This window comes from Schistosoma haematobium, chromosome ZW (genome assembly GCF_000699445.3).
Source record: "Schistosoma haematobium chromosome ZW, whole genome shotgun sequence".
NCBI lineage: Eukaryota > Metazoa > Platyhelminthes > Trematoda > Strigeidida > Schistosomatidae > Schistosoma > Schistosoma haematobium.
In genome coordinates this window covers 47,343,795-47,450,640 of record NC_067195.1, presented here as the reverse complement: position 1 = coordinate 47,450,640, position 106,846 = coordinate 47,343,795, and the positions used below count along the sequence as shown (strand labels likewise).

Here is a 106,846-nt window from a genome sequence, read left to right as displayed (position 1 = left end):
CGACCACAAACTGAGTTCACTTGATTGACAGGTGTTCCTCTGCAAGTGACCGCACCAATGACGTAATGAGGAAGACGGAGTCCAATACTATTATACAATAGTAATCCGCGCCAAAAGTCCAACGTTGAGTCGGAAGGCCTATAATGATGTTATAATACTATTATAGTCTTCAGTCAAAACGGTGGCCAATAAAACAGAAGAACAAACGGCATAGATAGTGTTCTATATTTTAAACAACGCAGTAGTAAAATCGTATATCATTCGTCGAAACAATTATCACCGTCTTTTTTAACAAGTGATACAGCAAAACAACAGATACCGAATAAAAATGTGGTTACAAATAAAGTGTGGCAAATTAGAGAAAAAATGTGGTTTTTATTTTTGTTGTTACAAAAATCACTGAATATATGTCACCATACACCAGAGCTCGTGTATAGATCAGACATACTGTGAGATATCTGCGATATGAAACCGCAATTGAGCATTAGGATGCAAGTGCAAAGAAATCAGATAGTTTTCACAAGCTTACCAAGAAGTTATTGGACAAGGCAGAAAACCCGCCGTTATTTCAGTCCCTTAAGGTCGTTGTATAAGAAAGAGCGGCTAATTTGGCTCAGTCTAAACTGCCTGATATGTCCATCGATCCTCAGGGCAATGAAGTTGGGTAATCTTAATAATTGTTGTTTTATTTTCAAATCACCAGAAAGCTGTTCGTGGGAGGGCTGCATCAGTCTACAACTAATGGTATTTCATGTGCTACTCTAATGTATCCGTATAGACTCCCTTAAACTATACTTTTCGAAATTCGGAGATATTGAAGAGTCGACAGTTATGATGGACAACAGAACCGGTCGATCAAGAGGCTTCGGTTATGTCAAGTTTAAAAACGATGAATCTGTCGATTGGGTTCTGAGACAAAAAACTCACCTAATTGACCTTAAAGAAGTCGATCCTAAACGGTGCAATGTTAACATGAAAGGAAAGGTAGTCCAAAGTCTCAAATTTTACTCAATACTTAGAATCGTCGTAGCCTCAAGGTGTTTGTTGGAGGAATCGCCTTTGATCATGATGAAAATATAATTAGGAATTTCTTTTCTAGCTATGGAAGGGTTTGTCTTTCCATTACCAGTCTACTTCTTGTAGGTTACCGACGTTAACTTACTAGCAGGCCAAACCAAACCACGCCATAGAGGTAGTCTGCTCTAACTACTAATAACTGACTTGTAGGCTTTGCATTTGTTGGGTTTGACGATGAAGAGGTGGTTAGGAATCTCATCAAACTGCACTACTTAAACCTGAATGGGAAACAGGTTAGTTATTAAATTTTAACCTATTAGTATGTCAGGTTGAAATAAAAGCAATGAAACCACCTAATACTCAGAAATCTGACTACCAGGTCTCTTCTAACTCAGTACCATCTGTTCAAGGAAACGGACGTCCTGTTCGTAGTGTTCAAAAGAAACAATATGTTACATCTCAATCCAACGGTTCCTGTAAGTCCTTATCCAGCTATCACACTTTCTCTTTTACGTAAATTTTGGTTCTCAAATACTCAATTTATACTTCCCAGCTATAGAACACAGTGGTTCTCTATTCCAGTTTTGAAAGTGCTACTGGTGTAGTTGACCTTTCATGTACCTCGTTTACACATTATTTGCTGTTGAGTCATTCTTTGTGAGTAAAAGCAGAAAAAGTGTAGACATTTACTCATCATTGGTGTTTGCCATATGCTAGGTTGAACTCTATACTTTCGTATTCACACACGAAAAATGAACATGCGATCGCTTTATAATTAATTAAGAAAGAAAGATTAGTTCAGCGAAGAGTTCTCTTTTCGGCGAATTCATTTTCGAAGCTTCTTCTTCTTCGATAGGGCAAGTCAGGATAATTAGTGATGTAACTTCGGAGCAAGTCTATACAGACTAAATGGCCTGTCAACTACATTGAATCAAGTCCGTTAGTCTGGTAACATATGCAAAGTCAATAATATCGATCTGGACTTAGATATCACATTCTTCTAGTAAACGATGAAATGAGTGGTGGGCACATAAAAGCTTCAACGTTGTCGGGTGAAATATTGAGCCATTCGTTCCTTTAGATCTGCGTAGGAGAAAAGCATACCCGGCTGCATCTGCTACCTTGACGTGGTTGTCGGACTTGTCTACCGTGATGACTGAACCGAACTATATTGGCTGGGACACATGTTCCTTTTGGTCCTGCCATGCTCGGTAGGTTGGCTTGAGATGGACTTAAAGCAGCAATTTACGGTCCAAGGGTGAAATCGTTCTGCTGATTGTAGAGGAGTGTGACAGCAGTAGGATGTTTTCCTCGGACAATCAGCATCTACGGCAATACTGCCTTCTCACAACAGAAGAAAGGGGTGATAAAAGGTTAACCCCAAAAATGTCACACTTTACCCTACGAATTTCTGTGTCTTGTGGTAAGCCTTTTCCAAGTGAGGAGCCAACACAAAACCTTCCCATATGTACGACCAGCCACAACCAGTTGTCCCTTGGGGTCTGTCGTCACCCTCCATGGTCGGCAATATCACCTATGTAGTGACGAGAGCTTAATCAAGATGCGATGATATTCAAAACGAACAATAACTAGAAAGAGCCGAACAGCAGTACCCAGATCAAACGGCATATATAACACTACACAAAATTTCGTGTACTAAAAGATAAAATAATAACAACTGTTATACTTGATGGTTCCTTGTTGGGTAACCACCACTATAAGAGTTCGCTTAAAAGTAGTATTGAGCCAATAAAAGTTTTGGTAGGTAATCCAAGCCAATTGTCCCACGCAGTGGAGAGCGGTCTAAAGAGGTACACGATACTATCACGCTCGTCAGTCAAATTCTGTGGTCAATCAAGTAGAAAAGGGAACTATATAAGCAGTAGATATTTGCACGCCAAAATGTAACGGAAGTACCGATCTGTTTGTAGATGAAGCACATTCACTAGTGATGCAAAACAACTAATAGATATTGGATATAAATGTGGTTAGAATATTCATGCGTTACTAGTATTCGATCATAGGCGTCATCGAGTTGCTGTTCGTGTATTTTGGGATCATCGAGTTAGCAATTCTGAGGTCAAATACGGATCTGTGAATGGAAATGTCAAATCGTTTGGAAAGGCAGTAAACCTTTATCGACTACAATATTTAGGGCACTTATTACCTATATTCATCCACCAGCTACCTCGACACACCATGATGGGTAGTGTAGTAGATTGGAAGTGAGCTAGGGGCTGCCATGCCAAGACATGGAATTAATCCATGAAGACGTATTATAGATAGTCATGTAGATAGGTGCAGACTACCTGTTTTTGATCAGCGTGATTTTCGTACCCAATAAATTAAAGACTGGTTGACATGGCTCAAAACCGTCCTCAGTGGCGTTAATGCATTCACTGGTTCTCTTCCTTTAGAACCTAGGTTTCGAAATTCCTTATAATTTTTTATTATTTGTATCCAACTAATCCATATTTTCTGGTATTATATTTCTGTCCCCAATCTTTTTTATCGCCACTAACACCGTTGCTACTTTTATTGCTCTGGAATTTCCTCTGACAGTCCCATCTATCTGTGCTAATGAAGTGTGGCAATGTGCCAATGTACGCGTGTCTCGGGTTCTACGTTGCATATAACTGGCTGACGTATTTTGGGGCGATATTTTTCCACATACTGTGGAATAGAAAGGTCACCGGGAGTTTTTGGGTTGCCGATTTACTTTAACATGTAGACTAGTAGAGAAGTATGGGATTTTCAAAATAATACAAAAACATCAAGGGATACTATGAAGTCATAAGAATAAGCATTTCGCTAACTAGTGATGAGTAAAAGTTTCATACCAGTAAAATGAATGAATATTTCTTTGCTATATGCTGTCTTCAGTGCAGTAAATTTTGTATGGAAACAATACAGCTCCTATGAAAACTGGAAACTAATCATAATAAGCAGTCGCCTTTTATTCTGTGGAGATTATGAGTATAAAAAATCTTGCATCACTAAGTGATTCATTTTTTCAATAGACTTCTTTAAGGATTATATAAGGTTCAACTGTTAACATAATATAAAAATAATAATACTGTCACTATTCCAGAAATCTTGTTGAGTTAGAAAAGTTTCCGAATGTTCCTGCGTTACATGTTTCAAAAGTCATCTAACTGGGGTGCAAAATAATTCTGCAGGACTGTCAGGAACCTAAGCATGCACTTACCATTTGAGGTGATCCGTTAGAGGTAGTTGGTAGTTCGTATATCTGGGTAATTGTGTCGTTGTTTTTAGTGGTGTTATAGATAAACCCAGTCTAAGTATAGTGGAAGAGCGAATTACAATAATCTAGGCTATCTTTGGATCCATTTCGATGTTAGTCTGGCTGTGGATGGTCAATCCTACAACTCATCAGTGATAGCAGTTTTGTTTTATGCTTGTAGAATTTGACCTCTCCGAGCTCAGGGTCCTCAAGGAATCTGTGTTCAATTATCATTGTCTCCAAAGGGCTGTTGACATCCATCGGTAACGTCATGTTAGTAATATTGAGTTTCGGCAAACTTTATTTGTTATTTATTTATTTATTTGAACACATAAATATTGGTACAAGGGGGCACCAAATATATATGCGCCACACAAAACAATGAGAATTTGAGGAGAAAAAAGGAGGTAAGGAGCGTAAAAAAGAACAATAATGACCAGATTAGTGTAAGGTAGTGTAATAATAATAATAATAATAATAACAATAATAATAGTAATGGTGGGGGAAATGGAAAGGTACAGCCAGAAGAAATCTTCCAGTTAAGGAAGAAACAACCACTTTTTTATGAAGAAAGTAAAAGAAGGTTACAGCAGGATCGCCACTGGCCTCTATTCTGAGCCATATCTGATAACGTCTCTAGCCACTGTGTCGCACCATCTCTCGGACCCCAGCCAGGGAGTCGTGAAGGACCAACAGAAGCCGTCCTTTTGCAGGTTTCTTTCATACCACGACACCATGTCGTACACTGACCACCTCTCTGCTTTTTCCAACCAGCCCCAGCGTCGGAAAATAATGCCCGACGTGAAATTCTCGGGGACGACATTCGTAGAACATGTCCGAGCCACCGAAGCCGGTGTTTCAAGATGGTGACACCAATTGGATTATCGTCTCTGCGCCCGAACACACAATGCCGAACCTCTGCATTACTAAGATGGTGTTGCCACTGCATGTCAGCAATCCTTCGGAGACAACGATGATCAAACACAGAGAATCGCCTAACATCCTCAACTCGGAGAGGCCAGGTTTCACAAGCATAGAGCAAAACCGCTCTCACCGACGCGTTGTAGATTCGACGTTTTACAGCCAGACTGACATCACGATGGCCTAGATTGGCATAAGCCACTCTGGCTTTCACTATAAGTACATTGATCCCATCACTCACGCCACCACCAGCACTTATGCAGCTACCCAAATACACGAACTTCTCGACTACTTCTATCTGCTTACCATCCAGGCTGAGTACAGGATTCGAATCCTGCCAGTCTTGTAGAAGCGCTTTGCACTTCGAAGGTGCAAAGCACATACCATACCTACGGACATTAATTGCCAACTGATTAAGTGCGGATTGCATGCCTTGGGCATTATCGCACAGTAAGACAATATCGTCCGCATACTCAAGGTCGAGAAGTCTTTCTTCAGGCAACAGATTCACACCTTCATTTGTACTCGGTGACAATAACTCAGTTTATGTCACCATTTTAAACCACTGGCTTCGGTGGTTTAGGCATGTTTTACGAATGCCATTCTAGCGACTTCCACGTCGATAATTATTTGTTGATGCTTGGGCTGATAGAAAAAGGCTGAAAGATGGTCAGTATATGAAATCGCTCCATGGAATGAAAGAAAGCTACATAGGACTGGTTGTGGTCCTCGGAGTTGTGTAACCCAATGACTCGATACACCATCAGACATGTCTGCTTATAAAGCCAGTATCGATTATAAAGGTGAGATGGACACCCTTTACTGAGAACTTTCCTAGTTGAATTTCTAACTAAACTATATTTCCTATTCTTATCCATTTATTTAATTTTCGGATTGTACTCTTGTTTCCTCTGTTATTTATTCACAATATTATCCGATTATTTGTGTGACTCACAATTTTGGGGTGCCCAATTGTACCTCAATTTATGGTTATTAAGTAAATAAGAAGTCAATACGGTTACATGTCAAGTGTTAGAACCAATTAATTATATATATTTTCAGCATCTGTCACTTATTGTCACCAGTTATTATAGTAAGCTTATTTAATGATTTATGGAAATCTAATCAAATATCTATACTTTATGATACCAGCTGGAAAGTCACGAAAGTTATCATTCTTCGGGTTTAAAAGGATCAATATTTTCTTTGGACACAAAACAAACCTTTCACTACAGATCTTGGTTTTTATGAGTTACGCTTACTGTGAGATGTATTAACGTGTTATATATATTATAGGTGCACCCTGGAGTCACTGGCCTGGAAACTGGGGTTCTCATGGGCAACCTCAAGCTTGGCCTTCTTTGGGCTGGGCTAATGCAAATCCCAATCCTCCACATAATGGCCAAACTGGAGTTGGTCCTGGCCCTCCTCTACAAAATATTGGTACACCACTGGGAAACTGGCCTGATCATTCTATCAATTCTACAAATGGTTGGATGCCTGCAGCTTGGGGTCACCAAATCGCTGCACCTACGACGGCAAGTCGCAGTAAGCTACTAGATTTTTTCGGTTAATGTCTAAAGTCCTGATCACTATGCATCACAGCAACAATATTGATACAAAAAATTGTATTGTCTTGAGTGTTCAATAATCCCGATTACCTATATGTTATCCGTTTTCACGTAAAATTAATCCTCGGTTGTTATAACGCTGTTTGGTCCTATATTATTTGATTGATAATATCTATCTATTAGTTGTTTGTTCATTTCATCGTAGCTGCGCGTTTATAGCCTCTGCTACATATGTCATCTGAAGTGCCTTCACTTGGCGTGGCTATTTCAAATAAAAGCGAAGGAATAAGGGATTTCAATGTTTAAACAGGACCAGTGTATGGACAGTCCACATAAGGTAGCCTAAGCTCATTCTCTATCATTATTTACCATGGTTTCGAGAGTCTAGTAAATGAACCCATTTATTTTAGCAACCATCACGGAATGTCTTCTGACAATGTTCGATTGCTTTTTAAACCAAACAACTTGGCCTGAAACCGGGAGATAATGTAATAAGTAGGAGTAGTTGAGTTGAAATACTAATTATTAATTCTCACAACTCTCTAATTCGTACTTTAGTAATCACGAATGAATCAGTGTTCAAGGTAAAGGAAAATCTCTGAACTTATTCAAAGGTATTGTATCTTTTGTAATTCGAATTAGGTGTGGAAGTGTTGAAAGAAATCATGATTGTTTAAAAGCATCATAGGTAAGCACTAGAATCAACTAGCTTTGATTCTAAAGCTTGAACGGTACTATCGCCTTCACAAAAATTATGCTGATATAATAGTACCCAAATATCCTGGTACAGCCGGGAATGGAGAGAGTCAGCTCTCCTCCCTTGAAATGCTCTCACATGGCCATGCGTATATAGCCTCTGCCAAGGAAGTCCTACTCACCGCCTTCTAGTGGAATTTCTGTTGTTTACGAAATTGAGAGGACGAAAAGCGAATGTCCGGAGCTTAAACCGGGTTGGTCGATATGGAGGGTCCACCTAGGGGAGTTGGAAAATCCTGATTTCAAACCAACGGTGCACATGGGCTCCAGTATCCTAAAGAGACAAATGGCGTATGAACCAATTATTGACCATCGGCTTCCATGGGACTTCATCTCCTTACGTTGCTCCACTGTCTTGTGGATCACACCTTTAGGTCGAAAGCTCCAGGCATGGCCCCCTAAGAAAACCACCTGCTTCGGTCTGGGAATCCGGGCAGTATCACAGCCCACACACAAATCAAGTGACTTGTATGGCGCATATGTATTCGGTGCCTCTTTGTACCAATATTTATATGTTCAAATAAATAAATAAATACTTGGTTTACTCATATAACCTCCTAAAGTAACTATATTTATCATAAGTACGTCCATTTTACATAAACATATCTTTGATTGAGAATATCCATCGACTTGTTTTTAGAATATGTGTTACGTATGTCTAATTACTTTATCTCGACGGGAGGAGTTTACTGATGTAGGAGTAAGTTGAAAGAAATCTAAGGGCTACCAAACCAAAACATAGGATTAGTCTATAAAGTCAGTTACAGTTGAACTGAATCATGTTGTTAGATGAAGACTATCTGTTGGGGAACATTGCAGTCTTCATGAACTAACTTTGGAGACTGAGTGATGTGGCTCAAAATTGGTGACCTAAGTGCGTTTATTCTTTGTCTTCCTATCTACAACATTATTCATACTCTTTCGCTATTCGTGTTTCTAATTCCGTTTCTTCGTAATAATGTGATATGGTAACTTGGGCCAACGCAGGTATACAGCCAATCTCTACGTTGATTATAACTTACTTTTACCTTGTCATTTTGAGGTGTTCATCTCTATTCTAAAGTCGTAGACTCTCCAAGCCGTCCTAAGTTGCTGAGTAATCACCGTTCGAAAACCTATTCAACTTAATATATGACGCAGTGTGAAACATCACTTGTTTAAATGTGCACTTTTGGAAGCAAACTGAACAATATCCATGTCTTGACTGGACTCGGAATAGTTTTTGTATTAATTCGTGATGTTCCTGGAAAATTCATTCTCAAAACTCTAGTTGAGTACTTTAAATTCATTTTTCATCCATAGAGTTCAATAATTTGTTTTACATACACTTATCTAGAGATTCTGTGATATCGGTGTTAATGTTACACTGAGTAATATAAGCAAAACAGTATTAATCAACTAGTTACCAATTAAAGGTGGCTTTTATAGTTTTACTGTCTGGATGAGTTCTACCCCCAAACGAATAACTCCCATCAAGCATTTTCTCGACGGAGATGGTTATATTAACCATGGGCTTAAATATACGGGTTGGGTATGTACATAGATAAAAGCCTCTTGGGGAGTTAGTGCGGCGTGGACTTTTTATCTTGAGATTAGGTAATACTGGTGGTCCATTACAACTTCGCATAGATCTCTTTGTTAGTCAGTGTCAATCAATTTATAAGACATCACCGGTGTGCATACTGATATCTCTGCCACTGAAAATTTCAGTTCGTCATATTGCACTCGGCTGCCGGAAACGTAATTATGTAAAGAATTGCTGTTCTAAATATGCACTGTAGCGTATTTCAAACTCATACTAATACATTTGTTATGGGCTGTATGATATACTGGACCAAAATCACCCATCATGATAGATTACATCTTAATACTTGGCAACTAGTATTCCCATTCCATGTACCACATTTTTTAATGTTTTTTTGCTTGGCGTTTTGTACTCGAAATGGTTTGTTCGAGTAAATAAACAAGCACTGGTTCTTTTGGTAATTTTTAGGCCATAATTAACATGAGGGCTAGATACACTATCTGATTGTCATAATGAAATAATCTGATGATCAGATCATTGAAAGTTGTATCTAAACCTTTATACTACTGCTCTAACTACAGCTTGTGCCTTGCTGACCTTTGTATCATTCTTTGCACTTTATAGTTCACACATTAAATGATGACTCACTATACAATCAACAGTCTGTACACAAGTCTCAGCCCGGTTGGGATTCAATCTGTTTAGCTCCGCTGGGGACTGTACCTGGTTCTGGGCATAATTCTCTTGATCCATTAGTCAATTCCATTGACTCTTGGAATCATTCAGCTGCTGCTGGTCTTTGCCAACTAGCTCCACCTTCTTTAAGTTCAAGTTTGGCCTTGGGCGCCCCATCGATTGTTCCTGGTGGCTGGAATCACGGTAATGCCGTATCACGTTCTCTGAACAGTCACTGGACAGGACCTACTTCCTCCGTTATTCCAGGTCCTAGGCCGCCCAACCATTTGGCTGCTGGTTATATTAACGAAGTACTCCCTACACATCAAAATGGAGCTTCTATATCCGGAATGGCAACAGCTGCTGCGATTGGTCTTGGTAACTCCCCTGGTTGTCCACCGATGCCTCATTGGTCATCAACAGGATCTGTAGATCCAAGTGAGTTTTCTAACGTTTATTGTATTTGTAATCTCTGATGCCTTTTTACCGTATGACATTTTGGCATGTAATTTTATCTTATTCATTCTTGGCGGTGGATATTGACTAGTTGTCTAAATCACTACGCACTTTGTAATTTATCATCTGATTTCCCAGTTAATACCGTAGGTTTCTTCATATGTATAAGTTAGTTTACACTTACGTATTAAGGAAATGGTACCTTTGGGTAACTTCTATGCTTCACGTATTGTTGGGTTAGATAAACTTATTTCCTTGTATGTAAAGTTCCTAACTTAGTCACCACAACAAATCCATCTCGTTATTTGTCTTTTTTTTACTATACAAGACCGATAGTACAAGCTGTTGATATATAAAGTCTCACAAAACCTAGGCTCTTTGCTATCATTTTTAAGTTAATATTGTGTTTTAAAGTAGGCTATGCGCCTTGTTATAGATATTAAACGTGTAATCAGATTGAAGCTTCAAAATTAAGTTCCATATTTACTGGCACTCACCAAGTGAGTTTACTTTGAACCTTTGAAGGACCGTTACCGTATGAAAAATCCGAACCCACGTTACCTGGCACTACGACTAGAGACATTCCCCTCGAGATATTATAGCTGCTGCTGACTTCCTGTAGAATTAGAGTAATTGTATCAAACCGTTAATAAGTAGTAACCAATATAATTTGTTTTAGTTTCAAATGTTGGTCAAATCCTCTCATTCAGTCAACGTAATCAGTAAACAATGAGTATCTGGAATGTAATAAGTGTCAGTAGACATTGAATTCTACATCCATATGTTGTTAATAATTGGCGTCAACACTGGTATCAAAGTGTATTATGATATGATTCGTTCATCATTACGCTGTAGATAATAAGATGTTTTGACTTTGTTTATGTAATAATGTATGCTTTTCCATGAAAATTATAACCATGATGTATGATCTTTAGTAATTTTCTGATATTTATACAGAAATGCTTGTTAAAAGTAAATGCATACGTGGAATCACTTGCAATAGAATTATTCATCACCATCTATCTTTCAAAATATATATGCTCTCACACGGCCACGCGTATACAGCCTCTGCCAGGGAAGTCATACTCACTGCCTTCTTGTGACGGGGGTGTTGTTTACGGAGTTGAGAGGACGACAAGCGAATGTCCGGAGCTTTAACCGGGTTGGTGGACACGGAGAGTTTACCTAAGACAGTTGGAAAACCCTGATTCCAAACCACTGGTGCACATGGGCTCCAGCACCCTGAGGGAACAAATGGCGTATGAACTAATCGTTTGTCACCGGCTACCATGGGACTGCATTTCCTTACGATGCTCCACTGCCTTGTGGATCAGACCTTTAGGTCGAAAGCTCCAGGCATGGCCGCCCAAGAAAACCACCTGCTTCGGTCTGGGAATCCGGGCAGTATCACAGCCCAAACACAAATATGATGTAATGTCGATATTTATGGAAAATACTTTTCTTGCTTCGATTACCAATCAAACGATTCACATCATTATTATTACTACTACTATTGTTATTATTATTATTATTTATTTATTTATTACAACATTTATTCACTCTTTTATTCCCACTCTGCGTATCCTTATTTTTCGACTTATATAGCAGCTCGCCTATCTAAACGTTCTCGAGTCACTGACTGGTTGAAAATTGTATGCTACCACCAAATACGAATACTGAAGCAGTTTTTTTGAAACCACATGCACCATTCAAACTGGCTGCCTTCAACGTTCGCACACTTATGCAGGTCGGACAACAGATAAGGCTGGCTATGTCTTTAGAAAGTCTTAATATTGATGTTTGCTGTCTATCCGAGACCCGTATTCAAGACTCTGGCGAAGTACTACAAATTTGCTCTCCATCTGTCGCTTCGAAAAGCTTGTTTTACGTGCGCTTATCCGGGGACCCTGTGGCATCTTCGTCTGGTCTTGCTGGCGCTGGTGTCGCACTAAGCGCTAGAGCTGAGGCAGCACTAATCAACTGGATCCCCATTAACAGTCGGTTATGCGCTGTTAGATTAGAAAGTTCCATCAAAGTGAGAAGAAATCGGCGTGAGAAACGATGTCTTTTCGTCATCTCCGCCTATGTTCCGACAGATTACAGCCCGGATACAACCAAGGATGAATTCCACCACCAGTTAACTGCTCTTTTCCAGAAAGTGCGTTCGACAGATATTGTAGTACTAGCCGGAGACTTGAATGCTCAGGTCGGGAGTCTAGGCACAGAAGAGAGTCGTTTAGGTGGCTGATGGGGACTTGTTGGTCGCAGAACAGATAACGGCGACCGTCTACCGCAACTGTACACAAACCACAACCTGTTTCTGGCTAGCACTAACTTCCGGCTTAGTCATCGCCGATGTGCCACCTGGCGTCTTCCCTCTGTATCTCAAGCCTGAACTCAGATTGATCACATCGCGATCAGCTACCGCTGGCGTGGTTGTGTACAAGACTGCCGCTCCTTTCGGAGTACCTATCTGGACTCTGACTATGCTTTGGTCTGCGCCAATCTTACCTTACTTTTCAGTGGACAACGAAGTGACCGCCACCAAAAGATTGATGTTAGCAAGCTGGTTGCAACTTCTGTTGCTAGTATGTATCAAACCGAGCTAGTTTCTAGGCTAGCTACCATTCCACCGAAAAGTATAGATGAGCATTGGTTGCAGTTGCATGACGACATGAAAATGGCGGGTACAGTCAGTTGTGGGTTCGCGAAACGTCCCGCTTATAAGCACTGGGTCTCTTCAGGCTCTTTACAACTCATTGAAGCCCGTAGGTCTACTCCGGGTGACCGTGAGTTTGACCATAAACGAAAGATGTTACGTAAGGAAATTGGGCAGAGCTTGCGTAAGAACCGAGAAGCCTGGTGGTCGAAGCGTGCTAATGAGTTGGAAGCAGCAGCTGCATCTGGTAATTACCGGAAGCTCTTCCAACTCATCCGAGCCACTGGCAGCAAGAAGTCTGGTGTGATCGAAACAATCTGTGAGGATGATGGGATGCCAATCACTAACATCCATCGACGTCTTGGACGATGGGCAGAATTCTTCTAAGAGCAGTTTCACTTACCTGCTGCTCCGGTCGGACTGTTCCTGTAAAAACTATCGGGGGATAAGTTTACTTCCGATTGCGTCCAGGCTATTGGCTTCCGTCATACTTCGTATGTTGTTCAAAACCCGAGAAAGATTGACTCGCGAGGAGCAGGCTGGTTTTCGTTCCGGGCGAGGATGTATTGATCATATCTTCACCCTCTGCCAAATGTTAGAACACCGTCATACTTATCAAAGGCCAACAATCGTAGTGTTTCTTGACATCAGGGCTGCCTTTGATTCGTTGGACAGGACTGTTCTCTGGGATTGTCTATTGAAGAAGGGTGTGCCTGAGAAGTTTATTGACATCCTAAAAGCCCTATATACAAACACCTCAGGCAGAGTGAGGGCATACAACCACCTCTCTCCATTGTTCCATTCGAGCAGTGGGGTTAGGCAGGGTTGCCCAATCTCACCACTCCTCTTCAACTTTGCCATCGATGACATTCTGGAAACAGCTCTGATGAATGTAAGTAATGGTGGTGTGGATCTGTTGCCTGAAGAAAGACTTCTCGACCTTGAGTATGCGGATGATATTGTCTTACTGTGCGATAATGCCCAAGGCATGCAATCCGCACTTAATCAGTTGGCAATCAATGTCCGTAGGTATGGTATGTGCTTTGCACCTTCGAAGTGCAAAGCGCTTCTACAAGACTGGCAGGATTCGAATCCTGTACTCAGCCTGGATGGTAAGCAGATAGAAGTAGTCGAGAAGTTCGTGTATTTGGGTAGCTGCATAAGTGCTGGTGGTGGCGTGAGTGATGGGATCAATGTACTTATAGTGAAAGCCAGAGTGGCTTATGCCAATCTAGGCCATCGTGATGTCAGTCTGGCTGTAAAACGTCGAATCTACAACGCGTCGGTGAGAGCGGTTTTGCTCTATGCTTGTGAAACCTGGCCTCTCCGAGTTGAGGATGTTAGGCGATTCTCTGTGTTTGATCATCGTTGTCTCCGAAGGATTGCTGACATCCAGTGGCAACACCATCTTAGTAATGCAGAGGTTCGGCATTGTGTGTTCGGGCGCAGAGACGATAATCCAATTGGTGTCACCATCTTGAAACACCGGCTTCGGTGGCTCGGACATGTTCTACGAATGTCGTCCCCGAGAATTTCACATCGGGCATTATTTTCCGACGCTGGGGCTGGTTGGAAAAAGCAGAGAGGTGGTCAGTGTACGACATGGTGTCGTGGTATGAAAGAAACCTGCAAAAGGACGGCTTCTGTTGGTCCTTCACGACTCCCTGGCTGGGGTCCGAGAGATGGTGCGACACAGTGGCTAGAGACGTTATCAGATATGGCTCAGAATAGAGGCCAGTGGCGATCCTGCTGTAACCTTCTTTTACTTTCTTCATAAAAAAGTGGTTGTTTCTTCCTTAACTGGAAGATTTCTTCTGGCTGTACCTTTCCATTTCCCCCACCATTACTATTATTATTGTTATTATTATTATTATTATTACACTACCTTACACTAATCTGGTCATTATTGTTCTTTTTTTACGCTCCTTACCTTCTTTTTTTCTCCTCGAATTCCCATTGTTTTGTGTGGCGCATATATATTTGGTGCCCCCTTGTACCAATATTTATGTGTTCAAATAAATAAATATGTAAAATAAGTGATGCACATTAACTTAATCCTAATTTAATCACCTGACTGATACTATTCAAAAACGTTTTATTCAATAGGTCTGGTATGAGTTTTCTAGAAGAATAACCAAGCATGAAGATTATTGACTAAATAGGATTCGGAAAAAGTAACACTGTGCTTAGTGGATTATCTAATCATGTTAAGTTGTGGAATATGAAATGTGAATATGAGTTGTTTAGTGTGAATTATGATATGGTCGCAAATAAAATCAGTTTGATTGATAGTCAAAAAATATAGCATCCTTGAGATGAAAATAAATACATGTATTTTCATGTGATATTGTGCTATAATTGTTTAAGGTATATCCAGTTATCATACGTTATTAAGGTAAATGGTTGTATTTCATTGTTGTCCACAAAAATGAAGTGAAAAAGAAGCGACAGATTAGATTTATACCCATTAACTAAAGGTTGCTATGATGCAACGAGTTGTACTGTATCTCGTCTGTATATGGGCAAGCATAAATAGTCTGTTTGTTTTTGAAAAGGGAGTCAACATCTTTTCGAAAAATCTTTGTCCTTTCTAAGTCGATTGTATGTCCTTTTTCTGTTAAGTAGGGAGTAATTTGATTTGCTTTGTGACCCCTATTTATACTTGTTAACCTTGATAATTTCCCTGATGAATCTCAAACTAGAATATCAAGCGAAACATCAGAGTTCTTTTTTAGAATTTGAATCACCGAGTCTTTTTCAAGACATCGTTTTTCTTCTAATATTTTCCGTATTATTAGGGAACCAAGTATCGCAAAGCTATTCGTTCAAATTTGAAAAAGTCTTTATATAGCTTAATGATAGTAGTTCACACTGATTCTGATTTTTTATGGTGTTATGTATGCTTCATACGTTTTCTCGTCTTTTTTTTGATGAAGGTAATATAAAATTAAATGAATCATTGTACAGAACGTCTGCTGGTTGTAATCTTTCTTCTACTCGTGGCGCAGTACCAAATCAAACTGGTCTCAATTTATCCCATCCAGGTACACTTGCTCCAAATGGTTTACTCTCCGGTGATTGGTGTTGTGCTATGCCTACAAATAATATAGGTTCATCACGTGTTGCGTCTAACAACAATAACTTTCGTCTACCAATATCACATATGTGTAAACGATAAAATTAAAACATTAAGAAGATAAATGAAGTATTGCTATCTTTATAATTTCTCTGTGTGACTGTCTGTCTGTACGATGTGGCAGTTTCTTTCTCTACATTCCTACCACATAATATTTATCTTTAAAAATACACAAATGGTTTAATCTATTCATCAGAATGTAACCTTAACTCTCCCCTTCCCCAGTGAAAGTTTACATGAATCTTGTATCATTGAAATACTAATATGAACAATTATTTCTACCACTACTTTTATTGAATTTCAGTAACATACGTATATTCTTCCATTTTATCATTATAGGATCCTGATACTTCTGTAATTTACTATATTTATGCCTTAGTATGTGTATGTGTTTGTTCGCATTTGCTAATTGGATCTCATCTTAATGGGACTGTCTTTTAAGGCAAATGATGCATATATACATTACATCTTATCAATATATGTATACTTATGCGTTTACTATTATTATTTAGTGTGAACATTCTGATTTTTCCCGCCCTTTTATTTACCTGTAAATCTCTTAATTGTCTTCCTGGGATTTACAACATCAACCTTGCATTTTTTGTCATGATAAAACAAATCTCTTCTGTTTTGTTGTTGTCATCATAGTAATTGTAATACATTTATATATATATTTCCGTCTCTGTCCTATATCTTTAACATTTCTTCCTTTTTTCCCTACCTTTCTATCTGATCCACACAACGTGTTATTTTGTGTATGTTTGTCTCTGTATGTGCGCGTGTACAGCGGTGTTTTACTATTCCATATGCTGTAATTATTATATTTTTTCCAATGAGTTGGATTTAATGGGATAAAGACAACCATGTAGTTTATCATATATTCGACATACATGATTATATTTTATATAATGAGTCAAATATTTGTATGGTTACTTGAGATGTATGCGTGTGCACTTTTAATGTTAATTGCTGATTGCCTTCAACAATAAGGAAGTTGATGAAGCGTGTTTTTTACCACATGTTTTTGCGTATATGCTGTATTGCTACTGTTATTATTTAATTAGTCAATCTTTTTGTTTTTCAATTTTTATTTAAGTAATTAGTCTATTTATTTATTTACTTGCAATTTGTTATTTATTATTATTTTCCTTGATTGCTTTTCTCTTCTAAAGTCATTATTGTTAAATTATCTTTTATTGTTATTATTATTTATTATCTGTTCGTTAATTTATTTATTTACTAATATGAATTATATTTGTATCATGATCATTCATAGTGCTATGGTCTAATTGTCATAATTATTAATTTTACTATAGTAGTATAAATAATGTTGTTGATCTGAATTTGATTTTTATTTATTTTATAGTATTTTATGGAAATCATTAGTAGGATAGAGAAAAAAAGGTTATTACAATTGATTTCATAGATATTATTCCTAAAAATGAATAATGATTTATACTTCCTAAGACTTGTAAGGTAGATTTAGACAAAGTAACAACAAAAAAAAAAAGAACGATATTTATAAGAAATTGTTCTTGCTTTACTGAGTTTTATTATATAAATTAATATAATAAAACTTATATGTATATCTGATAAATTATTAGAATGTACTTCAATTAATTCATTAAAATTATTTAGCTGAAATGACATCTAATATTTCCAACATTATTATTTCAATATATATACATATACAAACTGTACTGGGAATACATTGTCTGTAAGTATCTATTCAGTTGTTTGGTCTTAAGAATGATAAATTTGTTCTGTGCATAATTTAATAATCATTAGGAAGATTTTTCATTGGGTTACTTAAAAAAATCTGTTCATAGGCATTTAAACAGTAAAGATTCATAAACCCCTCTATAGTTTAAAAAAATATATATCTAAGCAAAATATTTTCCACTTGAATAAAATTATAGTCCTGAGTTCTGTTTCATGTAGGTTTGTAGAGTTTTCATGATATCCGAACCCATCGTATTCAGTGTTAAAAATGAGGATGTTGTTTACTTCAGATATTGTAGACTGTGTAGGACTAGTTTATTTTTAACTAGGGTTTGGATAGTTTAGTGGTTAGAGCACCCGATTTCAAAACATTGAAGCGTTGGTTCAAGCAACACCTTAGGTACTTTGTTCTGATTAGTATTATCGATTCCCACCCAAAAAGTACAACTGATAGCTGAGTACACGAATGTCCACTTGCTTACTGTTGCGACAGGTCACATTACTGATTACCGTCCAAATTTTTTTACAGGAATGCTTTCATTTTATCAGATACTAGTGAAAATGGATGACCTTTTACCTTTATTTAAGATGACTGGATTATTGTAGTTGTGTAGTAAACGAGAATACAAATAGAGACAATCGAATCTATTTGAATACAAAATTACAGAATGTCTTAGTAAAATCTGATAACCATACAGTAAACACTTCATTTGCAAAATGTCAATAAGTTGTCTCAAACTTGACTGTTCCTTTTACAAAATGTCAATCAATCATTCTCTGTTCTAGTTATCTTTCCATCGACCGTCTTAACGTTCTCAGACAGACATTATGATCTCCATTGATGATACCTAATAATTATATCTAACGATAACAGAAGCATACACCACAGATAAGTTTACCTTTATACGCATAGCGAACAATTCATACGGTAGATAACTCTCTTCCATTCGTGGCAGATAATGAATACAATACACCACATATATCTGCATTCCAAATCACAAATTCTATATATCATCAAATAACTTATTATGCAGCCTTCAGTAGAATTAGCTGAAAATAGGTAGGCAACCGATATCACGTAAACGATTACTCATAGCGAAACCACACGTATCCTGTCAATCGTTATCAAGTCGATTTCAACACCGTCCCATACGTACCACGTGAAATCCATTGAACAAAGCCAAGTGTGAATTATCGCTCTTTCATCTACGTACACAAACACACGTGTGCATACACATACACATACACATACATATACATACACACACGTACAGATCACATACGTACATACCTACACAGTACACACACACACGCAGACACAGACACACGCAAATGGATTGTTTCGACGGGACTGCTCGACATCGGGTGTGAACACGTGTATGCTCCGAATGCCAACTTCCACGAGTATAAATACTGTGGTTGAATGTATGCAGTCAGCAACAAGTTGACAGTAAACGACAATGCAAATCTTCAATGTATGTTGAAATACCGTTGTGTGTAATAATATATGCCTGATCGGTGTTTTTATTTCAGCTCGTCTTAGTTGTACTGGTCGTGTCATTCGAATGTCACAACTCAGGTGAGTCTTATCTTACTCGATCGCATAACATGAAGTTGCCACTTACTGGTGAGTAATTACAAAAGTGTCCCACTTGCTGATTCAGCCTTCAGTTAAACACAACAGTGTTGTGTCATGTGTTCAACTGAAGCGAAGTGGAGTGATGCGAAGTCAACAGGACTGAAATCAATAGTAATGCGGTGTGTTGTCGATTTGTGGAACAACATGTAGTGAAGTGACCAGAGTTGAAGTGGGCTGAATAGAGGTGTAGGCATGTAATTGTTTTGTTTTGCTCTGTCATATTCCATGTGAATTATATTGTGTTGTTGTGTTATTTCGTTTTCAGTGATTGCAGAACCAGCACCAGACAGTCAGGGTGGTTGTTGTCCTGGTGCATGTCCTCAATGCCCTAGATGCTGTGGATGTCGTGGATGCCAAGGTGGAAACTGTTATGGAGGCTGCTGCAGAAACTGTCGTCGTGATTAGCACAACACTAACAGCCATCTCCTGTCAACATCCAATGACGAGAACCCACCATCAAATATGTAGTATCTAATCTTTCTATCAAATATACTTGTACTCTTACAAAACTAACAATGTTTCTCATTTCACCACAAACTGTCCATTCCCATCTTTGTCGTGCCACACACCGTCTACAACCAGTCACTATTGTGTGCGCAAACTGATCACATGATCAGTGATCAATCAACACTTCAATAGGTTACACCACAACAACACCATCGCTCACTACCTCAAAAACTCATGCATCCACGCATTCACACCGCTCGCTCAATCAATCAATCAATCAATCAAGCAAGCAATCACACACACACATAAACCAAAATACAAATACTAATCGCCTGTACATCATCGTCACTCACATACAATCTGCTTGGATATTCGAATCCCATCAGTCCGTAAGCAATCACGGTGTTCTCCAACAATCCACCTACACTCAATCCAATATCCACCAAATCACACACTCATTTACAGTTTTACACACGCTCACGTACACACATTTTCCCATATACAGCTGTATGAAGAAACTCACAGCTATAGGGATCGAGATAAACAAATACACAAGTCAAATATTCGATCACGGAACAGTCGCAATTCCACAAATCAATCACCTCCTGAAATTCATACATGTGTCTCACTATGACACAGAATACACTGTCAGTATTCTCAACCAAGAGTCCACTGCATTCTGCCTATCCAATACACCATGCACCATTCATTCATCATCTCCAAATTCATACACATACAACAACCTCCATATACACTTTCCCATGTATCCACCTATCAATCACTCTGACTATCTCAACATTGTTTGCGTTTGTCGACACCAAATCTAATTTGCACACTACTGTCATTCACCTCCTCCTTCTCGTTTACCACAACTTCCATAACAATCCAGTGTCAACACCAGTATCAAACTGATTCCAATCACACTACTCTCACACCATACAGTAACATCACAGCACACACACATACAAAACTATACACACACACACACACGAATAAACACACTCACACTCACACACACACTCACTCTCTCACACACACACACACACAAAGGTTACCTCTACACATTACGTCACCATGTATGTGAAGCTGACCAGCTAATTCATCATGATCTAATTCACATTCACTTCAATAGTCAGTTCAACTCATATAAGTGTGAACTTGTCAAACAGTGAACCACATGATCTCTCAAAACACCATTGTTTCACACAGTTCTACTAACAGATACAGGCAGTACAGTACTCTCACATCAACTCAATCACATTAACTAAATCAACCCATCGCAAAACAACAACAACAACAACAATAATAATAATAATAATAGCAATAAAACTAATAGTAGTATTATGATTATTATCATTCGTCGTATTAGTTACGTTATCAATAATCAACATGATAATAATAACACTAACAACAGTTTCAACATCCTCCTACATATGATCAGAAACTCATCCTGTTCAAAACACACTGATTCGTCAACAAATCTTCCAAGACACCGATTCACTTGTCTCAATAATCCCCACTTACTCAGTCCATACACTTTGTTTAAATGAATTCACACAAACTAACAACAGACAAACAACCACACACACACACACACACTTCGTCAAAATGTACCACTCACCATTTAATCAAAACACATTCGCTGTATAGTTCCAATACACTGTAATCCCATACAATACAGTACACTTGTTCAATTTCAAATCCAGTAGGACATCTCCACTCTGTTGACCAGGTCAACACACAATCTCTCAGACACATCATTCAACTCCTCCACATATCTGGAAAATAGTCATCCAAACTACCCAACATATGGAAATCTTGCAATCTGTATGTAGCACTCAAATAAGCACGCATCCAGCACACTCTCAACATAAATACAATTCGTAAATTCACCAATACTAATCACACGTCCCAACAATATTTTCAACACAAACACAAACACCTCACCTACACACTCAGAACGCAAATCTATGCAACTCTTCAGGTATCCTGTCAATCGTTATCAAGTCGATTTCAACACCGTCCCATACGTACCACGTGAAATCCATTGAACAAAGCCAAGTGTGAATTATCGCTCTTTCATCTACGTACACAAACACACGTGTGCATACACATACACATACACATACATATACATACACACACGTACAGATCACATACGTACATACCTACACAGTACACACACACACACACACGCAGACACAGACACACGCAAATGGATTGTTTCGACGGGACTGCTCGACATCGGGTGTGAACACGTGTATGCTCCGAATGCCAACTTCCACGAGTATAAATACTGTGGTTGAATGTATGCAGTCAGCAACAAGTTGACAGTAAACGACAATGCAAATCTTCAATGTATGTTGAAATACCGTTGTGTGTAATAATATATGCCTGATCGGTGTTTTTATTTCAGCTCGTCTTAGTTGTACTGGTCGTGTCATTCGAATGTCACAACTCAGGTGAGTCTTATCTTACTCGATCGCATAACATGAAGTTGCCACTTACTGGTGAGTAATTACAAAAGTGTCCCACTTGCTGATTCAGCCTTCAGTTAAACACAACAGTGTTGTGTCATGTGTTCAACTGAAGCGAAGTGGAGTGATGCGAAGTCAACAGGACTGAAATCAATAGTAATGCGGTGTGTTGTCGATTTGTGAAACAACATGTAGTGAAGTGACCAGAGTTGAAGTGGGCTGAATAGAGGTGTAGGCATGTAATTGTTTTGTTTTGCTCTGTCATATTCCATGTGAATTATATTGTGACGTTGTGTTATTTCGTTTTCAGTGATTGCAGAACCAGCACCAGACAGTCAGGGTGGTTGTTGTCCTGGTGCATGTCCTCAATGCCCTAGATGCTGTGGATGTCGTGGATGCCAAGGTGGAAACTGTTATGGAGGCTGCTGCAGAAACTGTCGTCGTGATTAGCACAATACTAACAGCCATCTCCCGTCAACATCCAATGACGAGAATCCACCATCAAATATGTAGTATCTAATCTTTCTATCAAATATACTTGTACTCTTACAAAACTAACAATGTTTCTCATTTCACCACAAACTGTCCATTCCCATCTTTGTCGTGCCACACACCGTCTACAACCAGTCACTATTGTGTGCCCAAACTGATCACATGATCAGTGATCAATCAACACTTCAATAGGTTACACCACAACAACACCATCGCTCACCACCTCAAAAACTCATCCATCCACGCATTCACACACGCTCGCTCGCCCGCCCGCTCACTCGCTCAATCAATCAAACAATCAATCAATCAATCAAGCAATCAATCAAACACACACACACACACATAAACCAAAATACAAATACTAATCGCCTATAAATCATCGTCACTCACATACAATCTGCTTGGATATTCGAATCCCATCAGTCCGTAAACAATCACGGTGTTCTCCAACAATCCACCTACACTCAATCCAATATCCACCAAATCACATACTCATTTACAGTTTTACACACGCTCACGTACACACATTTTCCCATATACAGCTGTATGAAGAAACTCACCGCTATAGGGATCGAGATAAACAAATACACAAGTCAAATATTCGATCACGGAACAGTCGCAATTCCACAAATCAATCACCTCCTGAAATTCATACATGTGTCTCACTATGACACAGAATACACTGTCAGTATTCTCAACCAAGAGTCCACTGCATTCTGCCTATCCAATACACCATGCACCATTCATTCATCATCTCCAAATTCATACACATACAACAACCTCCATATACACTTTCCCATGTATCCACCTATCAATCACTCTGACTATCTCATCATTGTTTGCGTTTGTCGACACCAAATCTAATTTGCACACTACTGTCATTCACCTCCTCCTTCTCGTTTACCACAACTTCCATAACAATCCAGTGTCAACACCAGTATCAAACTGATTCCAATCACACTACTCTCACACCATACAGTAACATCACAGCACACACACATACAAAACTATACAAACACACACACACACACGAATAAGACACACTCATACACTCACACACACACTCACTCTCTCTCACACACACACACACACACACACAGGTTACCTCTACATTACGTCACCATGTATGTGAAGCTGATCAGCTAATTCATCATGATCTAATTCACATTCACTTCAATAGTCAGTTCAACTCATATAAGTGTGAACTTGTCAAACAGTGAACCACATGATCTCTCAAAACACCATTGTTTCACACAGTTCTACTAACAGATACAGGCAGTACAGTACTCTCACATCAACTCAATCACATTAACTAAATCAACCCATCGCAAAACAACAACAACAACAACAACAACAATAACAATAATAATAATAATAACAATAAAACTAATAGTAGTATTATGATTATTATCATTCGTCGTATTAGTTACGTTATCAATAATCAACATGATAATAATAACACTAACAACAGTTTCAACATCCTCCTACATATGATCAGAAACTCATCCTGTTCAAAACACACTGATTCGTCAACAAATCTTCCAAGACACCGATTCACTTGTCTCAATAATCCCCACTTACTCAGTCCATACACTTTGTTTAAATGAATTCACACAAACTAACAACAGACAAACAACCACACACACACACACACACTTCGTCAAAATGTACCACTCACCATTTAATCAAAACACATTCGCTGTATAGTTCCAATACACTGTAATCCCATACAATACAGTACACTTGTTCAATTTCAAATCCAGTAGGACATCTCCACTCTGTTGACCAGGTCAACACACAATCTCTCAGACACATCATTCAACTCCTCCACATATCTGGAAAATAGTCATCCAAACTACCCAACATATGGAAATCTTGCAATCTGTATGTAGCACTCAAATAAGCACGCATCCAGCACACTCTCAACATAAATACAATTCGTAAATTCACCAATACTAATCACACGTCCCAACAACATTTTCAACACAAACACAAACACCTCACCTACACACTCAGAACGCAAATCTATGCAACTCTTCAGGTATCCTGTCAATCGTTATCAAGTCGATTTCAACACCGTCCCATACGTACCACGTGAAATCCATTGAACAAAGCCAAGTGTGAATTATCGCTCTTTCATCTACGTACACAAACACACGTGTGCATACACATACACATACACATACATATACATACACACACGTACAGATCACATACGTACATACCTACACAGTACACACACACACACACACACGCAGACACAGACACACGCAAATGGATTGTTTCGACGGGACTGCTCGACATCGGGTGTGAACACGTGTATGCTCCGAATGCCAACTTCCACGAGTATAAATACTGTGGTTGAATGTATGCAGTCAGCAACAAGTTGACAGTAAACGACAATGCAAATCTTCAATGTATGTTGAAATACCGTTGTGTGTAATAATATATGCCTGATCGGTGTTTTTATTTCAGCTCGTCTTAGTTGTACTGGTCGTGTCATTCGAATGTCACAACTCAGGTGAGTCTTATCTTACTCGATCGCATAACATGAAGTTGCCACTTACTGGTGAGTAATTACAAAAGTGTCCCACTTGCTGATTCAGCCTTCAGTTAAACACAACAGTGTTGTGTCATGTGTTCAACTGAAGCGAAGTGGAGTGATGCGAAGTCAACAGGACTGAAATCAATAGTAATGCGGTGTGTTGTCGATTTGTGGAACAACATGTAGTGAAGTGACCAGAGTTGAAGTGGGCTGAATAGAGGTGTAGGCATGTAATTGTTTTGTTTTGCTCTGTCATATTCCATGTGAATTATATTGTGACGTTGTGTTATTTCGTTTTCAGTGATTGCAGAACCAGCACCAGACAGTCAGGGTGGTTGTTGTCCTGGTGCATGTCCTCAATGCCCTAGATGCTGTGGATGTCGTGGATGCCAAGGTGGAAACTGTTATGGAGGCTGCTGCAGAAACTGTCGTCGTGATTAGCACAACACTAACAGCCATCTCCTGTCAACATCCAATGACGAGAACCCACCATCAAATATGTAGTATCTAATCTTTCTATCAAATATACTTGTACTCTTACAAAACTAACAATGTTTCTCATTTCACCACAAACTGTCCATTCCCATCTTTGTCGTGCCACACACCGTCTACAACCAGTCACTATTGTGTGCCCAAACTGATCACATGATCAGTGATCAATCAACACTTCAATAGGTTACACCACAACAACACCATCGCTCACCACCTCAAAAACTCATCCATCCACGCATTCACACACGCTCGCTCGCTCAATCAATCAATCAATCAAACACACACACACACATAAACCAAAATACAAATACTAATCGCCTATAAATCATCGTCACTCACATACAATCTGCTTGGATATTCGAATCCCATCAGTCCGTAAACAATCACGGTGTTCTCCAACAATTCACCTACACTCAATCCAATATCCACCAAATCACATACTCATTTACAGTTTTACACACGCTCACGTACACACATTTTCCCATATACAGCTGTATGAAGAAACTCACCGCTATAGGGATCGAGATAAACAAATACACAAGTCAAATATTCGATCACGGAACAGTCGCAATTCCACAAATCAATCACCTCCTGAAATTCATACATGTGTCTCACTATGACACAGAATACACTGTCAGTATTCTCAACCAAGAGTCCACTGCATTCTGCCTATCCAATACACCATGCACCATTCATTCATCATCTCCAAATTCATACACATACAACAACCTCCATATACACTTTCCCATGTATCCACCTATCAATCACTCTGACTATCTCATCATTGTTTGCGTTTGTCGACACCAAATCTAATTTGCACACTACTGTCATTCACCTCCTCCTTCTCGTTTACCACAACTTCCATAACAATCCAGTGTCAACACCAGTATCAAACTGATTCCAATCACACTACTCTCACACCATACAGTAACATCACAGCACACACACATACAAAACTATACAAACACACACACACACACGAATAAGACACACTCATACACTCACACACACACTCACTCTCTCTCTCACACACACACACACACACACACACAAAGGTTACCTCTACACATTACGTCACCATGTATGTGAAGCTGATCAGCTAATTCATCATGATCTAATTCACATTCACTTCAATAGTCAGTTCAACTCATATAAGTGTGAACTTGTCAAACAGTGAACCACATGATCTCTCAAAACACCATTGTTTCACACAGTTCTACTAACAGATACAGGCAGTACAGTACTCTCACATCAACTCAATCACATTAACTAAATCAACCCATCGCAAAACAACAACAACAACAATAATAATAATAATAACAATAATAATAATAATAATAACAATAAAACTAATAGTAGTATTATGATTATTATCATTCGTCGTATTAGTTACGTTATCAATAATCAACATGATAATAATAACACTAACAACAGTTTCAACATCCTCCTACATATGATCAGAAACTCATCCTGTTCAAAACACACTGATTCGTCAACAAATCTTCCAAGACACCGATTCACTTGTCTCAATAATCCCCACTTACTCAGTCCATACACTTTGTTTAAATGAATTCACACAAACTAACAACAGACAAACAACCACACACACACACACACACACTTCGTCAAAATGTACCACTCACCATTTAATCAAAACACATTCGCTGTATAGTTCCAATACACTGTAATCCCATACAATACAGTACACTTGTTCAATTTCAAATCCAGTAGGACATCTCCACTCTGTTGACCAGGTCAACACACAATCTCTCAGACACATCATTCAACTCCTCCACATATCTGGAAAATAGTCATCCAAACTACCCAACATATGGAAATCTTGCAATCTGTATGTAGCACTCAAATAAGCACGCATCCAGCACACTCTCAACATAAATACCATTCGTAAATTCACCAATACTAATCACACGTCCCAACAACATTTTCAACACAAACACAAACACCTCACCTACACACTCAGAACGCAAATCTATGCAACTCTTCAGGTATCCTGTCAATCGTTATCAAGTCGATTTCAACACCGTCCCATACGTACCACGTGAAATCCATTGAACAAAGCCAAGTGTGAATTATCGCTCTTTCATCTACGTACACAAACACACGTGTGCATACACATACACATACACATACATACACACACTACAGATCACATACGTACATACCTACACATTACACACACACGCACACGCACACGCAGACACAGACACACGCAAATGGATTGTTTCGACGGGACTGCTCGACATCGGGTGTGAACACGTGTATGCTCCGAATGCCAACTTCCACGAGTATAAATACTGTGGTTGAATGTATGCAGTCAGCAACAAGTTGACAGTAAACGACAATGCAAATCTTCAATGTATGTTGAAATACCGTTGTGTGTAATAATATATGCCTGATCGGTGTTTTTATTTCAGCTCGTCTTAGTTGTACTGGTCGTGTCATTCGAATGTCACAACTCAGGTGAGTCTTATCTTACTCGATCGCATAACATGAAGTTGCCACTTACTGGTGAGTAATTACAAAAGTGTCCCACTTGCTGATTCAGCCTTCAGTTAAACACAACAGTGTTGTGTCATGTGTTCAACTGAAGCGAAGTGGAGTGATGCGAAGTCAACAGGACTGAAATCAATAGTAATGCGGTGTGTTGTCGATTTGTGGAACAACATGTAGTGAAGTGACCAGAGTTGAAGTGGGCTGAATAGAGGTGTAGGCATGTAATTGTTTTGTTTTGCTCTGTCATATTCCATGTGAATTATATTGTGACGTTGTGTTATTTCGTTTTCAGTGATTGCAGAACCAGCACCAGACAGTCGAGGGTGGTTGCTGTCCTGGTGCATGTCCTCAATGCCCTAGATGCTGTGGATGTCGTGGATGCCAAGGTGGAAACTGTTATGGAGGCTGCTGCAGAAACTGTCGTCGTGATTAGCACAACACTAACAGCCATCTCCCGTCAACATCCAATGACGAGAACCCACCATCAAATATGTAGTTTCTAATCTTTCTATCAAATATACTTGTACTCTTACAAAACTAACAATGTTTCTCATTTCACCACAAACTGTCCATTCCCATCTTTGTCGTGCCACACACCGTCTACAACCAGTCACTATTGTGTGCCCAAACTGATCACATGATCAGTGATCAATCAACACTTCAATAGGTTACACCACAACAACACCATCGCTCACCACCTCAAAAACTCATCCATCCACGCATTCACACACGCTCGCTCGCTCAATCAATCAATCAATCAAACACACACACACACAAACCAAAATACAAATACTAATCGCCTATAAATCATCGTCACTCACATACAATCTGCTTGGATATTCGAATCCCATCAGTCCGTAAACAATCACGGTGTTCTCCAACAATTCCACCTACACTCAATCCAATATCCACCAAATCACATACTCATTTACAGTTTTACACACGCTCACGTACACACATTTTCCCATATACAGCTGTATGAAGAAACTCACCGCTATAGGGATCGAGATAAACAAATACACAAGTCAAATATTCGATCACGGAACAGTCGCAATTCCACAAATCAATCACCTCCTGAAATTCATACATGTGTCTCACTATGACACAGAATACACTGTCAGTATTCTCAACCAAGAGTCCACTGCATTCTGCCTATCCAATACACCATGCACCATTCATTCATCATCTCCAAATTCATACACATACAACAACCTCCATATACACTTTCCCATGTATCCACCTATCAATCACTCTGACTATCTCATCATTGTTTGCGTTTGTCGACACCAAATCTAATTTGCACACTACTGTCATTCACCTCCTCCTTCTCGTTTACCACAACTTCCATAACAATCCAGTGTCAACACCAGTATCAAACTGATTCCAATCACACTACTCTCACACCATACAGTAACATCACAGCACACACACATACAAAACTATACAAACACACACACACACACGAATAAGACACACTCATACACTCACACACACACTCACTCTCTCTCTCTCTCACACACACACACAAAAAAAGGTTACCTCTACACATTACGTCACCATGTATGTGAAGCTGACCAGCTAATTCATCATGATCTAATCACATTCACTTCAATAGTCAGTTCAACTCATATAAGTGTGAACTTGTCAAACAGTGAACCACATGATCTCTCAAAACACCATTGTTTCACACAGTTCTACTAACAGATACAGGCAGTACAGTACTCTCACATCAACTCAATCACATTAACTAAATCAACCCATCGCAAAACAACAACAACAACAACAACAACAATAATAATAACAATAATAATAATAATAATAACAATAAAACTAATAGTAGTATTATGATTATTATCATTCGTCGTATTAGTTACGTTATCAATAATCAACATGATAATAATAACACTAACAACAGTTTCAACATCCTCCTACATATGATCAGAAACTCATCCTGTTCAAAACACACTGATTCGTCAACAAATCTTCCAAGACACCGATTCACTTGTCTCAATAATCCCCACTTACTCAGTCCATACACTTTGTTTAAATGAATTCACACAAACTAACAACAGACAAACAACCACACACACACACACACACACTTCGTCAAAATGTACCACTCACCATTTAATCAAAACACATTCGCTGTATAGTTCCAATACACTGTAATCCCATACAATACAGTACACTTGTTCAATTTCAAATCCAGTAGGACATCTCCACTCTGTTGACCAGGTCAACACACAATCTCTCAGACACATCATTCAACTCCTCCACATATCTGGAAAATAGTCATCCAAACTACCCAACATATGGAAATCTTGCAATCTGTATGTAGCACTCAAATAAGCACGCATCCAGCACACTCTCAACATAAATACCATTCGTAAATTCACCAATACTAATCACACGTCCCAACAACATTTTCAACACAAACACAAACACCTCACCTACACACTCAGAACGCAAATCTATGCAACTCTTCAGGTATCCTGTCAATCGTTATCAAGTCGATTTCAACACCGTCCCATACGTACCACGTGAAATCCATTGAACAAAGCCAAGTGTGAATTATCGCTCTTTCATCTACGTACACAAACACACGTGTGCATACACATACACATACACATACATATACATACACACACGTACAGATCACATACGTACATACCTACACATACACACACACACACGCACACGCAGACACAGACACACGCAAATGGATTGTTTCGACGGGACTGCTCGACATCGGGTGTGAACACGTGTATGCTCCGAATGCCAACTTCCACGAGTATAAATACTGTGGTTGAATGTATGCAGTCAGCAACAAGTTGACAGTAAACGACAATGCAAATCTTCAATGTATGTTGAAATACCGTTGTGTGTAATAATATATGCCTGATCGGTGTTTTTATTTCAGCTCGTCTTAGTTGTACTGGTCGTGTCATTCGAATGTCACAACTCAGGTGAGTCTTATCTTACTCGATCGCATAACATGAAGTTGCCACTTACTGGTGAGTAATTACAAAAGTGTCCCACTTGCTGATTCAGCCTTCAGTTAAACACAACAGTGTTGTGTCATGTGTTCAACTGAAGCGAAGTGGAGTGATGCGAAGTCAACAGGACTGAAATCAATAGTAATGCGGTGTGTTGTCGATTTGTGGAACAACATGTAGTGAAGTGACCAGAGTTGAAGTGGGCTGAATAGAGGTGTAGGCATGTAATTGTTTTGTTTTGCTCTGTCATATTCCATGTGAATTATATTGTGACGTTGTGTTATTTCGTTTTCAGTGATTGCAGTACCAGCACCAGACAGCGAGGATGATTGCTGTCGTGGTGCATGTCCTCAATGCCCTAGATGCTGTGGATGTCGTGGATGCCAAGATGGAAACTGTTGTGGAGGCTGCTGCAGAAACTGTTGTTGTGATTAGCACAACACTAACAGCCATCTCCCGTCAACATCCAATGACGAGAACCCACCATCAAATATGTTGTTTCTGATCTCTCTAACAAATATACTTGTACTCTTACAAAACTAACAATTTTCTCTTTTCACCACAAACTGTCCATTCCCATCTTTGTCGTGCCACACACCGTCTACAACCAGTCACTATTGTGTGCCCAAACTGATCACATGATCAGTGATCAATCAACACTTCAATAGGTTACACCACAACAACACCATCGCTCACCACCTCAAAAACTCATCCATCCACGCATTCACACACGCTCGCTCGCTCAATCAATCAATCAATCAAACACACACACACACATAAACCAAAATACAAATACTAATCGCCTATAAATCATCGTCACTCACATACAATCTGCTTGGATATTCGAATCCCATCAGTCCGTAAACAATCACGGTGTTCTCCAACAATTCACCTACACTCAATCCAATATCCACCAAATCACATACTCATTTACAGTTTTACACACGCTCACGTACACACATTTTCCCATATACAGCTGTATGAAGAAACTCACCGCTATAGGGATCGAGATAAACAAATACACAAGTCAAATATTCGATCACGGAACAGTCGCAATTCCACAAATCAATCACCTCCTGAAATTCATACATGTGTCTCACTATGACACAGAATACACTGTCAGTATTCTCAACCAAGAGTCCACTGCATTCTGCCTATCCAATACACCATGCACCATTCATTCATCATCTCCAAATTCATACACATACAACAACCTCCATATACACTTTCCCATGTATCCACCTATCAATCACTCTGACTATCTCATCATTGTTTGCGTTTGTCGACACCAAATCTAATTTGCACACTACTGTCATTCACCTCCTCCTTCTCGTTTACCACAACTTCCATAACAATCCAGTGTCAACACCAGTATCAAACTGATTCCAATCACACTACTCTCATACCATACATCAATATCATAGCCGACACATTTATATAAGTGTAGTAATAAACACGTAAACGCGAACATTTTTAGACGCACGGAAGAGGTAACACCTACATTTGATTGTGTTGCGCATCATTTGGCGTCTTGTTATGCGTTATGAAATAGATAATTTATTGATTATCATATTTTCGTTATTCTTAATTTTTGGTAATAGCATTTGTAAGCGATAGATTGCGTTGTTGTGCCCATGATCTACTCTAGGAATGTTTGTATACGAATGTTGAGTCTATCGAATGGACTGTGTGTTTGTTTGTTGTTTATTAGAAATAAAATTGTTTTATTTTATATCTAGCAATTTATTCACATTCATGTTATATGTGGAGGATACTTTTGGTGTCCTCATCGACCCTGTTGTCGATATTCATCATTATTTGATCTAGTAGTTGTTATATCACGTAGTTCATTCATCGTATATAATGGTTTAACGTAATTTACTCCCGTCGAAATTTCAATTGCTCTGCCTTAATTCTTGTTGGTATGTCGACGATCTTCGGGAACATCAAATATTTTGTCTTTTGATAGAGATCCAAATATTTCAGAACTTCGTTAGTGCTTGTCAAACGTATTAACAGGTGTTTATCTGATATCTAACAATATTTAAATGAGCTGAAGCACTCCAACCTTTAACACCAAAATTTTTATTACTAGTTCTTTGAGTAGTACTTCAATACTTTCATATCTACCATCAAATTTTATACATATATCGACTATGAAACCTTTGCCTAGGGGTTTATGATTAATATAATTAACAATGAGATTTACAGATGAATTCACCTCAGGCAACGGAGACAGGGTAGTTTCATGTCCTGTCTCGTTTAAATATATTGCATTCTCTATACTCTTATTTATGTCCGAACAAGGTAACAAAGGTATGAATATAGAACAGAGTTGTGTATTGTCGACTTCATATTGAAACTTCAACCGCATCACCCATATGCAGCAAACCAAAACCCAAGATCGCCTGCGTAGATGGTATTATATTACTGAATTTACAATGCACTACAAACCAGTAGTGGACCCCAATAAAAGAATCTATTCAGGATGCAGCGATGCGCAAAGTTACTAATAATATGTCGGAAAAAATATTAACACTATAAACCGAAGTGAATGTCTATTAATAAAACAATGCGGTAACAAATAGCACTTGCAACGAAATGACATTAAATAACAAAATTATAACAATGTTATGAAATGAATATTACTTCTAAGCTCCCCTGCACGTGGTGGGAACGGCAGCGTGATACGAAATATAAATCCGATAGTGATTTTGAATAATAAATTGGGCCAAAATCCAGTCGTGGTGTAGAATGGCCTAAAAATATTTTATAACATTGTTATGATCTTTGATTACAATCCGGGGTCAATTAAGCAAAAAGTAAATGAGACGGACCACACGTCTTCAATGAATTTACACACATTTTGGGTGTCCATTACATCACTACAACAACCTACCATCCTGAAGTAAATAGACTAGTATAACGATTACACATGTAACTAAGAAGCTCGCTGATGGCACAGCCTAACGTAACCAGATGGTGAGAATACTTAACTCTGGAATCGTCCATAGATAGAAGTGACTGAGGACTTGAAGGTCAAACTGTCGAGAAACAATGCATTTTTGAATTTGATTTCAGTTCAGCCACACTATGTCTGATAACCTCCATCCTTCAAGTAACGAAAGTGATGCTATTTTGGTGGAAAAAAAATATATCATATCCAAAAATAACGAGTCATTACGAAAGAAAACTAATTGTACACACAAGAAAATTATACGGGATGTTACTTAAATTGTCAGGAATAAGCGTGTGCGAGTTTCTTTGGGTCCTGTAATTCACAATTATAAGCAGTTAGTAATTCCAACTATAATCCGAAACGTAAATCTAGATAAAACATGTCTTTAGTAATGATAGTAGTTTGGTGCATATGTGTTAATCCTGACAGTTTGTCTTCCATTGAAAGTCTAGCTTCTCCTTGACAATGTTCACTGATGTGACTGATACCACTTGTTCGGGTAGGCGTTTCAGTCATTGAGCACTTGATGAGAAAAACGTAACCTCGCTTTAAGTTTATTAGATCGCGGATTGTGAAACTCCTCGCTATGACGTCTGCGATTATTAGTGCTGGAGGGAGCAAAAAGATAAGGCATATTAACACCTAAATCGTAATTAAAGATACGAAATGCCAATATAAGGTCACCTCGCGTTTTGTGCGCTCATCGTGAGGGAGTTTAGAAAGACCCATCACTAATTTTGTTCCCACACGTTCAAATGAGTTAGTATCTTTAATCAGAAATGGGCCAGCTGCTTGGATACAGTACTTTAAGTGTGGTCTTACATAGGTAGGATTTAAAATCCGAAACATCTCGTCAAAGCATTTGAATGCTCGGCAAAGTAACCATAACTCATGAAACCCTTTAGCAGCTGCTGGATTGCAGTACGTAGTTGTTTTCAAGTCATGACTTATTATTACCCCTAAGTCTTTACGAACCTGCACGCATGAAAGAGATGTACGGTTAATAGTATACCGGTAACTATTACCGTGTCCGATGTGCATAAGCACACTGCTCCTAAAATTAACTTCTAAGCCATAACCTCGAGCCCACCTAACTAATTCGTCTAGGTCGACTTGAAGATCGAAATGATCAGACTCACTTCTTATTGTTCTCCAGATTTTTACATCATCTGCAAACAATAAGGTCGACGACTTAAGTAATGGCGGTAACTCATTGACGTGGAGAAGAAAAAGTAGGGGAATTAAAACGGTGTCTTGGGTTACACCACTTTTGACCGGCTTCCATTCGGATAGCGTCCCATCAACTCTCACTCTCTGTCTGCACACACATATGGAGTTTCCTATCCATTCCTGTACAGCACATGTCATCCCGAAGCTAGAGAGCTTCAGCATAAGACCTAAGTATGAAACCTTGTCAAACGCTTCGCCAAATTCTATGAATATCACATCGACAGACAGACTGTTATGTAGGGCTGTCACCCAATCTTCTCTCGCAATAAGTAACCTGGTCAAGCATGAATGCTCGTTTCAAAACTGGTGTTGCTCAGGAGTTAAAAGATTGTACAGATCTATGTGGCATAGTAACTTAACCCGAATTGTCTTTACAAATAACTTAATGATTGTACAGGTTAGACTGATAGGCCGGTAGTTATATATGACCTGTCTCTAACCATCTATAAATATAGGACTGACCCTAGCGTCTTTCCAATCTTTCGGGATATGTTGTTGAGCATCGCGAGTGGCATTGGAATAATGTCCGCAAGAGATGACAGAAGTTGTTGATGTAACCCACCAGGGCCCGGTACCTTACAAGGTTTGAGGTTAGTGATCAATGGGACAACAGTTTCCCCAGTCACATATGTAGTTCCTATGGCTGGTATCTCAGCGATGTGATTAGGACAAGTATTTTTAACAATAAATGTAGTCAACCAGTCAGTCAGCTACAACGTAGGACCAGGAACATATATGCATCGGGCCAAGTGGTCACATATCATTAGCACGAGATAAACACTAAATCCATAGTAGTTGCTTCAATGGTAGAAATATATAAAAGAAAGATTGTGTATAAGGACTAAGTACAAGAAGAAAGAATTAGTTCGTAGAAATAAAGGTATGGAGCAACAATTGGTTACGATAGTCACACGGACCCCAACCAAGTAGTCTGCATCTACCAACATGGCTCAGACCAGAAGTCAGTGACTTCATGCACTGATGCCACGTTTTGGTTCGGCCGCCTCTAACTTTCTTCCAACCATCCCCAACACTAGTCAGCAATGCGTGCCGTGTTAATCGGGGTTCAGGTATACGTAACACGTGACCTAATCATCTCAGTCTATGTAAATTCACAGCCTCACCAACTGATTTACCATCATTTCTTAATACCCTGAGTCTAACCTCACTATTACTTACCCGGTGATCCCGCCAGATGTGAGCAATATTTACAAGACATCTAAGATCAAATACTAGCAACTTACGAGTATCTTCTACCACGTTTCGCAGTCTTCACAAGGTTTATTTACTTCTGAGGTACGCCTTTCAATGACAGACACTGCCACAGAACTCGTCGATCAACAGAGTCAAATCCTGCTTTTAAGTCAAGAAAAACCACCATTGTCAGAAATCGATGAGCATGCCTGTGTTCTAGAACCTCACTCGCTGTGTACATGTGGTCGATGCAGACACTACCAGGTCTGAAGCCAGCCTGATTTTGCAGTTCATGAGTCTTCGTTAGGCGTTCGATTGTTATCGAAGCGAATATTTTATATGCTATATTAGTCAAAATAATGCCTCTATGGTTACGACAAGATGATCTTAACCCCTTGTTATATATTGGGACAATAAGTGGTTGAGATTAGTCGCATAGGATAACGTCCGATCCCCAGATTTCAGACAAAATAGCCTTTTGAACTTGGACCGACTTCAATGTTCTATTCACGCTGTCTGTGAATGGTGTGTAGTCCTATAGTAGCTGAAGGCCAGCTGAACTGCTCCATAAAGAGTTCCACTCATCGTTCTAAACGTTTGGATGGGAGGAGATAAGTGTCGTAGAGTGCACTTTGATAAAAAAAGACTGGCAAAATCTGAGATTTCGCTGGGTCTGGTTAGGCTAGTAAATCTGATTTTTTATGTAACAGTAATGGAGGAATACTATCACTCCAATTAATGTACGGAAACAGTCGTTTCGGACAAGTAAGGCTGTAGACAACATGAATGTTCACATTTGTGAGCAGTGCTGACCACCTTGAAAATTAACTAAGAATGGTCACACAAAAATCGATATGTGAAAATATTTCAAACATTAACAGAATAAATCAAGTCAAAATCGACCAAGTGTGCTTGGATACAATAAATGCACATAAGCAAAGTCAATACACACAAGAACAATATCACATTAACCGGGATAAATTCAATGAAAGTGGAAACAATAGTTTAGATGCGTAATTTACAGCAAAAACAATAAATTTAACTCAACGTAGAAAAACACCAATGTACCTCATAAATAGTACGCAAATGTAATGATAACACCATGACTCGTAAATATAGACAGCAAATATGTTATAATTCTGTTGTAGTAACAGTGGATAATTGAAAACAAGATATATATATGTTCCTGAGCGTAATCATGACGAGGTCTTCAAAAACTGAACGAAAAGTCAAAGGTCATAGTTCTTTCAAACAACAATTTTAATGTCAATTAGAATTAAGGTAATTGCATAAATTATGAAACTTATCAAAAGAAATGCAGACAATAGCAAAAGCTGACTAAAAAATGAGCCTTTCTTACTATTCTTACGCCATCGTAAGGATGCATGATATAGGATGAATCTCAAATGGTACTACGTTATCGCGAAGATTTACCAGTTAAAAAATTTTGATACCTACCTGAAAGAAATACATGAAGTGATAGGACTTCTGTCAGTGAAGATTCTTTCGATGGTATACGCACAGTGTATAAAAAGAACAACCGGATGACCCAACTCGAAAGTTTTATGTACATATGGATGCGTCCATGCAGAATGGTTTTTGACAAGGTAGCATGGGAAATACCCTTCCTTATCGCATATCTATTTGAAATACTAAGACAAGGAAAAAACACTGGTGCTGGAATGCTCAGTGAACTAGGTAGTTATGTAACAAACATAATTCACCGTAATTATGTCGTACAAGCATCAAACAATCTATTGTCCACAGACCTGCACTACACGGATTTTGGAGTTTGCCTCGGAATTTCTTCTAAATTTGAAGTGATCACCAACATACCCTATGGTTTCAGGTTTTTCACCAAAATCTCTTCAAACTTTGGGGAAAACCACAAATTTTCATATGAATTTGTGGAAATACCCGAAATTTCCCTAAAACTGGGAGATGAGTTGTAAATGCAGAGCATCGGGATCAGACAGTTGTCTTCAGAATGAAGATGATGATATTAACCACAATCCTCCCGAAGGGCGCGTACCTTCCAATTCAGCACTACAACCAGGACAAAGTAGACGACATCGGTCAGCTATGTATGCTTCGCCTCAATGAACTTGCGCTTCAGGTCTAAATATTGTCAATGCCAGTCCGGATTTTGGGTCTGCACAACCAGTAGTGAGCTAATGGTCACCTTTATTAAAACTGTGCACAGCTATCTTCTCACAGAAAGAAATGTTTCTGCAGATCCTTCGAGACGATCTTATCTTACCGACCTGTATCAAACTCGGAACCAGGAGTACTGAAAATAGAATATGACACAATAAAACTGACGTTCAATGGATTATGTAGATTAAAATATGATATGGTGACGTATATTCAATGATTTTTGTAAAGACAAAATAAAAACCGTATTTTCTCTCTAGTTTGTCACACTTTATATGTAACCACATTTTTATTCAATATCTGTTGTTTTTCTGTATTACTTGTTAATAACGATGATAATTGTTTCGATGAATAATATATGATTTTACTACGGCGTGGTTTGAAAATAAAAACCACTATCTACACCGTCTGTTCTTCTGCTTTATTGACCACGGTTTTTGATTGAAGACTATAATGGTGTTATTACATTCCTTTAGCCCTTCCTACACCACGTTGGAATCCTGGCACGGATTATTATATTATAATACTATTGGACGCGATCTTTCTCAATACGCCGTTGGTGCAATTACTTGCAGAGGAACCTTCGTTAATCGAGTGAACTTATTTGTGGTTGTTATTCTCACGAGGCAGCTTTCAAGTAACATTCAGTTCATAATAATTGTTATTTGTTTGTTTATTATACCCTTTGTCATTTTAACTATATTTCGTTACCTTGGTTTTATTAACAGACAGACACTTATGGTTTTTACTAATAATTTTCTTGGTATATTATTATCAAACTAGTGTATCGACATACCGTTTATAAGCTCCTTTTGTTGGGAATCACCACAATGACTCTCCCAAATGAAAACACGTGATATTAATAACAACTAAAATGAATACAGTCACTTCATTTACGCACTCAAGAATATTATATGATGGCATATTTACATCACAGTTGATATCAATTGTTATTAGAAGAGGTCGGTTTCTGAATCTTATTAAGTAGTCTTAACTAATAAAAAGGGGATGAATCAGAACATAAAAATTCGTTGGACGCAAGCTTTGTAATAGATATCTAACTTTATTCAAATTTCTATTGTATTCTGGTTTTGAAGAACAAAGTAGTTCTCATACACAAGGAGTTGTACTGATCCTGTCAAATGAAGCATGAAAATGCGCTTATGTAATGAGAATCTGAATCATTGAAGCATGTATCAGAAGAAGCAAGGGATTAAAATGGATATCATCCAGTGTTCTATATCTATTAATCATGGCCACGAAGATGACAAACAAAAGTTTTATGAGAGGCTGAAGTCAACGGTAAAGAAGTCCCCAGGAAAGGAACTACTCATGCTGATGTGAGACCTAGAAGCAACAGTCGAAGTGGATCAGATCGGCTATGAAGATATCATGAGATGAAATGAAATGAGGAGAATCACTAAGAGTGGTGGGAGATTTCAAATTAATATGTCTTCAACAAAATAGTTATTGAGGACACCATGATCCTCGACAAACGCACAGACAAATCTATATGAACCTCGCTGGACCACACTGCTGAGAACCAAACCGATCATAATCCCATCGCTGAAAGATTCACAAGGTCAGTAGAAGACATGAGAAGCAGGAGAAGAGCTGACATAGCTTCAGACCACCACTTGGTTATGATTAAGATGAAACTGGGATTAAGAAATGAGACATCTGGAAAAACAGCATGAAATAGGCATAATACAACTCTCCTACGAGATACTGGCAAACCCAACGAATTAAAGATAACTCCTAACAGCAGGTTCCAGGCTTTACACGGTTTACTGAACGAAAAGACTACTGTGAACGACAACTATGAAGAGATCAAAGAAGCAATGAACAGTCGAACGACGGCGAAAAAGGTATGAGCACAGGAGGAATGGGCAGAAACAAGCAAGCAAGTGTGGAGGAGCAATGGAGCCGACAAAGAGAAATACGCGGAAAAACGTAGTCACATTGTTTTTCGTCTGACATAACTTTAACTGGTCTTTCGTCCGAAAGGTGATATCTTACGAAGCACCTCATCGTCATACAATACGCTCGAATTCATAACGTCAGATACCCAGGCACGGACGAGAGTAGGGAGGATCTGTTCTCTCTCGAAACGCTTCCGTACGGTCATTCGTATAGCCACCGTTGGGGAAGTCCTATTCTGCCTTCTCATGGTGGTGCTGTTATTCACGAATTTTAGCGAACGAGAAGTGAATGTTCTCATTTTATCCGGGTTGGATGGTACGGAGGATCCACCTGAAAGAGTCCGAAGACCTTGATTTCAAACCATCGGTGCGCATGGGCTTCGGAATCCAGAAGGAATGAATGATACATGAACTTATCGTTGCCCATCATCTACCACGGGACTATATCTATCAACGTTTGTACACTGACTAGCGGATTGACCTCTAGGCCAAAAGCTCAGAGAGCAATTATTCAGGTTTCAATTATCATTCATGCGAATTATACTCAGAGCAATTTGTTAATACTCGTTTTTATTTGACATCAAACCATTCGTCCACTTCTTTATTTCCATTTGTTATATTACATTTATTCTTCAGCTTCTACAGTAACTCGCCTATGTTGGAGAAAATTTGCCATCTAAACGATCCCAAGTCACTGACTAGTCCAAAGTTGAATGCTTTCATCGATTACGAATTCTAAACCAGCAAAACTGGCCCCAATCAACGTCCGCGTACTAATGCGTATGGGATAACGGATAGGGTTGACTATCTCTTTGGAAAGTTTCAGCATCAATGTCTGTTTTCTGTCACATAACCATATTCAGGGCGTTAGTGAAGTACTACAAACTCACTCCCATCTGACGCTTCCAACATCTTGTTTCACATATGTTCTTCCGGGGATCTCGTGGAATCTTCCTCTGTTTTTGCTGGCGTTGGTGTCGCACTAAACGCTAGAGTTGAGGCAGTACAGACCGATTGGACCCATATCAACAGTTGGTTACGTGCTGTTAGCTCCATCAAAGTACGAAGAAATTGGTGTGAGGAACCATGTTTATACGTCGTCTCCGCCTATGCTCCTGCAGTTCGGGTGTCTAGACACAGAGGAGAGTCGTTTAGGTGACTGATGGGAACTTATTGGTCGCAGGTCGGGTGACGGTGAGTGTCCACTGCAACTGTGCGCAGACTAAGACCTGTTACTGGCTAGCACTAACTACGGGCACAGTCGTCAGCGATATGCTGCCTGGCGTCCTACTGCATCTCAAGCCTGGATTCAGATTGATCGCATCACGACCAGTGTCGTTGTGTATAATACCGCCGCTTTTTTGGAGTAACTAAACGGACTATTTAGTGGCCAACAAATTCATCATCCTAAACGGATTGACGTCAGAAAATTGGTTGCAGCTTCTGTCGAATCTAGATGTGGAACCGAGCTAGGTTCAAGACTAGCTGTTGTCCGACAGCAAAATATAAACAGGCATTGATAGCAATTATATGACGCCATGGAGACGGCGAATAAATTCGCTCCCAGCTTCGCGAAACGTCCTGCTTATGAGCACTGGGTTTTTTCAGGGTCCTTAAAACTCATTAGAACCCGTCGTCTACTCTAAATGACTGCAAGTTTGACCACAAACGAAGAAATGAATTTAGGCACGGACTGAGTAAGGACCAAGAAGCCTGGTGGTCGGATCATGGCAATGAATTAGAAGCATCAGCTGCATCTGGCAACTGTCGGAACTAGAGAGTGTACCAACGTCATGGAATGAGTCGATAGTTGCCCCTATCTTTAAAAAGGGTTCACGCCATTCCTGTAACAACTATCGGGGGATAAGTCTACCTCCGATTGCGTCCAAGCTATTGGCTTCCGTCATTCTTCGTAGGTTGTTCAAAACCCGAGAAAGATTGACTCGCGAGGAGCAGGCTGGGTTTCGTTCCGGGCGAGGATGTATTGATCATATCTTCACCCTCCGCCAAATGTTAGAACACCGTCATACTTATCAAAGGCCAATAATCGTAGTGTTTCTTGACATCAGGGCTGCCTTTGATTCGTTGGACAGGACTGTTCTCTGGGATTGTCTATTGAAGAAGGGTGTGCCTGAGAAGTTTATTAACATCCTGAAAGCCCTATATAAAAACACCTCAGGCAGAGTGAGGGCATACAACCACCTCTCTCCATTGTTCCATTCGAGCAGTGGGGTTAGGCAGGGTTGCCCAATCTCACCATTCCTCTTCAACTTTGCCATCGATGACATTCTGGAAACAGCTCTGATGAATGTAAGTAATGGTGGTGTGGATCTGTTGCCTGGAGAAAGACTTCTCGACCTTGAGTATGCGGACGATATTGTCTTACTGTGCGATAATGCCCAAGGCATGCAATCCGCACTTAATCAGTTGACAATCAGTGTCCGTAGGTATGGTATGTGCTTTGCACCTTCCAAGCGCAAAGTACTTTTACAAGACTGGCAGGACCCTGATCCTGCACTCACCCCGGGTAGTGAACAGATAGAAGTAGTCAAGAGGTTCGTGTATCTAGGTAATTGCGTAAGTGCTGGTGGTGGCGTGAGTGGCGATATCAATTTACATCTGGTGAAAGCCAGAGCGGCTGATGTCATTCTTGGTCATCTTTAGCGCCTCCACGGTTAGTCTGGCTGTAAAAGGTCGGACCCACGATGTGTCAATGAGAGCTGTTTGTGAAACCTTGCCTATCCGAATCGAGGGTTCCAGACAACTTTCTGTGTTTCATCATCGTTGTCTCCGAGAGATCGCTGACATTCAGTGGCAAAACTATGTTAGTAATGCAGAGGTTCGACAGTGTACGGAAAAGGTGAAGTAGTATGCAGTGCATAACATGGTGTTGAGTTACGAAAAACAGCTGCAGAGGATTGACTTTTGTCGGTCCTTCACGAATCCCTGGTCAGCATCCCAGAGGTGGTGCAATACAGTAGATTGAGACGTCATCAGACATGGTTTAGAATGAGATCCAGTAACGGTCGTGCTATAATTTTCTTTTACTTATTCAGTGAAAGTAGGGAAAGTCACGTCGTCCTTTTTGGTGAGTGGGGGGACAGTGTTAAATCTATGTACATTATGTGTCTTCATTTTTTTCTTGTCCTAATTCCTCCTGATTACTAATCCACACTAATTAATCGGATTCAGTAGCCGACTTAATTTCCGATAACTTTTGGTATCCAGTGTGACGTAAATCTATAGTCATATTCTTGAGTGTGTACATAAGCCGATAATATTAAATCTAGTTAATACTGTAATCATATCTTATTAATTGCAACATATATTTTCAATTCTAATACTGTAAGAATACTCTGTATGTCTTGATGTGAATGCATGAAAATTCCTCCACATACACCTTTAATGTAACAGTAACACTTTATCTAACACTTGATTGTATATTTATTACTTTTGATATTTACATTTGCATAATAATTTTATCTTTTGGCACCGAATCGAATTCTGTTATTCATTTCACTCAAAATTTTGTACTGATTATGGCATGCTATCTTATCCGCAGGTTTAATATGGAATATTTCATGCAAGATGGAATATATACATTTTCTGACAGAAAAAAATGAACTAATTACACACCAACATATGTTGAAACAAGATATACTATTTTATGTTTCCAGTAATATCTAGAGCAGCACCACATCGAATTAATTCACATAAAATATTTGCGATATTATGACAATCATCTAGAATGAAATCACGAAAACAATAACAATAAAATGCGAAAAAATACTAATATATATTCTAAATAAGCATCGAGTTATGCAGAATAAATAAACTATAGCTAGCAATCGAATCCAGGAAGTTATTTTCGTCTTGTCTTTGACTAGTTGGTTAGATGTGCCTGCATCCCAGTACGGATGCTCATAATGGGGCTCGAACAGAGTACCTTTCGCTTTAAATGACCAATTCTATACCTATTAAGCTACTGAGTCTAGAGAGCCAATAACGTTTAGCTACAAACCACTTAGTCTAAATGATTTGTAAAAATGGCTATATCGAGGCAATATATACAGAATGTAGTGATGTCAACGGTGGCTTATTAAAATTTATTCGTTAATATCAACAACGGACAACTTAAGCACTTAGTAATAACTTGATAAAACGAGTACTAATTTTCAAAACTTTTTAGTTTAACTCCTGTGAACAAAGATATTGAAATACATTTTTAGACTGGATAAATATTTACTAAGAAATGTACAATACTTAAGAGTCTAGTTTAATTAGTTTATAGCTATGTGAGATGGACTATGGTAATAAAACACAAACGCGGTTTGCCAGTATTCAATTGCAGATGTCATTGTTTATGTATCATGCAGTCATCAAATGAGTGACAATCAGAAAAGATGTAAGAAATCTAAGGGCGGTCAAGTGAAGATGTAATATCAGTTTGTGAATTCGTTAACGGTTATAATGAACCTAATCAATAGGTTTAGACATTATCGTTGAGATTTGCAAAATCCTACATCGCCTTTGATTGAATGAAATTTTTCAGCCTGCATTTAAAGGAAATTCTGAGAAATAGTATCGAGTTTACTTTTATCGACTACTTATTAACTAATAGAAACAATGATTCACAAACTTACATCACTTATTTTTCTATCATGTAACAATAAAATAGTATGAAAACAACAGCCGAATCAAGATAAAGATCGCGGTGAATTTGATAGTAATAATCTAAGTTTCATAAATAGGCTTTTTTAAAGAGCTACTGAGAATTCAACAATACCAAATAACTGCTATGAATTTGCTTTTAAGATAAAAGTTTAGTACGAGCCAACAATACGGATGACATCGCTCATACGTACACATATAATGAATAAAGAAACATTTTCAACAAATCCGTTTCAAAATAAATTCAATATAGATGGTAGCACAATATCGCGGATTGATTGACGTTAGGAATTAACACCGTTGAATGCTGGCTCAGTGGTTTGGAGGTTAAGCATTCAAGTCCAGCACTCACCGATGAAGAGTCTCCTGCTAAAATGAGACGATCTTTCAGTGCTTCCGGGCTTTTACTGGTGGTCTAAAACTATAGATTAACTTAGTTCCTGAGACTATGAAGTGAGTAAAAATAAAAATAATGATGACAATACTACACATTACCAATACCACTGTGATGACGACCAGTGTGTTTTATATTTAGTCCCGACAGCATGGACATCATACCGAATGGAAATTGACCCATAACATCGCAATATACCTATGAAACCAAAAAAATTATTAAGCAGTTTATAAACTATCGTATTTCCATACATTGTGTGAAAGGATGCTACGAATGAAATGATAAATAATAAAACAACCAAGAAATATCTATTACTCGATCCGAATTTCCAACTCGACAAATATAATATTTGATATTATTTTTACTGATAAATTCACCCATGAGACGGGTTTAAATTTTCGATACTGATCTATTTACAACTACCAACGGGCAACTGGATTCAAGTTATAGACATTAAAACAACTAAAATTGTGGCTAGCTAATGAAATTTTAAGCTAACTATATCATTGCGATTTCTGCCGCCTAGTTACGTTTCTAGTCATCACAGAATATGTATGAATCAAGGACGATTACAGTGTACCTTTATTGGTTAATGAGATGTATTTTGATTATCTATCTTCAAGGTCGAAATAGGACAAGAACACATTTAATAATTAAGAGCTAGTTATGATCCATAACTAAAGCGGCCAAAAATATTAATTTAAACAACCGCCAATCCACTTGGTCCGGTTTGTCTCTACTTACTTATCAATGAAAAGGTTGTATTCTTATATAACCATGACTATCTTCTATTACTTTAGTTTTATTGGACCTTACGTTACTGTTCATTATATTATGCATAATGTAATTCTCCCTATTATCTACTTGACTAAACTACTATCTTATTCCCTGCTTTAGTACTAATAGTATTAACTTATCTCCTAGAAACGTAAAAAATCTTAATGATTGAGTTTAACTTGTCTCAGTCATAACTACTCCAAGACTCCAGTTTGATAAGTTAGTTGAAAATGTGCTCAAAAAATATACATGTAGACAAAACGCTCTATAATATGCAAAGTGATCAGTTAATTTTTATATTTACATGATACTGTTTCGTATGTAAAGAATACGAAGTGATCATATTGACAAGTTTGATCCACATGTTTTTTCCAGAAAATAATACTCGCTTTGCTAAGTCTACAAAATTTTATCACATCTTATACAGATAAAATCAGGTGATTTTGAAATTAGTTTTATTCTGTAAAATGCAAAAAGAAAAACATTACAAGTTGATAGTAATGCTCGATATTGTTGCAAGGGATTTTAGAGTAATGAGAACTTCTGGAAATAATACCAAATAAGTAGAGATTTGTGTTTCGTTAACCAGAACAGAAAAAGTAATAAATATGCATCTTCTTTTATGATAATCTTAAGTACATGTGAGTTTTTACGTTAACAACCTATTGTCAAGTTGACTGCTGTAAAATTTAACTAAAACTACCACAACAATTGATTTATTTTCTTCTTTTTAAAAACGATTGGAGACTAAAACATATTGAGGAATCAAAAAGTATGTTATGACGGCAAAACTGGTCAAAAGCATTCGTGGATGGAGGTCACTGGCTAATAATCACCGTTGCAAAACATCTTAATACATTTTAAATTTCCATAACGTATACAAAATAGGAAGTTGACGTAATATTACATACTGAATTGTAATCAAGGATACAGTATTAATATAGAGATCATAATCATTACTGATTATCGGTTTAAAGGTTTAATAGAATAAAGAATAAACGTGTATTGTTACTGGAATAAACTAACCTGTTTTAAATTTATCCATTGTTTGAAGTAGTCAGGAACATCTATACCTAGAACCTTGCATTGCCTTGGTAACCTAAGTAGAACAGATAAATAGGTATTTGATTTACTCTATTGTTGAGTTTTAATAAGTAATTAAAGTACATAAAGTATGACTGTACAAATAGTAATGCCAACAGAACATTGAAAATAGGAAGGTAGTAGGTTTGAATCGCAGTGCTGACACTACGAATGAGATAATGATGTACTCAGTTAACTAGTTCTAAATAAGGTGAAGTGCTCATCCACGGTTCCACTTTAAGCTACTAGCCAAAAACACAAGAATTTGTAACAAAAAGAAAGCTAAATCAAGGAGATCCGCTAAACATGTATAAATACCAATAGAGATTGTGGCGAGACTATAATTTATGAACGAACCAATCACGTATAAGATAACAGGTCTCGGATTTTGACGCAAAATCCACTCATTCATTCGGATAAATAAAGTTTTGGCATTATAGCTTATGTCAGTTCGTGATGAAAACCCTAAATCTAATTTCTAACCTCAATCATCAACTGTAAATCATAATTCCAATTCCTCACGCAGGTTTATAGCCCTCATTTAGTCCTGGTTATTAGGTGAACACTTTCAAGGTCAGTCTGGCGTCGCTCAAAGGTTGTCCATAAATTATAGTCTCACCGAGACTGCTGAAAGTTAAGAAATGAACAATACAAATCCCTATGAATATTTAAGATATCAGCCTATATGCTTTCTCTATCAACATTGAAAGTGTAACCATTTACAAACTGAATATTGTGGTTACTTGAAAAAATTCTCACAGAAAATTATAAACGCACAATTTATCAACGAACAATCATATTTGATATCTCTTTTAGACTTTATAGTTATAAATACATGAATATCGTGTTACATTACATGAATGATATGGTTAAAATCAGTAATATAAGATGAAAACAGTGAACGACACATTTAATGAATATTAATACTAACGAAATGGATCACTGGTTAAATTAAAAAGATCATGCAACAAAGGATAAAACAATAGTTAATGACTAAAGATGATGAGTGCCAATAAAAAAATCTAATATAAAATAACAAGTATAAATTGGGATATAGTGTGTCGTGTTTATTTTGGTGATAAGGTGATTTGAAATAAAAGAAGATTAATGTATAATTAAGAATTTGTTATAGAAGAGCTAGTATAGATCTCTATGAAAGGAAAAGTAGATGAAGGTTGTAATATGTACTAACGAATATACCTTGAAAATAGTGTGGGAGAAAAGTTACTTGAATAAAAGGTAATGTTACTGCAAAACAAATAATTTATAAATGGAACAAATAAATAAATGATTGAACTGGAAAACAAGCCACAGACTGCTATGATTGAGAAGAAAACACTCTAAGACTTGATTTCGAAGGTGATGTAGTGAGGAATATTCTTATACATTCACTAAAACGAATTTCAGTTTCGATAAATTGCATATTAATTACCCAACTGGCTCAATGATGATTCAGATAATCAAGTATAAGGTAGCAATAATTGGTTTGTCAATATACGTTTATCAGTTAAACTGCTCTAGAGGAGCTGGTAACATAAGCCGTACTCAGAGAGGGTTATCCTTACGTATTCGAGAACATGTGCACAGGTGATTGGACTAAGGTGTCAATAAGTCTATAAGCTGCGCCATTCTTTCCTATCTCACAGACAATGGACATAGTATCATGATGGAAACAGCTTTCTCTGTTATATGCTAAGTTAAAAAATAAATTATTGAAATGCACAAGATTACACCTCTACTACACACCGGAAGTAACTGGAATCAATTCAAATGTTCGGAAAAGTTTATGATTATCATAGAAAGACAACATGCAAGGTTGTTTATCGATTAAGATTTAACTTTCATAAATGTTTATAAGGAATTAAAACTTATTATTCCTAGTTTGATTTTTTATACTATTTGTTAGTATAGACTACTAGATCGTGAATAGTTGAAGAATACTTTGACGTCATACTCTTAAAAAGGACAAAAGTAAAATGGATGGAATTATAAAAAACAAAAATTAATATGACAGTGACCTTTTGTGTAATAAAAAAGCATAAGTAAATCAACAAATAAATTATAAAATTTATCTATTCGCTAAATATTTCTTATCAAATGTTTTCATTTCAATAACAACAGATTAAATATTATACATAAAACAAAGAAATGTACTAACATGGAACATACGCGGTGTTGCTATGCTTAAAAAAGTACGAAGTATTTCCAACTGGTTTTTATAAATCATATATATAATAGTTGAATTCATGAGTCATTTAAAGCCAGACCACCATGGAAAACATGGAAGCACTGGACAGCCGTTTCGTCCGAGTGTGGGACTCCTCAGCAGTGCGCATCCACGAACCTACTCGTGGGATTCGTACATAGAACCTTCGGCCTCGTGAGTGAAGGCTTGACTACTGGACCACTGAGCCGGCATCCAACGGTTTTAATTCCTAACTTCAACCAATTCACGAAGTTGCGCCACCGTCCATTATTGTCTTCAGTGAGTGATTGCCTCACAACAGATACGGCTGAACTCTACTGGTCACAGCTTCTCACTAGAACCCCAAGTAGTACATCTTGAAGCCAGTCACTAGTCGGTACATGATGATTATTATCAGAATGGGGATTTGTGGAGATTGTAGTAATTTTAATAGTTGAATTCATGAGTCAATTTAAATATCTTTAATTGACTGATATTAAGGCAAAATTTAGAAAATCAGTAATTTAAATTGAGAATAACCAGTTATGTAAATGTAAGTATCAAAAATTTTGATGACACAGAAAGGTATTTAAGTGGATGAATTAAAAATTTATTCATGTAAAAAACTGAACATTTAAAGAAACTTTATATAACTGTATTATGTATAACATATTACAAAACAGCCAATTGGTCAAAGGGGAAAATTGTAAATGAAGCTGTATAATTGAGTATATATGTATAAATATATATGGAAAAGTAGCAATCAAGATTTGCTGATTGGCATATCTAATGATACCTGGTTAAGATCTTTTTCATAAAAAAAACTAATTCCAAACTATGGATTAGCATAATCCCTAACGTATATAGTGGTGAAATTACGAAGCATTTAGAAATGTTCGTCTAAATATTGTGTAGCCACAGGTCAACCCGGTTAAAATATAGATCCCATAATTAATTTCGTAAATGATATTACGGATAACCCCAAGTAGACAACGGTGCTACTGAAAAGAGAAACACAGAAATAAAACTACACTGACGACCTTCAGGAGTTCTGAGAGTGACCCTGAAAACGCCCAATCAGATATGACGCAATCACAATGCAGATTATGTAAAGGAAATATGTATGGTGAGAAAATGAAAAAATACAATGAATATATAGTTTGAAAATGGTTAATGAATTTATAGAGGTCAGAAAAGATTTCACTGGGACGAAAATCATAATAAGTGAGGCAAAAAAAATCCGTCCACGTAACCATCAATTATTCTTCCTCTGGAGCCTTTATATAGTTGAAGGTAGTCCTTGAATCTTGACCACATAGCTTCAAAATTGTTGTTGTATACACTCTTTCTAGGGTTCACAAAATACCATTTATAAACGGATACTTGATAGAAATAACTGTGCCTGTAAAGCATCCATAGGCTCTCCCATCGCCCCTATACATAGTTTCAGGTAGGATATACTGTCTTATCCTAAGTAAGAGTTTATGTCTTTCTATTTGAAACCCACTCAAAATAGCTTTCTGTAATGTTCTATTTCGTATCCTGAATGGTCGGTATTCAATATAATTCTTAAACTTCGTATACAATTCATCCTGATAACCAACACTAAATAACTCCCAACGGTGTATTAATCAGAAGGCGAATACGAAGTGCTGATTACGTTTATTATTGCACCCCACACAGTTCTCCAAAATTGCAGGTACGCTAAGCAAGCATGAAAGAGTAGCGTTGAAAAGCAACTGAGCAAGCGAGTGAGTGTGCGAGTCGAATGAGCGAGTCAAAATGAATAGGATTAAAATATACATATATATACATAGGGAAATGAGTAAATCATCGAATCAATTAAGCGACTAATATTAAGGTTAGAAGAGTGAAGATATGAGTAGGAAGTAAGTAATGTTCAAGCACACATGTTTCATACAAGCACAACAATAATAAAGGTACAAAGATATAGATAAGTTGTTATAGCACGGATGTCTCTGTCCGCTAAATAAGTTAACAAAAGGGCTTAGCCAAATTAAATGTCAACATACTCAATTGCAAGTGAGCTGCTATACCATAATTGTTTCATCATCCAAATTAGTTAAAGCATAAAATCTAAACGGTGTATTCATAACTGCTTTGTATAAATTACATATACTTACGACATTCGTCATCTTGAATCTAATTGATCAGTTCAAGGGCGCTAGTATGGTTTGGTTTCACCTCAAAGATATAAAGGCAAACGTATGTGAAAGAATACATGGGCAAGTACTAATAATTAATTGTACAAAAACGACTAACGTAACGTTAAATAAATTAACAAGGACAAATATATGGTGTAAAAAATAATCAATAAGTCTAGAACAATTCATTTGTCACATGAATGATCTGATTTTATACTCTTTAAATAGTTACGTGAATAAACTGAGTCACTACAAGTGAACGACATCAAATAGGTCACTTAAGACTGCATCTAGACCGTATCTTAGATAACTGCTTGAGACTGATCAGTGATATCAGATACTTTACAAATAAACGAAGTATAAACTTCTATAAATGACTTAAATACATATCTTTAAAAGAGCATGAACTAATACATAAATTCAATGCCAGATGTCATAAACTAATCGTTTATCTGGTGCATTTAGGTTTATTAACCTTAACATTAACTGAATATGAGAAAAAAAAAACTAAAAATGAAGTTAAATACCAAAATGCAAGAACATAATTTCCAACTTAAAATATTTTTCTTTCATTCCCACCGATTTAATATAATGTCGGTTTCAATAATCATATCTTAATGCTTTACATTAAAATGCTTGGGCTCTAATAAGTTTTCGAAATAAACAAATGTCACTCAATCGAGAATAACTAGGACGAAACGGCCGTCCAGTGCTTCCAGGTTTTCTATGGTGGTCTAGCTTCAATTGACTCATGATTTCAACTATTGAAATTCCTAAGAAATCTCCACAAAACCCCTTCTAATAATAATCATCTGCTCACTAGTGACTGACTTCATAAGGCATTTCCTGGAGTTCTAGTGAGAAGCCGTTACCAGTGGAGTTCACCCAGGTCTGTTGTGAAGCAATTACTCACTGAAGACAATGGTGGATGGTGGCGCAACTTCGTGGATTGGTTGACTTTAGACATTAATACCGTTGGATAACGGTCTAGTGCTCTAATGGTTAAGCGCTCGCGCGCGAGACTGATAGGTCCTAAGTTCGAATCTCGCGGGGAGCGGGATTGCGGATGCGCACTGCTGAGGAGTCCCATACTAGAACGAAACGGCCGTCCATTACTTTTGTGTTTTCCATGGTGGTCTAGCTTCAATTGACTCATAATTTCAACTATAGGAAAGTATGTATTTAAATTTGCTGAGTTAGGCTAAAAATAAGTCACTATCTTATCAACCAACTATCTTAAATATCAATGTCCAATAGTATGAATGAGGTTAAACATAAAGTATGCAATTCCGAAAATGTGTCAAGTTGGTATTGTTTGATTTGAGTATTCAATTTTTATCCAGTCATTCATAAGGTCTTGAATTAGAATGACGGGATAGTCAAAAACCGCACCACTAATTAAAACTAAAATTGATGAATTCGCGAAAACATATTTATTTCCGATTCAGTATTTATTACAGCTGTGTATTCCTTCTTTTCACACGCCGAACTCAACAACCAGTGACTACGAACTAGTAAATAATAAACTGCCGCGTTGATGACTGCTAAGAAGTTACTAGTATGAACTCTTCTCCAACTAAGCTTTTCTTTTAATTCCAGTCATCAGTTAAATGTCAGTAATACAAACACAATAACCAAGACAATCTCAGATTGTTTCATAACTAGAAAGAACAAGAACGTATTAAAATTTCTGTAGCATAGTACAATAAATATAATATACGTTACTCAATCTGCATTATATTGCTAAAGCATATTACGATAGTTTAATATCAAGGTCACGTATCAGATACCATACATCAGTAACTATAATTTTTCTATAACTGAGGTCATCTTGTCGTCTTCTGGCGTCAAATAAATGTGAAGTGTCCCATATTTTCGCTTATTTAATGGGTGAGTGCTGCAAATAACTGTAATTAAAACTGGAGATCTAATTTTAAACTAAATCTTTCATTATATTAACTTTCTTCATAGCAAACAGATGTGGATAACTTCAGATGTTTAAAATGGAATCTCAAATGAAAATTACACTCTTATACACAGCAATCACTTATTAAGTGAGTACTACTAAGGAATTCCATACTAAGGCGAAACATCCATCTAGTGATTCCAGGTTTTCAATAGTGGTCTAACATTGATTGATTTATGATGTCAATTAAAACTCGATGATCTCCACAACCCTATACTGATAATAAACATATATTTATGAAATTTAAAGCAATTAGTCCCTTTGATAAATTTCGATAATGTAATAAGAAGACGAAGATTATCAGAACTATGTGATATATTAGTGTAATACATTTCGATCAGATTGTTCGAAATGTATTTCACTAATATATCACATAGTTCTGATAATCTTCGTCTTCTTATTACATTATCGAAATATATTTATGAACTGATTAAATAATTAAGTTTACTAAAACTAAAACACACTTTGCATAATTATCAATTATTCAATAAATATAATACAATGAGTGTATGGATCAATATCACCATCTACGGAAATATTGCATCAATGTTATTGATTGACTTTCTTCAACTGATTTTTATCATCATGATTATCATCGTCATAGTTGTATTTTCTGACTAGAATTTCATATATATGGTGTTCTAGATATCTGTTTAATAATAAGTCAGTAGTAAAATTTTACAGATTTATTTAATCCATCAACCGACAGAAAGTGATCAATAATTATTGAACTAAAGTGGTAATTCGATATATATATATATATATATATATATATATATATATATATAACATTCGTAAACAAGGTGACAGTTGGCATTGGTCCAGTTCGTCATCAAATAAAAATGTCCTGATGTACTTTAATGACCTCAAATCGGCATCGCAAAGAGATATTATCACAAGGTCACAAGTTTTAAAAACAGAAATGATCCTTTTTATTAGAAAGCGAACCTAAATAAATATAAAATTTGCACAAATTTGTTAATTTTGAAAGGAAACTAACCATTATGTCATTATAACGCAAATAAACCGTTGAGATGGCTCCCAGAAAGTGCAACATATCCTTCAGAGACTCTAACGGAGCCGAAGAGATTTCGTTCAATCAAAACCAGATAGATATTTCTAGATTATCAACGTGACATGTTGTGATTGGATAGTTGTGCAAACATCCTACTTCCGGATTGGCTGGATTATAGTGGTGTTATAATCTATGTCCAAAAAGTATCAATACACCTGTATTTCCGTACATTTCGTACACCTACTCAATAAACGCTTCTTTTGCCTTCTTCCGTCTCTTTTTTTGCGACTGAGTTCCGTGCATACGAATACCAAAGCCGTATACCATATTAGCCATAATCAAGCAGAGCACGTAATATATACGATTTGGTTTCGCTTAATTAAGTCTCAAAATTATTAGTATACAACAGAATTATATAAAAAGTACTTATGTGAATCATTGCCATATGAAATGAAATAATGATATCCAGTATACTTTAGGTTATAACTGATTACACCCAGAGATTGGTAATTATCAACAATCGAAACATCTACCTAGGTTCTTGGTTCAAACTCTATCAATACCTCTCATACCAAAATCACTGACAAATGAGTTAATTCAAATTTTTAATAACCGCAAACTGATCGTGATTATTAGATTAGAATAATTTTACTAAGTTGACTACGGATAAGACTAACCGGTGTTAAGTCAGGCCAGTAAATCGAAATGTCCCCGATTCTGACTAAATGTCATTTTATCAATAGGCTTTTAATACACACGTTCAAGATTGAATAACCTTCATCAAGGATATATATATACATCACATTACAAAACCATTAATTAATCAAAAATTTTACCATGACAAATTAAAGGGATTTGGAGCAACACATATAAGAGAACAATATTGTCCTAATTTAGATCTTCATCAAGCTCTACACAAATATACAAGAATAAATTAAAATACTAAGTTAATTAAGGCAATTTATGAATCAATGATCGCAATGAACTAGATTCAATAGTCACACATAATAGGTAAAAAGTGCAAATCGATAGTAAGAAGATATGTGTACTAGTAGTGCTAAGACTAATAAAATAATAAAAGTTCGACATAGGAAGTGGGTCAAACTTGGACAAATAGACTATAATAATAATCACAGAAGATTATTAGAATTAAATAACCGAAGGGACAGGAATGTCATATAATTCTTCTCAACTAGAGCAATAAATTCATATATTTACAGTCTATGCTATATGTAGGAGACGGGATCGAACCCCCCATAAAACAGATCATTCGAAATAATTTGCTTTCATTTACCACACGGACACTGTCCATCGGGTGTGACAAATTAAAAAGAATAGATGAAGAAAAGAACAGTGGTTTGTAAAAGGGTAATTAGTGTTATTAAGTTACTGTCAATATTACTAATACACATTCAGCAATCCAGCTTAAGCACTGAAAGTTTATTTTCGTCGTCTTACTTTTATATAAACACTCTAATTATGTGGAGGCAGGAAGTAGGAATTCTCTGGACGTAGTTATAAACACTTAGCCATACGAAAGCAATATAAGGAGGATGGACTTTTTTCACTCTCAGCCTTATCAGGGCATTTAATGGAACAATAAGACAGGCTATTGCTTAACACAATGCATTTCACCAACATTAAATAATCTATTAAATTATGTACAATTAATGAAACTAATTGTACAAATCGATCATATTCTTCAATGAGCCTAGTTAAATTTCATTATTAACCGATAAATGCTCCTTTAGTAGCTATCAATAAGCTAGTAATAATAGTAGACGTAGTATTTTTAAAAAAATTATAATGCCGAATTATCAACTATTTACATCAATCAATATCGATGGCTGACTAATAGGATTACTATCCATTTACGGCCAAGTTTATCAATAGTTTATTTGAAATGAGATTCAGCCGATACAGACAAATATATTTTAAACTAATGCCGAGTAGTTAGGTAGATTACAATATATAAAGAACGAAAGGTAGTGTTTAAAGTATTTAACATACGTATTTTGATTGATACAATGGAATGTCAATTATTATTAAAATTCAACGAATTATACATTATGATGTGGATTTTCTAAGATAGATTATTACAAACATTAGTTTTATGAATGTATAGAAAGAAGAGAACAGAGTTAATTAGAGATTTCTGGTCAGAGGTCTATGCTCTACAAGGGATAACAGGCATAAGCAAGTAATAAAAATTTAAAAAAGAAAAACACAATGTAAGTAAAAATCCTGTTACATTTGTAAACAATAACATAATCTATAATCACGGAAAACAAATTAATGAATGACCATTTTTATTAGCAATTTATGGTGCCTAATTGATGATACACTAAAGATTGATTGAAAAAAAAGAATTAATAGATAGTTTCTATTTGCCCCCGAAAGCCCTGGTACGACGGAGGGTGGTGAAAGTCAGCTCTCCTTCTCGAAATGCTCTCAAGTAGCCACGCGTATACACCACTGCCAGAGAAGTCCTACTCACTACCTTACTGTAGCGGGGGTGTTGTTTACGAAATTGAGAGGACTAAAAGTGAATGTCCGGCGCTTTAACCTGGATGTTGGATAAGGATGATCCATTTAGAGGAGTTGGAAAACCCTGATTCCACACCAATGGTTCATATAGGCTCTAGGATTCTGAAAGAGCAAATGGCGTATGAACCTATCGCTGCTCAACGGCTACCATGGGACTACATCTCCTGGCGTTACTCCGCGTTCTTGTGGATCAGACCTTTAGGTTGAAAGAAACGGGTGTTGACCCCTATGAAAACCACATGCTTCGGTCCGGACACCCGGGCAGTATCACAGTCCATATATATATAAATGGGATAGACTATCAGAGAAACAAAAAACTTTCAAATAGATATTTGATTAAAAAAGACTTAAATATTCCAATTAAAGTTCATCAGTAAAACAAGTAGGTAGAACTGTGGTGTATGCTACTAATATTGACAGATATAAGTAGTATGCAATACCAATCGGAAGTGGAATGCATGCCTGTAGAAGATTGAGAAGATTCAGTTGGAGATAACAGAAAGGTAAACAGAAAGAAATTGTAATAACAAAAGATTTGAAAGAATCATCAGGTATGTAAAGGATGACTGATGAAAGATGTGCAAATGATGTATTTAATGTATGGTTTTCATATTTTATTAAAGAACCGTAGTCTTGCATCAAATAGTAAACTGATCTTCCTCACCTGAGCATTCGTTTACTATAGTACTATACTTTTAAACGCAACATCTGACAGAATTTTAAAAACATAGTGAATTGATTTTTTTATTTAAAAGGTAGAGAGCAGATAACAGATAAAAATGACAATATTTACCAAGTTTTGGCTATTGGTGATAGGAGTATTATCATTAGTTTAAGTGATTTTAGTAGCTTTAACAACTTATAGAAATGAAGCGGCAGTTCTATTGACGTCAAGAATTATCTGTTTGTAAATGAATAAAAACCTTTTTTTCACACACCTAAAAATTTATTTGATCATATTCTTCGAATATTAATTGTCAGTGTGATCATGTTATGTTGTTTTCTTTTATTTTACAGTAGACATCCCCACAAGGTTGTTGATTCAGTTGACCGATCTTTTTATTAACTATGGGAGTGATACCAGAATACGACCAACGACCACGTAGAGGATAAAGGTAAATATGATAAAAATAATATTAAATAGCATTTGTAGTGATAAATTAACGATCACAAGTTTCGGTAATCAATTACAGACCACCTAGTGTATGATTTGAAGTTCCACAAAAGATTAACTGTATTGGTGCAACCGAAGCTTCAAAATAAGTACGGGTAACATAAACAAAAAAATGAGATAGTGAAGAAATACAGAAGAAGCATACAGATGAGAAATACATAACTAATGAGTGAAATATGAGGCAACCAATCGAATATGCAGCTTGAAAAAAACCTACCTATCTCGTAAAACTACAAATTGACTTACAGGTGTTCAACATCATATGCAATGCAAATAAAATTCTATGTGATATGTACAAATATTATCAAATAAATACACAAATTGAGATAATAAAAAAATCTATATTAAGAAATCCAAAGCTAATCAATGTAAGGTCGTTTAAACCTTTTCTCATTTGTAGCTACAAACGTATATATCTTCCCTTTACTCTTTTCGTGATACCACTTGAAGTTCTTAGAAGTCGGGTTTTCAACTGCCTTAATCGTTTCATGTTTTTTCTGAACACCAAACGTTTAGCTAGAATAATAAGCATAATTTTTTGTAAATTCATTTAATCAGTTTAAAGGTTTGTAATATCCTTGCACTCTTCAAAGACCTCTCTGGAGAAAATGATCCATTTTGAAAGACGTTTTCCTAAGTGTACTATTTCTGTAACAGCCGTCAATATTTTACAAATTCCCTGAAAGTATTTTCTAAGTTCCCTTGAAACTTTCATGTAACTCAGTGTATTTATTGAATTAACAACATAGATAAATTCCGTTTTTACTGTTTCTAGTTGTTTGATGTATCAGTGTAGAAATTTTTAGATTTAAAATATTACATTTGAATACTATCTGAAATGTCTTATGACAATTTACCAAAAAACGTTATGTCGCTTACACTGTTTTTAAATCGCAGTCACCACACGTCACAAAAGCAAATTGATACGGAATTATCTTTAAATTATTCTCATCTAAAAATGAATCAAACGTCTGAAAAAAAAGAAATGATACATCGATTAGTCATATTATGAGGTGTTCAAGAAATTGTTGAATCTCATAGTTTACATCACAAACTGATCTGAGTTATACAACCACAAATATCACCAACAGCAGTAAAAAATATCGCAAATTGATTGCAACTAACATATAAATTATTGGATGCCAAGTCAGTGATTTGAAGGTCAAGGATTTGCTAAGAGACCTAAAGTTCTTGGGTTCGATCCACGGTGGAGTCGTGAGTGCATACTATTCAGGAATTCAATACTACGAAAAAACAGCTTTTTAGTGTCTCCTAGTAACTAGTGGTTTTTTAACTAAGGTAAATTACAAAAATCATTATGATATGACCAAACATAAGATTTTATTCTGACAACCTTATTTTTGACAAGATGGAAATATAAACTACTGCCTAATTATGTCTTAAAGATAGAAAAATATATAGTTTATCGAATAAACAACAAATAGCATAAACACATGATTTCTTACTAACATTAACGACATTTATGCTAAGCACAAATATTCAACCATCAGAAAATGGAAGCATTACAATTAATTTTCGTGGTTTCATTAGTTTTATTAAAATAAAATTCTATATATATATATATATATATATATATATATATATATATATATATATATATATATATATATATGGAGAGGTAGCTCAGTGGTTAAAGGGGCTTCAATCTTAGCAACTAAGCCTCAGGTTCGAACCCTGCTCTATCTACTTCGGTTTGCGTAACCAGGTAGCATCAACAACTGTTAAGTTTAAAATTTGACTGGAATTCAGGTATATGAATATGTGACTTGTGAGTATATATATTTACGTCTGCTTACTTTGAGTACAGTCGGTAAATCCGGTTGATCGTCTACCATGGATTGTATTATACCAGTGAGCTATGAGGTGAAATTTAAAAACGATTATATTTCGACATTGAATAACTATAATTATAATTTACGGGAAAATACGAAAATAAATCATAACAACTGAATACAACTGGTTTTTGACATAGAGAAAAACCCTAATCTAACAAGATAAATCTAATACTTAAAGGTATATATTAACTTGTCACAAAATAATAAAAAATAAGTATACATGTATCATCATAATGAACTTTGAAACATGTTAGCTATTTATTCTTATTTTATTTTATTTGAACACATAAATATTGTTACAAGGGGGCACAAGACACATATGCACCACACCATAACAATGAGAACGGGAACAGATAAAGAATGTAAGGTGCGTAAAAAAAAAGAACAATAACGACCACAAATTAGTGTATGGTAGTGAAATAACAATAATAATGGGAGAAACAGAAAGGCACAACCAGAAAGAATTCTTTCAGTTGAAGAAGTTACAGCCACTTTTATAAAGAAAGCAAAAGAAGGTTACAGTAGGACCGCCACTGGCTTCTATTCTGAGCCATATCTGATAACGTCTTTAGCCACTGTGTTTCGCCATCTCTAGGACTCCAACCAGGGAGTCGCGAAGGTCCAACAGATGCTAGTTCTGTGCAGCTTTCTTCCATACCACGACACCATATCATACACTGACCAACTCTCCAACCAGTCCCAGCGTCAGCAAATAATGCACGACGAGGAATTCTCCGCGATTTATTTCCTTTAATTAGTGACATATTTTTATTTAATCAATATGAAAGTAGGTTTCACATTTGCATTATCATTTTATTAAATTTTATTGATAAAACTAATTTTTTTAATAAGTTAAATTATTATGAAAAATAATGAAAATTCTATGTATTTAGTGATAGTATTAATTCAAAAAAAATTTTGTTGTTAAAAATACATGTTGAAATAAAAAATTATAGGAATTTAAATAATCAATAAATCTGATTGATATATTGATTGATGTAATAAGATCAATAATGTACGATACATGTTTGTTAATGTAAAACTGTGTAGAAGTATGGCTCCATTAAAAAGCTACACTGAATTGACAATTTAATTTTTGAGGACTAATAAATAATTAGCAATATATATATATATATATATATATATATATATATATATATATAAAAGGTCAACATCTGAAGGGAAACACGGGATACAGTGGACATCTAGGATGCAGTTGGACGATCTAGACTTCGCAGATGATCTGGCCCTTCTATCCCAAACGCAACAACAAATGCAGGAGAAAACGACCATTGTAGCAGCAGCCTCAGCAGCAGTAGGTCTCAATATACACAATGGGAAAAGCAAGATTCTCCGATACAACACAGAATGCACCAATCCAATCACAATTGACGGAGAAGATTTGGAAGATGTAAAAGCCTTTACATATTTGGGCAGCATCATTGATGAACATGGTGGGCCTGATGCAGATGTGAAAGCGCGGATCGGTAAAGCAAGAGCAGCATATTTACAACTGAAGAACATCTGGAACTCAAAACAACTGTCAACCAACACCAAGGTCAGGGTTCTCAATACAAATGTCAAGACAGTTCTACTGTATGGGGTGGAAAACCTGGAGAACTACGAAAGCCATCATCCAGAAGATATAAGTGTTTATTAACAGTTGTCTACGCAAAATACTATTAGCAACAACCTACTGTGGGAAAGAACAAACCAGATCCCAGTGGAGGAAGAAATCAGGAAGAAGCGCTGGGAGTGGATAGGACACACATTGAAGAAAGCACCCAACTGCGTCACAAGACAAGCCCTCATATGGAATCCTCAAGGCCAAAGGAAAAGAGGAAGACCAAAGAACACATTACCCCGGATAATGGAGATAGACATGAGAAAAATGAACAAGAATTGGATGGAATTAGAAAAGAAGGCCCAGGACAGAGTGGGTTGGAGAATGCTGGTCGGCGGCCTATGCTGCATTAGGAGTAACAGGCGTAAGTACGTAAGTAAGTAATATATAAAAAATAACCACAATATAATTGAATATTGTAAATCTTTAAATTAATTAAGTGTAGTAATCAATAATATAAATTATTTAACAGTAGAAAATGAATTTGCTACAATCGATGAAGGAAATGATCATCTTGGAGAAGGATATATACATTAATTAATTTTATAGACAAATTGTTAAGAAAAATGAGAAATAATTATCATAAAATATACATTGACTTATAGTGTGTATGAAAAACACAAAAACGACAGCTTTACAAATTATAGTACCTGTATAATATGATGATAGTATCCAATGTTTTAGACCAGTATAAGCGCTTAACTTTGATTTGAAAACAAGAAAAGAAATTCGTTTGGAAGAAGTCGTGAAATCATTTTCAATTTATAACGATTCTTAATATATTCAGCTAACTTTAAATGAAGTACTGGCCATATCAAACTGATTATTGTCAAATAAATAGTGCATTACTTATTACCAGTCTTTTAATATTGCAATACTTGTTAGCGCGTCGTTAATAACCCATTGTAGGAGATAAAAAAGAAGACTGAAGCCAACTTGAAGCATTGCGAGAAACTATATTAACTAAGTGTCTTAGTAAGTGATTTATCTAGAGTAACGGAAGTCATTATGAGTAACTGATTAGTCAACATTTCATATGAGAGATAGATTCCTACACTACGATCCTCCAATTGGAGCTTTATCAAGGAAAAAAGCAAGTTTTTCAAATTCTACTTACTTCTGTACAAAAATCGCTTAATGTTGGATTAACAGTAGGACGAACATAGCGATGGAAAATAGCCTCAGTTTGCAATGTAGAAGCATTTATCATGAGAACGGGGAATTCGATAATTTCCTAAAAACATGAAGAAAAAAACATTCTTCAACTATGAGAGTGAAGACAAAATCCAAATAATTCCAATGTCGAAAAAAATAATGATTGAAATATTTTGCCAGAATCTGTGAATATTTCATGTTACACATAACATTTTATATTGATGGACAGAAGTTGAGAAACGATGATATAAAAAAAAATGAGTTAATTACGAACTAACGACATTGATAAGTGTTAATCTATAGTTGGAAAGTTGTAGAATCATAGGTCCAAACGAAGTTTCACTGTTGCTTTGATCATCTAATTAAAAGCATCTGGATTAATAAACTTTTTATGGTTCGTATAATTTATTTGGCTAAAATGATACTTATTTGTTTGAACACAAACTTGACACAATACATAGCATGAAAGACATAACATATTGTTAAGATTTAAAGAAGACAAAGACTGACTAGAAAGTTATTATGGAGAAGGATGAGTTCTAAAGTGTTGAAATGAATGAATAAAATGAGCTGATCGATAGATCAAACGGATTGATATCATTTAGCTGAATGATAATACACAATCGATAGACATGATGAATGACTTTAATACGAAAAAACTTTCCAGTGACCTCTTATTGTTAACACATAGTTTAACCGATGCCAACCTGTAACAAAAAATCCACTTTCTTTTCAATCAATTTTGTGAATATAATATTGAACAAAGTGAGTACTTGAGATTCTCAAAAAATCTTCAGTTTCCTGTATTTACCAAAAATATCTAGTCAGATATAAATGAATAAAGTAAATCTAGAAGAAAGTTATCAGAAAATACAGTTTTAGAAAATAACCAAAACCACTTCAAGATATCTCTTCAGATGTCTAATTGAAAGCAGAAATACTTAACATTTTAAACACGTAACTGTCTGTTAAACATTAGCCATTAAAGCTAATTGTAATAAATCTGTTGAAAAGAGATAAAGATTGAACTGTAAAACAAATATGAAATTTATTTAGATATAATTTGCACTAATCTTGTTCATGTGTTGAGAAAAACATTGAAAATGCAAATGAACAAGTATGAATAATGAATATATATATATACTTCGTGAGTCTGTTGCAAAATTGATCTATACCAAGTCATGAGTTACATCTAATTTTTATATGACAACAGATGATCCTAATGAGTTAAATAAAGCTAAAATCGATTCGACAATATAATGTATCCAAGCTCAACTGACTGACATCCTACTAAGTAAATATACAAGATTTCTTAAATATACAACTCAATCAGTGCAAAGTATTCAGAAAAATGTAAACATTAACAAGAACAAAAAATGAATTATTATCATACAGCAACTGGAATTTTTCTATCTTGTTCACAAGTTGCTTCGAAATCCAAAACCATAAAGTAAGCAAATTTCTGTACATTTTTCATTTGTCCAGTACGGATAGAGTTGAAAATTTTGGTTGCCTAAAAATATTGTTATTTTGAATTTCAAAAGAATAATAATACAACATTAATGTGAAAGTATAGTATAAAAATGACAAATTTTAAACAATCATTCAAAATACCATGCATAAAGAATTTTATACGTAACATAATATCAATAGAAAGCAATCTGAAACAGTTATATATTATTTGAATTATCTTACAGCTGACGCGTCCCAAAATAAGACGAAACGTGAGTCCTGAATTTCACTGCTAGCCACAATCTGTCTATTCTAAACTATATATTGTTTCATAAACTTTAATTGTTATAAAGAATAAATCAGTGATTAAGTTACATTTGTTGGTTACTGTAGTTTAATTTTATAATATAGTGCATTGTGTTCATACGACAAGTCATTAATCAAGTAATCTATAATACTACTGTAATAATTTCTCTTATTACGACCCAGCTACTCTTATTGCTTAGTAGTCTTGGACACTACTTCACTTGACAAGTACCCAAATCAGAACATGGTTAAACAGAAACGTAATTATATTCCAAATAACAAGGTTGAAAGGAAGTAGGAATCACAATAAGAAAAACGTTAGTATATTTATAATTTTTACATAAGAAGATTCTAGAGTCTTCTCCAAGTCTCCACTAGCGCTGATTGGTCGGGAAATAATCAATCACTGTGTTCGAACACAATCCTGCACGGAACGTACTTTAATCTAGTCTATATCCCGCTAACAACTACCCCAGTTCAATATATATTCAAATGTGAATATTGATCAATATGAGTAAAGCTTAGCGTATTCAGACTTAGGTTTTGATCTATTTCGGGGACCTAACAAGCCTATATTTATAGCCTTTGCCTACTTTCTTGCATCGAACTATATCAGTCATCCAGTTATGATATTAATAACTCTCTCAATATACAATGAGAATTATCTTCCTACAAATTATACTAAAGATTTCTTTTTGGCACAAAATTCAAAAATAACTTATCTAATATCATATTAAAACCTCAATAGTAATATCTTTGTATATTAATCAGAAATATGCGAATTACGTTGAAATATATTTTGTTTTACTGCATAATCAAAATGATGTTAAATGTATATATATTGGTATTCCAAAATATAGGAAATAGCAGTAAATAATTTTAGTAAGCAACCTTAATTCATAGCATCTTATTATTATAACACCAGAGAAGCACGACGCATTGATCACGTATAAGTTCATATAAACAGGCTAAAAGTTACTCATTACGATGGTTAGTAATGTTATCCGATACTGCCTAAAACAAGTCGTTGTTAGTTTAGATCTGTACACCGATACCCAATAAACCACACGCATCTTATGTGAGTAATTTCCGTGCTGCTTTTAGTCTTGCCGTTCTTCAACAAATCTGCCTGACATAGTAGGACCTTGAGGAACGAATGTTCCAGCCAGTATAGTCGGATCGGTTCATCATAATGGACAAGCCCGACCAGCACGTCAAGGTAGCATCAACGGTCGGAATATATATATGCCAAACTATGATGCGATATATGAAAAAGGGGTGAGTTCCGTACATCTACACAATCTCTAAAACCGGACTAAGTTGACATATCACAACTATAGTATTGAAAGAATCAGCAACTAAAAATAAAGCATACGCACAATCGATTATTATGAAAGGTCAATATTACAAACTAAGAAAACTTAAGATCTAAAATGGAACCCCCAAACCTTATCAAGACAGTACAATTAGATCCCTCACGGATTTGCTACACCACAGAAATCAACCAAATTTAGGGCAGAAAAAGATTATAGTTAACCAAAGCAATTTACGATAACCAGACTATCGAGTTTAAGTTTTCAAGCTGAATTAAATCCTAAAATCTACAGCACGAAATAATAGGATCCGTAAGGCGGATGCATTCCAATCCCTGGTGTTGTTGAATCTTTCATCTATCTAGTTAACTTTACCTAAAGGTTTTTCTTATTGTACTAGCCTGCTTTCTTGAAGTATCTGGATACAGCAACGCTTGTACCATATTCACTGTTGTATAACAGGATGATTTTAAAAATGTAACCCCCACTTACCTGCCCCCTATGAAAGTTCCACCTGACTAACATTTTCGAAATTAGGGAAAACGTCAATAAGAGCGGAAAAGAATAATACCAAATAGCAATTACTTGTAAATCTGGCAAGACGGTTTAACTCATCTCATCAAGTTAAAAAGAACGCAAAATCTCAGCCTAATTAAAAAAATGATATTACGTAGTGATGTACCATGCACTTATTTGTCCTCTCTAATATGCAGCTACTTTAAATATCTCAGATACAATTTGTTCGTCATATCGATTTCCACTATACCTCCCTTTACAAATTGACACAACTATAACCAGAACGTCATTACTAAAGTCCTTGTGTTGCTTAGTATGTAAATTTCGAATATTGACGCACAACGTAGTTTATATTTATACTAGCATTATTCAACTAATAGATAACACGACAATTACGTTAAACAGAAATCTCTCGGGGGCGGGATCGCGGATGCGCACTGCTGAGAAGTCACATACTAGGACGAAACAGCAGTCCAGTGCTTCCAGATGGTCTAGCTTCAATTGACTCATGATTTCAACTACTGAAATTACTAAAATCTCCACTAAACCCCTTCTGATAAACAGAAATAAGTACTAGAGTAACTGAAAATATCTAATAAACGAGTTAGAACTACAATACTACGTCCGTTTTCTAAGACAGGAAAACTTCTGGGTAAAATAGGTTATCTATCATAAGAAAGCACTGGTTGAACAATTGGAAAGTTACCATAAAACCCTTTATTATGTAGATTTTAAAGTTCCAATATGAGTGACCTCATGAATATAAAATAATAATTAGAAATCAAATATCACTTAATTTCAGACATGTTTGACATCAACAAATGATGAGAAAAGAAAAACACTTTGATATATATGGACATATTAAATTTATTCACAACATGCAAATCATATACAAAAACATGAAAAAATTAGCATGGTAGATATATGGGAATCTAGTTAAGAAAATGAATCGTCTTAATCCAACCACAAAGAATGCGAAATCATATTGAATTCATAATACGAGGAACGCGAAATATACATTTCTGTGACTGACAACCTCATATAAAACAAATAGCGATGCATGTCACATCTAACAATTATCAATTCTTTTCAGCAAATTTGTTTCTATGTCACGAAGATTTTTGTCAAGAACACCAACTAATGCTTTAAGGGTCAAATGGCTCATTAAAAAGAAAAGGAACAGCTCAAAGATATGTACGCACAAAATAAAGTTAGAAGGACTTAAACGCAGTTCGAGAAATATCACATTATATCTCTTAGTTATGATAACAGAATCAAGATTTTACAATTATTCATTACATTTCGAACTCGCTACATCACTACAATTCAAGCTTAATTGTATTAGCCTGTTAATTGAAAGGTAGATGATCAATAATCACTGGAAACATAAGAATAATATCGGCTGAAATGGAGAACGAAACCACTTTTCGAACATGAACAACTCCCATCAAAATATTATCCTCTTCACAATTATATTCCTTGTCTCAATAGTAAAGATATCATACTCATAAATGATTGCTTTTTCACATTCACAAATAACAAGTTTGATGAATCTAGCAAATGCATAGTAGATCTGTATTCACTGCAAGAACATACCACAAGTTATCATGTTCCCTGCTTTCTATGAAAATGGAATGGCTTGCTTCATTTGGTAAACAATATTCGATATTCACTAGAAACAAGAGAAGCTTAAGCAGTCAAAAAATAATATATGTCACCGACCAATCATTAAATATATATATATGCATCGATTGTGTGCATGATTATACTAGTTCTGTGTCAAAAAAATACGACCATGATTATTTCATTAAAAACATTTACACCAACCAGAAAAAGAATAACAAGTCAAGAAAGAGTTAAGAGTATTAACAAATGAATAAGATGGATGGTAAGATACCAGATTATCAACAAAACAGTTTCATATAAAGATATTTTTTTGATTGTTTAGTTAAATTACGTTCAATTATGAACAAACGCACACAGACTAAGTATGCTAGTTTGCATTTGCAATCATTGAATACACAATATTTATAACAAGGGAATTTCCTTGTTTTTTTCGATTAAAATACGATCAGAAACTGATTAAGAAGTAATTAAACACAAAAACAATTATAATAAATTAATAATGAAATTATATCGACATTGAAAAACCACAGTTACATGAAAATATATAAGCATGCATACACAAAGGACAAGAAAAAAGAATCAATATCGATGCAAGAGAATATCTAGAGTACATTCAACAATGTACATACGCATTTAAATTAGCATACATCATCGTATATGTGTATAGGTCAATTAATCTACCAAGGTGAATCATACATTTTATTCAACCAATCTATATAGCTATAAAATAAACAGCAATTTAAAACAGACTCTCTTTAAATGCAATTTAAATCATTACAAAAAATGAGATTAAGCCTTAAGAATACAGTTCATTTAAAGAAAAATAAACATTAAATTTTGTGCGAAAAAATGAGGAAATATTACATAGAGAGAAAAAGAAACAACAATGATAAAGTGAACAAGTATAATAACAATAGGCATAATTATTATTATCTAACAATAACAAACAAAATTTACACATGTAATTCAACACAATATGTATCGAATATGAACAATACAATAGTTTCTCATGACAATAAGAAAATTCGTTTTAGATAAATCTACAGACCTGTGTACAAGTACTATTATTATTAACAAAATTGGTATCAATACTAGTCTAATTAACAGTAATTATTATTTATATGTGTAAATATGTAATAACAGTTCTAATCACGTGTTGTTATAATTGAATAGACGATAATGTCCTATTTTTCCGTGACATAAACAGGGTGAATTTAATTACATGAAAGACAATCAAGGTGTGAAATAGATTATTTTTTTCCCTTATGATATGAATACTAATGGATTATATATATATACTGGTTCATATTGTAAACAATGTGCACTGAACTTCAACAGTGATGATGAATATTAATATGTTGAAAATTAAACATGTGGAAAATACAATGATAGATCAATGGATTAGTTACATAATTTAGTGGATGTGTCAAAATAATAATGGACACAATAATAATGGTCAAACCGAATTCAGTGTGGGAAATTAAAATGATGTTAACCGATTACTAACGCTAAATGATATTACGTTTTTTTCTAACAATGAGATGCAGGCAGGTCACAATGTCTGTTATTGTTATAATTATGAATACAAGTAGACTGTAATGTTGGTAAAGTTCGATCAACAGACGCAAGTATTTCTGAAGCCATTTTACGGATAAGTCTAGCACAAGCAAGTTGAGATTCATCAGGTCCTACAAACGCTGCAACACCTTCTGCACTTTGTCCTACAGGTTCAACATGTGTAACTGTTGACGACTGTCTTGAAGATTGCGTCTGTTGACTTTCTGACATGAAACAATCACCGGCAGCTGCTTCACATAAAGCAGGTACTTCTGAGAAAATATCAGAATCTGTTGAAGGAGAATATACACTTGGAGGTTGAGGACGAATAACATTAGATGAAGTAGTTAAATACTTCATCGGATCACTGTTTTTCACACAATAATTGTTATTATTCTGGACATTATCATTGTCATGGAAATCAGTATTTATACTACGCGGCTCTTGATCAGATAATTGTCGTTGTAAATTATGAGCGCATAAAACTCCTTCATCAAAAGAAACAACTAATCTTAGAAATGATAGCAGTGGTTGACATTCACATAAAACCGGTACATAACGCGTTTCTAGAAAAGAAAGGGGAACAAAAGCAAAACTGCTAATATACTTGATGACGAAATATACAAAAAAAATTCAAACGTAAAGAGAAAACCGTGGAACAGACATTTGATATTTGAATTGACCAAATACAAGCAAAAAAACTAATTGGAGAATATAGCTATAAGTACCACAAAATTATTCAACCTTTGTTAACAATAAATCAGTAAAATCGAATGAACTGAAATCTAGCAGAGCATTCCGTTTTATTTATGAAAAAATGTATTACATGCATTCGAGTAGCGAAAAAGACACAAAAATTCGATAAATCATGAAAACTTGTAACCAATCAATCCTGTGGTGTATATATACATATAAAATGAACGGTTTTGCAGTATTCTCAAAAACAACGTAGAAACTGATACACATATTCAGCAGTTCGAGCTTCCACACATCAGCACGGTGAGATGAAATTGTTAAGGAGAATCCCGGAGAAGTGGAAGTACTGACAGTATCATTTGTAATAGGAAAGATTAGATATAGGAAGTGGGATTCTAGAATAAAGAAGTACAAGATAATTTGGGAACTCAGGATCTAAAAGAAGACAGAGAGAATGAATCTCATTCATGTCACCCATCTCCAAACACTGATCTCACGGACCTCAATCACGTAGTCAGCACCTACTAATACGGTTTAATCCAAAAATCATTGACTTCGCGAACTGATGCCACATTTACGTTATTTACCAATTACTGGTTTATCTACTCGTTTTTGAGCTAAATTATTTGTTTGTGAGGGTTGATGTTAGCACCTGGCTGTCCAAATTGAAAGTGTCCAGCGATCTTAAACATAAAACCTACTGACTGAGAGCTAATTGTGCTATAAACACTAAGATATTGATCCATAAGAAATTAAAATGAAGTCAGATAAATTTAAATTTACGAATAAAAAATAAAACAAAACAAACCTTTTCTGGTTAATATATGATGTATAGCCCAAACAGCCCACAAATGTATCTCTAAACGACTTTCTGGATGCAAAACTAACAGACCAAACGGTTCAAAAGAGCGATAAGCGACCATCTCAGAATGTGGCGGTTGCCAATTACAAACAGCTTGACCCTGGAATAAATAAATAAAAACTAAATTCCAGAAAAAAGTAATGTGTACACTACAAATACGTATGATAATCTTTTATGGAGGAAAACAACTGCTTTAGAAAGAGGAAAGGAAAAGCCTGTGAGAATTACAACGATTCAGTTAAAACCATACAGAGACATGTAAACTTTCCGTAACTAAGGGGGGAGGGCTGAACCAAAACATGGCACAAGTCCATAAAGTCATTAGCAATGGAACGGAGTCTCGTTAACAAGTTCAGCTTATCAGTGGCTGGAGACTTTGGGTGATATGGTTCGGAATCGTTTCTAATAGACCAGGTGCATTCACTCGTTTTCTTCTTTCACATTTTAAGTTTCGCAATTCTTCATAATTTTTCTGATTTTAGTAACTTATATTTCCTCAAATCTTATCTTTCATGCCCAATCTTTTCATCCACTACTACTCAGGAATGTGCCTTAGCAATTCCATTTTCGTGTGTTATTGGGGTATGAGAACTTGAACCGATGTACACATGTACCAGGCTCTACGTTGCGTTTGACTGAGTGAGGAATTTCTGCGGAAATAAATACTACTGTTTGATGACAGAAAAATGTAACTAATAATAACTTGTGGGCAGTATCTTCCTTTCTATATACTCAAAAGACCATAGTAACAAACATTCTTTAGAATTGCTTGAATTACTCGCTATTAGTTGAATCATCAAATTGGATCGACCCATACACCAGTATCTATAAACACAAACAAGTTACAATGGCTTTTACTGCGTATATTATCATGATTTAACATTAATTTCATTTTCTGTATTAAGATGAAAACAGAACATTCTAAATTTCAGTAATAAATCCCACTTATACACGGAAACAATCAAAAAAATAACGAAAAATACAACCAACCTTACCAATAATTTCACATAACTTTCACGACTTGACTGAATATTACGCAACCATATCTCATCTTTTAAACATGACAGATGCGCAATAATACCAGCAGCAAAATAACTTATCTGGATACAAGGATGTCTAAGCATTTTGCTGCATTTAAAAAATATATCTCATTTAAAAAACATTAATTAGTAGATGAAATAACAAAGGGAATTATAATCATAATTCCAAATAAAAAATGTGACATTTAAAGGAAATGAACGACTTTCGCTTTTGAAACTGGCTAACTAAAAATTCAACATCCTTAACTCGGTAATAATAAGAACATCATAGGGATGTCTATGATAGCAAAACATGATAATGTTTATTCGAAAAAAAGACAGGGTTTATAAGTTTCCTTCAAGTGATGAATACTTTCTTGTGGAAAGTTCCTGAAAATACATATTTATCTATTTAAACACATAAACATTGGTACAAGGAGGCACCAAATAGATATGCGCCATACAAATCATTCGATTTGTGCGAAGGCTGGGATACTGGCCGGGTGCACAAACCGGAGCAGGCAGTCTTATTAAGGGATCACACCCGGAGCCTTTGACCTAAAGGTCTAATCCACAAGGCACTGGAGCAACGTCAGCAAATGCAGTCAGTAGTACCCGGTGATCAATGATTGGTTCTTACGCTATTTGTTCTCTTAGGATCCTGGAGCCCATATGCACCAGTGGTTTGAGATCAGGATTTTCCAACTCCCCTAGATACTCTCCGTGTTCACCAATCCGGTTAAAGCACTGGACATTCGCTTTTCATCCTCTTAATTTTGTAAACAACACACCCGCCGCGAGGCGGCGAATAGGATTTTCCTGGGAGTGGTTGTATGTACGTGGCCATTTGAGAGCATCTCGAGAGGAAGAGCTGACTCTCCCCACTCTCGGCCGTACCAGAGCATGACTGCACAATCAAATAATAACTTTGAATCATTTGAAAGAAGAAGAGTTTCATATGTCTTCTCTTTGACAGGAATCAATAAGCTTTAAGAAGTCAAATATAATTATAATTACTGCGATATGATTAACAATGCAAGAACATTATTTTTTTTTCAATTCAAGATAGCTTAATATAATGAGATATCGCGAAGCGAAGTACAAACAACAAGATATTCGTTGTGTTTTACCTATCACTTTTGGTCATTTTTCCGTCTATTTAACAGGTGAGTGCAGGATATTAAAGATTATTTTTTTACTAAGGATTTAATTTTAAGCCCTAAGTTTTATTATATTTATGTTTCTCGTCCACTGTGTCGGCGTGGGGTCCATTGGAATATGCTCATATCAGACGGCTGTGTATAATTAATTTGTTTGAAATGAAGTCTTTAATCAAAATTACACTTAAATATGTTCGATCTTGTATTGTAATGTAATTTTTTTATCACTTCACCAAATAATCTGAAAATGACCGAAAGTGCTGAATACGAAACATTTAGTGAACACTGAAAACATTGTATATAATCTCAGGCCAAAATAGGTGTTGTGAATACATAAGAGAGAAAACCATATGATTATATTAATGATCAATATATTTAAAGGACATGGTTCAGACTAAAACACAACTGAGATAAATATCACCTTTAATCTTACAAAATAACACAATACGAAAACACAAAGATATCGTCACCGATTTAGTGTGAAGCCATGTTTGACAGTGTCTCAAACTCCTGAAACAACCATGTGTTGATCGATATTAAGTTAACATAAAGATCCTTTCTGCGACCCCAACTCAAATATTGTTCCGAACGTTCAAGGGTGTAAGTCAACTCTTAATCTCAAAATATAGTGATATTAAGGGTGAAAACTCCAGTGAAATCAAAATCAGTCTTTGTTCTTTAGAAATGATAGGTTGAAAGTGGATACTCGGGGTTTATCGAAAGTGAGTCGAAACAGTAGATTTACCCACAGAAGTTGGGAAATTCCGATTTCAAACCAGTTGTGTATAAACCTAATTTACTTACCAGCTCTTCCAGTGGAATTTGCGCAAAATGTGAACAAGCTATGAAATCAATTATAGCCTTCAAAATCAAAAGCGATTCTATGATATCTCATTTTCACTTTTGATGATCTAATTATAATACAAATACAATTTGATTGAAGTAATATTGACGACACACATTTTCTACACCATATATTCTAACTTAATTTGCCAGTTTCTAGATCGTAAATACAGAATTTGTGAGTCGATAATTATTTGCTGATTTCCCAATAAAATATTCTGTTAATTCTTGTGAACACACTAAAATGTAATATCAATTCAATTAGATTGTATACGATTTTCCCATTTATAAATTTGAATAACTCAAAGTATAAAATCAGATAATTATCGTGGCTGTAATTCTCATAAAACAATTATTTATGATCACATCATTATTTTGTCGAGCTGTGTAATTTGTAAAAAGACTAAAACCCAAAAAGAAAGTCCATTTCAAAAGTTTACACATATAAGTTAGGGATGGGGTCTACATGATGGTTTTCCAACTCATAAAATGAAATTATTCTACATAAAATATTGATGAAAAACAAGCTAAAACGGTAGGACTCTAATTTATGGACGAGCCAATCAGAAGCGTTTAAGGAATTTCAAGGTCATGGCGCTAAGTTCAGTGCGAGATGCTCACATTCGATCGTTTTACAGCAGATTTTAGAGAATAGGTGATCGTTGAGAGACTACAGCAGATGGGACTATTAGGAAGTTCCTGTGTCTGTGACTGCGGCAATTAAATGACCGCAGCACGATGTGCAGACTGCCGCGATGACAATGTATTTCGTTGTACTATATGTTGTAGAAAAAAATCTGCTCGAACTGGCACTTTTTTACCCGGTCACGGCCAAGGCTAAGACAAACCATGATAATCGTTGCAAATTGGATCATAAAGTCTCCAGTAACATTAGCTGCGGCTATACCGATGTTTGGAAAGCGTATAGATGTCTCTCCAGACTTGGTTTTGTGCATCATGTTGTGGTGTACAAACGTCATTTCTTTGATCCAACGACGGGGGGTCCATACAAACAACATTGAGGGCATGTGGTCTAGGCTGAAGTATTCTTTAAAACCCTACCACGGCTCCAGAGGACGATTATTATAGAGGCATATGGACGAGTTCTTATACCGCATGCACTATGATTTCAAAACTTCTGAACCTATATCAAACCTCAACAAGTTCTTAAATAATGTAAAAGAAGAATATCCATTGTAATTCATTACTCTTTTATAATATATTTCTACTTTATACTAACTCTCTTCTGATTGGCTAATGTCCTCAAGGTCACTTAAAAATTCATTGAAAGGTCGTCCATAAAGTAGAGTTTCACCGCTAAAACTTACAAAAAGAAGTTCATTAGACTTTCTTTCAATAACGATTCACGTGTTTGCTCGACTTCTGCTACATTATTCTACAAAAAAAAAGAAAAATACAAAATGCACGAGGACTTTTATTAAAAGTTATTAGTTGCTAACTGTAATCAAAATAAAAATTATTTATGTGTAAAAACATTAAAATCCTACAAATAAAAAAATACTTGAAAACAGTCCCAAAATAAAGATTGGTTAAGTACTCCATCTAAATTAATCAGGATTTTAGAGCCATGGACATTAGTTCAATTTCATATTACACTTGAAGAATAACTAATTTTAAGTTTCTATTGTTTTATTACTGTTAAGGAGAGCCCAGATTATCTAACTTTTTTATTACACATCAGTTCCCTTTTTAAAGAATAATTTCAACGACATTTTTTAACTCATATTTCCACAATGACCATTGCTATCATCTGACTGGTTGTTATGTCTTAGTTTTTTAACTTTATGCGTTCCAAGGTCATGACACGTATACGATATAAACAGTGTTCTCCACCCTGCTGAACCTGAAGATCAAACTGGTCCCACACTGTCGTAAATATGGACTACCTGAAAGACTTATCGTAAGGATTTATGAATTGGGCAGAACTGGATAAATAAATTATTCCTAGTGGTACCTAACTTTATTATCTCTAAAAAGATCCATTAGGTCTCGTGCAAACCAGAGCGATGATTATAAACTGTGCCGTGACTAGTGTACGGCGATCAACACTAAACTTGCTTTTGGTATGAGCGTAAAGGACATCGCCAATAGATGACTTTTAATCTCATGATTTGCAGGTACTTACTGCATTCATTTACGACTGCTACTGGGCTTCAAACTAATGTAGCAAATCCAAATCGTATCGATAGCTATGTGTACTATGAAGTGTATATGTCTACGCACTCTGTGTATACATGTAACGCACACTTTAAATCTCAAACATCTATACCTATCTCCGTACTGTGAAGTGAGTAAGTCCTTGACTTGTATATTCTATAGATGTATATAACATACACTTGAGATGTTATTTATCTACACCCTAAATTAGTGTACACATTATTTCTGTGCTTTCCCGCTGTTATAAAGTTTTCGGGTAGGGACGTCCCTAGCGCAGCTGCGCGGAAGCAAACTAGTTACGTGTCCGTTTGCTTCACGAAGTATAGTTCCCTTGAAATACATAACTGAGGCAACTAAATAAACTACTAACGAATCGTTTTTTGATTGTATCCTGACACCTAACTGCAAAAATACTGTGCACAATGTAAATTAGCCAGCTTAAGTAGATGTATTATTTGCTTCTTCGAGTGAAGTAGTCTCGAAAATCTTTACTCGAGCTTTTCTCTTTCCTGAAAAGTCAATTAACACTCCAACCTAGTTTGGCAGGATAGACACAAACACAATACCATGATCAATCTTAGGACTGAATAAACATAAAAAAGTCATGTTTAAGCTGATGGTTTTACTGGGATTTCTGAGATACAAGTAGTTTTATTTTCCTGATATTAAGCAAGATATATATATATATATATATATATATATATATATATATATATATATATATATATATATATAATGATTGTGGCAGCTACCTTGATGTGGTAGTTGGATTTACATTTTGTTAAGATATAATCCGGCTATATTGGCCAGAATACTTGTTCTTTTAAGTCCTTCAATCCCGAACAGGCCGATTGGAGAGCAGTAAAACTAAAATTACCAACTTAAGGTTTGATGGTGAAATCGTATTGCTGACTGTACTAGGGTTTGATGGCAGTAAGGTGTTGTCCTCAGAAAATCAGCATTTACAGTGGTGCTGCCTTCCCACAACCAAAGGAAAAGGTTAGAAATAATCAACCCTACAAATAGAACGCCTTGACTCGACCCATGAATTTCCTTCGCTGGCCAAAAGGCCTTTAAAGTACGGAAACAGGATATCCAGAAATACTCGTACAAACACCATGGGAAAAGGCTGAAGTAGTTGCTTCTTGAGTTCTGTAGTCACGCTCTCAGATCCCCAAGACCAATACTGATCTAGCCTCCTTTTCAAATACCTCAAGATGAAGTATTCTTTCAGGCTCCGGGCGACTGGAAATCGATAACCGCCAGCACACCTCCAGAAGTACTGGAAACTGATAGATAAATTTAAGAGTAAGATTTCCATCTTATTACTATTCCAAGAGGTATCCAAACAAATTATTTAGATTAAAATGAAACAACTGTTTAGTAATTATCCGCTGAATAGTAAATACTGTTATACAAACCGACCAAATAACTTGAACTATATTAAGTGTTGACTAATTGAACTAGAACAGGGACTTATGAACAATTATCAATATTGACTAGATGAAATAGACAACAGACAGCATAATCAATAGAACAAAAACTTACAAGTAGACCCAGACACTTGGTATAGACATGATTTTTAGTCTCTTCACTTTGGTCAGCAAATCGCTGCGATGAACAAAACGATACAAAAACAGAGATACGAATGAATTATATGATGCAAAAGGTGAAACGTTTATGGTGAAAAAAATATGAACATTGCAGTTAATTATTCATAAATACAAATTTAAACGTTAAAATTCATCAAAAAGAAGTTTGAAATTAAATGGTCGATGAACCGTTATCAATTACTGTATTCGAAATCAAGCATTAAACGTATATTGTAGTGAGGACAATTGAATGTATTTGAATACAAAATTACAGATCATCTTAGTAAAATCTGAGAATCATACAGTAAATAATTCATTTGCAAAATGTCAATCAATTGTCCCGGACTTAGTTGTTTCTTCTTCTCCACACCAATCATTCTCTGTTCTTGTCCCCTTTTCATCGATCTTCTTAACCTTCTGCCTCCGTGCATTTCACTTTCGATTGGTGATACATATAACTTATATCTGTTGAAATCAGTAGCATACATCACAATATAACTTCAATTCTCACGAAACAGGATTACCATAGGCTCAGTTGTATATATATATATATATATATATATATATATACTTTTTGACGAACAATTAGAATTGATGAAACTAGCAAATAATAATGATAATCAATGTAACACCCGAGTAATTCATAGATGCCTGAGTGATTAAAAAAAAACTAATTTCAACCAATGGATTAGAAGTGTGAATTTCATTTTATTTACTTTGGTTTGATTACCTAAGCAATATCCCTAGGCCTTAGATAGAAAATATAGTTCAAAATCAAACAAATGAGATGGAGCATCATCTACAAAATAAATTGTTCCAACTGCGAAAAACACTACATCGGACAAAACGGACGCCCTCTTCATCTTTGCCCACACGAACATCAAATAGCAATCAAGCGCCATGACATATCCTCGTTTTTATCAATGTATGTGGACAACTGTGGACACACATTCGACTGGGAAAATGTTGAGATCTTGGATAGAGGCAATTCTAAATCACCAGAGAATTTTTAGAAGCTTGACACTCGGGTCAATCAGCGGTCAACAAACACATTGAAATCGATCCAATTTATCGACCAATCAGGAAAATTATGGACAAATATAGGACCGAAAATCAAATCAATTGGAGATACAATCAAAATAAAGAAAACAATGATAGGTTAAAGGTAAACAATAACCAATCAAGATCGAGGTCTACAGGAATAGCTGTGAGCCATATGTGGATAAGTTCGAACACTACACTTCTACCCGAAGTATGTGCTGATGATGTCTAGAATAACGATGAAAGTTCCACGACCGAATCATCCACCTCCATCAAAATCAATTAAATGAACCAGTGTCCGATTAACGAACACTGTGACATTCTAGAAAAACATAAGTCTTAGGTAGACACGGAAAGTATTTGATTAGATGTCCAACTCTTGAACATTACATTGTCTATGGTGTTTTATGCAAATAATATAATGACAGTACATTCAATACTTAAACATTGACTGTCCTAAAGGAGATATTTGAAAGTAAAAGGGGTGCAGTAAGATAGACAAATGTATTGTGTGATAGATTTAAATGATCCAGTTGTAATCTAATCAATGCTAAACATGAAAGAAACCAAATAAAAAGTATAAAAACAATCAACATCAAGGTAGGATAAGGTCTGTACCCAGTTCTTAAAATAACATCACACATTGGTAAGGTACGGATGTCACTCAAAAGCTTCCATTAATAATAATAATAATAATAATAATAATAATAATAATAATAATAATAATAATAATAATAATAATAAATACAGCGCAACTACTACTGCAATCATAATTCACCACGAAAGTATTGTCAAGTAGCGGAATTAATTTCAAAAGGAAACTTTTATTCAAATAAGCTACATCAACAACCTCTGAAACTTCTCTAGTCGAATTATGACTACTACTTGTTGAGATAAAATCACAACCCATAGGAAATAAAATAAAAAGAATATTAACTTACTTTAAGGACCTTTTCATATATGATTAGACCACCCTGACGAACAAATCTTAAGCAAGCTTCTGGACATTCATCAGTGAGATTCCATAAAGCGGATAAAGTGAATCTTAATGTAGTATCAAAGATTGGTGCTCCTACAGTGCGTAGGCGTAACTGTGGCATATAACTTCGTAAGGCTGAACCAAGATCTGGGACATCTGACACTAAGAGGCATTTGTCGGCAACATAACTCAGAAAACATTCAATTCTTCTAGGGTCTTTTGCCAAGTCTGATAGACCAGATGTTGAAATCTAGAAACGTTTTCCGCATCATAAATAAAGAGATTTTTTTTACATGAACTAGCTGTCATAGTAGCATCCACTTAATTAAACAAAAATTCAACAATCTTGGTTACTTGAACTGAAACTATAGTTTGAACACTTGATTAAGAGTCATCAATACAAAAATCCACACTTACTTCACCTACTGTGATATAGCCAACAACATATTTCTCACATAATACAAATAGATGATGGCTTAAACAAAGAAAACTGAATATGGTTATAGAATCAATACATCTACCACTGTGAATTTTACACGGTGTTTCGATTAAGTATTCTACCAGCTAGTTAACTATTTTATTTTAGGAGGTAAAATCTAATTAAAAGAAAAAACGTTAAACTGTTCGATCGATAGTGACCAAGATTAGAACCACTTCACTTCATCCTACCTCGTACTCATCAGCTAGGTGTGCAGTGTGTCGATATTTTCATCCCGATCAGAAGGAAGCACTAACTGCTTTAATTTGAAAGCGATGCCCCATAAACAACTAAGCAGCGAGATCAACATTTTGATTAACAAATATTAATTGGTAACTTTTCTGATTTCACAGTGCTCGTTTACCAAGAAACGACGACAGATTGTGTTAGCATTTATCTTCGTACAGATGTTTCAGCATTGTCAATATGATATTTTAACACCAGCTAGCAGTAGAAAAGCTCGTTTCGTTGAACCTCAACCGTATAAGTCAGTTAATTAGGTATATTAGATGAAAACGACTAATCGAAAACAGATTTGTTTCCAAATAAAATTATTATTTAATCCAGTGATAGATAAACCAGCATTCTATTTCGCAGTTTGATCCATAAGTGATAAGTACCTCACAGTAACAGTGCCCAAGTAATTGTGTGTGCTGCGTACTTCAGCTTAATTTTTGGAATATCGAGATTGGAAAATTAGTTTTTTATATTATTCATGAATATCTTTGAAAACAATCTGATCTACATTATAAATCCATTGTTGAACAAATAGTGATTGTTATCAAATTTCCATCAAACTACAAAACACTTCCCACATGATTTCTGATGACAAAATTTATGCTGAAATTATAATGATGATAACATTTACAGTAAGCATATACATAGACTTAGCAAATTAGTTAGTGGATATATCATTATTTTTCTTCAGTTAGAAGAGTTGATAACAATGAAACGAATCAATGTAAAACACTGACAGTAAAAAACAATTGGCCACAGTATAAACGAGTTATGGGAAACTATATCTGTGATTTAAAAAATCAGATAAAAAAACTGATTACTGAAATACAAGAAAGAATTCGCAACTCGGATAGCTTTGGTGGAGTTATTCTCCGAGCTAGGTGATTTAGTTGTGGAGCTTTCATTGTCTATTTCAACAATGTTATCAGTGCCTGTTTCAATAAAATACTGACTACTGAATACGTCATGAAGCTTTTTATTGGCGAATAGAAGAAAATATATTTAAACTTTAATAAATGACTAAAAAATACAGCAGAATTCAATCAAGGCACTGTCGGATATGAAGTGGAACAATGAAAAACCTTATATATTGATCTAAAAAACAACCTACTTCTGCAGCTAGTATAGAAATAATTGCTACACCCATACGCTTCATATGAATATCATCAAACGACAGCAAGTTGTTAAAAACCAGTTCACAACATTGTATACAATTGAAGGTCTAAAATGAATACAATTAAATACATGTAACTTTTATTTAAGTATAATAGTAAAAAGAAATATACAAATGCAACCTATATACAAATAGAGTAGCTGCAGTTTCGCCTGAAGCAAGAGGAGAAATGTGGGTTACTATCATAAAGCTCCTTAGTATGGCGATAAAAAATAGTATTTCATTCTGTAACTACCCTACATAAACAGATATAACATATCTACATCATATATATATATAATCGTATGTCCCGCTAGATGGTTAATGTGACATATTTATTTACATCCGACAACATCAAATGGAATAATGTACAATAAGGCTATTGGTCGAAATGAAATAATTGTAAACGAAATATGATTGTCTTGAAAAGTTCACACGATTATATAGGTAACGGAACTCGTTATTTTGCTAAACAGCTAAAGATTTTACTTGGTAAAGTAGATGAATGAAGGTAAGTTTGATAGTCTACACGGTTTAATACCGCCCCTTCTAAACTTTTATCGGTAATAGGTGACCGTCATAACTAAACCACAAGAGTATTTGCAGAAAATATGGGTAAATTAAGAAACGAGCTGTACTAGTAGGTTTTTTTTTCAAGTCAGTCAGTCAGTAACAACGTAGAACTTCGTACGTACGTACATCAGTTCGAGTTGCCACACCACATTAGCATAGAGATGCAGTGGTCGATTCAAATCCCGTAGTGGTAGAGGTAATAAGAGTATAAGCAGTAATCGGAAAGACTAGGGTTTGGAGATGTTACTTAAAGAGTATAATACAGTGAAATAAGTTTGAGAGGAGGAAAAAAAGAGACAAAGAGGAATAAGGAGATCAAAATTTGGGAGAACACAAAGAGTGGATGCATCTGCGCCATTGCAAACGATTTTGAGCCATGTCACTCCTTTTTTTCAAAGGATCTCCAGGCTAGAAGCATTTCAATATTTTTGCATTTTAATCATATTCGTGTGACATATAAACGTTCACCAACGGTATCTGGAGTTCAGAATCTATGAGGTTATGCAATTCACTTAGGCTTTCAAAAACTAATTGTTTTCAAAGCGTCGTTTTCGGTATTCGTATGTATGAGATCAAGGTTTCTACAAACTTTCTTTTAGTGAACGGTTAGCAAATTTATGTTCAAAAGTTTGAACCCATTTGCGAAGTTTTACTACAAGATATAATAGTAAATTGTGTGACGCAAGCCTATGAGATAAGAACTACAAAATTACTATTAGCTAATGAGTAATTTCAAGATGACTGTACCAATCATTACCTTGTGACTACTCAGTTGTCAAGTTTAGCCAGTATAAAAGTCCAGTCAAAAGGCAACACTAAAAATGTTAATTCATACTGGAAAAGTATAAAACTATTGTATTCACGTAACCAAGAAGAATCATACAAGGAGCTTGTTGTTAGACAAACCAATTTTATGTACATAAAATCAATCTCATCCAGAACTGTAGATAAAAAGTGGGACTCAAATAGCTTGTTACGAGATTTCCTCACTGATATCTTTTTCATTATGCATGTATTAATTAGTCAACATGCTAAATTCAGTTGAAAACTGACCAACCAAAACAACATATAATAGCTTACATATCAATTCGGAAAACAGCAAAACTACAATCGCTGCAGGACAGATGAACATATTTCTTTACTTACAGCACGATAAAGTACAGTGTCACTGCATAATGTTAAAAAGCAATTCTTTTGCAACTGTCTATTGTCTGGGAACTTTTCCATTGCCGTTAAAGTCATACGTACTGCACGATTTAGTAGATCTATAGGTAACTGATTGCTTTGTTCACTCCGAGTTAAGTTGTAAATGACAGCAGTTCCTGCCAATATCATTTCCATTCTGCGTAAATGTAGCCTCATTACGCGCAAAACAGCCTGAAAAGTAAATAAAATATTTAGTCACTTTTAAACCCATACTACAATACAAGGATATCCAACATGCGAATAAAAACATTCATAAAGTCATATTAACAACAAAAAGCAAAATATATCAAAAGAAATATCTCAACAAAAAAACCGACACGTTGGACATATAACCATTTAAAATTTGGGACAACAGTTCACTGGTTTGAGTATTAAATAATCTGTAACATAAAGCTAAATAGATAATGACTGCACCTATAACTACTGAATTCAGCCACTGATTTCTACTTGTCACATACCTCAGTCAGAAAGCTCATTTTATACAACAAAAAAGACTAAGTTAAGTCAGTAGCTTTGTACATGGCAAATGTGACATCCGGTTTTGACCAAGTGGAAGTTTTCTGCCGATTACTTGTGTCAATCAAAACTACATATTGAAAAATGTCCAACAATAACAATAACTGATTCGGTCCCCTTGCCTAAAACTCTACATCTAAGACAGATAATTAGTTAATCCTCTTGACAGATGTGAAGAAATTACTGAGACTGAGAAAGTAAGCAAATAATTAACCAATGAAGCAAAGTTATAACTTGAAATACATACTTATAATGATATTAAGTGTTGATTTACATAGATTCTCGGGAAGAATAAAAGACTGAACTTTCAATTTGGTAATAATGTTATTTCTCTTTTAAAAGTGAAGCATCTTTCTTGAGAAATAAGGCTGGTGAGAAATTTTTGGTCAACATAAATAGGATTTCAATTACGGTACAGCAAATATAGTTTAACAAAAACATGTTGACACAGAAAAGAATCACGGGAACATTGACAACTAAAACAGCGTACACATGTAAACAAAGCGGAACCTAACAGATATGAGCAGCAGTTGAAGTTGCATCCTAAACACCACTTCTTTGTCCAAAAATGTGTTCAGGATTTCGTACGTACGTTCGAACAAGTATGTTTATGTACTTCACATTTATGAGTCTTCAGTAGAACAGTCCTAAGAGAATCAGAAGGGCAAATTATTATCTCTACGGCAAAACTGAAAACTGAACAGAGATAACAAGCACTTGTCGTGCACAAATTACGTAACAATCCACCACACACACTGATATAACTGTTTAAGTAAAGAACGTTTAGTTGGATGTTTTCTGATGCAATTTTCAACTACAGACATTATGACAAGATTCTCTGACTGACGCAGTGGAATATTGCCATATTTCAGAACCTAACGAAGAATAGGCATATCATCCTTGAAATTTGAATGGTTTTATCTCGTTTGGTGTAACGAAGCTCCGCTTATGCGTCACATACTGATGGAAGTTAAGATAATATACAGTGAGTAGGACAACCTGATTCCCCTTTGGTCATCGCAAGGGTGCTTTGCTCTTTCTTAGGAAAATAAATGATCAGAAGTGAAAACCATCCGAACTAATTCCTGAGTTACTAGTGATCTTGGATGACCGTTGTTGCTACCTTGATGTGGTGGTCGAAATTGCCTATCGTGAAGCATCCAACCTATACTGGCTGGAACAACCGTCCCTCAACGTCCTATCGTGTCAGACAGGTCGGTTGAAGAACAGTAAGACCAAAGCAACAAACTCAAGGTCCGAAGGCGAAGTCGTACTGCTGACTGTACAGAGGTGTGACAGCAGTAAGGTGTTTCCTTCAGACAACCAGCATGACAGCGATGCTGCCTTCCCACAAGGAGGGGTGGGGTTAGAAAAGGTCGACCCTAGAAATGCACACATCGCTTTATCACACGGATATCTGTCTCCGACGGTAAGGTCTCAACAATTACGGAGCTAACACGGAAATTACTCACATAGAGGTCATGTGTGACCGACCTCAAGCAGTTGTCCCTTGGGCACTGCGGCCACGCTCTCAGGTCACTAAGACCACCTCTAATCCAATTTCCTTTTCAGGTACCTCCAGGACAACCCTTCCACGGTGTGGGCGACTGGGAAGTGATAACCGCCCTCATACCTCTAACAGCACTCAAGACTACTGTATTCATAATCAGCCTCCGTTTTCACTTCCTATTATTCCTCCTACATCGACTTTCAACTACAAACTTCCGCACTTGACTTCCTTCTCAAGTGTCACCATAGTCAACGATTCTAGTGCGCAAAACCCTGTCCCAGGTCTACTGAAACCTCGCTCTAAACTACACATTGGAGCCTTCAACGTACGCACATTATGTCAAATCGGTCAACAGGCTTCCTTGACTAAAACCCTAGAGTCTCTTTCCATTGATGTATGCTGTGTCTCCGAAACACGCATACAGGATTCCAGTGTGGTCATTCACTTTACCTCACCTTGGCAAAACGGAGAGCCAACGAGATACACCCCCCGTGTATCTGGTGACCTGATAACCAGTTCTCGTGGACTGGGAGGTGTAGGCATAGCACTAAGCATGAGGGCGGAACAAGCACTGCTAGAGTGGATCCCCGTCAACAGTCGTCTATGTGCTGTTCGGTTAAACGGCTCTGTAAGAACTCGGAAGGATAGGGATACACGTCGTTGCCTTTTCGTCGTTTCTGCCTACGCTCCCACTGACTGCAGCTCAGATGATGTGAAAGATGAATTTTACAGAAAGCTTTCTGAACTTCTTCAGTAAGCTAAACGCTCAGACATAGTACTCATAGGGGTGACTTTAATGCTCAGATAGGTAGCTTAAACCAAACAGAAAGGCATTTAGGTGGATATTTTAGCATTCCGGCACAGTGAACAGATAATGGTGACCGTCTGCTGCAACTGTGCTCAGACAATCGCTTATTTTTAGCAAGCACAAATTTTAAGCATAAGGAGAGATATCGTCTAACATGGAGACCCCCTACACCAAACCAACGATGGACTCAAATAGACCATATTGCCATCAGTCATCGTTGGAGAGTCGGTAGAAGATCGTCGCTGATTCTAAAGTACCTGCTTGGACTCCGACCATGCCCTAATGCGGGCACGCATCTGCTTGCGCCTCACTGGACGCAAAAAAGCCACAGTAAAAAGACCCATTAGAACTGAACTGAGTAGCGAGGAAACCAAAAACAGGTCCCAGGAACAACTGAGGTCACGATTAGGTAGTTCTGAAGACGAGGTTGACCCAGTTGTTGCTTGGAAAGCCATACAAACAGCTGTGGAAACAGCAGTGATATCTATCAGTGATTTAAACCACAGGGTTACAAAGAACCAGTGGATTTCTTCAAGATCTATTGCACTGATGGATCCTCGTAAACTCATCCCATCATGCTCTGAACACGATGAAGAGCGTAAACGAATCAGATCTAGGTTAAGCAAAAGTCTAAGGAACGACCGTGAGCAGTGGTGGGCAACGAAAGCAAAAGAGATGGAAAAGGCGGCGGCTATAGGGAACACAAGGCAGCTCTACACACTGATAAAAGAAACTAGAATTAATAATTCAAATGTAAGTGAGACTATCTCGGAAGAAGAGGACACTTATCTGCACCCAGTCCAGACGTTTATAACGATGGGTGGAACCCTTTAAGGAGCAGTTCAGCCAGCCTTCAGTTACTCTGCAACTACCCACCATTCCCAGACAGCGTGAATGGAACATTGAAGTAGGTCCCCGACACCAGCTGAAGTTCAGTAGGCTATAGTTAATCCCAAACGGGCCATTAAGAGTAGAAGATACTAGTAAGTTGCTAGTATTTGACCACAGATGCCTTAGAAATATTTCTGGCATCTGCTGGGATCACCGGGTAAGTAATAGTGAGGTTAGACGCAGGGTATTAGGAAATGATGGTAAATCAGTTGATGAGGTTATGAATCTTCATCGATTGAGATGGTTGGGCCACGTGTTACGTATGCCTGAACACCGACTACCACGACGTGCAATGCTATCCGGTATTGGAGATGGTTGGGAGAAAGTTATGGGCGACCAAACCAAAACGTGGCATCAGTGCTTGAAGACACTAACTTTTAGTCTGATCCATGTTGGTAGATGCAGACTACTTGGTTGGGGTCCGCGTGACTTTCGTAACCAATGGTTGGAGACTCTTGGTGACATGGCTCAGAATCGATCACAATGGCGTAGGTGTATACACTCTCTGTCTTCCCTTAAACTAAGAGATTAAAATCACTTCATATCTTTCTTTCTACGAACCAATTCTTTCTTCCTGTACTATATCTCTATATGCAATCTTTCTCTTATATATTACCACCTTTGACCTAACCACTGCTGTGAATCCGGTGTTCATCTTGCTGTGTTAATGCGGTATAACACCTTGGACCGATGCATATATGTGCCTGGTTCTACGTTGTAGCTGACTGACTGATACTAGATAATTAGTCAATCCAAAATGCCTACTTCTCCTTTGATATGGGCCAGTTACCATCAACGTAAATCAACAAAGTTGGAGCCCCAATATTTACTTTTTAAGCACGCTACTAATGGATAATCAGCCATCGAAGAGCAACTAGTCTGATAAACGGATATTTCTGCTTGGGGAACTCAAAAAGACCCTGGATTAATGTTGATGGTTTCGTTGATCCAAGAGCATAAACAGAGTCCAATTAATAACTACTTGGTTCTGGTCAAAATGACCTTACAATGAGTGTTTTAATTTCGAGATGTTGACATAGTTGTTTAAGCCCAAGCTAGAAGATCACGGCCTTGAAACACAGAGTAGTGTTAATACATAAAAGTAGTGGACAGATAGCTTAAACCTCCTTCCTCCCATAATTTTGGTTGATTAACAAGACAAGTTTTAATAGAATAATAAGTGAGGGGTCATCTATCTCATGATATAACAGAAGACACCACTACAGTGCCGAATACACTACGATTTCCATTTAACATACTGTACCCGAATGCCCTGGTACGGCCGAGAGTGGGGTGAGTCCGCTCTCCCCCTCGAAATACTCTCACACGGCCGCGCGTATACAGCCTCTGCCAGGGAAGTCCTACTCATTGCCTTCTCGTGGCGGGGGTGTTGTTTACGAAAATGAGAGGACGAAAAGCGAATGTCCGGCGCTTTAACCGGATCACAAACCAATGGTGCGCATGGGCTCCAGTATCCTGCAGGAACAAATGGCGTATGAACCAATTGTTGGTCACCGGCTACCATGGGACTGCATCTCCTTACGATGCTCCACTGCCTTGTGGGTTAGACCTTTAGGTCAAAGGCTCGGGGAGTGGCCCCCTAAGATAACCACCTGCTTCGGTTTGGGCACCCGGGCAGTATCACAGCCCACACACAAACGATGAACTCTATGTCTATGGCAACTACTTTTCTCGCTCCGAAAAACAATCAATCGATTCAAATAATTATCATTACTATTATTGTCATTATTAATACTACTATTATTATTACTATTATTGTCATTATTATTATTATTATTATTATTATTATTATTATTATTACTATCCACATTATTCACCCTCTTTTATACTTATACAGCGGCTCGTCTTTGGTGGAAATTCGACTATATCTAAACGTTCTCGAGTCACTGTCCGGTTGAAAATTGTATGTTACCACCGAATACGAATACTAAAGCAGTTTTTCTGAAACCACGTGCGCCATTCAAACTGGCTGCCTTCAACGTTCGCACACTTATGCAGGTTGGTCAACAGATAGGGCTGGCTATGTCTTTGGAAAGTCTTCATATCGATGTCTGCTGTCTATCCGAGACCCGTATTCAAGACTCTGGTGATGTACTACAAATTCGCTCTACATCTGTCACTTCAAAAAGCTTGTTTTGCGTGCGCTTATCCGGGGACCCTGTGGCATCTTCGTCTGGTCTTGCTGGCGTTGGTGTCGCACTAAGCGCTAGAGCTGAGGCAGCACTAGTCGATTGGATCCCCATTAACAGTCGGTTATGTGCTGTTAGATTAGAAAGTTCCATCAAAGTGAGAAGAAATCGGCGTGAGAAACGATGTCTTTTCGTCATCTCCGCCTATGCCCCGACAGATTGCAGCCCGGATGCAATCAAGGATGAGTTTTACCACCAGTTATCTGTTCTTCTCCAGAAAGTGCGTTCGACAGATATTGTGGTACTAGCCGGAGACTTGAATGCTCAGGTCGGGCGTCTAGGCACAGAAGAGAGTCGTTTAGGTGGCCGATGGGGACTCGTTGGTCGCAGGTCAGATAACGGGGACCGTCTACTGCAACTTTGCACAGACCACAACCTGTTTCTGGCTAGCACTAACTTTCGGCACAGTCATCACCGATGTGCCACCTGGCGTCCTCCCTCTGCATCCCAAGCCTGGACTCAGATTGATCACATCGCAATCAGCTACCGCTGGCGTGGTTGTGTAAAAGACTGCCGCTCCTTTTGGAGTACCTATCTGGACTCTGACCATGCCTTGGTCTGCGCCAATCTTGCCTTACTTTTCAGTGGACAACGAAGTGACCGCCAGCAAAGGATTGATATTAGCAAGCTGGTTGCAACTTCTGTTGCAAATAAGTATCGAACCGAGCTAGCCTCTAGGCTAGCTACCACTCCACCGAAAAGTATAGATGAGCATTGGTTGGAATTTCATGACGCCATGAAAATGGCGGGTACAGTCAGTTGTGGGTTTGCGAAACGTCCCGCTTTTAAGCACTGGGTTTCTGCAGGTTCCTTACAACTCATTGAAGCCCGTCGGTCTACTCCGGGTGACTGTGAGTTTGACCATAAACGAAGGATGTTACGTAAGGAAATTGGGCAAAGCTTGCGCAAGGACCGAGAAGCCTGGTGGTCGATGCGTGCTAATGAGCTGGAAGCAGCAGCTGCATCTGGTAACTACCGGAAGCTCTTCCAGCTCATCCGAGGATGATGGGATGCCAATCACTAACATCCATCGACGTCTTGGACGATGGGCAGAATTTTTCGAAGGGCAGTTCAACTGGCCTGCTGCTCCGGCAACATCGGTCAGACTGTCCTGCCCTCCATGGCCGGTGACGACTGATCCACCAAACGAGGAGGAAGTCCGCAAGGAACTCCAACTCTTGAAGCGTTACAAATCACCTGGCCCAGATGACTTACCTCCGGCTCTTTTTAAAGATGGTGGTGACTTTTTGACTAAGGAATTGACGACGTTGTTTACAAAGGTTTGGGAACTAGAGAGTGTACCAACGTCATGGAATGAGTCGATAGTTGTCCCTATCTTTAAAAAGGGTTCACGTCGTTCCTGTAACAACTATCGGGGGATAAGTCTACCTCCGATTGCGTCCAAGCTATTGGCTTCCGTCATACTTCGTATGTTGTTCAAAACCCGAGAAAGATTGACTCGCGAGGAGCAGGCTGGGTTTCGTTCTGGTCGAGGATGTATTGATCATATCTTCACCCTCCGCCAAATGTTAGAACACCGTCATACTTATCAAAGGCCAATAATCGTAGTGTTTCTTGACATCAGGGCTGCCTTTGATTCGTTGGACAGGACTGTTCTCTGGGATTGTCTATTGAAGAAGGGTGTGCCTGAGAAGTTTATTAACATCCTGAAAGCCCTATATAAAAACACCTCAGGCAGAGTGAGGGCATACAACCACCTCTCTCCATTGTTCCATTCGAGCAGTGGGGTTAGGCAGGGTTGCCCAATCTCACCATTCCTCTTCAACTTTGCCATCGATGACATTCTGGAAACAGCTCTGATGAATGTAAGTAATGGTGGTGTGGATCTGTTGCCTGGAGAAAGACTTCTCGACCTTGAGTATGCGGACGATATTGTCTTACTGTGCGATAATGCCCAAGGCATGCAATCCGCACTTAATCAGTTGACAATCAGTGTCCGTAGGTATGGTATGTGCTTTGCACCTTCGAAGTGCAAAGTACTTCTACAAGACTGGGAGGATTCCAATCCTGTACTCACCCTGGATGGTGAGCAGATAGACGTAGTTGAGAAGTTCGTGTATCTGGGTAGCCGCATAAGTGCTGGTGGTGGCGTGAGTGATGGGATCAATGTACTTATAGTGAAAGCCAGAGAGGCTTATGCCAATCTGGGCCATCTTTGGCGCCTTCGTGATGTTATTCTAGCTGTAAAAGGTCGGGTCTACAACGCGTCGGTGAGAGCAGTTTTGCTCTATGCTTGTGAAACCTGGTCTCTCCGAGTTGAGGACGTTAGACGACTCTCTGTGTGTTCGATCATCACTGTCTCCGAAGGATTGCTGACATTCAGTGGCAACACCATGTCAGTAATGCAGAGGCTCGGCATCGTGTGTTCGGGCACAGAGATGATAATCCAATTGGTGTCACCATCTTGAAACACCGACTTCGGTGGCTTGGACATGTTCTACGAATGTCGTCCCAGAGAATTCCACGTCGTGCATTATTTGCCGACTCTGGGACTGGCTGGAAGAAGCGGAGAGGTGGTCAGTGCATGACATGGTGTCGTGGTATGAAAGAAAGCTGCAAAGGACTGGCTTCTGTTGGTCCTTCACGACTCCCTGGTTGGGGTCTGAGAGATGGTGCTACACAGTGGCTAGAGACGTTATCAGATATGGCTCAGAATAGAAGCCAGTGGCGATCCTGCTGTAACCTTCTTTTACTTTCTTCATAAAAAGTGGTTGTGTCTTCCTTACCTGAAAGATTTCTTCTGATTGTACCTTTGCGTTCCCTGATTACTAGCACATTACCTTACACCAATCTCTTCGTTATTGTTCTCTCTTTTTTTGTTGCGCTCCTTAGCTTTTTTTTCTTTCTTTGTATTCCTCTCGAATTTTCATTGTTTTGTGTGGCGCATATATATTGGCGCTCTCTTGTACCAATATTCATGTGTCCAAATAAATAAATAATAATGTTGAAATAATCAGGACGACCTTGATATTATTATTATTATTTAAACACATAAATATTAGTACAAGGAAGCACCAAATAGATATGTGCCACATAAATCATTCGATTTGTATGACGGCTGGATACTGCCCAGGCGCCCGAACCGAAGCAGGTGGTTTTCTTAGGAGGTCACACCCCGAGCCTTTGACCTAGGGGTCTAACCCACAAGGCAGTGGAACAACGTAAGAAGATGTAGTCCCATGGTAACCGGTGGCCAACGATAGCCTTATACGTCTTCTGTTCTCTCAGGATCATGGAGCCCATATGCATCAGTGGTTTGGAATCAGGGTTTTCCAACTCCCCTAGGTGATGTTCCGTATCCACCATCCCGGTTAAAGCGCCGGTCATTCGCTTTTCGTCCCCTCAATTTCGTAAACAACACCCCTGCTGCGAGATAAAATATTCAATAAACTTCCCACTTAGAAAAAATGAAAAATTTGCCTTTGCAGAAGATAATAAGCACATAAATATCTTATACTTACTTGCAGAAGGTCTGGTTTGACGGATTCACGATTGCTAGTTGCGTCAAAAATACTATGGAGAGCATGTTGAAGATAGAAAGCTCTATCCTTATTACGCGTCAAAGTATTTAACAAAAGTTGGTCCCCTCTATCTCCCAACATCTAGAATTAACCATAATTCCATTCAATGAGTTGCTGAACAGTATGGTTTGGTGAATCAAACAACTTTGTAAAAAGCAACCATGATTTAAAAAGTATTTTACACATTTTAAGCTAGTCAATAAAAAATCGACCCACGTTTCCTGTAAAACGTAAACAGGATGTATCTAAGGCTTTAGGAAAACTCATGATTTCTAGCAGATTTAGCCTAGCACAACTTAGCACTACAGTCTAAGACATTATATGGTTAATATATTTAGGGTACGACTGACAACTGGTGAGACTATATTCTCATATTTTAATAAGTATCTGTATCCAATAACTAAAATCGTATTCGACATCATTCAGTGAATAAAATTCAGTTAGGCTATTTCAGACATTAGCACTTTCCACTCTAAACTTCCTCTTTCGGCTTCCTCCTCAAGTGTCACCATAGTCAACGATTCTAGTGCGCAAAACCCTGTCCCAGGTCTACTGAAACCTCGCTCTAAACTACACATTGGAGCCTTCAACGTACGCACATTATGTCAAATCGGTCAACAGGCTTCCTTGACTAAAACCCTAGAGTCTCTTTCCATTGATGTATGCTGTGTCTCCGAAACACGCATACAGGATTCCAGTGTGGTCATTCACTTTACCTCACCTTGGCAAAACGGAGAGCCAACGAGATACACCCCCCGTGTATCTGGTGACCTGATAACCAGTTCTCGTGGACTGGGAGGTGTAGGCATAGCACTAAGCATGAGGGCGGAACAAGCACTGCTAGAGTGGATCCCCGTCAACAGTCGTCTATGTGCTGTTCGGTTAAACGGCTCTGTAAGAACTCGGAAGGATAGGGATACACGTCGTTGCCTTTTCGTCGTTTCTGCCTACGCTCCCACTGACTGCAGCTCAGATGATGTGAAAGATGAATTTTACAGAAAGCTTTCTGAACTTCTTCAGTAAGCTAAACGCTCAGACATAGTACTCATAGGGGTGACTTTAATGCTCAGATAGGTAGCTTAAACCAAACAGAAAGGCATTTAGGTGGATATTTTAGCATTCCGGCACAGTGAACAGATAATGGTGACCGTCTGCTGCAACTGTGCTCAGACAATCGCTTATTTTTAGCAAGCACAAATTTTAAGCATAAGGAGAGATATCGTCTAACATGGAGACCCCCTACACCAAACCAACGATGGACTCAAATAGACCATATTGCCATCAGTCATCGTTGGAGAGTCGGTAGAAGATCGTCGCTGATTCTAAAGTACCTGCTTGGACTCCGACCATGCCCTAATGCGGGCACGCATCTGCTTGCGCCTCACTGGACGCAAAAAGCCACAGTAAAAAGACCCATTAGAACTGAACTGAGTAGCGAGGAAACCAAAAACAGGTCCCAGGAACAACTGAGGTCACGATTAGGTAGTTCTGAAGACGAGGTTGACCCAGTTGTTGCTTGGAAAGCCATACAAACAGCTGTGGAAACAGCAGTGATATCTATCAGTGATTTAAACCACAGGGTTACAAAGAACCAGTGGATTTCTTCAAAGTCTATCACACTGATGGATTCTCGCAAACTCGTCCCATCAGGTTCCGAACATGATGAAGAGCGACAACAAATCAGATCTAGGTTAAGAAAAAGTCTAAGGAACGACCGTGAGCAGTGGTGGGCAATGAAAGCAAAAGAGATGGAAAAGGCGGCGACTATAGGGAACACAAGACAGCTTTACAGACTAATAAAAGAAACTAGAATTAATAAGTCAAGTGTAAGTGAGATTATATCAGAAAAAGACGATACACTCATCTGCTCCCAGTCCAGACGTTTAGAACGATGGGCGGAACATTTCAGAGAACAGTTCAGCTGGCCTTCAGCTACTCTACAACTACCCTCCATTCCCAGACAGCGTGAATGGAACATTGAATTAGGTCCCCCAACTCTAGCACAAGTTCAAAAGGCTATAGTTAATCTGAAGCGAGGAAGGGCAGCTGGTCCAGATGGACTGGCTCCAGAGGTCTTTAAGGATGGTGGTCCAATTTTAGCGATTAGGTTGACTAATATTTTAGCTAGGATCTGGGAGTTAGACGTTATCCCATCTAACTGGTCACAATCACTTATCGTCCCAATATATAAGAAAGGGTCAAAATCATCCTGTGACAACCACAGAGGGATTAGTTTAACTAATATAATATCTAAAATACTAGCTTCGATAATCATCAGACGCCTAACTAAGACTCGTGAACTGCAAACACGAGAGAACCAAGCTGGCTTCAGACCTGGCCGTGGCTGCATCGACCACATATTCACCATTCGTCAGATTCTAGAGCACAGGCATACTTATCGGCGTCCGACAATGGTGGTCTTTCTCGACTTAAAAGCAGCATTTGACTCGGTAGACCGCGAGATTCTGTGGCAGTGTCTGTCATTGGAAGGCGTACCACAGAAGTACATAAACCTTGTGAAGGCTCTTTACTCGAACACTACTAGTCGAGTCAGAGCTTATGGCGAACTGTCATCTACTTTTGCAACCTCAAGTGGTGTCCGTCAAGGCTGTCCACTTTCCCCATTTTTGTTTAACTTCATCATAGATCTTCTGATGGAAATAACGCTCTCGTCGACTGAATTCTCGGGTATTGATCTCCATCCAGGAGGTCCACTTATCGACTTAGAATACGCAGATGACATAGTCCTGTTTGGTGAAGACGCTGACAAAATGCAGAGTCTTTTGGTAGCACTAAGCAACAATGCCAGAATGTTTGGAATGCGCTTCTCTCCCTCTAAATGCAAGTTGTTGCTTCAGGACTGGTCTGCGTCAACACCTGAACTAAGGATAGGGAGTGAAGTAGTCGAACGCGTTGGCAACTTCACTTATCTTGGAAGTCTGATCAGCCCTAATGGGTTGGTGTCTGACGAAATCTCAGCACGGATTCGAAAAGCTCGTTTGGCTTTTGCCAACTTACGTCACCTGTGGCGAAGGCGAGATATCCGTCTATCAATAAAAGGACGGGTATACTGCGCGGCAGTTCGTTCTGTTTTACTTTACCGCAGCGAAACATGGCCATTAAGGGTAGAAGACACTCGTAAGCTACTAGTATTTGACCACAGATGCCTTAGAAATATTGCTGGCGTCTGCTGGGATCACCGGGTAAGTAACAGTGAGGTTAGACGCAGGGTATTAGGAAATGATGGTAAATCAGTTGATGAGGTTATGAATCTTCATCGATTGAGATGGTTGGGCCACGTGTTACGTATGCCTGAACACCGACTACCACGACGTGCAATGCTATCCGGTATTGGAGATGGTTGGGAGAAAGTTATGGGCGACCAAACCAAAACGTGGCATCAGTGCTTGAAGACACTAACTTTTAGTCTGATCCATGTTGGTAGATGCAGACTACTTGGTTGGGGTCCGCGTGACTTTCGTAACCAATGGTTGGAGACTCTTGGTGACATGGCTCAGAATCGATCACAATGGCGTAGGTGTATACACTCTCTGTCTTCCCTTAAACTAAGAGATTAAAATCACTTCATATCTTTCTTTCTACGAACCAATTCTTTCTTCCTGTACTATATCTCTATATGCAATCTTTCTCTTATATATTACCACCTTTGACCTAACCACTGCTGTGAATCCGGTGTTCATCTTGCTGTGCTGATGCGGTATGGCAACCTGGACCGATGCACATATGTGCCTGGTTCTACGTTGTAGCTGACTGACTGACTGACTTAGGTTGCTGAGGGTGACCAGAAATAGTGAAGAACTGATTACTCTTTGTAGTCTCATAAAATAAACGATAACGTCGTATCCTTGCACCATGGCTCACTAAGCAGTCTTTCTGCACTGAAAGTAACAGCTTGAGATATATCAAAACGTGGATCGAAGTGCACGACAGTTGAGATGGTATTTCGGTCCTTTTGTTTTATCCACGAATGGCAAAATAGGTCAGTAAGTCCTTTAAATTTGTCTTTGCGGTTAATTTACTTTTTCTAATAGATATCTCATTTTCCCTGTCTTTCTGTTGATACATTTTTTGATTTTAACATAAGTTAACCTTAAACGAAATACAGGACGCTTCGAGCTTATCTCAACAGCTTGGTTAACCGGCTTAAGACATGATTAATACTTACCAATGTAATTGTCTCCACATATATGAGACAATTACTACACAACTATAAAACATATTTTGCCAAACCTCATATAAAATTATTTACGGTTCATAATAAGCTAGCTATAAAATAAATCACAACCTACGTCAAGATGACTAGTTATTCACATTTTATTGTTTTATCAAATATTTATAAACTATTACATGGTACTTAGTTGGTTGGATTTTGAACAACTGTAGTTCGTCAACAGGATTTCTGATCCGTAATAAAAAAGTATTTGTTTATTTAAACACATAAACATTGGTACAAGGAGGCACCAAATAGATATGCGCCACACAAATCATTCGATTTGTGTGAAGGCTGGGATACTGGCCGGGTGCACAAACCGGAGCAGGCAGTCTTATTAAGGGATCACACCCGGAGCCTTTGACCTAAAGGTCTAATCCACAAGGCAGTGGAGCAACGTCAGCAAATGCAGTCCGTAGTAGCCGGTGACCAGTGATTGGTTTTCATGCCATTTGTTATCTTAGGATCCTGGAGCCCATGTGCGCCAGTGGTTTGAGATCAGGATTTTCCAACTCCCCTAGATACTCTCCGTGTTCACCAATCTGGCTAAAGCACCGGATATTCGCTTTTCGTCCTCTCAATTTCATAAACAACACACCCGTCGCGAGAAGGCAGTGAGTAGGACTTCCGTAGAAGTGGTTGTACGCACGTGGTCATGTGGGAGCATTTAGAGAGGGAGAGCTAACTCCCCACTCTCGGCCGTACCAGGGCATTCAGGGGCTTATAGTCAATTTTTCGTTTATAGTCACGGAGTACACCTACCTACTAGTTCTGTCTAGATAAGAACTGGTTTGTCAGGTAGCAGGGCGTGTATCTCCATTTTTCGAATCAACATAAACATCAGAACGTAAAACTAAAATAAGAAAAGATGGATGGTGGCTAAAATTGTAATACAGGACGCGCGTTCCGCCCTGTTTGGAACTCGTCAGCTGGATATACCTGCATCTCAGAGTTGCTGTTCACTCAAATAAGGCGAAACGCGCGTCCTGGATTCCACTGCTAGCCATCATTCATTTCTGCTTATAATACTTGTGATTTAAGGTAATATCGAGGGAATCCGCACAAGAAGCCCACATGCCAATAAGAGACTGATAAATTGTAGCCATAAACATAATTGGGAAGATTCAAACAACCTATACGAAAATGAATTAACCCAATAGTTATGATGTAAAGATGGATAGAAAATGTTAAAAGTAGACATACTCAACTTACCGTTATGTGGGGATACTGTTGAGAAAGTCTGTATATTCCTTCCAACTCATCTTCATGACTTGAAAGCCAGGATGCAAACCCAGCGTACGTAAGTCTAGGATGGCTCTCAAGAAAGGCTCTAAAAAACAATAGTAACTAAGTCACAAATTGATGTACCTTGCATCACTAAGTTTCAGCCCAAATTGGTTTCCTGACAAATCAATATGCTCTAAGAATGGCAAGGCCTCTGGCGAGCAAAATTTATCGACAGCATCGTATCTGCCAACAGCATTTCGCGGTTTGTCAGATATATCAAGTATGCGCAGTTGGTTGAGTTCCACTACAGTGTACAGCAACTTTGCCATATCTTCCGTCGTTTCCAATTGCAAGCGATGCATGATCAAACCATTAAGACGATCGCGTATATTTAGTAGGGGAGTAATATCTGTTACTCGTGTTCGGGAAATGTTTAGATAACGAAGATTTAAAAGGTCATCAACAATAATTTGTAAAGACTGGGTATTTAGTTCAGTCCTACTTGCATTAAGAACGCTAAGATTCTTGAACCTTCCGAGCGCAACTAGTATAGGTAAATGAGTTTCACATAGAATAGAAGTCCCGGATATATTGAGGCACATTAGGTTCTGAACAGTCCACTCGCCAAGACAACTTATGATGGTATTTAGATTCACTTTGGTTAGATTCATGGCAGAAAGGCTATACAGACGAAATTCCTTGAGTACTTTTAAGGATGATGGGCTGACATTAGCTTCCTTTATAACTGGAGACATGAGGTCGACACTGTCAGCATTAAAAAGACTCATCCGGTCGTCATCTAGGGCGTTTCGTTTGCAAAGTTGTAGCAAGATCTTTTGCGAAGGACGGGCAACCAGACGAAAACCTGGATAAGGGAATCTCCATTTTCGTTTAACTTCACAGTTTTCACTACTTAAATACGTTAAAACATTTAAATTCTTGCACACGCATCTGACACACAAGTCTTCAAGAGATGACAAGGCATCCTCTGAAAGAAATGACTAGGGATTAGAGAATAATTCTGTGTGTTTACAAATAAAAAGGAAAAATCAAGAAAAACAAAGCTTACTTTTGATGTAACTGTCAGAAGACAACGCCATCCAATCAGTGACGTATATACACAGAATACCCTCACATATGACGTTCAGTCCTCAATGTTAAATACGTAGAATTGTAAAAAAATCGCCCTTATAAATACCGATATAAACTGACGAAAATCCATGCTATTTATCAGCTTTTTGTATTATAATTGGAATTTCAAGTGGTTTGCGATAATCCTCATGATTTAATGTACTGACAATCCGAATAACAGAAGGAAATGACGCTACGTACTCTGGAATACGATTCCCCTAATTTATAACTAGGTGAAGGATCGGGGACCATGAGATCAACATATTTGTGCATGGTTTTTGAAATGTCTGGAAATATTACCTAAAATGTTCAGTTTTAGGTGTAAGAAATAGGTACGAAATGTAATCACCCCATATTTCAAGCGTTGCTTCACGTAAGTGGGCCGCAGCTTTCCAAAAACATATCTATTCATTCTTCAGCTTGCCAACGAGATGCGGGAGCTTTAATCAAGAGCTGTCTCACAGTTACCCGTTGTGATGACGTCACTGCTTACTATGGCTCCTAAATCTTTATGACCAATAAATTTAGATAAAGAGACCCCATTAGTTGTGCAGCCATGTGAGTCATAATAATAATTGAATAACGATACTACATTGTTCTTAGAATTCACTTTTAACGAGCACCCGTTGTCCACTTAGTCAGAGCACCGGCTAACTGGTTGATGTCTTTCTCGTCAAAGATTCATACCCGTTTTACTAACCGGACCAACGGTTGCATACCTAAGATCCCTTTGACTTATTGCCCAGTGGAATAACATGTTTGACAACGACTGATTAACATATTAATGGACAGCTGGTTTGTCTGGTTTGAGACATGGTGTTCTCACCATACTTTCTCACGGCCATCATAACCCTATCACCAAATGTACTGTGTGATCCAGTCGATAGAGAACCGTGCTATTTTTACGAACTATGATTCCTTCGGACTTTATTGCCCTGTGGTTACGACTTCGAAGTATAATATGTTCATTTTTGTTCATCTAGTTCTGTTTGCTGTAAATTGTACTATTTCGGAAATTCCTAGTTAGTACATTAATTTGAATACTTCTAATCATTATAATGGCGTCGCGATGGAGCTTGTGACTGAACACTTAGCTATACATTCGGAAGGCCTGAAATGTTTTCAATGGATTTATTACGAATCTGTACAACCATATATAATATGTCAACAGTAAACTACACAGTGATCACGACTGTCTTTAATTACAAAGACCACTGTGTTTTTTTAAAAGTGGGGATAATACCATCAAGATATACTGTTGATAAGAGGACGGATGTAACGCGATTATTTATGTCGAGTGATTAAAAATACACAAAGACATTCGACAACAGCACAACTGGATGCATATGAGAAGAAAAGATTTCCTTTTACAAGATCTTAGTAAAACGGATTTTACCAAACATAATGATTTTCAAAAGGTTTGCGTTACATTAATTAAACGTTCCCCGTATGAACTGCCTAAACATTATAATTCACTTATCTCGCATAAACAACATCAAAGAGCACTAACAGACGGTGTCACTCCATCTGGTTAGCTACAAGGAGATCGATCCTCAACATTTATGTGGTGTTTGTATGAAATATTGATTCCTTTGTACTTGTTGAATGTTTGATTTCGAATTCCGAATACATTACATTCGTTCGTGCTTATCTAGTACTTCTTGATCCAACTGCGTTATTTCTGAGATTCCTAGTTTGTACTATAATTCAAATACTCCTAATTATCATAATTTCACAGATGGCTACCTATTTTTACAGTTAATAATGATTTTTCCATACGTTGAGTATGAACGATCCCTCAATGACAATCACCTTACATCAGTTATCACTAACTATCTAAATGCACTGATATTCAAACCCAACTGATTGATCGCCTCGGCCACAACTCCAAGCTAACCTAAACGGTACTGCAATCGAATATCAAAGAACAATTTAACTGAAGTACGGAAATATTCTGGTTCAATATGTGGTTAAAGTAGTTTGAAGGTTCATGGAATTTACTCTAAAGCTATTACCAAATTACCTTTTGAGAAAGAATGATATTGGGAGTCGAATGTAGGAAATAATTTAGTTGCTAGCGGTACTAATCCTCATTACGAAAAATGCGACTACTTAAACACTCCTTTTTGATCATACAGAAAGTAGTCATACATAAGCGCTTTGCAAGGTGACTCGAGAGTTTAAATATCGTATACTTCGATTGACAGTTTTAAAAGTAATGTAACACAGTTAAGAAATGTTCAAAAAATGAACTGAAAGGCAAGCTCTAAGCTGGGATTAACTGACCGACTGATCCAAAACGAGTCTCAGAATTTCGCATCGAGTGTTCAGTTGCTGAGTATTTAACGATAGGAGTAGTATTAACAGTGATTATGAAGGCTTATAATGCAGGTTCTTGCTTCAGGACTGGTCTGCGTCAACACCTGAACTAAGGGTAGGGAGTGAAGTAGTCGAACACACCGAGAACTTCACTTATCTTGGAAGTGTGATCAGTCCTAATGGGTTGGTGTCTGATGAAATCTCTGTACGGATTCGAAAAGCTCGTTTGGTCTTTGCCAACTTACGTGACCTATAGCAAAGGCGAGATATCCGTTTATCAATTAAGGGACGAGTATACTATCCGGCAGTTCGTTCTGTTCTAATTGACGGCTGCGAAACGTGACCATTAAGAGTAGAAGATACTCGTAAGTTGCTAGTATTTGATCATAGATGTCTTAGAAATACTGCTCACACCTGTTGGGATCATCGGGTAAGTAATAATGAGGTTAGACGCAGGGTAATAGGGAATGACGGTAAATCAGTTGATGCGGTTGCGAATCTTCATCGACTGAGGTGGTCGGGTCACGTGTTACGTATGCCTGAACACCGACTACCACGACACACAATGGTGACTAGGGTTGGGGATGGTTGGGAGAAAGGTAGGGGCGGCTTGGAATCGATCACAATAACGCAGGTGTATACACTCTCTGTCTTCCCTTAAACTAAGAGATTAAAATCACTTCATATCTTTCTATCTACGAACTAATTCCTTCTTCCTGTACTATGTCCTTATATGCAATCTTTCTTTTATGTATTACCACCACTGAATTAACTACTTCTATGAATTCGCTGTTCATCTTCCTGTGCTAATGAGGTATGGCAACTTGGACCGATGCAGATATGTGCCTGGTCCTACGTTTCAGCTGATTGACTGACTATCAGTAAAAGCATTACATACCATAGCATTTTCGAAGAAGGACTGGATCTAGTCCACTTACTGAACTAAAAGCACAAAAGCGAGTTGGAGCTGACCATTCCACTTGTGGACTGTCTCGATGATAAGAAAAACGTGTAAAGGACAGGGCCTACCAACTCGGCAAACATTATATAGGTAGGCTACCTGTCCATTCACATAAGGCTCATACAGACAAACAGGAAGAAGCTCACACGTTTCAAATTGAAAGCATAAACTGCTTATACATGAACGCCGCGAGTCTACCGAATAAAATGGATGAGCTACATGAACTTAGCAATACTAATAAGGCTCATCTGATAGAAATAACTGAAACTTGGACATCTCAGTTCTCGGACCAAGAGTTAGCAGTACCTGGGATGTCTTTGTTTCGCAACGACAGAAAATCGGGAATTGGGGGTGGAGTAGCCATGTACATACGATCTTGCTTGGAGGTACACCAAGCTCAGAATCTCGAGTTTAACAATCTTGAGGAATCCATATAGTGCTCTGTAAGATTGTCTGCTACTTCGAGGTGTCTAGTCGGAGTCATATATAGAAAGCCTATCGCCGACATCGAGTACGACAGTCGTATGGCAACTTGGTCCGATGCATATATGTCCCTGATCCTACATTGTGTCTGACTGACATAATGAAAGACTGACTTTATTGCATGTTTCAAAAAGCGTAAGCGATTTAGTACATGTGATTATCTTTGTTTTCGTGTAAGTAGCTATGTCACACACCATATCACGACAGTACAATATTATGCTGGATTAGCTATTGTATTAAGACAATCTATAACATGCTAACTCGGACTTTCACTAGGATTGTGTGGCTGGCATCGGATAAACAAAAAAGGGAAAAAAAATGGACAACAAAAGATATAGTCATTAGTATACTTAACTCTTCACCCTTTACATACACACCCTTCTAATAAACCGCTTTCCTTGTATCAGCCCTCACTTCCCTTCTTTAATGTGGGTTTACCCAACATGTTAAATGACACAACTCATTGTTCTTTATTACTACATTCTCTAATATGGAGCCTCTGACCTCATTTCACTCCAACAAGAGATAAGATGAATTTATTCTAATTTATTATACCTCTGTCTGTTCTGCTACACAATGTTAAGTAACTTTTGGCGTTCATATTCAAGTGCCTTGCTGCTCTTCTGTTTCTCTTTTTCTTCTTCTTCAGAAATTTGCTCTGAGGGCACAGCTATGAAACCCCTGACGTCTAGTACAAACTTGACGTACGCGTCTCCTCAAGGTCACAGTTTACAGCAAACGCCCTACGAGTATACTTTATAACAACTATAAACTTAATAAATTAGGAAGCATTTTGTGAACCAACAAATGTTGTAATTTATAGATCATGCCTGTAAAAATGGAGTGTACCTGCACATGCAGAAATATATATTATTGTTATTAAGTGTAGACAGCCAAATTCTTTATATCTCGTGGAGAAAGGAATGCAGTGCGATGAATGTAAAAAGTGGCCACATAAGATCTATACCTGTTTAAGTCCCACCACGTACACAAGGTGCTCGTAGCCTAACTCGCATTGGCTTTGTGTATTTTTCTGTACGAACAAAACATTACTGATCCAGGAGGTTATGAGCATATTATCTTTGGCCTATAAGAAAAAAGATGGTAGTCGCGCTAGTAACACGAGTACTGACATTGAAAATTTTGATAGTGTAGTACTTACTGTCACGGGACGCGTTAAACACCCGACTGTGATTGACGGAAAAGTAAAATCTCCACTGGAACTAACGAGAAGTGAAGTGCCACTTGATATTGATATGGGTAGTAATGCTTCTTTAGTAGAAATTGAAGACCCGGTTAAACCGTCACCGTTCCTAATAGTCCCGGTGTGGCTGTCCTGAGTGACGAAAAATAGAAGAAGAAATACATGACAGTAAAAAAGCTATAAAATGCAACCACTTAGTTGGCAAGTGATTGATGAACTCCCATTCTTAGTCATAAAACACACTACCAAAGTTTGATAGTAAAGCAGAACTCCACCCTGGCGTGGCTGATAACAACTTAATCTCATCGAATATTATTGTAAGTAATATGATAGAATCAAACAATCCTGATCCCCAAATGCACATAATTTGGAACAGCTCGGAGAATTTATACGTAGCATCTTACCGGACAACTCGAAAGGAGTTCAGGTCAAAATATTGATAAGAATAGGTAAGAGAACCGACGACAGTGTTGATCCTTATGGTAAACCTAGGGTCGGAGAAGCAACGTGATCTTCTGTTAAGTTTCGCTCGTAGTCACGATGTTACCGACATTCGAGTAAGACCTCATATGTCTCTAGACGAGATCTAAACGCCAAAGTCGGAATAGACAACACCGGATATGAAGATATCATGCGACGACATCGACTGGGAGAGAAATGAAAATGGGGAAAGATTTGCAAATTTATGTGCATTCAACAAATTGGTCATAGGCGTCACGATATTTCCACACAAACATATACACAAAGCTACATGAATCTCACCGGACCATACCACAGAAAACCAGATGGATCATGTTTGCATCAATAAAAAATTCCGAGGGACAATGGAAGATGTGAGAACCAGGAGAGAAGCTGACATAGCTTCAGATCACCACCTAGTTGTGGTCAATTTAAAACTGAAGCTAAAGAAGAACTGGACAAGTGGACAAACAGCACTACAAAGGTTCAATACGGCCTTCCTTCGAGATACTGACAAACTCAGTGAGTTCAAGATAGCTCTCAACAACAGGTTCCAAGCCTTACAGGATCTACTGAAGGAGGAAGAAACTACTATGGAGGACAACTGGAAAGGTATCAAAGAAGCATTAACTTCAACGTGTCAAGAGGTTCTGGGCCTCAAGAAGCATCATCATAAGGAATGGATCTCTATAGAAACACCGGACAGGATCAAAGAAAGGAAAAGCAAGAAGACAGCAATTAACAACAGCCGAACACGAGCAGATAAATTCCAAGCACAAGTTGAGTACATAGAAGCAAACAAGCGATTGAAGAAGAAATCAAAATGGCCATCAGACAAATCAAGAGCGGGAAAGCAGCAGGACCCGACAACATACCAGCTGAAGCACTGAAGTCAGACATCGAAGTAACTACAAACATGCTTTACCTTCTATTCAAAAAGATTTGAGAGAAGGAACAAGTGCCTACGGACTGGAAAGAAGGACACTTCATCAAAATTCCAAAGAAAGGAGATCTGAGCAAGTGTGAAAACTACAGAGGCATTACACTACTGTCAGTACCAGGAAAAGTCTTTAACAGACTATTGCTGAACCGGATGAAGGACTCAGTAGACGCCCAACTTTGAGATCAACAAGCTGGATTCTGTAAGGATCGGTCGTGCACAGACCGAATTGCGACACTACGGATCATCGTCGAACAATCAGTTGAGTGGAA

The 106,846-nt window shown here is 37.3% G+C and overlaps 3 protein-coding genes across 5 annotated transcripts; 1 reads left to right on the top strand and 2 right to left on the bottom strand.

Moving 5' to 3' along the window:
- Positions 1–562: 562 nt before the first annotated feature.
- On the top strand, positions 563–17,303 carry HRB27C (Heteroproteinous nuclear ribonucleoprotein 27C). 2 transcript variants are annotated; one of them, XM_051211577.1, is made up of 10 exons: positions 563–664; positions 704–744; positions 779–984; positions 1,020–1,109; positions 1,144–1,192; positions 1,228–1,310; positions 1,346–1,493; positions 6,479–6,730; positions 9,659–10,147; positions 15,761–17,272. In XM_051211577.1, exons 1-10 carry the CDS (start codon positions 633–635, stop codon positions 16,000–16,002), a joined length of 1,632 nt encoding a protein of 543 aa, XP_051071652.1. In that variant the 5' UTR covers positions 563–632; the 3' UTR covers positions 16,003–17,272. The 2 variants fall into 2 exon arrangements, with proteins under 2 accessions (XP_051071652.1, XP_051071651.1); XM_051211578.1 differs by having other exon boundaries at positions 1,020–1,192; positions 15,761–17,303.
- Positions 17,304–43,249: 25,946 nt separating this feature from the next.
- ERI3_1 (ERI1 exoribonuclease 3) lies at positions 43,250–64,869 on the bottom strand (the record flags this gene model as incomplete). Of its 2 annotated transcripts, XM_051211576.1 has the most annotated exons (8): positions 43,250–44,486; positions 45,910–46,006; positions 46,890–47,045; positions 47,612–54,932; positions 54,985–59,691; positions 60,538–60,597; positions 63,318–63,434; positions 64,749–64,869. In XM_051211576.1, 4 exons carry the CDS (start codon positions 64,830–64,832, stop codon positions 59,596–59,598), a joined length of 357 nt encoding a protein of 118 aa, XP_051071650.1. In that variant the 3' UTR covers positions 43,250–44,486; positions 45,910–46,006; positions 46,890–47,045; positions 47,612–54,932; positions 54,985–59,595. The 2 variants fall into 2 exon arrangements, with proteins under 2 accessions (XP_051071650.1, XP_012800421.1); XM_012944967.2 differs by lacking the exon at positions 46,890–47,045 and having other exon boundaries at positions 47,612–47,684; positions 59,600–59,691; positions 64,749–64,832.
- A 2,056-nt stretch (positions 64,870–66,925) lies between these two features.
- On the bottom strand, positions 66,926–100,210 carry ZYG11B (Protein zyg-11 B). The gene is made up of 12 exons (XM_012944966.3): positions 100,147–100,210; positions 99,219–100,065; positions 99,063–99,180; positions 93,560–93,700; positions 84,083–84,313; positions 82,322–82,432; positions 80,458–80,745; positions 78,432–78,494; positions 76,034–76,101; positions 72,679–72,811; positions 71,630–71,783; positions 66,926–70,691 (listed from the first exon to the last, which is right to left on the bottom strand). The coding sequence occupies exons 2-12, from the start codon at positions 99,830–99,832 to the stop codon at positions 70,099–70,101; spliced, it is 2,514 nt and encodes an 837-aa protein (XP_012800420.3). The 5' UTR covers positions 99,833–100,065; positions 100,147–100,210; the 3' UTR covers positions 66,926–70,098.
- Between the last annotated feature and the right edge of the window lie 6,636 nt (positions 100,211–106,846).

Coding starts and splice junctions, on each gene's coding strand:
- HRB27C (XM_051211577.1), top strand. CDS start 633: ATGTCCATCGATCCTCAGGGCAATGAAGTTGG. Junction 665..703: donor CCTCAGGGCAATGAAGTTGG/GTAATCTTAATA, acceptor TCAAATCACCAG/AAAGCTGTTCGTGGGAGGGC. Junction 745..778: donor GCATCAGTCTACAACTAATG/GTATTTCATGTG, acceptor GTATCCGTATAG/ACTCCCTTAAACTATACTTT.
- ZYG11B (XM_012944966.3), bottom strand. CDS start 99,832: ATGTCTCCAGTTATAAAGGAAGCTAATGTCAGCCCATCATCCTTAAAA. Junction 93,701..99,062: donor AACAGTATCCCCACATAACG/GTAAGTTGAGTA, acceptor GGTTAATTCTAG/ATGTTGGGAGATAGAGGGGA. Junction 78,495..80,457: donor TATATGAAAAGGTCCTTAAA/GTAAGTTAATAT, acceptor TGTTCATCGCAG/CGATTTGCTGACCAAAGTGA.